Below are 139,673 nucleotides of genomic sequence, written 5' to 3'. Positions count from 1 at the left end.
GGCAGGCAAGTGGGAAGGCCTGACCAGAGAGGACTGTATTAATCTCCCTTGGCCATGGCTGGGTTGCCCGGCCCACTCTGTGGTTCTGGCCACCTTGCTCGGTTCCAGGCCAGTGGCTGGAGGCCACCAGCAGGCAAGGGGGGGGGGCTGCTGCATTGAATAGGTATATCAAGAGGATCCACTGCACCTGCAGGCCTGATCCATATAGGACCAAACTGGAAAATTCCCATTTGGAGCAGGTGTTCCAGACCCATCTCAGCACAAGCATAAAATGGCCTGTGTATCCGAGGCTAGCATGTGCAGGTCTCCCCATGCATTTGTATGGGTACACACATGCTGGTTTGCACTGGTACCTAGCATGTCTCTCCTGTTTGTATCCCTAGATTTGCATGGGTTGCTTCATGCATTTCCCTCTATGTGTGTGTGTGTGCGCGTGGCCATCCCAGCATACAGTCATGCATACAGAAGGATTAGCTATAGGACCAACGTATCATAACTTGCTTTGAAAATGCCAGCTGGAATTTGGGAAGTGTCTGTTTAGAATGGTTATAGAGCCATTGAAGACGGAGACAGCCAAGCCTAAAAATGATTCTGTAAACTGGAAACTTCATTCCAAAACTCAAAAGAGCACATGGTGTTATTTTCATTGCGGCATCCACTATTTATTAGATTTTTATTCCATCTTTCCACCAAGGAGCTATGGATGCCATATGGGATTGCCCTTTCCCCCGTTTTGTTTTCATGACAGCCCTGTGAGGTAGGTGACTGGACCAACTAGTGAGCTTCATGGCAAAGTATGGATTTGAATCTTGGTGTCAGACATTATTATTGTTGCTTCATAAAGTACATAATACATGAGAGCAACTGGAGTGAAAAAAGCAACAAGTTCCTGCTCAGAAGACTTTACAATCTGAAGTGAGATGGAAATTGAGAGATGCAAGAATAACTATTTCATGGATAGAAAAGAAATCGGAGAGGCTGTTTATTTAATTTAAGAATTCAACTCAGCACACAGTGAAAGGACCTAGGGAATATGTTCATACATGCTTTGGAGCCTCCCCACATAAATGTGCTCAGTGTAGTGTCTGCTTATCAAGAGTGTGCAAGTGTACAGAATGTGGCCAGGATGTTGAATGGCTTCCCCATGGAATATATGGCACAGATTCAAAAACAGTTCCGCTGTCTCACAGTGGGTTTCTCGGTCTAATTCAAAATGTTGTTTTGGACCTTAAAAGGCCTCAGGGATACGAGTCCAGAATAACCCAAGGGCTGCCTTCTCCACTATGAACTTACTCAAAGATGTCATCTACAGAGACCCAGGCATCAGATATGCTTGAGGGCAGGGCCTTTTTGATGGCAGCGCCAAGACTGTGGAACCCCCTTATCCTGGAGGCCAAGCTCAGCCCTCTGGTGCTGATCTGTCAGCAACAATTGTATAGAACCTTTGTCTCTGATTGACAACTGCCTGCCTGCCACGGGAGTGCAGCTTTGGAAATTGTCTGTCTTGTGCTGAATAGTTTGTATTACATACTCTGTTTTAGTCCATTCCATTGCTGGGTTGGCGTTATCTTGGTTAGGCAAACTGCTTTGTAGAACTGAGCAGTCCAAGAAAAAAAAAAGAGTGCAAATAAACAAAACATATTGAAATATTTTTAAATCCCCAAGTGAACAGCAGTCAACGTTGTTGTTTTTTAAATCCCTCAACCAAATGCTTTAATAAATTACAGGTTGCCATGAGAAAAGCACAGCTCCGGGAAGTCATTCTTGCTCTTATTGCTTTGTGCGTTGAAGGAAATTGGAGTAGGGCCCAGCCTGCCCAACACAGACAGCTCATATGGGGACGGCTGTAGGTCCCTACCCAGAAAGTTCTTTAAAGGTACTGCTCACGAAGTACCCCAATGCTGAAAAGATCTGCACTGGCTGCCCGTTTGTTTCCAGGCATACTTCTAAGGGTTGGTTCTTGGGGCCAGGGTGCTTGAAGGATTGCCTCCTCCCATATGGTCCAGCCTGAGAGTTAAGATATGCCTTACAAGGCCTGCTCTCTGTGCCTCTGCTTTCAGAGGTGAGACAGGTGGCAACCAGGAATGCCTCACCCCTTGAGGCTCCCTTAGGACCTACATTGCTTTCTTTTTGGTGCCAGGCCAAAATGTTTCTGTACATGCAAGCTTTTAGTTAAAGGGTTGGGTGTTTTGAAACACAATTTTAGTCTGGAAACTGTTGTTTTAAACTGTCAGTGGTCTGCTTTTAGGGTTTATGATTTTATGCTGGGCTGGAGTTTTTTAATGCTGGATTTTAATGAACCCTTTTTAAATGTTTTTATGTCTTTATTTTTTAAGCCATTTTGGGCATATTCCTGGACTGGCAATATTTTTTAAAAAATCTAAATAAATAAACAAATCAGCAGATGGGATGTAGATTCTGGATGGACAAAAGGAAGTCTTCCGGTCAAAGATTAATTATCTTGTGGAATAGACAGCCATGGGATGTAGTGATGTTTAGCTGGTTTGAAAAGGAAAATTTGGAAATTAATGGAAATTCATGGTCCATCAATAGTTACTAGCCATACTGACTGAATTGAACATCCATGTTCAGAGGCAGTAACTATCTCTGTACCAGTTTGTGTGCGCTCGCGTTCAGTAACAGGCAGCCTTTGGCCTCTGCCCTGCCTACAGGCCTGCCAGGGGCATCCGGTTTGCTAGTGTGTGAAACAGGTTGTTGGTCCAGATCCAGCAAGCCGGCTACTCTTGTGTTCTCATGTACTAGCACTGACTGGAGCCAGGACCGTAATTGGCAGTCAGTGAAGCTGACACAAAACCAGAATTAATATGTTCTTTTTATTTTATTTGTTTAAACCCCACCTTTCTCCCTAATAGGAACCCAAATCAGCGTACAAAATCACCTCCTCCATTTTATTCTCGCAACAACCCTGAAGGTAGGCTAGGCTGAGAGTGTGTGCTTGGCCCACAGTCACCCAGTGTGCTTCCATGGCAGAGTGGGGATCGAACCTGGGTCTCCCAAATCCTAGTCTGACACTTTAACCTCTACACTACACTAGCTGTTGCTTCCTAGTTGCCTCTGAAGACAGCTCCATATAAAGTCCGCCGCAGCTCTCAGTTCTTGAGCTTGCAGATCGTGGAGAGGTGTTTATCAAGTTAGCCATTTTCCTGAAAAGACAGGCGCCTGTGCAAGAAAACGATCCCTGGGGACTCCCGATTAAGTACGTGTTTTGCCAGCAGCTAGGCTTTCCCGGGAATACCCCTTCACAGACTACTGGAGGGTTTCTGAATTCCCTGCATCATCTGCTCTGCCTGGATGCAGCTGCAGCCTGTTTAACCTCATTCCCTTGACCCCTGCCTCCTGGCACTGGTTTAGAATGGAAACATCCACTCCTAGTTGTTTGGTGATGGAAATATATATAGGTCATCGGCATATTGATGCAAGTACACATAATTGTGCTTCATCTTGGCTCGAGTAAGGCGTTTAGCCAAAGGTTCGCAGGCAGGTGAAGAACAGGTGTTTGAAGGTAGAGCTAGACCAAAGTGGTTCTTCAGAGATGTTCTAGGAAGGAGTTTTATTGATAAAGTGCAGCCAGCAAGGAAGAATTGGTGGAATCATCCAGGGGAGACCTTCCTCTGTGAGTCAATGCAGGTCTTCAGCCATACAGCAAGCTGTGCTTCTTCTGGTGAGGACTCACATACCATGTTTTAGCTGCGGCACAGATTTTTATACCTCTACCACATTTGAGGTTTTTGAAACTTTTTTTCAGGTGCCAGTTTAAACATTGATGCGACAACTTTTAAAAATAATGGCGAAGACACCGTGAGATTTTTTTGGTACTTAAATGAGCATATATTGGGTTGGATCCAGACTAAATTTCCCACTGCAGAATGGAAATTTTCTGCCTCCCCCTTCCCACAGCAGCCCACTGGGGGAAAGGGGACCCTGAGGAACTACACGGGGTGGAGTCTGAATCAGGGAATTGGTGGAAAGGGCCAATTTAGTATGGATCCAACCCATTATATCTCTTTGTGGAAGCAGAGTTTCCTAACAGAAATGCTGCCACCGTGTTTTACAAGGAGATATTATATGGGTTCATTTAATGACTGGATAGCTTTCCCAGAAAAAACTCTGGAAAGGGCATTGGGGATGTTTAAAATTAAATTATGGTTGTACTTTGGTAGCTTTGCTCTTGGTCGTTCTGGTTTTGCCTTCCCTCCATTTTAATTACTATTTATTTCATTTATACCTCACTTTTCTCCACAAAGGAGACTCATGATAGCTTACAAAATCCTCCCCTCCTCAAATTTATTCACAACAATCCTGTAAGTTAGACTGAGAGAGAGTGACTGGCCCAAGTCATCCAGCAGCAAGCTTCCAGGACAGAGTGGGGATTTGAACCTAGGTCTCCCCGATCCTACTCCAACATTCGAAACTCTGCACCATGCTGGCATTTTTTCATTAAGCCATTCTATTTTTCAAGCAACTTAAATCATTTATCTGGTGGTGAGTGAAAGTGGATTCATGAGCCAGTCAGCACACTGCACAGTGGGTTACTCCTGGAAACAGGAAGAACTGGTTGCTCCTGGCTGGCTTCCGTTTGGAAGTTTGTATGCATGTCTAAAAAGGGGAGATTGTGGATCTGCAGCGGGCTTGCTGCTCAAGCTATATACATTTGTTTTTGTGCTTAATGGAGCAAGAAATTTGAAGCTGGTTCTGCAACCAAGCCTGCAATTTGTTGACCTCTCCCCTCCCACCCCACCCCTGTCCATCTTGGTGTAAATACCAGCTTTTCTCTGCCAGGCAAAGGAGATCCAGAAAACTTGCACTTATTTTATTTTAGTTTAGTTTTATTTATATTATTTATAGTCTGCCTTTCTCACTGAGACTCATAGTGTAAGTCTTAACGCAATCAACAGCAATCCAATAAAACAGTGCAACAGAGTTCGGATTGCAGAAATCTGAAAACAAGCAGCAATCTGAAGCAGAACTGAAACAAGCTGAAACAAAGCACAAACATTTAAATATGATAAATATGATATTGGGGAAGGGCCATGGCTCAGTGGTAGAGCATCTGCAGAAGGTCCCAGGTCAATCCCCGGCATCTCCAGTGAAAGGGACTAGGCAGGTAGGTGATGAAAGGCCCCTACCTGAGACCCTGGAGAGCCACTGCCGGTCTGAGTAGACAATACTGACTGTTGGACCAAGGGTCTGATTCAGTATAAGGCAGCTGCATCTGTTCATGTGATACGCTACAATAACACAGAAATGACATAATAGGAGCATACTGACAACCACAGACAGAGCACAGTAGTATTGTCAGAGGGTAATGTGAATGTGTGTATGTGGAGCAGGCGCTGGAAAAGAATTGTGTTAGGATCCTTTTATAGGCTTTTTAACATATCTTTGTAGGATGAAGCAAGGTTTTCATTTTAAGGCCTTGGAATATAAGAGCCATGCAAGGGATTCTGAGCCTTTGGGATGCTGTCGCTATCATGCTGATGCTGCAGAGATGATCCCTGTAGGTAAACGGGTTAGTGCTTCTCTCTTGCTGTATTACGGCTTTGAGCTGAATTCCTGTGGTGAGACCTACATTGACAGGGGTCTCTCTTTAGGGTTGCCAACCTCCAGCCGTCCATTTTTCAAGGAAGTAAGGCACACTCCTTTGATTCCTGAATGAATCTTCAAGCATACGGAAGGATTAGAAGCTTGAAAAAATCATTATGAAATGGGAATTTACCGGAAGCCCATAGCACCTTTAATGCTCCGTTGCTTTTTGCACATATTGTCTGTGTATGGACTGTCTTGAGCGTCTTTAGCGCCTTTTCTATAGTTTAAACGCTTCGCGTTATTTGTACATTGCATGCTTCAGACCTGTTGGTCTTCTACCCTTTTGGTCAACTGCGGTTGTTTCCTTTAGGTTCGATTTTCTAAACAGATTTATTAGCATTACCAATTTTGATATTCACGTGCCTCATTTTGAGCCAGTTTGTTCTTGTGCTTTTCCTTTGAATTCCAACCTCCAGGTACTAGCTGGAGATCTCCTGCTATTACAACTGATCTCCAGCCGATAGAGATCAGTTCACCTGGAGAAAATGGCCGCTTTGGCAATTGGACTCTATGGCATTGAAGTCCCTCCCTTCCCCAAACCCCGCCCTCCTCAGGCTGTGCCCCAAAAACCTCCCGCTGGTGGCAAAGAGGGACCTGGCAACCCTATCTCTCTTGCCTCACAACTTCTACTGGGGTTACTCAATGAAAGGTGGCCAACTCAGGTCATTAGAGGATCAAGCGACATGTGCCAGATTTGCTGTAATCTGCAAAGGACAGCACCTTGTCTTTGGGAGTCACCTCAATAACAAGGGTATAAGACTTTGACTACAATGGACCTTTAAACAAAGCACTGTGAATAGGAAGTGCAATGGACTTTCCATTGCTCACCAACACCTCAGACAAACCTTTCTTGGGCTTGTGGGGTGCCACTGTGTTCAACAAACTATCCAGTCTTTAGATCTTTGTATCTGAATTAATGCACTTTGTGACATCTCAAGTGAATGAGTGGGAAAGCACAAAATCGGTAATTTGAGCCAGTGGGGTTTTTAATAAAGAAGATTGCCTCCTTCGTTCTTCCGATGCAAGATTGCATCTAAATAAACTGAAATATCACTATAGATGGGAATAGAACCCACGATTGTGTATCCAGAGGTGTGTCTAAAACGTGGCATACAACTAGGATATTCATACCAGCCTTGATGCTTGGGGCAATACCTGTCTCTATGGTTCCATCTCTTTCAAGTCATGCCCTTCCAACTGAACAATGCAACAGTGAGGAGCATATGCCCCAGATGTTGTGGCTGGGTTGGAACTGTCCTTTAGAAGGCACACATGTTTTGGCGAATGTTGGTTCTGTATGCAAGGAGCCTGGTTGATGAATTATGTTCTGTGACTCAGCAACATCAGACCTTTGTTAACCATTATCGGCCATTTGATACTCCAGTGCTGGAGCTGATGAAAGGTTACAAATTTCTAAAGTGCAAAGTCTTCTGCAGGTTCAGAGACGTTTTCCTGATGGGGCGATGATTCTGGTACTGAAGGGGTGCGCGTGTGGGACTGAGTGCAGATGGACTTGCTGCTGCAGACTCCTGCTGCAGTGAGACAGAAACAGTTCACTAGCTGAACAGGTCACATTCTCCACCAATGGCTGACCTGCAAAAAAGGGTAAACACCTACCCTTGCTAACTGTAAATAAACTTTAGTTTCAAACATGCAAATATGTGGGGAAAGCCAATCCCACTGTAAAATCTGAAGAAGTGAGCTGTGGCTCAAGAAAGCTCATACCCTGCCAGAAATTTTGCTAGTCTTTAAGATGCGACTGGACTATTGGGGCGAAAACGCATGGGAGATTTTGCCTTGGATTTGCCGCTCTCTTGATGCATATTTTCCCCATATGAATTCTCAAAACTCTGCATGGGGGCTTATTTTTTCAGTTTTGAGAATTTGTCTGGGGAAAATGTGCATTTAAGAGAGTGGCAAATCCAAGGCAAAACCTCCCATGCATTTTTACACTTGCTCTTTTCTCCCACTTTAAAGTGTCTGACAGGCACTGGGAGATGAGGTAGATGTATCTTTATGTAGATGTCCACCTCCTATAGATGGGTATAGATGAGAGTTAATTGCCCATGCATGATCAGGTGCCAGGTATGAAGCTTAATGTTACTTTTTCCTCTGTCTTTTAATTTAAATCCAATTTAAAAAAAACATTTCTTTCTTTCTTAACATATCCCAGTTTTTCAATAAAATATAATTGTGGCAGCTTACAACCTCCAGTTGAAATGAAAAGCATAACAAAATCATAGAAAATACTATTAAAAGCAGCACCGAGTTGATAAACCTTAAATATCTGAAAGTTTAGCAACAGTTAAAACAGAAAAACTGTCTTAAAATGATCAGTGAATCAGCAGAGAAAGCAGATATAAAAGGTCTTCATGGTACGGAGTGTTACTGCATGTGGTCGAATACATGCATACATTATGCATATACCTGCGTGAATGTTATATTTATTTTAAAAATGTATACTCCACCCTTTCTGCTTTAGAAGTACTCTGAGCGAATATGCTCTTACCTCTCAAACAGAGTCCATGTTCACAAAGCTGACCTCAGAAACTCAGCAAGGAGCAACTAGCTGTCCTCTTACGCTTAGAGTTGCTGGCTCAGGTTTTAGCTTGGGACGAAGCAAAATGCCCGGGGAGCAATATCCTTATGTGCTTTCTCAGGCCTAACAACCTTCTAATGCCAATTAGAGGAATAACCCACATGCCAGCAATAAGGGTCTTTTCACTCATTAAAGATGCTCTGCAGCAAGTCTGGAACGTTTAAAGCAATTCTAAGCAGAATAAACATACATAGCATCAAGGTAGCAGAATTAACAAATCTGGAGTGTAACAAGGATGAAGAGGATCAAACACTTAGCTGAGGCAAGTAGTTATGACTCTGGTAAACAGAACCAGTGTGCAAGACCTGGGTTCAAATCCCCATTCTGCCATGAAACGTGTTGGGGACCTTAGTAAGGTTGCCAACCTCCAGGTACTAGCTGGAGATCTCCTGCTATTACAACTGATCTCCAGCCGATAGAGATCAGTTCACCTGGAGAAAATGGGGGCTTTGGCAATTGGATTCTTTGGCATTGAAGTCCCTCCCCTCCCCAAACCCCGCCCTCCTCAGGCTCCACCCCAAAAACCTCCCACCAGTGGCAAAGAGGGACCTGGCAACCCTAAGCATATAGAAGCTCTCCAATAAAGGTAATTGTTTTGTATTGTATATAGAAGCACTTGCTATTTTTTGAAGGCAGACAAGTACCTAGAACAACAACTTAGGCTGGGGACAGATGTAGATTTATTTTGTCCTGTTATAACCTCTGTTCATGTAGGGCTTGCAAATTTTGGAAACAACATGAACTGCCCTGTAGAGGTTTTTAGATTTATCACAGTTCTTGGTTATCATCCAAAACAATTGTGTTCTTAACTATAAGAGTATTTGCTGTACAGTGCTGACAAAGCTAATTTGGATCCGTGTTGTACTATTTTTTCCGCATCCCAGTGATATATGTGGATATGTATACTCCATTTTTTATTTTGCTTTGTCGCTTTAGCGTGCCAGTTTATAATGATGGCTAGTCTTGTCTGCCAGTAGCTTCTCTCTTTGTTCCTCTGCACCTCTGTTCACTTTTCATATCCCTTTTGCAAAGGTCTTTACAGGAACCCGCCTCCCAAATGTGTTTAGAAATAACTCATTCAGTTTGGGACAGCCTCACAGAATGCTGAGACTGATTACAACTTATACAGAATTAAGCATAGAACTGAGTAGTTAGGGTTATTCCAAAGGGACAGAGCATTGTATAAATTAAATGGATCCATACATTAAAAGGGGCTTTCAAATGAATTACTAAAAACAACAACACACAATTAATGAATAGTATGGGATAATATATTTGTTATACTGTTACAAAGCTGTCCCTTTGCAACTTTTATTCTAATTCAGCTCTGAAGCTCTGTAAGCACAGTTAATTCAACAGCCACTGGACACAAAGTCCCTCTCTTTTCCCTGTATGCACTGACTTTGCTCAGTTAATAGCTAAACGTTTCTCAGGGAGGAAGAACCAAGATGTGTGTGTGTGTGTGTGTGTGAGAGAGAGAGAGAGAGAGAGAGAGAGAGTTTTCTGCCAGTGCTACAGATGCTAGCTCAAGAACATTGCCACCCAGTGGCCCTTCTGACAAATGCCAGTTTACCAGATGCCCCTATAGGCACCTGCTTTGGGTCAGATATAATGCTAAGTCATATGAAACAGCCAGTCTTCAGTGATACCGATGTATGATTTGGGGTGGCATTCTAGGACGTCAGCAAGGAAATACTATAATTGGCATGGAGGCATTGTGCCTTAAATGCTTTCTGTAAAAACAAAAGTTTGGGAGGGCCTCTTATAGAGATTAGTCTAGTGGCAGCAGACATATAGAGCATGGAGTGGCCCGAGGCTTATTTCATAGTCCAAAACCCAAGTTCTTTACTTATAGGTTGGAACGTGGGCATCATGCATGAAAGTGTGCAGTACTAAAACGAGGCTTTGACCTTAGATTATTTTAAGTATCTTGTAAGGAGAGCCAGCGTGGCATAGTAGTTAGGAGTGGCGGATTCTAATCTGGAGAAACATGTTTGATTCCCCAGTCCTCCACATGAGCGGCAGACTCTAATCTGGTGAACTGGATTGGTTTCCCCACTCCTCCACATGAAGCCTGCTGGGTGACCTTGGGCCAGTCACAGTTCTCTCAGAACTCTCTCAGCCCCACGTATAGGGTTGCCAGGTCCCTCTTCGCCACTGGTGGGAGATTTTTGGGGTGGAACCTGAGGAGGGTGGGATTTAGGAAGGGGCGGGACTTCAAAGCCATAGCCCAATGGCCAAACGGCCATTTTCTCCAGGCGAACTGATCTCTATCGATTGGAGGTTAGTTGTCCTGCTACTACCTGGAGGTTGGAGGAGAAACCAAAACAGCACACAAGGCAACAATGCAATAAAAATACATTAAAGTGAAAGTGTGAAATTTGTGACAACTTATCTATATAGACATGTACAAAAATACAATGTACAAACGATTACAAATTACAAACACATAAAAATGCACATAGAACAACCAACAATCCCAGTCGCAAACAAAGAAGGTTAAATAATAATACACAAAGGTAGATCTTGTTAGAAGGATAATTATTTAACCTTCTTTTTTTGCGACTGGGATTGTTGGTTGTTCTATGTGCATTTTTATGTGCTTGTAATTTGTAATCGTTTGTACATTGTATTTTTGTATATGTGTATACAGATACGTTGTCACAGATTTCACACTTTCACTTTAATATATTTTTATTACATTGTTGCCTTGTGTGCTATTTTGGTTTCTCCATTGACTATACAGCACAGAGCCTATTTTTTTCCAGGACTACCTGGAGGTTGGCAACCCTACCCACCTACCTCACAAGGTGCCTGTTGTGGGGAGAGGAAGGAATGTGATTGTAAGCCGCTTTGAGACTTCTTTCTGTAGAGAGAAGCGGGGTATAAAAATTCTTCTCCTTCTCCTAAGGAGGCAATCGTGATTTGGGATGGCACCAAATGGTGTGTGCGTGCGGGGTGGGGTCAGAAGGGTACAAACTTCAGGTACCTCTAAAAAAAGAAATGGGAGCCAGAGACTTTATTCTCATTTAATCCCACTGGCAAGTGCTTTCCTTTTGCTATTTTAGCCCTCCTTCTCCAGTCTGCGTGAACACTCGTCATGGTGTTGTGGCAGCAGTAGGGCAGCCTTGATTTCCCTCTCCTTTTCCCATAGGAACTGGGCTGCCTGGAAAAAAAAAGCCCATCTCATTCATGGCTAGGAATTTGTCAGGAGCAGCTTGGCAAGTAATAAATCACTACATGATGGGGGAGGGGAAATGGGGGGGGGACAAAGGCATGGTGAGAAGGAGAGGTGGGGACAAGGGCATCGCTTGTTGTTTTGAGACCCCCCTCCCCCAAACAAAACATTAACTGAAGAGGTACCTGCAAACATGCTGAGGAAGTCAATGAAGGAAATGGGGAGTAGGTCTTGAAAAGATTTCTCACCCCTTCCCCAAAAACCCTTTTGTGTTTGACAAACGTCCACATCCTAAGGCTGGGAAGGCAGAACTTTACATTGAAGGTTGCGTTACTAGCTGAACTGCTAAGCTCTGCAGCAGCAGACGGGAAAGAGGGAGAGTGCGAATGGAAAATCACATGAAGGTGGGAGGGCACCCTGTATGAAGATTTCCCTCTTTGCATGCAGTACAGAAGAAGCCTGGTTTAAATCCCAAGACAGCATTTCAGGGTCCATCTCTTTTGGAAGCTTCCTGGAGCATTCCAGCAAAGCCTGGAATGAACCAAAGAGAGGGGATATGTGGTTGTAGCTACTGCTAAGCAAAAGGAAGTAGAGTAGGGTTGCCAGGTCCCTCTTCACCACCGGCGGGAGTTTTTTGGGGCGGAGCCTGAGGAGGGCGGGGTTTGGGGAGGTGAGGGACTTCAATGCCATAGAGTCCAATTGCCAAAGCTGCCATTTTTCTCCAGGCGATCTGATCTCTATCGGCTGGAGATCAGTTGAATTAGCAGGAGATCTCCTGCTGCTACCTGGCAGTTGGCAACCCTAAAGTAGAGGGATATTTATTTGGTCTGAGTTAGGGTTGCCAGGTCCCTCTTCACCACTGGTGGGAGGTTTTTGGGGTGGAGCCTGAGGAGGGTGGGGTTTGGGGACTTCAGTGCCATAGAGACCAATTGCCAAAGCGGCCATTTTCTCCAGGTGAACTGATTTTTATGGGCTGGAGATCAGTTGTCATAGCAGGAGATCTCCAGCTAGTACCTGGAGGTTGGCAACCCTAGTCTGAGTGGGTATAAGGACAAAAGGAGCAACTCATACAGAGAGCTCTGGAGCCCCTCCCCTGGCTTTTGAAAGAGTCATGTCTAAAACTCTCAGCAATATGGTGGTGAGAGACTTGCTTTTCCAGCTGAACGCTGAGCATCTGACATAAAATAATGCAGATAATGAACGTAGCGGGGTGGTGGAGGGGTGGCTTAAAGGGCAGTCCAAAAACTGTGGTTCCTGGCTACTGCCAAAGAAGACCAACCCCGATGCATACAGTCTGCCCAAATGTGAAAACATTCCAGATGCAAATTCTGCACTTGCTTCAGCAGAACTCAAATCAGAGAGGAGTTTGCTGTAGCAGACATAGCGCCACTCTAAACAGGGATCAGCAATCCTAAAGAGAAACAACCAAACTTGTTCAATTTCCTATTGCAGTTTGAGCAGAAGTACTGTATGATTTGTTTCTCTCTCGTTTTAATGCCTTTTAAAAAAAGAACCACTCCTTCACTGTTTGTTAATCTTGTGACCTGCGTATCAGTTATGGCCCCCTGCTTGGTGTGCTCCCTTCAGGGGCTCACTCTGAGTGTCCTTTTGTGATTTGTAATAGTATTGCTGCAAATGTTGGTTGACGTGGTCTTTGTTAGGTTCAGAATGGTGGATCGATAAAAAGACCCTAGTTTTTCAGAGATAGCTACCCCCAATAGTTTTCTTAAATATCCATGGGAACTCTGGGGAGGTAAGTCCTCCCAACAGAAGGAGAAGGTGTGGTCTGGGTGCGTGAAGAAAGAGCAGCAGCTGTAACTTTTAATTTAAAACAATACCGAGTAATATAAATATGGATCGAATAAAAATGTTTGGTGCCTAAAGAGAAAGGTTGATTTCTAAAAGAAGCAAAAAAAAAACAAAAAAACCAAAAAAGAAAAAGAAAACAATTGCATGGGAAGTTTTGTTTTAGCTGTGGAGGGTAGATATAATTTGCAATAATATTCACTGGCACCTCGAGTAGAAGAGAGGAAGGATCCTTTTAAACTGCAATATTGATTTCCGAAGGAGAAACATTCTTTCTTCTGGTTTACCACAGGGAGGGAAGCAAGTGCTAGCATAGAATAATTTAGAATTTTGGGAACAAAGATGGGCTCTTTGAACATTACAATTTTGTCCATCCCATGTATTCAAAATGTATCTGTTCTGAAAACTAATGCCCACTTAAGACATGCAAGCATCCATTTGCCTCAGTGAAAGGAATTTTTCCCCCCTGGTCTTTACTTTTAGCTGTTGCCATGCACAGATTCCACAACCTAATTTCACAGCTGGGATATATTAATTTATTAGAATTGTTTACAGTGTCTTTTAAAAAAAAATTCTGAATCGTTACCCTACTTGGTGTATAATCAGAAGAGTTTGTGTTTTGGTGTGCTGTTCGGTCAGATGGACATTTCCAAATAATTTTACTTGCCTTTACCATCTTTTATTCCATGTCGCAATCATCATTATTTCCAGATTACATTTTACCAGTTTGCAGCTGAAATAGTGACTTGCCTATAACTGCTGAGGTGGAGGTAGGATTGTCAGGTCCCTCTTCGCCACCGGCGGGAGGTTTTGGGGGCGGGGCCTGAGAAGGGCGGGGTTCGGGGAGGGAAGGGACTCCAATGCCATAGAGTCCAATTGCCAAAGCGGCCATTTTCTCCAGGTGAACTGATCTCTATCAGCGGGAGATCAGTTGTAATAGAAGGAGATCTTCAGCTACCTGGAGGTTGGCAACCCTAGGTGGAGGAGAGGGTAGCACCTGAACTTTATTAGAATTGTCTACTTATGTTCTGTTGAGGAACTACCTTTTGGGGGCTTTTCAGCATTAGCTTTAATTCATCATCAATAAAGAGTATATTTAGTGACAGCAAATCATGGTAGGATGAAGGGCAGAGATTACAATCCTTTTCTGGGAGTAAGCACCATTGAGTAAAATGGGACATACTTCTGAGTAGACCTGTTTAGGATTGCTCCCAAACAGAACAGGCAATTGTGATAACACTCCTTGTGTAACTGACTCATTGAATTTTCTGGATAATATATTAGAAACCTTAAGGTAAAAAACTGAGCCCAGGCTGGTTTGACCTTTAGAATAGGAATGACTTGATGTTTGCAAAGAAGGTATTGGAAATTCAGAATTGCCTTCCTCCTAATGCCGATTTTCTGTCATGCTGAGCACCTCATATGTTTGCTTTGATGATTTGCTTGCAACTCAAAACTAGCAAGTGGTATTTCGAACGGTTTTATATCTGCACAGCGGTGGCATCCGGCATGAAGGATGGCTGGGTAGCAAGTGTTGTTGCACGCTCGCAGGACCGGCCTGCTTGGATGATATATGCCTGGAGTCATCGTGGGCAGGTCATGCGTCATTTAAAATCAACTACTTTTGCGCCTGTGCAGTTGGTGGCATTAATCATATCAGTGCATGCAGTTCACAGGCAGCTGTGCACGAATGCGTCAAATCTTTACGACCAGTAGTGTAAGAGTGCATGTGCAGCTTCTGCTCCCACAAAGTTGGTGGAATTCATCCAGCACATGCTGAGCATGTGCTGGATCAAACTACAAGTCTCAGGCGGACAAGCACATTTAAAGCCAGTAAATACAAACAAACACAAATATGCTCGGCCAGAGAGGGAACAGAGAGTTGCTTGAGAATAGAGACACAAGCCACATGGCTCCAAAGCTGGACTGAAACACCCTTTTTTGTTGTGTTGGGTTTTTTTAAACACAAAGATGACAGATGAAGGATGGGAAACAGAAAGCGGCATCATAATGTGTGTATGCAATTCTGAATGCTTGAAAAAAAAAACTTTTTTAAGGATGCTAATCACAATCTGTGACTCAATTGCCATCTGAATCTAGGATCTGTGTTTTAGTGGTCAAAATCACCACTCTGGAGAGGCAGGGATTAATTCATAGAAAAGGGACTGCAGGTCTCCAGTCCACCCGGATGTTACTGTCTAACTCCTAGTCTCCAACGTGAGCTACGAATACTCAGAGGAAATTCACTTTGCACATGCCTTCTTTTCTTCACAATTACTTCACATAGTTAAGAGCTATTGAGACGGGTTCACAGGGGCTCTGGGTACATGATCTGCATTTGCTGTCTGGAATGTGCAAAGAAGCAGGAAGAAGAAGCCGCGTTCCTCTTAGGCAAAGATTTGCTGCTGTGGAGTACCTAGGGTTGCCAGCCTCCAGGTACTAGCTGGAGATCTCCTGCTATTACAACTGATCTCCAGGCGATAGAGATCAGTTCACCTGGAGAAAATGGCCGCTTTGGCAATGGGACTCTATGGCATTGAAGTCCCTCCCCTCCCCAAACCCCACCCTCCTCAGGAACCGCTCCAAAAACCTCCGTGGAGAAGAGGGACCCGGCAGCCCTAAGCATTGGCAGTCTGCCAAGTGAGCAAGCCTGGTTGGGAGAATAATGGCTCTCTGGGTCCAGGTGGGTTAAAGCAAGGCATGGCTGTGGAGGGTGGAGCTTAGCTGGAGGGCTGGGTGTGAAGTTGGGGCTATAATAAGGGAGGAAGGGGAAATGGGAAGAGGCTGACTGGAAGAGAAGAAGAAGAGGGAAGAAGGAAGTGGGTTGCAGCATCTTCTCCTATGTAATGCAGTGTACCACACCTTTAGGTGGGTGAATTGGTGAATAAAGCAAAAGAGTGACTGGACTGGTGATTTCAAGACCCCCATGGGCTGCAGGTATGACGTTCCCCTGCCCCCCAGAGGTTGCTACACTCTGTAACATAAGAATATAAGAAAGGCCCTGCTGGATCAAACCAAGGCCCATCAAGTCCAGCAGTCTGTTCACACAGTGGCCAACCAGGTGCCTCCAGGAAGCCCCCAAACAAGACGACTGCAGCAGCACCATCCTGCCTGTGTTCCACCACACCCAAAATAAAAGGCATGCTCCTCTGATACTAGAGAGAATAGGTATGCAGCATGACCAGTATCCATTCTAACTAACAGCCATGAATACCCCTCTCCTCCATGAACATGTCCACTCCCCTCTTAAAGCCCTCCAAGCTGGCAGCCATCACCACATCCTGGGGCAGGGAGTTCCACCATTTAACTATGCGTTGTATGAAAAAATACTTCCTTTTATCTGTTTTGAATCTCTCGCCCTGCAGCTTCAGCAGATGACCCCGTGTTCTAGTATTATGGGATAAAAACTTCTCCCTGTCCACTCTCTCCAAACCATGCATAATTTTATAGACCTGTATCATGTCTCCCCTTAGCTGCCTTCTTTCCAAGCTAAACAGCCCTAAGCGTCCTAACCGCTCCCCATAGGACAGTTGCTCTAGTCCCTTAATCATTTTGGTTGCTCTTTTCTGCACCTTCTCAAGCTCTGTAATATCCTTTTTTAGGTGTGGTGACCAGAACTGTACACAGTATTCCAAGTGTAGTCTCACCATAGATTTGTACAAGGGCAGTATGATATCAGCAGTTTTATTCTCTATTCCTCGTCTAATTATGGCCAGCATGGAATTTGCCTTTTTTACAGCATCCGCACACTGGGTTGACATCTTCATTGAGCTATCCACTTCCACCCCAAGATCCCTTTCTTGGTTTACTGTAACACAATATAGTAAACAGTTGCTGACAGTTAAAATAATTCAATAAGTACATCTTTTTTAAAAGATCGTTGAAAATTGATGGAAGTGAGGTTGACTGTGGTGCAGACTGTAAAAAAGGTAAAGGTAGTCCCTTGTACAAGCACCGGGTCATTCCTGACCCATGGGGTGACCCATAGGCTGACTGTGTTTACGGGGTGGTTTGCCATTGCCTTCCCCAGTCATCTACACTTTACCCCCAGCAAGCTGGGTGCTCATTTTACCGACCTCAGAAGGATGGAAGGCTGAGTCAACCTTGAGCCGGCTACCTGAAACTGACTTCCATTGGGATCGAACTCAGGTCGTGAGCAGAGCTTGGACTGCAATACTGCAGCTTACCACTCTGTGAGGTAAACTCTTCTATATCCTATACAAGACATGATGATAAAAAAACCCTTCAGTTCTGCTGAATGCTTCTGTCATGACATTCTTATCAGTGGGTTGTGCCTTTAAATTCCAACCCTGACTTGGAGGTGTTGGCTTGAACAATAATATTAAGGTTAAAGCCTCTTCAGCGCAAAAATGGCTGCGCTTCTCACAACAGCCCCTCAAGGAAAGCCTTGACCTTACTACAACAGTCCTACAACTTCATTGTACCAATGGGGAGCTCGTTCTAAGGGCAGGTGGCTTGCCCAAGGTTCTCAGAATGCCTATTGGAGCAGGGATGTTACCTTTGTAAGGCCAACATTCATACTCTCTTTCAGGCAGAAGTGGCACGTTACAGCCTGGACGGAGGACACATCTCTCAGTCTAACAATTGTGGCGAGCATCAGCCTGCCAGTGGACTGTAGCACTGGCTAGCAAACAGATGCTCCCCCCCGCAAAAAATGTTCAAGGGCTAGGGTTGCCAACTTCCAGGTACTGGTTGGAGATCTCCTGCTATTACAACTGATCCCCAGCAGATAGCGATCAATTCATAGGCTTGCCAGGTCCTTCCTCTCCTCTGGCGGGAGGTTTTTTTGGCGGTGGTGAAGTATGATTGTGCACGCGCGCGGCCGTGCCAATGCGATTGCATCACTTCCGGTTTACATCTGGAAGTGCCGCATCACAAGGGGCCTTTACCACTGAAACTGGGAGTTTGAGTGGTAAACAGCCCCTTGCGATGTGGCACTCCCGGGTGTAAACCGGAAGTGACGTGGCAAGGTAGGCGTGTATGCATGCGTTGCTCGCCGACCTTCAGCTGGTCAGCGGGCAGCCAGGTGGATTGACGGGGGTTTGCCCGCCACCACCTGGCACTTGTGTAACACGGTCAGCACGTGGGCTCCACTTAATATTAAGTGGAGCCCACGTGCTGACCTGGTTAAACAACTGTGTTACTACAGCATAGGTTTTGTTTTTGTTGTGAAAACCACTTGGCAACCCTATCAATTCACCTGGAGAAAATGGCCGCGTTGGCAATTGGACTCCATGGCATTGAAGTCCCTCCCCTCCCCAAACCCCGCCCTCCTCAGGCTCCGCCCCAAACACCTCCCACTGGTGGCGAAGAGGGACCTGGCAACCCTATCAAGGGCTGAGTGACATTAAGAGTGACAAAGTGGGAGAGAGCCTGCCACCTTTGCTCCCTTTTGAGAGCTCTGAGTTTGATGCCGGCTCTTCCTGTTTCTTGCCCTGGCCAGCGCTGGAAGCGAGAAGAGTCAGCACCCCCCTCTGAGCCCTTAAAAGTTGATGGAATCCCAGATGTGGCCTTCAGGCTGAAAAAAAATTGCCCAGCCCCAGTTTAAGTAGATGCCAGTGGGCCCCTCTGCCACATAAGGGGAGGCCAGAATGTAGTCAAGAAGTACTGCTTTTAGTAGTTTACCCACACTGCCAAAATGCTTGGTGTTGGGGATACAATGACTCTGCACCACAGGAATAATTGAAGACCGGGGATGGATTACACTGATAGATCAGAGAGTGCCAAAGGGGCTGGAAGAGGGAAAAGTCAAGGGGGCGCAGATGTTTGCTGCTCTCCCACACCTCAAGCAAGCAGCCCAAATCCCTGCCTTCACATCCCATGATGCCCTGGGAGGCACAAGACTCAGCTGAGGAGGGCAGGATTTAATTCTATGCATCATTAAGTAGTCCTCTCGCGGCAGTGTCCCCCTATACATCATCCATGCTGAGTACCCTGCACGCTGACATTACATTAGTGTCTGGAAATGAATTTCCTCTTTTATAGGGAAATTGAGAATCCACCAAGAAGAAAGAACGGAAGGGGTGGAAAAAAAAAACTTTAAAACCAATTATTGGAGCATTTATGAGTCTTGCTGCTCTCCCTAGCCTCACGCTGCCCCCACATCTCTCCTTTGCCTCGATGCAAATGAGCGTTTTATAGTTAATAGATTAAGAAAAGAAAGAAACATTGATAGATTAGGAATTAGTGCGGTGGTTTTTAACTATTCCTTCCCCTGCCCTCTGTGTACACTGCGCTGTCCACTTCTCAGGCACCTCCAAACTGCCAGAAATTTTCAGATATGGACAGGACCTGAGAGAAGTGGGGGAGCATTCTTTGTCATGTTAAAATGGAGTAACCAAAGGACAAGTTGTATGTGCGTGCTTGTTAGGGAAGCGTATACACATAGATCTGCATGATCGTGGCAAACAAAGACCCTGCTTTCAGTCCTTTCTGGTTGTGAACCACAGGAACGTAAGAAGAGCCCTGCTGGATCAGACAAGTGGTCCATCTAGTCCAGTGTTCTGGGTCACATAGTTGCCCACCGGTTGCTCTGGAGGACCAACAAACAGGGCATAAGGCAAAGGCCTCCCCTGATTTTGCCTCCTAGCAGTGGTATTCTGAGACGTGTGTGTGTGTGTGAAGTGCCATCAAGTCGTAGCCGACTTATGGCGACCCCTTTTTGGGGTTTTCTTGGCAAGAGACTAACAGAGGTGGTTTGCCAGTGTCTTCCTCTGCACAGCAACCCTGGTATTCCTTGGTGGTCTCCCATCCGAATATTAACCAGGGCTGACCCTGTTTAACTTCTGAGATCTGACGAGATCAGGCTAGCCTGGCCCATCCAGGTCAGGGCATTCACTGCCTCTGAATTTGCAAGTTCCTTTTAGTCACTGTGGCTAGTAACCATTGATTGGCCTAGCGTCCATGGAGCTGTCTAATCCCCTCCTTTAAAGCTATTTATGCTCATGGCCATTACTACACCATTAAATTTCTCCATTTAATTTGATGGGAGTCCAATAGCACCTTAGAGACCAACAAGATTTTTGGGGTATGAACGTTTGAGAGTCAAAGCTCCCCTTGTCAAATTCCTGATCAGCCCTGATCTGATGAAGGGAGTGTGATTCTTGAAAGCTCATACCCCGAAAGTCTTGCTGGTGTCTAAGGTGCTACTGGACTTAAATCTATCTGTTCTACTGCAGTCCCTCTGAAACCATTTAATTTGTCATTAAGTATAGTACTTCCTTTTTGTCTGTTTGGAATCTATTGCCCATCAACTTCATTGGGTGCCCGAAGTCGTAGGACATCTATTCTCCTTTGCGTTATGAGTACATTTTGATTCCTGTTAACCGTGGATGGATTTCTTATTCCTTGTGCTCCACTTTTTTTTTGTCTTCAGGGACCATCCCAACCATGCAGGTTTTGACTGCCTTTCCTCCTTGATCTGTTGTGGAGTTGGGGTATTCTGGAACAAAGGGTCATGCCCAAGTCTAGTTTTCACATACACATAGCGACGAAAGACAGGCCTCCATCAAGATATTTACATGCCAAGAAGCCAAGGCACTAAAACTGCAGAAGCGGAACTACAGAAACAATAAAGCTCTGTTGCATTGTCAGGCTTGAGACTGTGTTGTTCAAAATGTCCTTGCCTTGTTAACACAAAATGTTCGTTGCTGTTTGGCCAGAGGAAGAATGACAACACAACCCCCTAAGGAAAGTTATGCCCTTCTAAACCCCACGGACTTCAATGGATTAAGGAGGACATGTAACTCTTCTTAAGATTGTGCTGTTATTCTCTTAAATTGGTTTTGACCTGGGTCCTTGGAAAACTGGCTGGGTAAATTGTATATGGAACTATATGGGACCTAAGGTCATGGGACCCCACCCAAGAGCTAAGGCCAATGATAATAAGTTGGCATGCTATTACTACAGGGAGATTAAATGGCACATCTAATTTGAAAGGCTGGGGGGGGGAGAGGAAATTGGGACATTCACACCCCAAAGCTCCACCCTTTGTACTGCCAGAGCTATAATTTACAGCTGAAGTCTGCTCCTTAGGCCTTATGTTAGAGTTTGTTTATTCTACAAGGCATATAATGAAAAGCTGCCTTTTTGCCATCTCCCAGTCTCGATCCTTCTGATCTTCCTGTCTAGGAGTGGCAGGAAGAAAAATACCCCAGAGAAATAATTCCTTCCTTTTCCCCACCCTAAAGTTCCAGGTGGGTTACTTTAGGTCAGACTCAGGTCATGTTGAGGAAACACCAACTGCCCATTTGTCTAAGAAGAAAACCGATCCTTTTAGGCCTCATCCTTTCTCAGGTTTCTCTAGACAGAAAGCTTCACACACAACCACCTCAGGCCATCAAACTCTGCTGTCTCCGGGATTTCAGAAACGGGGAGTGGGTTGTTCTGTACATTCCAGGATGACCACCAAAACACAGCTGGATCTGTCCTCAGAGATCTCAAAAGATCCTGTCTGGTCAGAGGAAGGAGGAACAGTTAGAGGCATTCTGAAATCTAAGAAGCAAGTGCCTGGTGTGTTTTAATCATGGAAAGCTTTTCATTAGTAGAAGAATATATCAAACACACTGGGTTGGAGCTAATGGAAAAACTTGTAGAATGAGTTGGTGGAGCAGATCTCTCTCCCACCCCCAACCTTCTCATTCCTAAAGTAGTCCATCCCTAAACTCCTTTCTGAGGGTAAGGAGAGCCTCACCCACAGAGAGAATTCACCGTGCTATGAGATACTAGAGTGACAAGGGGAACTAGGAAAATTGTCTCCTCTTCCATTCTCTGCTGATGCAAGCCACCAGTGGAAGAGGAACAAGGTGGTTGTTTTACCAAATTCCTGTTAATCACTGCAGAAATCCCATACTGTGGTGTGTTTTGCTTGTGGGGCTCTCTAACCCAAGAGAGTCTGTGGGACAAATCACAGGCTGCTTAAGGAACACGAAGGTGGAGAAAGATCTGCTCCACTACTTGTTCTGTAAACTTTTATCCTGGATCCAGTTCATTTTAATTACATCCTAGAGAATATGAGTGAGTTCAAAACAACCTGCACTACAAAACCAACACAACAGAGTAAGGTTTACAATCAATTCAAACTCATTAAAAAATTAGCGAAATCATTTCCCTCAATGTCACCTAACTGTTGGAATGTAACAAAGAAGTAGGATCTTTTCATCATAGTTGGTGGACTTGTGAAAAAGCTAAGAAATTTTGGGAGATGATACATAATGAAATAAGAATGATTCTACAACAACACCTGAAATGATGCTATTAAGTATGATACCAGACAATATTTTCACTTATCGAACTTTTTTGATATATGCCACCACAGCAGCTCAAGCGATATATGCAGCTAAATGGAAGACTGACGAGATACCGACCCCAAAAGACTGGATAAATAAGATGCTAGAATTGACAGAGATGGCGAAACTAACAGCTTTGATAAATCAGACTGATAATGCACAATTTATGGGGGAATGGGAGGCGTGGAGAATTTACTGTGAAAATCAATTTGTAATGGGTTCATTTAAAGGATATTCTTTGATTTAATCTTTATATATACTTTGTACTATGGTTATACTAAGGCAGTTGATTAATACACTTTTACCAAGATAAGATATTAATACATTAATTAAATAATATGAGGATTAATTTTGTTAGCAAAAGTATATACAATCTATTTTTAGATGGAAGGGAGTGAGGGGGAAGTCATTAAACATTTTAATTTACTATGATTAATAATTTGATATTATTATCAATTTTAGAAATAGATGATGATGTATAAGCTGATAATTTGAATGGAAAAATAATAAAAACTTTTATAAAAAAAATTCAAACTCTGAAGAACTCTCCACATAATCAGGTTGTGTTTTTTTTTAGTGGAGAGACCATTGGAGACTCAGGGTTGAATGTTCACTTTATATACAAAGCATAAGTGGAGGCAAACCGACACTCCTGCAGCTGGCAGCAGATCTCCTCCCATGATTCTACCTCTCAGTTCCTCTACTGCTTGTTTATTCCAAAACTGCCAACTGCGTTATCTCTCTCACACCTACCGACCCTGCAGAGAACTTGTATTTTATCAGTGTCTGAATTCCATCAGAAAATTCTTTCTGGCAAACAGTTCATAGTAATCAGATGGCCAAGCTTACACAACCCATCCCAAATTATCAGATGTCTGTATTGCATTCATTTATATTTTTAAAAAAGGTAAAAGGTAAAGGTCCCCTGTGCAAGCACAGGGTCATTCCTGACCCATGGGGTGACGTCACATCCTGACGTTTTCTAGGCAGACTTTGTTCACGGGGTGGTTTGCCAGTGCCTTCCCCAGTCATCTTCCCTTTACCCCCAGCAAGCTGGGTACTCATTTTACCGACCTCAGAAGGATGGAAGGCTGAGTCAACCTCGAGCCGGCTACCTGAAACCGACTTCCGTCGGGATTGAACTCAGGTCGTGAGCAGAGCTTTTGACTGCAGTACTGCAGCTTAACTCTCTGCGCCATGGGCTCCTCTTATATTTAGAGCCACATTGGATATCCACTGCAGAACAGAATTGTGATTTACAGCTGATATGTGATTGGTATAAATGGGTGTTTTGTGAGTATTTGTCTGGGCTGAAAAGTCTGATCCAGAAGCCAGGGGTGGCTGTGGCAGCCCAAGTCCTCAACAGCACCAATTGTTTGGGGGAGGCGAGGACAACCGCTCCCCCTTTATGACCATCTGACAGGTTGCACAATGACATCCCTGGATCAAGCTCAGCCCATCTGGGTTTCCACCTGTTGGATTGGTACCTTAGTATGACTGAAAAATGACAGCTTGATTTACACATGATGGTGGGGAGGCAAAACCACTTTCCTGTGAGAGTTTGCATCCTCGCCACATCTCATTGAAACTGGGCTGTGCAAAGCAGACACACATGCTCAGTGATCACACCAACTCCACAACCACCTAGGTTACCAATCCCTGGCAAGCAATGCACAAGTAGCTTCTTGGCATAGATAGCAGCCCAGTTTAAACAAGGCGATGTGAAAATGCAAGGTCTAGCTTGGAAAATACCCTTGCTGTATCATTGTAACATTTAATGCCAAGAAATAAGACAAATCTTCTCAATATACTAAATCGATGCATACAAAACAACAAAATAATAGCTAAAAATTGTGGTGGTGTCCCAATCGGCCAATGGGACCTTAGCAGCCGTATTGGCCCTTATTTTCTTTGCTGCCAGAGCATACAGTGCATTCCTGTAAGAGACAAACCCATTTGTACCTTTTAACAAAAATACTAGTTTCTCAGCTCTAGGACAGGTGTTTAGGCCAGAAACCAACCCGGCAAGGAATTTAGCCATGGGTTCCACATATAGAGGGCATTCATATAGGTAGTGGTATAAGTCCTCTAGAGCAGATGTTCCATATATGCAAAAACGTTGGTCTTTTGGAATTCGGCAATAACGCCCGGACAGTATAGCCGTTGGCATCTCAACATACTAATTTCAATACATTTCACTCTGTAATGGCTTAATTCCCCATTGAATTTAGATGCAATTTTCAGGATCTGTACCCCACACAAAGGGGATCTTCTGTGTCAAATTTGACACAGAAAGGAAAAAAGTTCCCAAGTTTTACAGGCAATTAAATTACTCACATGATAGAGTGGGTGGAGGCAGATATTTGGCAACCCAAAAAGGCATATAGCATTACAAAGCAAACTTAAGGAGGCATTTAGCATTCCAAAGAAGGCAGGTAGAATTACAGAAATAGAGATGCCATGAATTTCACATTGAGTGTGTTTGACAATCAAACTTAACATGAACCTCCAGCAACGCTTTTTGGCAAAAGATTCATAGGAATCAGATGGCTCACATCTGATGAACACAAAGGTTTTTTATGCACGGCTGTTTCACTCACCGACGCCCCTCCAATGACTTCAGGTCTTTGTTGTGATTATGTATGCTGTTTCCAACCATCAGAGGTAGCCTCGCTCTCCCCTTGTGTTTCCCCACGTTTTCAGGGACCAGTTTTATCTCAAATTTGAAAACATGGGCAAAACGTGGGGGAAACGCAAGAGGAGAGCGAGGCGACCTCTGACGGTTGGAAACTATGCATAATCAAAACAAAGACCCAAAGCTGTCAGAGGAGTAATGGTGAAAAGCCATGCATAAAAGACCAAAGACTACAAGGAGTACTTAGATGAACACTGAATGTTAGGATTTTTTTTTTAAAGCATGCTGTGTTTATAACTGATTTTTAATGATTTGTGATTGATTGGTTTAAACAACTGCCTGCCCATCAGTGCAGCAGAGGGGGAAATGGGTGACCTTATGTCTGGTGTCACTGCTGCCAGTCTGAGCCAAATGGTCCTTGAGTTGCAGCCAATGTCACTGGGGTTTGGTTCAGCTTTCTCCTGGCCACCACAGGTATACAGGGCAGCAGTCCCCTGGGAACTTTCCCAGTGAGTTCCCAGGCCAGTCCATCCTGAATGCTTCCCCTCTCTTGATAGAGTTCACATAAGTGGGCTTGAGCAAATATGTGCTTTCCCTCCCTGCAATATTAATGAGGCTAACCGTCCTTGATGTATTTTGGGTCTGAGAAATATCTATTTCTTTTTGTCTCGATAGTGGTGTTAATTGAGACTACTTGTCTTAAGCTAATAGAATAGTCATTTTGTGTTGTTGTGTTAATGAAACCAATGAAGCAGCACCATGTTGAACCTGTTTACAATTAGGAGAGATGATATTTAGTTAAAGATGCTTCAACGAGAATCAATATGTATAACGCTACTAGAAATAAAAGTAAGAAAAAACTGTGTGTGTGTATGTATGTATGTATGTATGTATGTATGTATGTACTGAACTGTTAGAAAGGAAAGTATTTCAACTTGACTTTAAGTTATTTGATCAGAGCTTCTGAGACTTTGAACACAGACTGGATGAGAAATGAAACTGGAGTTAAAGAAGAAATCATATTGGGGTGGATCCTACCTGTATCCTACCACTCCACTGATCAAAGTTTATTTATGATAATATTTTGACTCCGCCTTTCCTTTTGGCTCAAGTTTGAAGCCTCACTCCAGTTAGGGTTGCCAGGTCCCCCCGGTCACCGGTGGGGGGTGGGGGTGGGTTAGGGTTGACAGATCCAGGTTGGGAAACTCCTGGAGATTTGGGGATGGAGGACAGGGACCTCAGTGGGGCCCAATGCCATGGAGTCCAGCCTCCAAAGCATCCATTTCTCCACGGGAACTGATCTCTGTAGTCTGGATATGAGCTGTAATTCTAAGGGATCCCCAGGTCCCACTAGACTGGCATCCCTACCTCCAGTCCGTTGGAGGAAGATTCACTTAAGTTGGAGGAAGGCCTCTTAGGCTGGAGGAAGTCTACTTAAGAATCATCTATACCCCAATATTTGCTGTAGGCACGCACAGTGCAGAAGTGGGGCACCCCTTTGGAGATAGGCTGCTGTGATTTCATGCCAGTGTAATCTAGGTGTCTGCACAGTGTCATGCAAGTGGGAGAAAAAGGGAGCATAACCACATTTCTGGGTGAATACTAGTCACTCCTTGCAGGATCGAAGTCTAGTTCCATGCAGCAGCACAAACAAGAACCACAGACACGATTTCAGTTTAACTCCCTGCAGGGATGGCTAAATATTGCCTCAACAACTACACCTTCTCCTCCAAGAGGAGAGTCCTAGACCAAGGGGAAGGGAGGTTGGGATACTTCACTGGATGAACACCTAGGGGCGCCACTGAATGTACTTGAGTCCACATACTGGGTTGGGTCCCGACAAAATTTTCTGCCTGTGGAAACCACATTTGTTAGTGGGACAGAATGTTCCTGCCCCACCACGTTCCGGCTGCAGCCCACTGATCTCAAAATGCTGCCCTTGGCTGCGACTTGATGGCACTTTCCACCACCATATAGTATAGTTAATACGTTCATGTGTGTATTGGGGGAAAGTTTAATGTTAAAAGATACATTGTAGCCACTAGAGGGCAAGATCATACCCTACTAACTTGCAGAAAACATGGGGAGTTGTGGAAATGCTCAAATTAAACTCAACCCATTCAAGTGAGAGATGAAAGAAAAACCTCAGACACATTTCAAAAGTTCTGGCTACAGTATCCTAGATAATGAATTAAAACTACTGTGGGGATTTTGCTATTGTTGCATGAAAATATATTCATGGTGATGTTTTATCGGTGTTATTCCAATAACGTTTACTTAATAAAATATCCAATCCTGATTTCCTATCCATTCCTTTTTCTTCCTTGCAACACAAAACGAAGATTATAACACTTACAAAAAACAAATCTGCAAAACTAAGCCGTATCTAATTTTTAAACAATGTCCCCTCACAACGGATAAATCTTTTTATTATTTACAATTTCTGTGTGGATGCTTTAAAAGTAAATTAAACAACAGCCCTTTCCTTATGCAAACTTCATCCTGAAGTCCTACAAACTCCTACTGTAGCTTTGCTTGCTTTCCCAATCTCAGTGGGCTGGGAGAAAGAACAAACCAAGAGAAGACGTTCAAAGGGGGTGGGGGCGGAAACAGCAACTGCATATAAAAGAATATATTTAAGACACGGGTGGGTTTTCTTTTTGCTTGCCTCAATAGGAACTTATGTTGTTATGATACACAGTCATTGTTCTTTGACATCACTGCAACTATACGGCATCAAAAGACATTTGCTTCTGGTAGGCAATTTCTTCTTTATGCCTATTATAGATTTGGACTTTAACTAGGGTTGCCAACCTCCAAGTACTAGCTGGATCTCCAGCCCATAGACATCAGTTCACCGGGAGAAAATGGCCGCTTTGGCAATTGGACTCTATGGCATCAAAGTCCCTCCCTCTTCAAACCCCGCCCTCCTACTCCCGTCGGTGGCGAAGAGGGACCTGGAAACCCTAATTTTAGCTGTTGTAAGAATATATAGTGAACATACAAAGGATCAGTGCCTGAATAACTCCTTGCAGGATCAGGCCTTGAAGAAGACATGAAAAAGGCAGGCGATCTACTCATCCCTCAGTTTGGCTAGTTTTTTTGCTGGCTGGCACTTCAACCCTTGTCATTTTTAAGCCACCTTGAGCCATAAACAAATAAAACTCTGGCTTTTCCTAATTATCTGGAGCCCTTCCCTGGTAGTGATCCAGATGCTGTGAGTAATCCCTGCAGCTTGTAGCCCCAGCTAGGGGTGAACAGTCAGATGTTGCCGACTATACAAATAGTCTGGCCCAGCATCGGATTGGGTAGGCTATATCTGAGGCAGTCAAAGCCTTCCCAAAATGACTCCTGGATCTCTCAACATCATGAACTAAATGTCACAAATTTAATGGAGCCTGCCTATCCATTTCTTTTGAAGTGTTCCTCTTGACTAGGAGTTAGGAAGCCAGGAAGAAGCCTGAGGTTAGGCGTATGCATTGGAAAAATTACAGCTTTAATTCTTCCGTGGCAGAGTGGAGATTTGAACCTGGATCTTCCAGATCTTACTCTAACTGTCAGGGAATTTACTCAAAGTAGAACTTATCTGTTTAGAAACTGCTCAGTCCAGTGGGTGTTCAGTCCCCTGCTTTGTAGTGGGTGACCTGTTAGAGAAGGAACCCAGAGATCGTAGCACTTTACTAACTAGAGAAAAAGATATTTCAAATCAAGTGCGTGGTGTTACATTAAGTATCCTATAGCTAAATTCACATTTGCTTACACACTCACATAGGACTTAGGGCTAAGTCTGTAGCTGTTGATTTTAGTGAGGCAGGAATCCGGATGGTCAGCCATTGCCGCTGATGCTGCCTGGTTGGTCCCCTCTATCGATCTGGGGACTTGTCACAATCATACTGTTTGCTTCCAGAACGTTACACCCTGCTTGAGAGTCAGATTCAGATTCAGACACCTTTATTGGCATAGAAAGGACCCTGATATAAAAATAACAATGGTACAAAGATATATAATAAACACTACAAACATAACATACATATATCCAACAGGTGACTATGTGCTACAATAGATCCTGACACTATCTGATGAAGCCCTGTGCTTTCAAATAACCTAGGTTAATTTTATACCATTTACTTAATCGTTACTCTTTTGTTTTGTTTTGATGACAGTCATCAGAAACTCTGCCACGTGTTCAGTGACAGCAGGAGTCTTGTCCACAAGTAAAAATGTAATGATATCATGCGTTGTATTTTCTGAAGGTGTAATATGGGGATTTATTAATTCTAGGTGATAATTATGGTGCAGGGGACAATGCAGAAGAATATGTTCAACTGATTCTGGTTTTGCCATCTGGCAGGTACAAATTCTTTTATTCCAGGGTATGCCCCTGTATCTGCCAGAAACTATAGCAGATGGGAATAAATTTAATCTGGCTAGCATGAAGGCCCTGTGCTGGAATGGGTGAGTTAGGCTGGAAAAATAATCGGCCATTGGGTTTTTTTGAAAAGTAAGGCCAAAATATGTAGGGGAGCAGATCTTGTTTGCTCCTGCAATTATATTCTGCGAATCAATATCCCTAATTCGCCCTGAGATCGTCCAGAGGATATATGCATCCTCGGAATTAGCCAGTCCCTCAATATCAATGCCTAAGGTCTTGATTTTCTTTTGAATAAATTCAGACCTTTTGGATATAAACGGGTCAGCGACCAAACTGGCTATAAGGCTCTTTGAGGGGGCTTGAGAGTCACCTTTTTGCAATAGTCTCAGGCCCCTTTTTCCTTTTATGCTGGTTGACCTTCAGGCTAGGGTTGCCAACCTCCAGGTACTAGCTGGAGATCTCCTGCTATTACAACTGATCTCCAGCCGATAGAGATCAGTTCACCTGGAGAAAATGGCTGCTTTTGCAATTGGACTCTATGGCATTGAAGTCCCTCCCCTCCTCAAACTCCGCCCTCAGGCTCAGCCCCCAAAACCTCCCGCCGGTGGTGAAGAGGGACCTGGCAACCCTACTTCAGGCCTACTCATTTATGCACAACCGCAAGCTCCCTTGCAAAACTTGTGGTTCAACAAAACTAAAATTGTCTGGTCAACACACCCTGTCATGGAAACAGGCACTGGATGGGTCATAAACTGTTTCTCAAGACCACCTTGTTCTGGAAGCCACACACCTTTCCTGAGGGGATAAACCGCAAGATGCTCTAAGTTTGACTATTCATCAGTCACACACATGAAGTCCCTCTTTCTCGATCAGGCCCACTGCCCTCTGTTGACCTAGGGTTGCCAAGCTGCCTGCTTTGGTGGGTGGCCTCCTGCCATTGGCTTGAACAAACAGCAGGAGCAAAAAGGGGATGGTGTCATGTGACATCAGTTCTGGGTAAGTACCTGAAAGTGATGTCACCGTGTTGTGGGATGGGCATCTGTCTGATCTAGAGACTGGGGAAATTTCTAGAGCATCCTGCCTCGTGGTGATGTCAGTTCCGCGTACTTGCCCGGAAATGATATTTTGCCATCAGTTTCTGCCCCCCTTCACTCCTACTGGTTGCCAGCAAAGGGCTGGGAACCCTAGCTGACCTCAAGGATGCCAGGACACCTCATGCCTCTTTTTCTGATCCCTGCAAGCTGAACTATAAGCTGTTCACACACATCCTACTTTACATTTGATTCGATTAAATTCATCATACTTATAAGCGGAGACTGTGTCACAACTATTGCACCACACTGGGTCTCAATTGCCCAGTTGCTTGGACACCGCTTCCATCATCCAAGTGATCCATACTTCATATATCCTTTGGCAATGTATTGTAGTCTGCAGAGGCGGCCAAAGTTTTGGCAAGGGTCTTGATGCAACCTTCATATTAATGGATATAAGCAGCTGATCTGTTTCTTGCTGATGCAGTATACAAAGATCCCCTCTTAGTCAGGTCAGCAATACCAAAGAGCCTGTGCTTTCTTTTTGACATCATCTCAGCGGTGGCTGCAATGTATCTTTCCTCAGTGGCATATTTCACATCTGCAGTACGCACTCAGCAAAATGATCAGCAGTTACCTACACCGAGGATGATGATGGAAAATTATAACCCAGCCTTTTACAGGGGCGCTCAGTTCCTCCCTCAGACCCCCCCCCCCCACAACTCATTTGTTAGACAGAAACTTTCCTTGGTGTAAGATGAATGCACACTGAATGTTTAACTGAATGATCCTCGCCAATCCATATCCAGTTGGACTAACCATATTTCCTATACATGTAATTATGTGCCTGTAGAAGATATTTATGTACATTTTGCACCCTGAATTACACTCTTTCCTTAATAAACAAAGCTAAAATTGCTGGATTATATTTTTGGATGGACAGCATGACCAAATTTGCATCTTTTATTTGCCATGGTTGATTTATGGCTTCCTAGTTGTCTTGCCCATGATCACTGCCTTTCAAGATACGCCCACCCAATGTTAGGCCCACCCAGTTTTGGGACAGAAACCTTCCTTGGTGTAAGATGAATGCACCCTGAAAGTAAGGTTACAATCCGGTTAATAGATATTGATTTATAAACCTACAAATAGACAAACACATTATTTTACCTATATAGATTTGATGAGGCCTAGACAAGGTGAAAAAAATCGTGTCCCAGGTTTTGTTGCTACTGTATTATCTGAAAACAAAAAGGCGGTGTTGGTTGCCAGAAGCGGCTTGTCTCTTGTCTTTTGTTGCTGCTCTCCTGCCCTGCTATTCCTGGACCATGTTCCCTTTTGTTGGCGTTTCCGTCATGAACAGTATGAATGCTGCCACCTTGTGTATTAATGATATAAAAACAGACAGTACAATCTGAAAATACAAGGATACAATGCAAGAAAGGATGTTCTTGCATCCTTTATGAGAGAAAAACAGGAGCACCCCCATGAAGTACAAAGTAATTTGTCTTCCACCCTGAAATTTGGAAGTAGTGAACACTCAAGGGGACTGTCGTTAACAGACATAGGGGGCAAGCCTAAGCAGGTCTACTAAGTACCACACTATTTGGTGGGGCTTCCCCCCCACCCCAGGAAAATGTCCTCACTATTGGAGCCACAGTCAACTTACCCAACATTTTCCCTGCGCTTTGCATGGAGAACACAGTAAAAAGAGGTAGTGTTGTGTAGTGGTTAGTGTCAGACTAGGATCTGGGAGACTCAGATTTGAATCTGCCATGAAAACCTGCTGGGTGACCTTGGACCAGTCATTCATACTCTCACATAGCCTACCTCACAGAGTTGTGAGGATAAAATGGAGGAGAGGAGAACGATGTGAGCTGCATTGCATCCCCAATGGGAAGAAGTAGAGTTGGTTTTTATATGCTGATTTTCTGTACTTTAAGGGGTCTCAAACTGGTTTACAATCCCCTTCCCTTCCTCTTTGTGAGATAGGTGAGGCTGAGAGAGCTCTAACAGAACTGTGAGTAGCCCAAGGTCACCAAGCTGGCTTCATGTGTAGGAGTAGGGAAACCAACCCGGTTCTCCAGATTACAGGCCACCGCTCCTAACCACCACACCACGCTGGCTTACAAGACAAGAGGGGTATAAATGAAGTCAATAACTCAATAAATAAGCATCAGTGAGCGGTCCACGCCCACAAGGAAGTGAACACAATCTGGGATCTCTGGCCCTCTCCATTACTCTCTTAATGGCATAAGACAGAGGGAAACCAGATACGAAACCTTCTTTACCTTGTCTTCTTTCTGCCCTTCTCTCCTGTACACCCTGGTAGGGTTGCCAGGTACAGCCTGGTAACTGGCAGATGGGGACTTATGGAGACCAATCAGCACCCCCGGCACAATAACACCCCTTCTGTCACAACCCAGAAGTGACACCATTGCACCAGGGTGACGCTCTTTCACCCATACCATAGAGTTTTGCTACAGCATCACCTGATGTGATGATGTCTTTTGGGTCATGGTGGAAGTAGCATAATTAAAACGGGAAACTCTTCCTGCTGCCCAGCTGAGCAACAGCAGGCAAAGGCAGCAGGGAGCAGGAGAATTCCTGCTATCCTGGGAGACTGGTGCCTTCTTTCCCTAGGGCACTACAGACAAATGGTGCTTGCCCAAAACATTTCGAAGATCACAGGAGCCTTTGAAGGGATGAAATTTGCCAGTTGCTGCCAGTCTCAAAAAGTCACATTGTCAACATGAGTTGCCATCCAGATGCAAGAGCCTGATTTGGCACAACCTTATTGGTGGCTTCTTTGTGAAACACAAGCATGATTCTCCCAGATGAATTACAAATGAGTAAACTAACCATGACGCCGCATGACACTGTGGCATGGTTTGTTCAAGGATGGATTGGCTCTTTACCATACTGGGAAAGTTCCTGTAGAAAAGAGCAAGAGTCCAGCAGCACCTTAAAGGCTAACAAAATTTCTGGCAGGGTACGACCTTTCGTGAGTCACAGCTAGATACAGCTAGAAGGTGAGTCCATCTGTCCTTAAATAGAGAAGAATGAAGTAGGGCACCCAATGGCATTGGGAAAGTTCCTGGTGGACTGTTACCCTGGAGAGCCTCTGGAGGCCAAAAGCAAGCTAAACTGAGCTCCTGTGACCCTGCTAGCACTGCAGGGGTGCTGGGCTCTGAGCTGGACAGCAGTGGAGACAAGCATATGCTCCCCCAGGCCACGGGAGACTACTTGGTTTCCTCCTAAATCATTTTAGTGTCCCCATTTGCTTTTGTGCTTGTTCATGATCTATGAGGGTGTTTGCAGCTCAATAATCTAAAAGAGCAAACCATTCTTTATTTCTTTGCAGAAACAGATGCCAAACAAAGGTAGATGCGTGGGCACTCTTTTAAGGAAGTAGGAAAACTTGGAATATGTCTTGTTTCTCTGCCTGTCAAGGATGTGGAATGTTTGCAAATACTTTCTTTCAGGCTTCTTGGTGCATCTCTAAACACCCAGAACCTCTCAGCGGAGGGAATGGAAAGGCACAGCAGTTCTAAGCGCTGGACTTCAAATCATCTCCAAGTTCCGAATTAGGAGTTTATTAAAGCAGCCTATTTGAAGAAAGCCATTAAAGCTGCAACTGGAGCATGAGGCAGATTGTTGTGCAGGAGATGCTAGACCCACTGCGGTTGGGTTAGTCTGCTGTAACGAAAGGCTCCCAGAGGCAGTGCCGCTGTTCTTGCTAACAGAGTAGCTCCCCCTCCAACAAATCTCCCCCCCCATTTTTCCAGTAGAAAAATAAAAAAAGAACTAGGCAATATTTCCCCTTTGAGAATGATGAATACAATACTTCTAAAATAGTGGCTTTAAATAGTATTATTGCAACCAGCTACACTGCTGCAAAACTCCTAGGTTCTTAGTAGTGCTGACAGCATATTCTACTGCAACATTCTTAGGATTATGTTTGAAAAATGCTTGCAAAAACTGCAAAAGACAGAGCATTTGTCAGGCATTCAGTCCAAATTTGGGACAACCCTGTAAGCAATCTCTTGTCTTCTCTTGCTTCTCACTTTCCTCAGAACCCTCCTGCATCAGTTGAAGTGATGTTTGAAAAGACACCTATATAGTCAGGAACAAATAATCAGGAGAAAGAGATGAGAAGCTTAATTCATGCACACTTTCCTTTGACCATGAAGCTTCTAGTGAAAGTTTGAAATTAGCCATCCTGGAGCTTTTAGACAGTGGCTAGAGAAATAAACTTAGGTTATGTTAGTGCTTTCAAAGATATATTATCTACTGCGAGGAAATACAAATTAAATGATTGTGATAGCTATTTTTTTTACAGTTACTATGATTTACAACTTGATTCTATTCGTATTAACTCAGAAGCAAATTCTGGTGGGTTTACTCCCAAGTAACTACATATGACTGCAGTGATTACTGTATAGAACTGTGATTTACTAAAATCTAAATCTAGCAGTGCTCCTTCGTTCTATTTCCCCCCCTCAGCTTTTTCCTCTCAAAATATATTCATTGTTTCTTTGCGACAGTAAAACATTCCTGGTTGACTACAGTGCTTATGATTTCAACCTTCAACTTTTATTCTTCTTCCTATTTTCCCAACAGACAAAAAGTACGATTATATCCTGAGGATGTAGCAGCTTGCAGCTCCATCTAGGGGCCACAGCTCAGCAATGGGACAGATGCTTTGCAGAAGAAGGCCCCAGGCTCAGTCCTCAGCAGCAATGTGGGGGGAAACCCTTGGGAAATCATTGCTGGTTAAAATAGACATTACTGGGCGATACTTGTAATTATTCATTGAATTAAACGAAGGCATTTATAAATTTCATACATATACAAAGTAGTACAATTTTAAGTCCTAAGACATACATCATGTTCTTAAATTGCGGTCTTGAGCATCAGTAGCACTGTGCGGAAATGAAGAAAGGAAACTCATAACTCCAGGAAGTGGGTAAACAGAGGCCACAGCTTTATTGATTACAGCAGATGAAGCACTGAAGCATAGGGCATGGATCCAGGCATCCGGCGACCGCCCTGTTGGCTGATTAAAACAATCCGAGTGTTGGGGAGCAACCATGGAGTGGCAGCTTAGTGGTTCCACTGGGACACAGATCTCTTACCGAAGTAACTGTGGAAGCCCCACGTATAAGAACATGGGAAAGTGTCTCATCTCTCTGGCCTCAGAAGTGGTAGCTGGGGAGAGGGGGGCTCAGATCAAATATGGTCCTCGCCCAGCACCTCTAAGCCCAAGCTGCCTTCCTCTTGGCTCTCTCCATTTTGGGAATGTGGTCTCTCCCCCCACTTCTAATCTCCTACTCCCCTCTTGAGGTCAGAGGAGAGTACCTCATCAGAGAAGAAGGTTCTTTCTGATGGGAGCATGTCCCTCAAGGTATTGACCAGGGAGTGGAAACTTCATGGTAGGGTTGACATAGGGTTGCCAACTCTGGGTTGGGAAATTCCTGGAGATTGGGGGTGGGTGGAACCTTGTAAGGGCAGAATCTGGGGAGGGGAGGGTGCTCGGCAGGGGTGTGGTGCCTTCAAGTCTACCCTCCAAAGCTGCTATTTCCTTCAGAGGGAATCTCTGATCTCTGTAGGCTCTCCCCCAAGGCACTGAACGAATCCTTGTGATTTCTGGCCTCATGCAAACCCAAGGGATTGTCAGTCAATCAGAGCCCATGGAACACCACTGAACGGGAGGGGTTACATTTTGTTCTGTTACTACATCTTCCTCAGTATCCGAAACATCAAGTGCCTCGTATCTATTTGAAGAGTAAAAAGCTGATAAGCCACTTACATTGTCCTTAGAGGAAATAAAATCATCAATTTTCAGTTGTTTTGTAGATTTTTTTTGGAGAAAGCTGGCCTCAGTTCCTCCTCCGTTTTCTTTTTCATCTCAGGCATGGGCTCATGGTTTACAACCGCAACAAAGATAAGACCAGCAGGAGTACAGGAAAATTACTTGCAATGCAATTAATTACCTGGGACTGCTAGAGATAAACAGCAGCCTCTCCAATGAATGGGAGGGGTGAGCAAGCCTTACTTTAAAAAAGGGAGGGACCTTTCCTCAGATAGCGATCTGTGACTCTGGAAAAAAGTGTTATTTCAGCCAGGATTTCTATTTGGCTTTTAGGTAAGATTTGGGTAGGCCTAAGGTGAGAAGCTTATTTTTAGGTGATAAATAAGCACCCTGCTAAAAGCCAGAAGCACCAAATCTACTGGGGCAGTTTTGGAGACCTAGAGACAGTGAAGTGAAGGGAGAACCCACACCTTTGAGGGAACCTGTGTCTGTGTAACCAGGTCCAGTAAACCACCTAACCAGAGGTAAGTATTTTGGGAAAAGGGAGAAAAAAATCTCACCTCAGTGTTTATTTTCTCACTTGAACGACCATCCTGCCCAACTGGGCTCTAATAGGCACTTGAGAAAGCCACTGAAGGAAGAACATTGTTCCACCTAGTCTCTTACCTGACAGGTGGCTTTGACCAGGTAATTCAGAAACGCAGTTAAATGTAACACCGTTCAAATTCCTAACCTACCTACTTAATTCACCTATCTACCTAACTCAAAATAAACCAATAAAATACAAAAGTAATTCCTATCCAATTCTAAACTAACCTAACGATCTAACTCAGCACAATGGAATGAAATCTGTGAACCAAACATGAAGAAAGTACCAATTGTAAATTTGACAGGCCAACCTAGCCCTAAGCCTGATGAATGAAAATATAACTAAATCAACCAACAAATAAATTCTTCAGCACCATCAAACTCCAACATCCAATGTCACCCACAGGCTGAGTTAGAGAGGAGACTTTGCAAACATCCACTCAGATGGCATCATCTGAACCAGGACAAGGAACTTGTTACAAAAGGAAGGGGGGCAGTGCCTTTCCTTGCTGAGAAACTCCCTTACACCAAGGGTTCCCTGGAAAGTAGCCTGGTAACCAGCCACCAGCACTCAGGGACCTCCTGAGAACATCTACGCTGGCCTGCTGAGAAGGTATCCTTCTAGCACAGTGCTAGAACAATAATGATGGGACAGGCTAGAAACCTTATAATCAACTAAGTAGTGCCTGTGTTGTTTAGCACACAGGGAAAGGGTTCTGAGAAATATCCCAGAGAAATAGATTGTATTAAGCAAAGTCCCCCCCCCCCCAAAGTCTTTATAAAAATCATTGTTTTAAAAGGGGGGAAGGTGTTCTGGATTTAAAAAAGAGGTGGAAAAGAACAGAACAAAATACAGGAAAAAACACACACAAGAACACAACCCACATTCTACATTAAAAACAAATACAGTTGAACTAACTCAGTTGAGCATACTTTATCTAGGCTGTAGCAGGTTCTTCAGAGCATATATAGTTCCTTGTAGTAACAAGATGTTGGAGGAGTCCTTAACCCCAACTCAGTCTTCTGAGGACCCAGGTTTCTGGTGAAGACTGAAGACAAGGGGAACTCCTAAAGGTCCGAATATTTACGGTCATTGGATCTAGCCAGCGTGGTGTAGTGCTTAAGAGCGGTGGTTTGGACCGGTGAACTCTGATCTGGAGAACCAGGTTTGATTCCCCACTCCTCCATATGAACGGCGGAGGCTAATCTGGTGAACTGAATTTGTTTCCCCACTCCTACATACAAAGCCAGCTGGGTGATCTTGGGCTAGTTAGAGCTCTTTCAGCCGCACCTACCTCACAGGGTGTCTGTTGTGGGGAGGGGAAAGGAAGGTGATTGTAAGCCGGTTTGAGTCTCCCTTAAGTGGTAGAGAAAGTCGGCATTTAAAAACCAACTCCTCTTCTTCTTCATCTAAGCCAGCTCCCTTGCTAAGAATGACAAGCTAAGATTAACAAGTTAATGCTATGCAAAGCCAGAGGCAACTATTACCAATCAGACATAAAATATAGTCTCACCCCCCTCCCCAAAACCTGGTAATGGCTCCAAACGTTTATGGCAGATTGGGGGTCTGGCCCAAACTGGATTGTCCTTTGTCCAATGTGAAATGGAAATGTATGGGTTATTCTAATCTAACCCCCAAGTGTCCAAATCCCAGATGCTCTAGGTGCCCCAGTAAGGTTTTAGGGCTTCTGTCACAGACCTCAGAGTGGAAAGGCAAAGGCGAAATGTGGTTGGCCAAGCAGATCTTGTCCAGAAGATGCTGAGCACAAGCAGGTCCTGAATGCAGGATCCTGGCTTAATAGCGTGCTGTTGTGGAAGAAATTTGGAGTTCTTTTCAGACTCACCTGGTCTGGGAAATAAGGGTGCATTTTTCATTTGTTGACAGGAAAATATTTACTCAAAAATTCAATGTGGCTTTCCTTCCTTAAAATACTTTTGGTGTGTTCCTGTGCACAGATGTTGTGGAATAAAATCTGCAGACAAATCTAGTCCATGGAGTAAAATGTCAAGTCCAGCATTAGACCTTGTGAAATCAGCTAAGGAAACTTTGGCTTCTGCTGGGAATGGTCTGAAAGTACCATCTGCAGCAGGAACTACTCTATTCCATATACTCTGTCTGGGGTTATTTTCAGCCCCTTCCTTGACAGAGCAGCATTGAATGGTGACCTCCTCCACAGTTCCTTCTTCCATGGAAATGCATTCAATGGAATTTGGGCCCTTATGCAACTGGCAGGGAATGGCTGATTTCAGGACCAAGATGTAGGGGAAAGAGAAAGTCAACAAAAATGGAGGCTTGATAGCAACGTTGGATCACATGGCTCTTTCTCAGGACCTCCTTTTGGCAATATTCAAGGATTTGAGATTTAAGAAAAACTTTTAATGGTATCCGGCAACCATACCAGCCTCAAATGAACTCGCCTGATATTTTTAACATCCTCCAAGCAAAAATGGGAGTGTTCCAGAGGACTTGGCAGAGAACCCAACTAACACGTAAGCATGCTTACATACTATAATATGTAACATGATTCTTGCTGGTTCCCACAGGGTAACTGGTGTCAAATAAAGTCAGTGCTTGAGAGAGAGAGAGAGAGTGATGATTTGTACTGGGTGCTTTTATCTTCAGCAGCGCTTCTATGCAACAAGCAAATCAACTCAAAGATACTTTTTTCTCATTACAAGGCACACAACTATTATCTAGCTATAAAGCCTGTTCCTTCAAGGTGGCTATCATACAATCAGATACATTTATACTATGTGAAGTTATTCCCCCCTCCCGGTGAATAATGTAACCTATTTCAGTAAGCCAAAACTATGGTGCACAGATTCTAAACTAGCATTTTTAGAAGCAAACAATCATAAGGCCAAAGGCTCTGCCACAATGAGACTAGAATCACCTTGCAAGGAGGTGTGTGAGTTCCCCTATCAGCCAGCATCCAGCCGAGGCAGATCTCCTTCTCTAATAGATGTGTAGAAATCTCCGACTTTAGGTCTGTGCCTCTTGTGTCTATTGCCTATCCCTCTGATCTCAGGATAAGGCAGCATCTCTTCCCTTTTTTGAATAATAAGATGTAGCCATGGACCACAGCTGGGCATGCTGGGCTTGAACCAGGGAAAGCTGGGTTTAAACCCTCACTGAGTGATGAAGATCACTGTGTGATCTTGACCCTCCCCATTTCAGCCTAGCCTACCTCACAGGGTCGTTACAAGGGCAACATGGGGCTACGTATACAGAATTGGAACATTAAAATGGGTTAAAATCCAGACCAGGCTACCCAAAGGGTTGTTGCAGGGATAACTTGGGGCAAGGCATTTAGAAAAGGAGAATTAAAATGGGTTAAAAATACTATCTAAGCCCGGAGCTCCCTCTGGAAACAGTTCTGGCATGTCTCCTGTGTCCTACAAGGCCGCCTCAAGCGGAGAGTTCTGGAGAGGTGGTATGCATAACGTTCTATGTAATAAAAAAGACCCTTTCCCACATGGCACTTAGCCACCATCCGAGTTGGTCCGTATTTAATATTCTCTCCACTGTCTGTTTGAGGGAAGGGGGTACTTCTGTCACACCTTGAGATTTTATAGATGATGGAGATGCCTTTATTCTCATCCTTTGGGGCGTGGTCCCCTGCAAAAGCCATGGTTCATCACCTCAAGTGCAGACCCGGTTGACACACGGTAGAAAAGACAACACCGCTTCAGACTGTGATGGATTCTATCGCCGGTTGTTCCTCTTCATTAAACACACAAACACAGATTAAACCAGCAACTGTCTCTCTCTTGTTGCTTGAGGAGCTGGCTTTCTACTTGCAAGGGGATTAAAAACAAAAACACGTGCACAAGACAACACTTCACGGCGAAACTCACAGCTTTAATAAATCAAAAAGACAATATGCAATTTTTGGAGGAATGGGGGGCATGGAAAGTTTACTGTGAAACTGAATTTCAAATGGGGTTGTTTAGAGGGTATTCATTGAACTAATCTTTTTATATATATAAGTAATTATTGTTTTTTATCATAAGTTGAATTTAAAATAATGATAAACTCTTTAGGTTTTTATTAATTTATAAATTATATATTAATGAATGGAATGAAATGTAAGATTAGTAATCATTTACAAAAGACAATTTTATTTTTGGATGGAAGGAGGTGGAGGGAGGTCAAATGAAATTTAAATTTAAGGTTATAGTATATCAACAAAGTTTTTCTCTTTGTTAATGTAGTTAGATGACAATGAACGTTTAAACTTGTTGGAAATTTGATTTGAGAAAACAATAAAAACTATTTAAAAGGAAGAAAAAAAAAAGACAACACTTCACGGCCGAAACTGCAGTTCTCCTGCCTCTCCTCCTTGTTCCTCGACACGTGCGGATGGAACCTCAGCGCAACACAGAGGACGACGCTTCGCTCCTGTGTCTGCTACAGTAAGGACCGGCACCACGAGGACGCCACTACCGCCCCATCCCCTTTCTCCCGCGCCTTCCTGATCCATCTCGACCAATCGGAATGTAGGCCGGGCGTTCGGCCCCGCCCTCTCAGCCTCCCGCGTCAATCGTGGCCCGCCGCCCAGCCCTCGCCTCGCCTTCCGGAAACCGTGACGTCACTCTCCCCGTCACCCAATCCGAGCGGTACCGGCGCGTCACTCTCTCTTCCGGCCAATGATGTCGCGGCCGGCTTGAGGGCCGGGCGGGGTTGGCGGAGGTTTCTTAAGGCAGCGCCGGGCTTCACCTGGGCCAGAGACCCTCCATCCGACGCGCCGTCCGCCGCTGCCATGGCAACCGTCGCCGCGCCGCGCCTGCTCCTTCGCCTCCTGGGCCAGGCCGCCGCGGGGGCCTCGCCGGGCCGAAGCTGCGGCTGTCATCTCCGGCAGGAGGCCCGCCGGCTCCACCTCACCGCGTCTCGGTATGTCGGGGGAAGGGTCTGCGAGGAGCCCCGGCGGAGCCTCCCTCTTCGGGGGTAGTCTATCCGATGGGCCGCACCTGGAGGGGAGGCGTGCTGGGCGTAGGAGACTCTATTCTCCCAGGCCATTGATGCACGGGAGGTTTCGCCTGGGGTTGGCTAGAGGCACGTTTCCCCCCATCCAGATCCTCAAAACTCAGCAATAGGCCCCGGTGGAGCCTCCCTCTTCGGGTGTAATCTATCTGACGGGCCGCAGCTGGAGGGGAGGTTTGCTGTGCGTGGGAGGCCCGAGTCTCCCAGGCCATTGATGCACGGGAGGTTTCGCCTGGGGTTTGCTAGAGGCACGTTTTCCCCCATCCAGATTCTCAAAACTCAGCAATAGGCCCCGGTGGAGCCTCCCTCTTCGGGTGTAGTCTATCTGAGGGGCCGCACCTGGAGGGGAGGCTTGCTGTACGTGGGAGACTCTAGTCTCCCAGGCCATTTATGCATGGGAGGCAAACCCCAGGCGAAACCTCCCGTGCATCAATGGCCCCCAGTCTTCGTTTACTTCCCCCCACCCCGTGTGGGGTCTTCGTCGAGGGGGGGTAGCTAGGGGCTTTCGGGAGCCTTTGGGCGGCCGTGGTTTCCCCAATGTGGTGGTGGGGGGGGGACTGGATCCGGCCCCTGTGCTTCCCTATGGTGGGAATGAATGGGCTGGGCTCCCCCCAGCGGTCGTTGGCTGGCCTGCAGGCTGATGAAATCGCCTCGCTCGCTTGCGTGGAGCGGCTGCTGCCGCCTCCAGCCAGTCCCGGGACGAGCCCTGGCTGCTGCTCGGCGGCAACGCGGGGATGTTTTCGGGGTGGTATGCGGAAAAACGGGGGAGGGTTAGGTGCTGGGCACCGCCCTTCCCCGTTTTCCCTGAGTTCTGATCGTGACCGTGATTTGCAGTAGCGAAGAGCAAGAGGCCAGTGTGTGTGTAAAGTGCCGTCAAGTCGCAGCCGATTTATGGCGACCCCTTTTTGGGGTTTTCATGGCAAGAGACTAACTAACAGAGGTGGTTTGCCAGTGCCTTCCTCTGCACAGCAACCCTGGCATTCCTTGGTGATCTCCCATCCAAATACTAACCAGGGCTGACCCTGCTTAGCTTCTGAGATCTGACGAGATCAGGCCAGCCTGGGCCATCCAGGTCAGGGCAGGAGGCCAGTAGCACCTTTAAAAAGAACAAAATTTCTGGCAGGGTATGAGCTTTTGTGAGCCACGGCTCACTTCTTCAGATATGTGATTTGCAAGACGGGCATCAAAAAGGGAAGTGGAGGAGCGGAAGTGATGGGGCTCGGTTGCCTTTTCGGTTCGCTTTAGTTTGTGGGGTTGAGTTAAATGCATCGTTACCAGTTCTTGAGTGACACTGGGTTATCTAGAGAGTCATTTCACACATGAAGCTGCCCCTTATACGGAATTAGACGCTTGGTCCATCAAAGTCAGTATTGTCTACTCAGACCGGCCGCAGCTCTCCATGGTCTCAGGCAGGGGTCTTTCACGTCACCTACCTGCCTAGTCCCTTTAAATGGAGATGCTGGGGATTGGACTTGGGACCTTCTGCATGCCAAGCAGATTCTCTACCACTGAGCCACAGGCCCGCCCCCGTTTTGATCACTCTTTGGAATGTAAAGCTAGGTTGGCTTCCCAGGATGACCTTTGTTGGTATCGCTCAGTGGGCTCTTGGGTTCCTCTTGCCACCTTTGCATACTATTACCCATCCTGTTCTTCTGGAATGCCTATGCAATTGGGAGTAGGAGGTGCGATATATGTTCCCACCTGGCAGGTGGTGCCCAGAAGGTGGTGCTAGGGGATCGCTGCCCTGCAGCTGTGCATTTTTGATGGGAGAATTCTGCAGGGGTGTTTCTTCCCTATGTTGGCTTCATGCAGCCCTAGATGAGGTCGTTCGGGGGCTTGGTGAAGTGTGTAGATAACACACAACTCTTATTTCCTTTTGACCTAATCCTGGTTAAGCAGCGACTATTTTGGAGTCTAATGGGCTTGATGAGGCTAATAAATTGAAGCCCAACCCATATGAGTTGGAGCTACAGTTGGGTGGTTTCAGCTACTTTTCCTTATAAAACTATTGGTTGTTGCAAGCTGCCTTGGGTGACAAGCAAAAAGAAATCCCAGAAGCCATAAATTCGCTGTTAAAATACCGTTCCTCTTGTAAATACTGTATGGAGTGGTATGCTTCTTACCAAGTACATACACTATAACCTGCAAGAAGCTACCCAGATCTCCTTTAAACATGATGCTGGCATGGTGAAGAGCTTCTCTGTGCAAGTGTAGCCTCTTGTGCAACTCGTGAAAGGCATCTGTGCACCTCTACAAGGTCCCCAGATCTCTGGCATGTGGCTGTGCTTTGCATGGGTTGCAGCACACTATAAGTGAGACCTGGGGCTGTCCAAAGTTGCTTTACTAAGTTGATACCTGCACACATAGTATATGAGAGACATATACTAACCAGTATGACAACTAGAACCTATCTGACCAGATGTTTGAGTAATTGGGAATAGACTTTACAACCTATTCACATGCCTGGTTGGGTTTGAACTGTTTGCATATGTATTTATTAATTTATTTCTGTAAATTTGTGCAGTCTTTACAAGGGTTTTAATTAACCACTTATGAAGGCCCTATAGGCCAAACGTGTTTGGTATGTGGCTACAGTTATCAACCTCTCTTTCCACCCAACCTTGGGTACCCAACTTCTGTTTTTAGGTTGGGTTTTATTCCCCTCTTCTTTCTTCCACTGCTGTCCAAAGCTGCACAGGGGACAGCTTTGCTTTATCAGCCTCCCTCGATGAAGGCAGTTCAGTGTATTGTTTAAAAATGTCACAAGTCAGTAGAACTTGCTTGTGAAAGGCTTTCATGACTTTGATGACTTTCATGGCTTGACCTTGAGTTGGAAGCAAAGAAGCAGGGTTAAAAGTGAGCAACAAGTGTGGGAGGCATAACTAGGGAACAGCCCAGTAAATGTTTCTTCCTTTATCTGTTCTTCTTGCCTCGGTGGCTTTTATCTCTTGCGGACACGCAGCATGCTGGAGCGTGTGACGACAGTGCAGTTCTGGAAATTAGCTGCAGTTCTCCCTTGCCAAGAACCAACTTTTAAGCGGCTGCTCCTGTGCCTGCTTTCTGTGAAACAAAGTTTCTCTAACTGGGTCTTAATTTTTTATTATGTTTGGCTAAAAGAAATAGCTGAATAAGCTTAGAGGATACTATGGTTTTGATTCCATAGTATGAGGAACAAACACCTATTTAGGGTAACCGGCTATTTAATGCAAAGCTGCATCTACTTTTTTTCCGTCGCTTGATTCCAGTATAGTGTTGAACTATACTGGTCTGTGAGTGTTTGTTTTTGCCTGTTGAGTCAGATGGTATGGGCTTTTAAAGTGTAAAACACTATAAACAAATATTAGCAAAGCTGAAGTTTGATTGTTCAAGTATTGATAGTTTTTAAGCAATGGCGATTGCAGTGGTCAATGTTGATTCAGTTGCAGGCCGTTGCACTTGTGAGCTGGTGCTGATTGACCCTCTCTGTAACATTTGTTATTTGAAGGCTCTCATGGGCACCGAGAAAAGCAAGGTCTAGTTGCTCTAAGCGCTTCTTCACACAATACAGAAGATGGGTCCTCATGGTTTGTCTGCAGATGTGCTGTGTCTTCACTGCAAACTCTAAAGGGTGTGTGTCTGAAAATGCACAGCAAGCCTGATTTTGAGAGACGTGGTTGACTAAGGCTCCCAGGTGTGCATTTCTAGACACAAATGCCCATCAAAGAAAATAGAAGCACGTGGTCTCTTTTCTGACTGTAATTTGTCTGTTAGCGTCCTTTGTACAAAAAGCCAGTCCTGGTGCCTGAAGGTTTTTAGGCTCCTTGGGATTCTTGTTTAAGTGTGCCACCTAGTAGCTGTAAAACAGAATGCGCTCTGACTTCATATATCCTTTGCTTCTATGAGATGCTCCCTCTCACAAGACCTGATGCTTCTGTATTTGGCTTAATTCTGGGCAAACTGGCCTAGAGGGGCATGCATGAAGAGGCGCTGCTATTTAGGGAGCCAAGCTAAGGTGTGATAGCTGTTAACATGCCGTAATTTGGATTTGGGGTCGGGAAGCTGTAAAAACTGTCTCTGTGCAGGAATGAAGCCGTTGTCATTTCTGGGAGGAAACTGGCCCGGCAGATCAGACAAGAAGCCCGCCATGAAGTGGAGCAGTGGGTGGCAGCTGGAAACAGAAGGCCTCACCTCAGCGTGGTTCTTGTGGGTGAAAATCCTGCAAGCCACTCCTATGTCCTGAACAAGACCAAAGCTGCAGCTGATGTTGGTATGTCCTTTTCCTCTCCTGAGGGGGTGGGTGAGCAGCATCTCCATCAGCAGAGTTGTTTGTGGGGGGTGGGGGGAAGGGTTCTTGGAAGTCACTGCTCTTCTCTTTACCTTCTCTATCTGGCAGCTTGAAGCACTTCTAGCTTCCCCACCTGCCACTTGCTTCACTGCTGCAGCCTGGGATGCCTTGGAGCATCTGCTCTGCAGCTACTTGGCCTTCAGTTGCCTGGTGTGCTTCCCTAGGACTTGGCACAAGGTTAGCCAAGCAGCTGTTGCTACAATATAGATTCTCCAGTCTTCCACCTCAAGCCTGTCTCTCAAGTTTCAGCTGCCTCCTCCGCAGCCTCATTGCACACATAATATCCTTAGTGCTGTCTGACTGCTGAGTATTTGTGTGACTTGGATGTCAGTGATACTTTTACAGCCTGAAACAAGATGGGAGGCTACAAGTTTGAAAAGAAGGAAGCTTGGAAAGCATAACAGATTTGGCCTCAAGTGCAGTAGCAGTGACAAGATCTAAACACTAGAAAGGTCTTAGATTGCTAGTCCTCTGACAAAGCCTTTGTCTGCTTAGGGGTGCCCTGCTGGCTGCTACTGCGCTAGGCAGCAATTGCCCTGCTGGCCCATGTTCAGCCCCGCTTTGAGATGTAACCTTTCCCAGATGAAAATGTAAAAGGATACGGTGGCCATGTCTGGCCAGAAAGACCCCAGGGCTTGGTATTCTCGGCAGGCACTGGAAACTTCGGTTTCTGGGATCAAATTGCAGTTACTGGATCTTCACTGCCTCCAATTCCTGCAGCTTGATTTGGGAACCGCGGTCCTTGAATATTCTGAGGAACGTGCAAAACGTTTTAGTGCACAGCTAAGCGGCTCCCAAATCCGTGGCTTCCCTTTGGTCAGTTCTAGTGATTTCCTTGTGAAGCTGTCAGGCTTATTAAATGCTCTGGCCAATTAGAAGTATAAAAAAGGAGGCCTCATGTCTGCTTAATTGCAGTACACATGAAAAATGAAATGCATCAAAATTTAAGCATACATCTTCGAAAGAAATCTCCAAGTTGGTCCATGTGGGCTTGTATACTAAACCTTGCATCTGCTTGCACTGCACCCTTCTCCATGGTGGAGGAGGTCGTCCACTGCAGAATGAATTTCTTTGGTGTCAGGAGCTTCTGTTAATCTATCAGTGAACCCAAAAGCGTCCCGTGCCAGAGAAAAGCACTTTGCAGTGGAGGACCACCTCAGCCACAGACAAAGAGGTGCAAACAAGCCCCTTGGTTCCAGCCGTATAGTCACGGGTATTCTTATTAGAAAAGCCTGAAACTGTGACATTGGCCAAGACTTCTGTCTTGTGCATCACCCAGCCTCTCTGATTTCACTAGCTAGTATTCCTTATAGCTTTGTGCCCTGTGAAACGTGGCCATCAAATTAAAAAATTTCCTTTTGACATTCCTGTCTTGCTTGTTGTAGGAATCAGTAGCGAAACAATCCTGAAACCAGCCTCCATCACGGAAGACGAGTTGCTTGATTTAATTGTGAAACTGAATGATGACACCAATGTAGACGGTCTGCTGGTGCAGCTCCCTTTACCTGGTGAGTAAACTTCAGGAGGAGCTCTTCACATGGCTCCATTAGAACATTTGCGTCTTTGAAACACGTGCATTGAGTCAGAGGGTTGTAAGAAAGCCAGCCTTGCATGCTGCTAGTTGAGTGGCCCATCTCCTGCCTAGGTCAGGCTCTTCCATACTATACTATGCGGTAACTCTTCCGTGGAGTGGCCTGTATCCCCCGTATGCCAGTACATGGTTTCAGTCTTGCTTATGTTGTCCGTGTTAAGCAGCTAGGGGTTGTGTTTGGACGGTTGTACTGGCTCAAGGTTGACTCAGCCTTCCATCCTTCTGAGGTCGGTAAAATGAGTACCCAGCTTGCTGGGGGTAAAGGGAAGGTGACTTGGGAAGGCACTGGCAAACCACCCGTAAACAAAGTCTGCTTAGTAAACGTCGGGATGTTATGTCACCCCCTGGGCCAGGAATGACCCGGTGCTTGCACAGGGGACCTTTACCGTTTTTTTACCTGGACAGGAATTTCATGAAACTTAATGTCCACATGGGCCAGTATTTGATTTCCTGTTCTGCTTTTCCCTTCCAGTCACGCATACTCGCCTGGCGTAACTGATGCTAGGACTACATACCAAGTATTAATTGTCTCTTCTCTCCCTCCAGAACATATCGATGAGCGAAAGGTCTGCAACGCTGTAAACCCTGAAAAAGATGTCGACGGCTTCCATGTCGTCAACGTGGGCCGGATGTGTCTGGACCAATACTCCATGCTACCTGCAACGCCTTGGGGCGTGTGGGAAATCATCAAGAGAACTGGTAAGAGTCTTGCACCAAGTCCTCTGTGTTTCTAGTGGTGTTTAAGAGCACAGAACCTCATTGTGTGTGTGCATGTTTTTCTGCATGGCAGGAATCCCAACCCTGGGCAAGAACGTTGTTGTTGCTGGCCGATCGAAGAATGTTGGCATGCCCATTGCGATGCTTCTGCATACGGATGGCAGACATGAGCGTCCTGGAGGTAAGCTCGGTCTCCAAACCTGGCTGGTTAGTAGAAGGAAGCTCAAATCACTTTGCTGCTCAGATTTTCCTCATTCAGTATCTGTGTGGTTACCTTACCTGGGGGGAGGGCTAAGACCCCCTCCATTTTCAGCAAAGATAGCAAGTGGTCTGTGCTGTGCCCCTATCCCCCACTATTATTTGGTCCTTTGGAATTCAGAACCGCTTTAGCAACCTCTCATATTGTCTGGAGAACTTCTATTTATTTATTTCATTTCTACCCCGCCCTCCCCAGCCAAAGGCTGGGCTCAGGGTGGCTCACAAGAATACCACATATGATAAAAACAGAATCAAAACCAATTAAACCATGGTTAAACAGCTGAATACAATTCTGATAAGGGCAAAGATGCCCAATGGAGCCAAAAAAAAACATCTGGCTGCAGCCGGGCAAGCAGATGGACAAACCCCAAGATGGTCTCAAACAAGACCATGCACAACATTTCATGCTCAGCGTTGTCAGTTTCCCTGGAAATATTGTTCCAGTTTCCCTGGGAAAACCTGGAGTTGTGCTCCTTCTTAGGACATTGGCATGTTCTGCGGAAAGCCCCGAGGAGCATCAACATCTTCAGTTCTTCAAAGCATGTGCACTTTGTCCTTTGTGGTTAATTTCACTGTGAACAGTGTGTACCATTTCCCAAGGCAGCATGAACAGGTTTCTGTCCTCGAGACCCTGTCTTGCAATGGTGAAAACGTTTGTTGTCCCTTTTTCAAAATATGGGATGTTGATGTACTGTCCTGGACCTTCTTAGTGGCAAAAGCTAGAAGCAATTTAAAAAAGTCCAAATAGGGCACCTTCAGCAATATGCCCAGAAGTAAGTGGGTAGTAAACTGCTGGAGGAAAATACTGCCTTGGTTGAAGGGTGGGGTTTTTTTTTTTTTTTTTTTTTGAGGTTGGGGCTTCCCTTCCCTCCCTGTTGTCACTCAGCTGCCAACTGCCCCAGCGTTCTTTAACATGAGCTAAATTGGAAGGAAGTTGAATGGTGTTCTCACCGGGAGCTTCTCTTTTCAGGGGATGCGACAGTCACCATCTCTCACCGCTATACCCCAAAGGAACAGCTCAAGCAGCATACAATTCTTGCTGACATCGTCGTTGCAGCTGCAGGTAAGAAGCTTGTCCTTCAGGAAGAGGCCAGAATCCGGGGACTCTTAAGGAACATCCGGCTGATGAGTACAGGACATTGATGGTGATGAGTAATTCTGGAAGGCTGCTAATCCCCAGAGTCTTTGCCAGTGGGATTTCACAGGCTAAAGAGCTGTTTGAAGCTGCTCCTGACACTAAGAAGGGGCACTGGGACCTTTGGCCTTGTCAGAGCTGGTAGGAGTTGAGGGGTCTTCCATCAGGGATCTTCTGGGAAGTCACCTGGAGCTTTGTCCTTTGAAGCTGTTACAGTATGTGGGTACCAGTAGCTTTCTTGTACATTAATTTATCTTTTATTAAATTTTCAGGCATTCCTAATCTGATTACAGCAGACATGATCAAAGAAGGAGCTGCTGTGATCGACGTCGGCATAAACAGAGTCCAGGATCCTGTTACTGCCAAACCAAAGCTGGTTGGAGATGTGGATTTTGAAGGTACGGGATTCAGATTACAGGATCCCAAGGAGATCAGATGAACGTTTTGTCGATAGATTTTACTGTATATTACGGAAGATAGGTAACGGCCACTTCAGCTGTTCTTTGAAATGGTTGAAGCTGCAAAGGCAGCAAAGGATGCAGAACATATCGAGTCACTTAATACCTTGTGAAAAAATGATCGCAACTCTTCCCTGTAACTTCATCCTTCCGTTTCTGTATTGGATGAAGGCGTCGAGTGGGCTGAGGATTTTGAATCCAAGGCTCTGTAGAGTTAAGAGTCCCGCTTGTGACCTTGTTTCAGAAGAGACGGCAAGAGATCAAGTTACTAAAAGCTTTGCCACAAATACTTCCTGCAGGCGGCTGTCGATATGGGTTGCCCTACTGTAAGCACGAGTCTAGCTAGGCTGCATTAGAGAGTCACACCTTTGCTTGGCTTCGGTAGCACAGTGAGGGATGCCTGCCAGGTATTCCTGTTGTGGGCTACCGTGTTGGTTGCACCTGCAGCAATCAAAGCTGAAACCGCAATCAGTAATTTGGTAGTTGGCACTTTCCTTTTGCTGACGTTGCCCCACAGAAGGAGCTGCCCCACTCATACTGTAGTCGGGAGTAGAAAGGGGCTATGGAAGTATACCATGACCCATTTTTGGAGCTCATAGAGTTAGTTAGGATTTCCTACATTTTTAGTGGGTTCAAATGAAAAGCATAATATCTCAGATTCCTGCTGTGTCAATTTATTCACTTTTTAAACAATTCGAGCACTGCTAATTTTGGCAAACAACCTGGAGACCTGTTTTTAGTGCTTCTGCATCTTGCTTCCAAACCAAAAACACTCTCCAAAATGGGTAGGCTCATAATCTGGGGAAAGTTTGGGCAGGATTTCTGTGGTCAAAGCCGAGAAGAGGCTTTATGGCCCTACTTCTCTCAGGCAGTTATTCCCTGCTACTGGGCATTTGGCCCTAATCTCTTGCCATTTTATTAATTCATTTCTATATTACTATCACATCAAATAATACAATCCTTAGAACAAAAATCAGTTCTATAATAAACAAACCAATACAAAGTCCAAAGAGTACTTCTTCCTGAAGACAATCAGTTACAATGAAAAGTCCAAATCTGGATTGGTTCACAAAAATTCACACGCTCCAATCAATCCTTCGTGACTCTTTGGACTTTGTATTGGTTTGTTTATTATAGAACTGATTTTTTCCCCTAAGGATTATACATCAAATAATACAGAAATGAATTAATACTTAATAATTTTGGCTTGTTCCTGTACTGGCTTTGTATAACATTATCTTTGGTATAGAGGTGTTAATTTTTATACTATTTTAATTGTTCCGTCACCACTGTCCTCAGAAAATCCCACAAACACCTGAAACCTGAGAAGCTGAATAGCTTCTGCAGAATGATTGAAAGAGGAATTAATTCATTAAAACCACAGATTTGTAGCTGTTTGGGGGAATATTGTTGACATTTTTTTTAGTCTGGGACTCCTCCCACTTTGCTCACAGTGAACGGCATACCTGGGTAATTTGGTGTCGACTCTTTCCTTAGCCTTACGTTCTGCCCCTTTCCCCCCCAGGTGTGAAGCAGAAAGCCAGCTACATCACTCCGGTGCCAGGTGGGGTTGGGCCCATGACCGTTGCCATGCTGATGAAGAACACCATCATTGCCGCGAAGAAAATGCTGAGGCCCCGAGAACTCGAAGCACTGACCTCTTAATGGCGGACTTTTCCATGTCGAACAGCAACATTCCAAATCTCCCAGACCACAGGCTGATAGCGATGCAATATTTATTTGCTGGAATATTTATTTAAAGCAATTGTGTTTGATGGCAGAGAGCCTCCACCCTAAACCAATGTGTGGCAATTCCTACCATTAAGCTACTGTATTTAAATGCAGGACCCTGGTTGAGAATTAGTAGGGTATTGAAGACGGATGGTGCGCGCTCTGAAATCCAAGAGAGCCGTAACCTATGGGCCAAGAATTGAATGTTCATATTACAAGAAGCATCTTAGTGTTTACTCCGTGCACCTTTGAACAGCCAGCCCAAAAGAGTGTCTCTTATTTGCTATGATTGCACAGCAGCTATTTTTGGAGTCAGATGTTACTATTGTTTTCTACAAGGCCTTATTTGTATTGCATTTTAATAGCTCTTGTAACAAAAGCAGTTTATAACCAGTTTGAATACTTTAATCTTACACATTTGTTAAGGCTGAAATGTGCTTGAAAGCTAGCTAGCATGGCATTCATCAGAAGACTGGCTGAGGTTCTCTGCGCCTGCTCAGGATTGCTTAGCGTTAATATCAATGGATATAACAGGTTGCATTTAAATAAAGAGAAGATTGTCTTTGAGAGTTTTATTGCATATCATTGCGTGTTCTAATAAGGCAGAGTTTAACTTTGTTGGAAACCCTCTTATTTTGGGCGGTTTTATACCGCCCCCCTCACCAAAGGTGGTAATGCTAATCTGACCAATCGGTTTGAATATCAGGGCATTAGCTGAGTAGAACCCCGACCTGGATAGCCCAGGCTAGTCTGATCTCATCAGAACTCAGAACCTGAGCAGCATTGACCCTGGCAAGTATTTGGATGGGAGACCTCCAAGGAATGGCGGGGCAGGCACTGGCAACCCATCTCTGAACATCTCTTGCCTTGAAAACCGTGCTGGGGTCATCATAAGTCAGATGTGACTTGATGGCAAAAAAAAAAAAAAAAAAAAAGCTGAGAAGAGGGACATTACAAGCATTAAGATGAATGTTACTTAATAAAAAAGGTAAAAGGTCTCCTGTGCAAGCACAGGGTCATTCCTGGCCCATGGGGTGACATCACATCCCGACATTTTCTAGACAGACTTTGTTTAAAGGGTGGTTTGCCAGTGCCTTCCCCAGTCGTCTTCCCTTTACCCCCAGCAAGCTGGGTACTCATTTTACCGACCTCGGAAGGATGGAAGGCTGAGTCAACCTTGAACCGGCTACTTGAAACCCACTTCCGTTGGGATCGAACTCAGGTCGTGAGCAGAGCTTGGACTACAGTACTGCAGCTTACCACTCTGTGCCATGGGGCTCTTGTTACTTAATAAGCACAATACAAATAGAAGTCCCAACAATTTATTATTTTGAGTTAAGGAGTATAAATTTGTTACAGTTACATGGGAGGTTTCAGTTCTATTAGAATCAGTGTTTGAATATACAAAAGTATGTGTGTAGGCGTTGAACTGTAGTGACGATTCAATGGGACTCATGTTTACATGAAATGTTTCTGCAATTTTTTTTGAATTTACATCTCCTAGAAAACTATTGTAAAAGCAGACTAAAAAGCACCAAAGACTAACTGTACTGGTACAAAATAAGATAAATATACAAGGCCATATTCAAGTTGAAATAGTTATTACAATATAAACATGAATGAAGTGATGGTTGACCAGGCATATCTGTCTTGTTACTGTTGTTGCTTCCAACAGTTATAGTGAACATGCCAGATAAAACATGATAAATAGGAGAACAGATTCAAGTTTTTCTTGCTTAACTGCAATATTTACAAAGTTACAAGGAACGAGCATCTATTTCATATTAAAGTTAAGTTTTTATCAATGCACACAGTTTTCCAGTGGCAGAATGGAACTTTCATGCCTCCCACTGAGTTCCATGAAATGCTACTGGAGGAAAGGGGACCTTGAGGAAGGACTTAAGGGGTGTCTGCATTGGGGAGGAGGACTCGGTGAAAATAGCGAGTTCAGTCTGGATCCAATCCATTGTCATGTTTTATTAAACTTTATATCTTACGGTAAAAAGAAAATGCTTGAACCTATAAGCCCATGCAATTTTGTTCAAGTAGGGCAGGAACAGAAGTTGTTATCTGCTGGATCAGACCAAAGTCCTCATTCAACATATTCTTTGCAACAGCACAGGGTAATAGATCCCAGCCATGGTCACTGGCAGAACCAAGAAGGAGAAGCTATCATCCGCTTTGCTTCCAGAATTAATACTTAGAGACATACCGTGTCACATGAAGCTGCCTTATACTGAATCAGACCCTTGGTCCACCAAAGTCAGCATTGTCTACTCAGACAGGCAGAGGCTCAGGTAGAGTCTTTCACATCACCTACTTGCCTAGTCCCTTTAACTGGAGATGCCGGGGTATAAGAACATAAGAAAGGCCCTGCTGGATCAGACCAAGGCCCATCAGGTCCAGCAGTCTGTTCACACAGTGGCCAACCAGGTGCCTGGTATCTGAAGGTAGAGGCTCCATTTTTAGTTGTCCACCAAAATGTCTCAAAGTCATCCAAGGTAGTAAACCATTACTAGGTCCAAACATGTCCTATAAGATGCTAAAGTTCTATTGCTTAAAAAGACCCTCTGAGCTAGGAGCTGCAGTGTGACAGGTCACATAAATCCATTTTGAAAAGAAATTGGATCCTAATTATAGCATTATCCACATGAACACATGAAGCTGCATTATACCGAATCAGACCCTTGGTCCATCAAAGTCAGTATTGTCTAGTCAGACCGGCAGTGGCTCTCCAGGGTCTCAGGCGGAGGTCTTTCACATCACCTACCTGCCTAGTCTCTTTAACTGGAGATGCCAGGGATTGAACCTGGGACCTTCTGCATGCCAAGCAGATGTTCTACCACTGAGCCACGCCCCCTCCCCAAACAGTAACCAAAAAAAAAAAAAAGGCAAGTAACAGGCAGAGCAAATAGAAATTGGGAGCAGATGGCCTCAAAACAGCATAGTCCCTCCAATTTAGGCAAATGAAATGAGTCTGTATCAGCACAGACCCTTTGAATTGGCTGCTGTGCACAAGAGTTAGAAAGGGGTCCATTGCTGGGAAAAGCAGCGCAGGGCTGCCTCACTATTCTGCCCTTTATTTACTCTGCAGCTGTTCCCTTCATCTGTCATAGACGGCTCCTACTGAATGTTCACAGGCCACCCAGATTAGCTTGCCTGTTCCTAATTGCTGGCCACCTTTAGTCAGGCTGGCGGCCTCTTCTAACACTGGCTATGTTTGTTGCGGCAAATTTAGTATTTTTTTTCCACATTGAAGCTGTAAGGCAGTTTTTGTGAGTAGAAAACAATTCCAGAATCAGGATTTGCCATATCACCATTTGTACCTGGACTGTCTGCAGCTGCTTCTCCAAGCATATGGTGAGCTCGGAGAATGTAAAGAATTGGGGGTGGGGGGAATTCTTCCCTAGAAGAAGAGATGGCAGACAGGATCTTGGTGGTAAAGCTGCCCTAGTAAAGAAGGGTTAAAACAAGCCCTACAAGGAAAATAATATCAGGGTGTTCTCTGTCCCTTCACCAATGCGTTTAAACCATTAGCTTCAAGTCTAGTAGCACCTTAGGGCCCAACAAGATTTCCAGGGTATAAGCTTTCATGAGTCAAAGCTCCCTTCATCAAACACAAGTAGGGTGAAGGGAGTTTAGAGTCTCAAAAGCTTATACACTGAAAATCTTGTTGGTCTCTAAGATGCTACTGGACACTTCTACTGCAAATCAACATGGCTCCCCGCTGAAACAATGGGTTTAAAATCATCTTGGTTGGCTTTCCAGGTTTGGTATCGTCTTTAAATGTAAGCTAAATTTAATTATGCAGTTTTCAATATGGATGAAGCAGTTTTAACAATAAAAGACCAGATATCAACTGAGACTCCTCCCCATTGCGCCACCATGACACACGTGCTGGTGTTTTCCTTGCCTCCCCAGTTCTTGGCCCTGACAGGGGTGAAATGAGGTTTAATAATGATCAGGCAGCACCAGCACTGGTTGAGCAGAGCTCTTGAGAGGCTGGGAAAAGGAGGGAGAAGTAGAAGGTAATTTGCCAGGTGCTCCTTGCTGGGAGCCTGGTTTCCTCTGCACCACTATCTGGTGTTTCTCTTCTTCCCTCTCTTCTCAATGAACCTGTTTGCCTGCTTGGGGATTGTTTCATATCAACTTCAGCCATCTGTTCCTCTCTTTTTGCCCTCTTCTCTTGGTGGGGTAAGATTGGAGCCCCCGACAAACTCGGCTACACCCTTCTTATTTAATGAAAAATAAATGCTCCGGTGCTTGCTCGCTTGCTTCATGTGATCCATACATTTTCTCCCAAAGTCTAGAATCTCTTGAGATGGTCCTTTCTCCCAGTCCACTTTGAGTGAAATGTACAGTGTTGGCCTCCCTCTTATTGCTCTTGTAGGTTCCATAGTTGTGTGTGGTTTTTTTTGGGGGGGGGGGAGTTGTGTGCGCGCATGCCTATATGTGTGTAGGGGAAATCTGACTGCATGTAACTTACTAGAATGACAAGATTGCCTGAAATGTAGGTGATTGCAATGGATTTCATTTTGTAGAGTACAAATGGAAATATCCTGATTTGGGATAAAGTTACAGGTAGATGTACTGATGCTTTTTCAAGGAAAAGCAGCTGTTTTCTTCAAACTGATCTCCGTAGTCTGCAAATCATTTGTAATTCAGGGAGAACTCCAGGCCCCACCTGGAGGTTGGCAGCTGTACCCCTTTCTTATGGCAGCTGTATTGTAGTGACACCTACTACCCTTTCTCAAAATTATAAAAGGTCCCACAGGCTCAACAAGAGAACCCCAACAGAACTTTTCAGAGGTCTTAAACTCCCAAGGTTAGTACCAAAACCTGGAAAGTGTAAGTGTCCCTTTTTTCTTTTCTTAGAGTGCATTCTAAGTACAAGGGGGAAACCCTGTCTCCAATCCAATGTTCTAGTTCTGAGAGAAAGCCCAAAAAAAGTATGCTGAGATTATAAAGATTTACATTTCTCTGTTGAACAAAGAATTCTGTGCTTTGGTGAATGGAACAGCTTGAAAATGTGTTTTTAAAAACCAAGATTTTTACAACTGTTAAATGACCTCACAGAAGGTAATTCAGAGGAACCTCTGTCTGGAACAACCCATCGGTCTAGGGTACAAGGTACCTTCTCTTGAGATCTTTCTCCAATGCTCTTTTAAAGGAGCTGAACAGTTGTCAAAATAAAATTTAGGGCAGGCACCACAGAATTCAGGCAAGAGGAGAAAGATTAAATTCACTGTCTCAAATGGCATATTGAATAAACCAATTCAGTAAAGAGTAAAAAGAGAACATACTGGCATAACTTAGAACCGTTTACCAAATTTAGCTCTGAGAAAAGACTGAAGAATGATAAACAGTTTTCATATATCAAAAAGAAAAGGGAGACTTCGGCCTTCAAATTGGGGAACGTTGGGAAACATCTCCCTTTCTCCTCCTACGGAACAGCCAGGGTTTCTCGCAAAATATTTCAGGGAAGAAGACTCCATGGGCAAAACATGTTCAGCCGTGCTGATAAGCAGAAATACTTCTGGCTAACTAATCTAAATCTGCTTTGCTGCAACTGGATCCTATAATTTCTTGGCCTTTATCCAACGAGCATTTTCAGATACTGAAGCTAGGGAAGCCTGCCATTGGGACATATGAGCTTTGTGGGGCTATGACACTATTCCAGACAGAGAGGTTCTCTTCTTACAGGACTGTGGAGGAGTTATAAATGGCCTAAATACTGAAGGAAGAAAGCCAGGTGGTTCCATTGAGAGAAGGCTCACTGAAATCCACGGGACATCAGCTTAAGTCCTCTGGAAGACTGAGTCATGTAGATATTGCTTACTTCACCGGCTTTCCATATAATGTGTACCATAATCTGTGACTATTCCTCCAGCTGCTTGGATTCAAGGGAGGCATAGTCCTCTGTTTTGGTTTTCTCCTGCTTTGGTCCTTAAAGAATCATTTTTAATACTGGGTGACAGAAGAGTCAGGCTTTGTGCTTCTCATCCATCCACTGTACTCCATTTCTCAACGCCCAGTCTTCACAGGTGAACATAAATAGCAATCTCCCCTTAAAAACCCAAGTTGTAGAACAAAGCAATGGGCAAAGTTATTTTCAGAAAATGACTCTGCCAAGTCTAAAATTAATGGGTACACAGGTTATGAGAAAGGGCAGTAAGGTCCAACTTGGAAAGCGCTGGTGTACAACCTGGTAGCTTCTCACCAGTCACAACCAAACACGTTGGAGTCCAAAGATTATGCAGTTTCTCTGCCCAAAGAACCAGAGCTGCCTGCAGGTTAATTTTTTTGTTTGTTCCTGCAGACTCTGAAGTCCTGAAGTACCATTCTCAAATTGCTGGGGAGGATCTGAAGCTAGCGATGTAGGGTTTTCAGTCTTCAGTTCTCTAGTGGAGAACAAGGTCCTTGCTCCTAGATATCCCCATGGTCTTTCACACAGAAAAAAATTAACCCAATTTTGTATTTATACAGGACCACTGGGACTATAGCGTGGTCTCATTGCCCATGTCCCGAGGATGCTTTTCGGTGTCAGTGTCTTCATAATCCGACTCCATCTCTATCTTCACTTGGGGGACAGCACAGATGGGGTTTCGGGTGTAGTTAAATGCAGGAGATGATGGGCAGGAAATCTTCAGGTGAAGTGTAATACTGGAAGAAGAGTAGGTCATAGGAGGTTAGAAATCCATACTGAACAGGAATCCTGCAGCTAAAGGGCTGTCTTGGCAGTTCAAAGCAATATATTTCCCCCCTTTATCATATAAATTTTATTCATACAAATTTCAAAACAAATAAAAATATCTTACATTCTTAGTTCTTTAACTTTTAACTGAATAAAATCCATAACTTTAAACCACTCAGACCTTAATAAATCAAAGTTCTCATTCCTTTGGAGAGACATAAGTTTTAGCAAAAGACTTCACTTTATTGAACCATTCGCTAACTTCAGGCATCTTGTTTGACTTCCAATAACATGCAAAAGTAAAACGTGCTGCAATAATTAGATACAAAGCTATATCTCGTAACCTATTTGGAATTCTTGGTACATAATTCAATAACAGGCATTCTGGATTATTTTCTATGATCCTTTTAAAACCAACACTCACCAAAAAGGCAACCTTTTTACAAAAAGAAACATCTCTTGGGCAAAATCACTACATGTGGATAAAATCAGCAGATTCTGTATTACAATACCAGCAAAACCCAGAACATGAGTTAAACCCTTCAGCAATTGTTTTTGGGGGTTAAATATAACTGATGAATAATTTTTCATAGATTTCCCCTGAAATTCAAACATATAGAAAACTTAGATCCATATGATAAAGCAAATTCCAAAACTTCTGTTAATACCTCGTGTCCTAGTGCTGAGCTCCATTTTTGCTTAAACTTTGGGGTATTGTTTTAAAATCAGCCGGTAAAATTTAGAAAACAATCTCTCAGAATGTTGTGTTAGTAATTCATCAAATTCATTTTTATGTCTTACCCGATAAGTTTGTTATGAAATGCTTCATCTGGTAGTATTCAAACCATGAAATCTGACCATTGCTTATCCTAAATACTTCCTTATATGGGATCATACTGCCAGAGACTACCAACGAATCATAACAATCTAATTTATTGCTTTCTCATTTATTCAATGACATTAATTTAAAGTATTGAATTGCATCTAAGTCTTTAGCTACTGATGTTAATGGTGAAATCATTGGAGAAAGTTTCTTCCTATTTCTTTCCCATACCATCAATAAATTATCTATAATTGCATTCCCCCTATTATAATCATTTTTCCTAATCTTTTGAACAGCTCATAAAAAGGCCCTAATTGGCATTTTGATTGCTGCTTGCTCAATTACTAATTCAGTTGAGGTATTCTCTAATTTAGTCCATAATGACAGCCAGGTTAGCTTGGCTGTGTCATAGTAAGCTGTTATGTTTGGGATACCAAGATCACTCATAGACCACTTTGATTGAGCTAGCAGCCAATCTACCTTCAGTCTTCTGGCATTCCAGATAAACTCATTCTTTGCCCCTCCTTCAGTGTTTTATCTGCAATTATCATTGGGATATTCATTAAAAGATACATTAATTTGGGGAAATCGACCTTTTAACAGTGTTAATCCGTCCTAGAATGAAAAGATTAAATTTCTTCCATAATGAAAGTTTTAGCTTAATATCAGATATTACAGGTTTGAAACTATCCTCAATCATCATAGAGATGTCCTGACTTATCTTCACACCCAAATATGTAACATATTTTTCAGTTAGCTTGATCTTTTTCAGCCAATTGGTGGAATCCAATTCAGCCCCATTAATGATCTAATGTTCTATAATGATCTAATTAAAGTTTTAATTCCTTTTGTGGAGGGTGTAGTTATTATGGGAGGAGACTTTAATTTTACTTTGGATGATAAATTAGATAGGTCCCTTGGTTGGAAGATCCGAAATAACAGCTTATAAACAAATTCTCTACCCAAATTAATGAAACAGTTCAATTTAATAGATGTTTGGCGAACAGTGAATACATATACCTGTATAGACTTTTTAAAAGTATCTATTGATTTTGTAAGATATGTTAGAGATTCAACAATTGTACCAATGTCCTGCGCAGATCATTCTTCCATAGCAATAAGTTTTCAATTGGAGAAAAGGCACTTAGATAATGAATGGTTGAATAATCAGAGCATAAGAGAAAGAATGCAGAAAGAGTTGCATGATTTTTTCCCCTTTTAAACAATGATCCTTATGTTTCACCAAAAATATCTGAGAAGTAGGGAAAGCTTTTTTTTAGAGGAGTGGCTATTCGTGTTACTGCATTTAAGAAAAAAATGAGAGAAAAAGAGAAACAAACTTACATTGTTACATTAAGGAGTTTAGAAGACAAACATAAGAAAGATCATAGTCTTTAAACTCTTAAAGGGATTAAATAAGTTAAAAAAACGTTGGAGGAGCTTGAATTTGAGAGAGTAAACAAAAATTTATTATTTCTTCATCAACAGTGTTTTAAATTTGGTAATAAAGCAAGTAAATATTTGGTCTACAGATTGAAAAAGAAAAGGAGTGGCAATGTAATTACAGCAATAACGAATAAAGAGGGGGAAATGGCAGTTAGAACAGAAGAGATAATAAAAGAATTTGAAGAGTACTATGTAAGTTCAAAGCAATATATGAAATTTAGCCTCACCACAGTCTCCCCATGGGAGATTGGAGAGGCTGAATTTCATACATGTTCATATATATGATCACCCCATGGGTCATAGCTAGGGGTGACAACAAACAACACACCTGGCAAAAAAACAACAACAAACAACACACCTGACAACAGGTGACAGCAACAAACAACACACCTGGCAAAAAAAGGACAGATCCATGCCAGAGGCTAGAAGATCCTAGACATAACCATCCTCTGTCCTAGGGATGCCAACCTCCAGGTACTAGCTGGAGAACTCCTGCTGTTACAACTGATCTCCAGCCGACAGAGATCAGTTCACCTGGAGAAAATGGCCACCTTGGCAAAGGACTCTATGGCCCTGAAGTCTCTCCCCTCCCCAAAACCCTTTTTCCTCAGGCTCCGCCCAAAAATCTCCAGGTATTTCCCAACCCAGAGCTGGAAACCCTACTCTGTCCCCTTGACTCCCTGGCCTACGGTTCCTACCATCCAAGCCTTATTTGCCTTCCCACTTCCTTCCTGCTCCTACACCCAGGGTAAGGTCTTGGCTAATCCTTTCTTGCTAGTTTGCTCATCCTTTCATCCTGTTCCCACTATCCACTCTTTCTTCAGAAAGAAGAAGAAGAGTTGGTTTTTATACCCCACTTTTCTCTACCTTTAAGGAGTCCCAAAGCAGCTTACAATCATCTTCCCTCTTATCCCCACAACAAACACCTTGTGAGGTAGGTGCGGCTGAGAGAGTTCGGAGAGAACTGTTACTAGCCCAAGGTCACCCATCAGGCTGCATGAGTAGTGGGGAAACCAACCCACCGCTCATGTGGAGGAGCGGGGAATCAAACCCAGTTCTCCAGATTAGAGTCTGCCACTTTGCAGATATTGCATTTTTAATAAATCGAAGGTTTGTAACAACTCTGCATAGAGCAAGTCTATTGGCACCATTTTTCCAACAGCATGTGCTCACTTCGTGTCTCTGTGTCACATTATTAGCAATAAAATATCTTTTAATTAAGGTATGCACATTTTTAGACATAATTAATAGTCACACATAATTAATGCACACTTAATAGACTAGAGTATAGTGTAAACATAACTTTTATATGCACTGGGAAACCAAAAAAGTTGTGTGACTCGTTTATTGCGGTTTTCGGGAACCGAATCCGCAATATCTCCAAGGTATGCCTGTACATTCAAACATATCTTTAAGCAGAATTCATGGTGACTGTGGTTTTCTCTTTTAGTAGAGGTGGGAACATGGGTTGTTATTTACCAAGTAATGGTATTTATCTCCATACAATGAAAAGCTTCAACTTTTCTACACATTAAGCTTCAACATTTCTACACATTAAGCTTCTATTAAAGGAACAGGACATTTTTCTCCAGGCCTGTTTTTAATTATTTAACAACATATTTGTGCCGCCTTTCCACTGGATTAGGGCCCCCAAGATGGCAAACATGAAAACATCTGAACTTTAAAAAAGCATTTAAAATGATAAAATCCTTCAGTAAAAACATACGAACATACAACAGCAAAATCAGGGAGGAGGGTCAACAGTAGTTATTGGGTGTATGCCAAACAAAACAAAAAAGATTTCACCCACCGGTAGAAGACACCAATAGAGGAAGACAGCTGAATCCCTGGGGAGGGAGTTCCAAAGTTTTGGTGCCACAACTGAGAAAGCCCTTTCTTGGTTTGTTACCTGTCTAGCCTCAGAGGGCAAGGGCACCCAAAGCAGGTCCTCTGAAGATGACTGGAATGAATGGATAGTTCATATGGGAGAAGGCGGTTCTTAAGGTATGTTGGCCCTAAGCTATCTAGGGCTTTAAAGGTCAATATCAGCACTTTGAATTGAGCCCGGAAGCATTTAAGTAGGAAAAATCAAATGCATAATTATAGGATGGGGGAGACTTGTCTTAGCAGTAGTGTGTGCAAAAAGGATCTTGGGGTCTTAGTAGACCAAACACTGAACATGAGTCAGCACTGTGATGTGGTAGCTAAAAAGGCAACTGTGATCTTGGGCTGTATCAACAGAAATATAATACGCCAATGTATTGGCATACTCGGGGTTTAATTGAGGCAGCCAACTCCAGTGCATGTTGATTTTGGAAATCGGATTAGAAAAGTGTGTGTCAATGGAGCTCCTAGAGTATTGTGTTCAGTTTTGGGCACCACAATTTAAGAAGGATGTGGACAAGCTGGAACATGTCCAGAGGAGGGCAACAAAGATGGTGAGGGGTCTGGAGACCAAGTCCTATGAGGAAAGGTTGAAGAAGCTGGGTATGTTTAGCCTGAAGAGGAGAAGACTGAGAGGGGATATGATAACCATCTTCAAGTACTTGAAGGGCTTTCATATAGAGGATGGTGCCGAGTTGCTTTCTGTTGCCCCAGAAGGTTGGACCAGAACCAACAGGTTGAAATTAAATCAAAAGAGTTTCCGTCTAGACATTAGGAAGAATTTTCTAACAGTTAGAGCGGTTCCTCAGTGGAACAGGCTTCCTCAGGAGGTGGTAAGCTCTCCTTCCCTGGAGGCTTTTAAGCAGAGGCTAGATGGCCATCTGTCAGCAATGCTGATTCTATGACCTTAGGCAAATCATGAGAGGGAAGGCATCTTGGTCATCTTCCAGGGAAGGAGTAGGGGGTCACTGGGGGTGTAGTGGGGAGGTAGTTGGGAATTTCCTGCATTGTGCAGGAATGCACAATTGAAAGTCTATGCAATTTTTTTTAGTGAGATGTTTTGATGGAAAATTAAGCTGGGTTTAGACAAAGGCTACTCCACAGTACACAATGTAATTGTGCTAGCACATTTAACAACAAAACATATTGTTTCAAAAAGAGGAACATTTGAATGCTGCCTTTATCAATCTGAAGGCCACTTTGATAGTATAGACTGGGAAATTCTCTGGGATTAGCTAGTCTACACTAACAAAGATGCTTAGTTGCTTTTTCTAATGAAAACTTTGTACACAGACATATTTCTTTGGCTGGATTCCTTTTCAAAAGCGTGCCAGTAATGCAAAGCAGGAATCAGCATGGTGTAGAGATTAAGAGTGGCTGACTCTAATCTGGAGAACCAGATTCGATTCCTCATTCCTCCACATGAAGCCTGCTGAGTGACCTTGGGCCAGTCACAGTTCTCTCAGAACTCTCTCAGCCCACACAGAGGCAGGCAATGGCAAACCACCGTCTCTTGCCTTGAAAACCCTACGGGGTTGCCATGGGTCAACTGTGACTTGACGGCACTTTCTGCCACCAGTGCAAAGTAATCCTTTCCTCAAGGGATCTGTTGGGGAGAGGCCAAGAGTGCTTCCTGTGAATGTGCACCAGTGTGTTCTCTTTTTGCTATCCTAAGGTCTATGTTCCCTCCTCCTGCAAACAGACTCTACTTGGGGGCCCTCTTCCCACCCACCCCCTAGACCCAAAACCCTTGCCTGGGAGAGGCCCTGGACTTTCCGGGAGGCTTTCCTCTTCCAAGAGATATGTAAATGTGCCTGGCTGATATACCTGGAGCGGCCATGCTTCCTTCCCTGTGTGTCTGCCTGTCAAAAAGGTAAATGTAACAACAACAATAATAAATGCTATTACTATTGTCAATGTCATGTTTGTAGTCATAAGCTCACCTTCTTGCTGTTAGCTCATTTCTTTGCAAGATTACTAAACCCCCTTTTGAACTTCTGCTCCCAAAGAAGTATATAAAACTGTCAGATAAGCCAAACTTGCACTGAAAATTAAGATCAACGCTGAAAAAAACCCCTCCTCGAAACAATCATACAAACACTTAATGGGGTGATTTTCAAAAGCAGAATGTAGCAGGAGAGTCTTTACTTGTTTCCTGACTGCCACAAGAGGGACCCAAACAAGGGAAACATGAATCTACCTCAGAGAATGAACAGATGGATGAATGAATGAACTCTTTAAAAAAGAGGAGACCTGGCCAAGAGCCCTATGTTCATTTCCATGGGGCTCAGAGACTTCCAAAACTCTTGGGTGGCATATCAGAACACCTACTTTCTTGTGGAGAGCAGGAGTCCACATGAAACTGAAGCAGGGCTTCCTTAATAGATCTTACTTTTTGTAAAGATTCATAAATCACCCCTTATAGCTGCACAGATCTGACAATTTGGATCTTTTCTGTGTGTGGAAAAAAGCAAGATTATCAAATATATCACTTACCCACGGTCCACGTCTAAACTATTAGGAGAAGAATCAGAATGCAAAGCTCCAACTTGAAGACCTTTTTCCTGGAGGGAAACATAGATGTCTGAATTTGTTTCAGAGGCCAAGCAGATGAATGAACAAACTCTTTAAAATGGAAGAAAGCTGGTCAAGAACACTGTACATTTCAGTGGGGCTTGAGCAGATGGACCAAGGGTTGGACCTGTCTGCCTCCTACTCTGCTGCCAGCCACCCGTAATGGCACCCAAATAACTGAACACATGAAGCTGCCTTCTACTGAATCAGACCCTTGGTCCATCAAAGTCAGTATTGTCTACTCAGACCGGCAGCGGCTCTCCAGGGTCTCAGGCGGAGGTCTTTCACATTACCTACTTGCCTAGTCCCTTTAACTGGAGATGCCAGGGATTGAACCTGGAACCTTCTGCATGCCAAGCAGAGGCTCTATCACTGAGCCACAGCCCCTCACCTGCCCCAGAAACCTCTCACCTTGTTCTTGGTAGGGACACTCTGATGACTCCACTGAATCAGAGCCTTCTTGCAGGCAAAAAAGTGAAGCATACATACTTAGTACAGAAGATGGGCAACACAATTGAGTTGCCCCTACACTGCTCTTCTTCACTCGTGTGAATGCAGCTTCAATTCATCTCAAAGACGCAGCCAATTACTGGATTTTAAATTCAATTTCCAGAAGTTTCAGGGAAGCGAGGGGAAACATCATGTACAGTAGTAGCCCATAGGTTTAGAAGTCCCTAAAATCCTCCAAAAAATTTAAAGACCTAAATACATATTACATGCAAACACATGGGAAAAGCAGCTCCAGAAGGGGAATTTGGAATAGTGGTGAGAAGGGATGCTTAATCTTTTCTCTGCCCATGGGTTCTCTGCTCCAAATCTCCTAGCAGCTTTTCCTCTGTGGATGTATGTTTTGCCCAAATGCATGTTTGCCAATGGCACTGGAGTTCTGCTCAGACAATGAAGTGGGACGGTGTTTCTCTTTAATGTTCTTCTGCTACCAGAAGCAGAACACTCAACACTATCACCATCCAGGATGTGGTGCCACTCTATCAGCTAAGGGAACAGGTCCTTAGGCATCAAAATATACCCATGTGAGGTTCTGGATTAGGATAAACTGAGGTCAACATACTCTCAACTGGCAGCAAAACAAGAGAGCCTTCAGGATATTGTGTGCCCATGCAAATCCCTAGGACGGCTGCACATCTGATGGATACCAATATATTGCCAACCTGCAGAATCCACACAGCAAACTGGAGCAACCTCTGGTGAGCTCAGTATTTGAGACCCTACACAGGACTTAAAGTGCTGTCACTTGTAAAGTTGCAACCTGGTTCTTTGCCTGTTGGGAGACTAATGTGCAAACATAGCCGAGGAGAACTGGCTGGTTTATCCCTTTAAAAGGCAAATTGGAAAAATATAGGGACGGGAAGTTGGTAGTCTAGGCAAGGAATGTCCCCAAAGCCACTAAAGCCTATGAGTGTTTGTGGAAAGTGTCATCCCTTTTAAATCTGCTCGCTGCTCCCTGCTTTCCATTTAAGCTGCAGTTTCAAGTCAAGATATGCATCAACTATGGGTTAGTTTGGTTAGTCACATAAAAAAGGCACAACCCCTTAGGAACTTTGCCTAGGCAGGCCCTACTGAGATGAAAGGGAGACGTGCAAGAGGCAAGTTTCGCTCTTGTGCAGCCCCCAATCACTGCAGATTTTCGAGTGGTTGAGAGTTAGCTGTTAACTTAATATCTGATAGAACCTGAGCATGTTACTTACTGGCAGTGCAATGGATACTGTTTTGGGGCTCTGATGGGACAGGTTCCATTGGGATCGTTATAACAGAGGGAGGTGGGAACTTGGGCTAGGGAAAAAGTGGAAAGAGACAGTGAACACCTCAGTTTGTACAGACATATCCAGTATGGCAGACACAATACTCATGTTTGGGGGAAATACATAAAACTTGGTCTTTCATTCCTTAAAACAAACCACAGCCCTCTCTTTCCCAGCATACAGCAGACCGACATTGACCAGCCTGCACCTTTCATCCTTTCTGTCCATCACCTCAAGTACTGTTTCCTGGCAAAACGGCACACTCAGTGGTTTCTGTGGGAATCTCAACAGGACATAGGAAGGTGTCCCCACCTTCTATGTGAAAAGGATCATTTAAATGACTTGAAGGAGCATGTGGGCAGCTATGGTACTTTCCCATGCAAACTTCAAACAGTTCAGCACATGGACAACAAGAAATTGTGGTGTTTGCAACCTCGCAAGTAACTTTACATACCAGTTACAGATACACTTTCATTTTCTTTGTCAGAAAGGCTCTTCTTGCTAAAGAGAAGTGTTTAATTTTCAGAGGTCCAGAGTAACACATTTCTAAAAATATGGTGTACTTTAAAAATGGGTATAAAAACACCATTGAGTTTGTGTGATGCGCTTCGTCTTTTGCTTTCTTTGTTGCTTATCCTGCAAGTTGGGAATTTTCTTTGTTTTAGATTTCTTAACATCTCCCCCCAGCTCTTCAAAGTTTCAGTCTTAAGAAGAATGAAGGGCTCAGAGAACTTCTGGGTAAGTTGCATTAATTTTATGAGCATGCTGCACTATGCATCTTGCCTTTCTTTTTTCAGTAGGGCTTTGTGGGAGAAGTTACCTGTAACAGAAATCTTACAACACATGTACAAAAAGTAAGGCCTGCTGCTTGACGCTGAGAGAGTTCTTGCAGGTTACTCTGGCCATGAGGTTTATGGATGCTGGAGGACCAGATACAGTTCAGCTATCACTGTACTTATTCTATTCTGAAATGAACAGCTTTGAGAGTGAAATTGCCCTATGTGTCTATGTGTGATTGCTGAACTAATAAGGCCTGGCTCTTGAAGAGTGCAGCCGAATGTCCACGGCAAGGGACAAATGGAAGCAGTTTGCCGCTGAACTTAAGCGTCATGAACAAACCTCATCACTGCTGTCCTCCTCGCTTTTGTTGCTTCTCTTCTTCTTCTTCTTTTTCTTCTTGTCCTCCTCCTTCTTCTTATCCTTTTCGGGGATGATGTTATCAATCCAGGCAAGGTCATGTTGGGAAAAGACAAAGTCCAGCATCTTCCGGACTAAGATCAAGGCTAAAATCTAAACGGAGTCAAGATTAAAACCAATCAACTTTATCGTCACTAGCATTAGGCCTGATCTGTTGACCTTTGAGTTTATATTTGGAAAAGGGAGCTTGATTTTGGACCAACCAAGACCTTAAATGGCCATGAATTAGATCAGGGCAGGGCACACAACGTTTTTGAGCCTGCGGGCACCTTTGGAATTCTGACACAGGGTGGTGGGAGCAGCCACAAAATAATTGCCACAGGAGGCAGAACCAATCGCAATATGTCAGGGAGAAAAGTTCTGCATAACTCCATTATCATAATAATCTTCAACATTTCAGGCAGAAGTTCTTTTTTACAGGATACCTTTTAAAATCCTTGTGCTGGAGTGGCAGTTGCTGCCAAAGCAAGATTTAAATTTTTTTGCACAGCCAATCAGAAGCCCTGCTGGGCAAAAGCTCCATCTAGCCTCACCCACTTTCTAAAAAACACTTGGTGGTGCCACTGCCAGGAAAGGTGTTGGCAGGTGCTGTGACACCCATGAGCACCATGTTGGGGAACCCTGAATTAGATCAACCCGTACCTTGGTCAGTGACCAGTTTTAACATACATTCATGAAAAATGCAACAGTCACAGGTTCATAAAATGATTATATGGTAGACTTAGGTTGGTGGGAAACAACACCACGAAGAGACCTTAAGAGCCCATTCCTCAAGAGGGGGGCCAAAGCTCCTTAGGGGCTGGCCTGACCCCATGCCGGCGTAGGTACCACCTTATCATGGAACAAGATGGCACCTATGCCTGCGTGGGACCAAACACGCTGGCGTCCGGTAGCAGCCAACCCCCACAGCCAGTGCAGCCATGCCAGCAGGGCTTTCCCAGAAGGGAAATCCCACGCCGGCATGGGGGGCATTCCTGGGAGGAGTTGCCCTTTCGCCCCAGGAACTTCCCCTCGTGCTGCGGCGGTGCTGACCACCTTTTTTGGCGATGCAGCCCTGTTGGAGGCAATGGGGGATTTCCCCCCCCCTTTTTTTTAAAAAAAACTTCTTTTTTTGCCTCCACGGCGGCTGGGAAGCCTCTGAGGAGGTGGTGAGGCTACACCGCTCCCGTCCGCCACGGATCTGCCCCCCCTTAGGATTGGGCTGCCCATGTATCAAAATAGGGAGTCTGAAATTTGATAAAGCTACAAACCCAAATCTAATGCCCCCACACCAAAAGGGGAAAAAACAAAACTGGGGGTAAAAGGTTATGCCTAGGTGACACAGAAATAGGGAAGGATATAGTCTCTTTAGGCTTTGCTCAAAACTTTGCATACGAAAGAGCTGAAGGGTTGACAATTTCTGACTCTGGTGGAACCATTTTTCTTATGAACTCCAGGGCAGGGAGATATTCTGTAGACATGCAGTTTCCTCTCCCAGGGCAACTATCGAAACAGGCATTCTCTCCCAAAGTAAGACAGTGGCAGCTTTCGCTTACTGGTACTTTTGCTATTTTTTAAAAATAACAATAAAGCAAATCTGAAGAAAGCCAACAGGGCTTATGGGGTGGAACTGTACATGCCATAGCCTTCTCCCAATGGGGTGCCTAACTGCCTACCATCACAGGAAAGATGATGGCTGCTACAGTGGATTTCAGGATCCAGAGAACAGCCAAGCAGATGATCTGAACCACGGTGAACAGGTGGATCCGCCGTAAGGGCACATGCCGGAGGTAGACATAATCAGGTTGATGCTTGGCTGGCATCAGGAAGAGCTTGCACCGATCCCAAAACTGTTGGGGGAAAGCACAGAATTAGAGCTGGAAAGTATGAGGAGGAATAACAATACTGCCAACAGCACAGAAAGTGGTGTAATGATAGGGTTGCCAGATCTCCCCTCTCCTCCGGTGGGAGGCTTTTGGGGCAGAGCTGAGGCACAGCCACGCCGACGTGATCGTGTCACTTCTGGTTTACACCCAGAAGTGCCGCATTGCAAGGGGCCTTTTACCACTCAAACTCCCAGTGCGGGGCGTGCAGGCGCACATGCATGCTTGCCCACCGACCCTCAGCTGGTCAATGGGCAACCCAGTGGATTGGTGGGGGTTTTCCTGCCACCACAGGGCACTTGGCAACCTTATGTACTGTCACAAATAAATTCAGAGCTTGTGCTGCACAAGTAAAGTTATACACAATTCGCAGCCACTATGCCCAAAATGTCTTATGTAATTTTAATATTCAGTATAACTACATTAATGAACATAATGATAAACATAAACAACATCAAAAAGCTCCAAGTTGTGCATCTATTGTATTATATCTGGTAGTGCATTCACACCCTATACAAAAAAACCCCACTAGATATCAAAATGAAACAATCCCACAATCAAATTTCATTGTGGGATTGTTTCATTGTGATATCATTTTTAAACCTATTTTTTTGTATAGGGTGTGAATGCACTACCAGATATAATACAACAGATGCACAGTGGCTCAGTGGTAGAGCATCTGCTTGGCATGCAGAAAGTCCCAGGTTCAATCCCCGGCATCTCCAGTTAAAGGGACTAGGCGAGTAGGTGATGTGAAAGACCTCTACCTGGGACCTGGAGAGCCGCTGCCGGTCTGAGTAGACTATACTGACTTTGATGGACTGAGGGTCTGATTCAGTATATTCAGATTCATGTGTTCAACTTGGAGCTTGTTGATATTATGTTTATGTTTATCATTATGTTCATTAATGTAGTTATATTGAATATTAAGACTGTATAAGACATTTTGGCCATAGTGGCTGCGAATTGTGTATAACCCTAAGTACTGAGCATATGGTCATCACAGTTTTTGCCCTGTGGTCTTACACTTGGGCATTCTGTATGTAGCAGACTGCTTCATCTGCTGAGCCCTTTGCTTGGCAAGCAGAGCAGGAGTGTCCAGTGAAGTCAGAAACCCATGAACACACGGGAAACATCAAAGGCAGTCTTACTCTAGGGACTGAAAGCACAAGCCCCACACCTGTCATACTTTTATTAAAAACCCATAGTTATGTATCAGAAGCATTTTATCTCCTCCTATAGAAAAGGCAATTTAAACCATATCTTCTAAAAACAACCTGAAGTCTGTTTTTTATTCTTAAAGGTAAATTAAAGTTTTCAGGGATAATCCAGCCATGAAGAGTTTGGTAAAAGGACCCCTGGGGTGACATCGTATCCCAACATTTATTAGGCAGACTATATTTACAAGGTTGTTTGCTGTTGCCTTCCCCAGTTGTCTACACTTTACTCCCAGCAAGCTGGGTACTCATTTTACCGACATAGAAAGGATGGAAGGCTGAGACAACCTTGAGCCGACTACATGAACCCGACTTCTATTGGGATCGAACTCAAGTCGTTAGCAGAGCTTTTGTCTGCAGTACTGCAGCTTACCATTCTGTGCCACAACCCAGTTGCTCAAGCATCCTAACCTGTTATTTAAGCCAGCAGTATTTGGGCTGAGCTGGCAATATAGTAATGCTGTAAACCCCAAGAGCTTTAGCATGCAAGGTAAAAATGGCATCTTCTGCAGTGTTGCAAGAGATACTGGGCCTCATATCTCTCAAATTCTGCAGGACAAGGATTGCAAAATGTCTTTTCTGTTATTTAGAATTTTAAAGGAGAAAAGATGAGTCTTTAAAAACACATTTTTTCCTTTGTGAATGCTAATGAGAAAGCAGGGAGCCCAGTTTTGAACTGTGAAACTTAGAGCTGTGAACAGAAACCTGTTAACCTCCACTAAGGCAAACTGAGGCTGCACAAACCTGCAATTTGTGTCTTACAGACAGACAGAGATATGTGATCTTTTTATGTCTGTTTGAGTCCACAGTGAGTCAATACTCACATTTTTAATAATTAATCAGAGAGGAAAAAAAGATAGGAAAAAATCAACCTTTTGTTTACCTCTTTGAAAATAGCAATTACATTCTACAATAGCTGCCAAAACATCAAATTATCCCTTATTTAGCTTTTGGGCAACCAATTCTATCAGGCTACAGCCTGATTAAAGCAACAAAAGGCAATGTAGAATCATAGAATCATAGCGTTGGAAGGGACCACCAGGGTCATCTAGTCCAACCCCCTGCACAATGCAGGAAATTAACAACTACCTCCCCCCACATCCCCAGTGACCCCAACCCTCCCCCCGCCATGCAGGATCCCACAATCAAAGCACTCCCGACAGATGGCCACCTAGCCTCTGCTTCAAGACCTCCAAAGACGGGGAATCCACCATCCTCCGAGGCAGCACATTCCACCATGTAATCCTAACTTTCCACTTCTGAACCAGAAATTTCACTGTGAAGTGGAAGCACTGCCCAAGAATGGGAATGGGAAAATAAAACGGTGACCAAAAAAAACCCATGGAAAAAATGCCAACACAATTAGTATTCCTACCTGGATGCCATTGAGTGAGGCCACTCCCATGTAAAGGAAGACTCCATAAAGCACAGGCATTGGGATATACTACGGAAAGAGAAACAGGACAAGGGGCTCTTAAGTAGCTCTGTTTGTTTGACTGTCTTGGCCAGGGGTGGGTTGGGAAATTAAACAGCCGAGCTAAGCAGTGGTGACAACACGGGCAGCTTTACCCATCACCTCCCCTTTGGGTGGCAGCATAGGAGGACTGCTGAATTACATAATGAAGCTCAAGACTATGCATTCTCCGGGACTTAATAGAGATCTGGGATTCCTGTCTCATTACCAATGCTAATTTCTCCACGCCTACTACCCCTCTGCATATAACATCTAATCCAATCACACCTGCTAATGTCATTTACTTGCTTTTGACATTTACATTGTCATTGTGTGTCTAATTCACTCGCCTCTACTTAAGGATAGATGGAATCACATTCTAGCTTTTTCTGAAGAAGTGAGCTGTGGCTCACGCAAGCTCATACCCTGCCAGAAATTTTGTTAGTCTTTAAGGTGCTACTGGACTCTCGCTCTTTTCTACAGCATAGGAGGAGGCAGCAATCAAGTCTAGCCGACCAGTCTCAGCTAGGCAGACCCTGCAAGCACTTCCTGCATTGTTCGAACCTGGCTCACCTTGGCTACCTGTGGCTCTCTAGGGCAAGAGCCCACTGGGAATTTCCCCAGCAAGTTAAATAGCCAATTTACCCTTGGCTAGAGCTGTTGGCCAATTAAAGAACTGATTAATCTGCCTTTTGAATCAATTAATTAAACATCAACTCAGTTTTTTTAAAAATGTGGATTTTGAAATATCAACAACATTTGGAAAGTGAGAGACACTTGGTGGGATACTAAGAGCTAAGTTAGGCAGGTCAAGGGCTTCCTTTTCTAAAGGTGGCTTGCCAAATGGAGTACGGTATGAGGAACAGAGTTTGCAGCGTTCTAAGAAAACAGGCTCAAAGCCCCCTTAAGCTCATGGAACTAGATGCACAGTCATTCGGATTCCAGATCTTATAAGAGAAACTCAGTTGCTGACTCTGAATCAAAACTAAGCCTGTATCTGTGATGATGTTAATGGTCCTCAGAAAAAGAAGAAGTGTTGGTTTTTATATGCCGACTTTGTCTACCACTTAAGGGAGAATCAAACCGGCTTACAATCACCTTCCCTCCCCCTCCCCACAATAGACACCCTGTGAGGTAGGTGGGGCTGAGAGAGCTCTGAAGAGCTGTGACTAGCCCAAGGTCACCCAGCAGGCTTCATGTGTAGGAGTGGGAAAACCAACCCAGTTCACCAGATTAGCATCCCCCGGTACAACAGTAAAGGATGCTTTACCTTTAGAATAGGAGCTAGGAAGACAGATATGCCAGTCAGAACAAAGACGATTATTCCTGTGACTCTCTGCTCCCTGTCAAACACAGTGAAATAAAACATTAGGCATAAAGAATGTTCAGGCTTTTTGCATATCCCTGTGATTAAAATATTCTGAGCCAATTAGGTACCACTATGTTGTATAGTATTCCTAACTTGCTCTGTATACAAGGAGATTTTTATTTATGGGTTGGATTCAGTGATCTATCAGCATAAGGTGTTGATGGCTGTGGATCTTCCCCACTTTCTGCTCCCCAACAGTCCTTTCTGAGCTTGGGAAAGTTTCTTTCTGAGGTCATGGGACATGTGTGGACTGACAGCCATGCTAGAGTAGAGTCATACCAATCACTACTGCCTGCCTCCAACCAGAGATGACACAAAGACAAATGGGTGAGCAAAACCTACTCTGTGTGTGTGTGTGTGTAAAGTGCCATCAAGTTGCAGCTGACTTATGGTGACCCTGTAGGATTTTCAAGGCAAGTGATTAAGCAGAGGAGGTTCGCCATTGCCTGCCCCTGCATCTCATCCCTTGTATTTCTTTGGAGGTCTCCCATCCAAATACTTGCCAGAGTCAACTCTGCTTAGTTTCTGAGATCTGACAAGATTGGACTAGCTTGGGCCATCCAGGTCAGGGCAAATTGGGCATAGTAAAATAATAACTGTGTGCCGTCAAGTCACAACTGACTCATGGTAACCCTAGGATCATGGCGTTTTCAAGACAAGAACTGAGCAGAGATGGGTTGCCATTGCTTTCCTCTGCATAGCAACCCCAGGCTTCCTTGGTGGTCTCCCATTCAAGTACTAACCATGGCCAGCCCTGCTTATTGTCCCAGGCTCTGATGAGATCAGGTTACTCTGGGCTATTCAGGATACTGGGCAAAACAGATAACTATAAATCAAAGCAGATGGCTTGTGGTAATGATTAGGATGGGAGTGGGCATGCATGACTTTTGGCCAACTAAAGAATATAAAAGGGAGGTTTATCAACCCCCTTGTGGTTAACCTTACATGGCTTGGTGGGCTGCAAGGTATTCATGTGATAACATGCATATAATATGGGGAGGGGGAGGTTCAAGGAAGAGCTAGTGCTTCCTTTGGAAACTGCTTGTACATCTATAGAAAGATCTTACACTCTGGTATGTTGGCCTTTCCTTATCATCTAGGCATTGCTATATTCTTCATTTGAACAAGGATAAGCCTTCCAGGTTGGTTCCAAGAGAACTCTCACCTCACTCCCAGAAACTGAGGCTGTTCTCCCGGTGCACTGGTCTCTGTCTCCATCTTTAAGCTGTCGATGTGTGCAATTGAAATGACGGTGGCTGCTACGTACCATGGCAGCCCCATGAACGAACACACTGCCATGAGGATGCCGACCCAAAACAGGTCCAGGTGATAACCAGCAGCTTTCTGAAACCAAAGCACATATCAGTTGACCAGAAGGAATGGCCAAACATTAAAGATTGGGGTCTAAAAGGAACCTGGAACCCTGATGCAAAATATTTACGCTGATGCATCTGGTTGCAATGCCAGATTAGCCAAAATTTATCACACGAAGAGTACAAGCAGGTATGGCCATGTATGGATATGTATGCGGACACAAATGCTATGATAAATCTAGATCCCGGTACTCTGCTTCCCAAAGGTCCACTCCATGAGCCTATGGCATAGGTGAGCTTTGTACTCAAGTCCTCTTTTTCAATTTAAGGTTATATATACCACTACCAGACAAACCTGAACAGGTGCAATATTGGGGAATAACAAGCCGCAAGAAAGAAAATGGTATACCCTCAGCTTGTGCTCCTTTCTGTTCACTATGACTGCTGTAATTTGCTGGTCCATGAAGATCAGGATGGTGACCAAAAGAGCGGGAAGTGCACTGGCCAAGTAGATCCACCAGGGGTTCTTACCAAATGGGAACACAAACCATCCTCGGTCTAAGCGAGTGGGCTGCAAGCACATGTTGAGGACAGAATATTATCTACAGCCACATTGTGAGCATAGGTTATAAATCTTAGAAAGTAAGTTCTTAGTGATACAACTTTTGCTTGTATGGAGCAAAATTGGGGAACTGCCATGTTAAATTGGGGAACTCCCTGCCCCAGGATGTGGTGATGGCTGCCAACTTGGAAGGCTTTAAGAGGGGAGCGGACATGTTCATGGAGGAGAGGGCTATCCATGGCTACTAGTCAAAATGAATACTAGTCATGATCATATCTATTCTCTCCAGTATCAGAGGGGCATGCCACAGGCAGGATGCTGCTGCAGTCATCTTGTTTGTGGGCTTTCTTGAAACACCTAGTTGGCCACTGTGTGAACGGACTGCTGGACTTGATGGGCCTTGGTCTGATCCAGCATGGCTTTTGTTACATTCTTATGTTCAGGAAGGTTAAGGTATTTTCTCTCCCCTTTCAAATTCTGACTTTCAATACTGGGAGGAAAAACCCTGTAAAAGGGCTGAAGCTGTGTTATGGGGGCCCAGTGCCTACTGGGTTTCTCCTGATGTGTGGACTGCATCTAAACCTGGAACCAGCCCTGCTTTGCAGGGAACCTATGTAGTCAGAGGGTCTTAGCAGTGTGTGTGTGGGCGGTAGCATGGCTCCAGTTTTGGTACAGATATATTAAGACATATTGCAATAGAAAGAAAACTTTAACAAAAGACAAGTTATTTGTTATTTCAAATTATTAAGTTCTGCTTCAGTTTTGTACAGCAGGGGTGGGGAACCTTTTTCCTGCCAAGGGCTATTTGCACATTTATAACATCATTCGGGGGCCATACCAGGTGTAGATCTCCTGGCGGGGGGAGGGGGAGAGGCTAGGGTTGTCAGGTCTCCAGCCACCACCTGGAGGTTGGCAACCCTAGCAGAGGTTTTGCAGAGGAGGGAGGGAGGGAAGGCTAGGAAGGAAGGCTAGGGTTGCCATGTCTCCAGCCACCACCTGGAAGTTGGCAACCCTAGGAGAGGCTATGCAGAGGAGGGAGGGGGGAGGGAGGGAAGGAAGGAAGGAAGGCTGGGGTTGTCAAGTCTCCAGCCTCCACCTGGAGGTCTCCAGCCTCCACCTAGGAGAGGATATGCAGAGGAGGGAAGGAAGGAGGGAGGGAGGAAAGAAAGAAAAGGAAGGAAGGCTATGGTTGCCAGGTCTCCAGTCACCACCTGGGGACTGGCAATCTAGGAGAGGCAGAAGAGGGAGAGAGGGAAGGAAGGAAAGGGAGAGAGACTTCCCCACTACATGTACACATGCCTTCTCGGCTTCCCCCCCCACACACACACGCACAAGCGTGCGTGGCCCTGCGGCAGCAATGGCTGCAGCTTCCGCGGGAGAGTCAGCGGGCCGCTGCCAATGATGTCGTGGGCCTTAAATAGCCCGCGGGATGGAGGTTCCCCACCGCTGCTGTACAGGCTGATCAGAGCTAGGGCAGGTGGAGGTGAATGACATTGCCTTTGGGTAGCAGTGTGCCTGTGGCAGGCGTTGGGCAGGCCAGCCATTTAAAGTGCAATCTTATGCAGAGTTACTCCAGCCTACCCCCATCGAAATCAATGGTTAAAATGGAGTAACTCTGCATAGGACGACATCACTAGTGAATCTGGTCCTGTTCTATGATGCTGTGATTCATTTCTTTTACCTTAAAATCTGTAGGCACTTGCAGTTTTGGAGTATTCAATCCAAACAAAATATCGAGACCAACAAACATTAGTATGGACACGAAGATAGAGAAGTCGCTAATAAGTTTACGGAGCTAGGAAGAATGAGAACGAGAGAGCATACACAAGTGCAGGAGACAGAAAAAAAGAGATAGTGTTAGAATATTACATGTAAAAAACAGCTAATCTGTCCAGAAGAGAAACAGAACAGGCATTCGCCAAGACTACATTGTCAACACTTTTCCAATGAATCAGTGTTTGGTCTGACAGGTGTTCCCCAGGATCATTGCGAAAGGTAGCAGTGATAGTCTGTTGTAGCCAAGCTCATATGTCAATGAATGTTGTTTGTCTTTAAGGGGCCGCTGGCCTTTTGTTTTATTTTGCTCTCCAGGATCTTCAGGATAACTCAGAGGCTGCTGGGAAAACAGCACAAATCAGCTACAGCCCAACATATTCCTTGGGATGTTGCCAAGGAATTTGCATTGCAGCTGTCAGATTGTGCAGTTCAGCCAACAGAGCACTGAGCCAAATCCAGATACTTACTGACCTGTATCCTACCATTTTACTCAGCAAAGCTGGAAGCCTTGCTTTAGCCTAAGGAGACTTCCTCCAATTTCAGTGGTTCTTCTTAAGTGGAAGGTTGGGGGAAGACTCCTTAGATTGGAGGGAGGCTTCAAACTTTGCTGAGCACAGTGGTAGGATACAAGCCATTGCTGCCCTCTGGTTCTTATCAGTGTAGTTAGTCCAGCCCTGATTAGTCTATAAGAAGCCAGTAATAAAATCTTGAGACAGAAAAGGTGTTGAAATAAGACAAAGGAAAGGAACAGAGGGGCAATAGGAGGTAACACATTCAAAACCCACAAGGGCATCCGAACCTTAATTATACTGGGTACATGCAACTTGGGAGTATTCAGTCCAAAACAGGCATCTATTCCACAGAAGAACAAGATGGAGAAGACAATGGAAAAATCAGCAATCAGGGCCCTAACCTAAAAGTAGAGGGGATGGAAGGAAAAGGCAGATTAAGTGGGTGTGCTGACAGCATTTCCGTGGTACAGAAATGCATGCCCATTTGGAAGGAATCCCTTCCATGAAAGCTGTCTTATAACTTTTGAGAGTGATTTTAGGGACATCGAGTTTTTCTGGCAACGATTACATTCCATTACATTGTATTATACTCCCCCACCCCCACTGGCTCAGACAAAACCTTTACCTGTTTCCAGTTCACATGTGCTCCCCACCCCCAAGAACTGGAGGTCTTTTATTAGTCTTACTAGACTCTGTAATTACTCAATTTACCTTCATGTCAGTTACCATGCTTTTCTATGGAGGAGGATAGTGACCCCTTTGGGGGCCCATAAAATTGGACCCTCTGTTCTAAACTTTATATTAAACCCCAAAAAAGCCGAAAAGGCCTTTTTTGGGTTTATTTTTAGTTTGGGTTTACCGATATGCATAGCCTTGATGTCAGTTCAACCACCCAATATGTTATATCCAGATTGTTCCCCCCAAGGAGGGGTGGGGGAGATGACTTCACATAGATTTATGAATTAACCAGGTGGATGCATTTGATGAACATGTACAAGTGAACCAATGATTGGACTCTGAGCACAAAGATTGCTCTGATTGCTGCCCTCTGGTTCTTATCAGTGTAGTTAGGCCAGCCCTGATTAGTCTATAAGAAGCCAGTAATAAAATCTTAAGACAGAAAAGGTGTTCCACATCATGTTCTTTGATCTGACTTTGCCCCCATTCCACAGAATTGATTACAGGACTGGTGCTTAGCTGCGGTTGTCAGGTTCCCAAACACACTTCCTTATGGAGGAAGGACTTGCATTTTCTGGCTTAAAACCACCACCTGTAGTTTAGAGGCTCTGTTTTTGTTTTTTTCTTACCTTTGTAGGAAAATAGCGACTGAACTTGAATTTTTTCAGAGTCAAAGTCATGGAATAGGTTCCAAAGAAAAGAATGAATGACATGAGGGCCAAGTCAGGGACGAATTTACAGGATTTCCCCACCAGACTTCCACCGTACTTCAGACATTCCTTCTTGCTCAGTTGTGTCCAGTCCAGAGCTGTGACATTAATAGTGTTGTACTTGGAGTTGAAGAGTGGAAGGAAATAAAACGTAATCTTATTAGTCTACTGAGCAATTATTCATCTTTATTGTCAAGTCAAATGCTGAGTCATAAAAAACTGAAGGGCCATTGAACTCTCATTTGAAAAATGCGGCAGATGGCTGATCCACAGGAACACTTAAAAACTTACTAGTGACATTAATTTTTTTTAATATTAACATGTAGTTTTGCAATTTGGGGATAGAAGAGTATCAAAATGTATATTCCCATTCTTCAACCAATCTGACCCATTTAAATTATTTTTGAAGACGGTAATTTATCTGAGGGATTTAGCAATGTTTTCATGCATACTCTGCTCAGTTTTTGTTCATGATTCTTGAAATCACAGTGCAAAGCTCCCACTTATAAGAGTAGCTCCAGGCTTCAAAACTGGACAATAACCACAGCTTCCACTCAGTCAATGGAAAAACACCCACAAGGCTGAACTAACACCCAAATCTACTGAGGCAAATTTAGTCAAAGATCAAATAGGTCAATGGAAATGGGTGTTAATTTAATACCGTTTTCTCAGCTAGTATGCTTGCCAAGTGCTACCCAGTGAACTAATGGCTGGTAAAAAAAAAAAACAACTATGCATGCATCTGCAGCAGTGTTTCCCAACCTGTGGGTGGGGACACAAAAGTGGGTTGTGAAGCCTCTAAAAGTGGGTTGTGGGCCAGCCCTCTCTAATGGCTGCTCCTGCCCTTTGCATTGTTCATTCTTTCCTTGTCTTCCTTGTCAGTGTCTCACTTGCCTTCCACTATCTTTGCAGGCTGGGCGTGAGGTCATCACTAAGGGACAGAAAACTCATGCATAACCCCAATGAAAAACTGAGTTGGACCAACAAAGAAAGTAAGTCAAAGTGCTCAAGCATAAAAGATCTGGGTTTCTCAGCATCTGGTTGGCCACTGTAGAAAATGTAATACTGGACTAGATGGGCAATAAGGTCATTGTTCTTTTTGGGTGCCAAAAAAACCCTTTGGCTGGCCCTGGATGGGTCATCATACCAAGTAAATTTATATTTGTGGGTCACCATACCAAAAAGGTTGGGAATTACTGATTTAGAGGAGAGGAAAATACCCAGCTACTTACCATAGAAAGGTTAGTGTTGTTTGGTGCCAGTGGAACTGAAGCATTGAACAATGTTGTATTCACTGCAGAAAAGGAGTTGGTTAAGATTTTAAAAAATATATATTAAAAATGAAATGTTTTACTCTAAATTGTGCCAAAAGATCTCTTTGGCTTCCATCATTTTGAGCGTTGCCATTTTATTGCCAGCGAAAGTCAGAATCCCTGTTCAATTACTGCTTTGTCTCATCACGATACATATACATATCTTGCAGCATTTACAGAACTCTACCTAAATATAGGAATGTAATGTAAGGAAGTTGAGGATCATATGAGAATTAGAGACCTACTGGTGGATCAAAAATGCAAAGCCTGCCTGTGTGAAAGAGGTTTAGAAGTTGGAGTACAAGCCCGGATTCGAACTCCAGCAGAAACATCTCCCTGATTAACTTCATGTATGTGGTCTATTGACTGGGCCTTCCAGGAGGTGATTCCAAAAAGCTTTGTCAGATAGAAACCCAAAGAATGTTTCTGAAATATAACAAAGTAATGTGCCTTCCCTAATAGTTAAGGAGTGCTGAGGGTTCCAACTAGAGTTGCCAGCCTCCAGGTAGTGGCTGGAGATCTCCTGCTATTACAGCTGATCTCCAGCCAATAGAGATCAGTCCCCCTGGAGAAAACAGCCACTTTGGCAATTGGACTCTACGGCATTGAAGTCCCTCTCCATTCCAAACCCCACCCGCCTCAGGCTCCACCCCCAAAATCTCCAGGTATTTCCCAACCTGGAGCTGGCAATCCTAGCTCCTACAGTTTCCGTTGCTGAAAGGCAATATTCCAGTTCAGATCAAGATGAAGGCCTGTCCATCTCTGAAGAGGAAATGATGGCAGTAATCTTCATAAGTTTAACAGAATGCCAACCAAAATTATCTATTAAAATGCTAGTTTGTGCTACCATAAAATAGCTCCTGGGGGGTGGGGGCCATAGCCACAGGGGCTGGAGCCAATCACAAAATGAGAAATTCCAAGTCAAGCATCTTCCTATGATAGAGGCAGATGTTTCTGAATGGGTGCCCTCTGAAGACGCAAAGGTGATGCTTCTTGAGCTCTTCTACAGCACCTCCTGCTCTGGTGAGGCAGAAGAAAACCAAGAATGGGTTGGGTTTTTTTTTTGCCTTGGGGAAGTGATGCTTTGTGGAAGATGAAAGCAGGAACCACCCAAACATTGGTAAGTTGTTGGGAATTAAGACCTCCAAAGACCACCATTTTTGAACAAGCACCTCTACATCTCACAAAACCTATGTTCAGTGGTGTCATCTTCTCTAGGAACCATTCTTCACCTGTCTTCTTGGATTCTCACTGCAAGACAGAGGGTTCTCTCTATCCTTTCCTGACCCCCTTTTCCAGGAAAACAATACACCAATGAAACAAAAATGCCGTCTTTCAGTGGAAAATGTAAACAGAAACTTTAAATAGCAGCACTGGTTATGATCATTAAACAAAACAATACCTAAATTACTTTTCTAGAATTCTATCCCAGAGGATCTCAAAAGATGTGCTTTTGCAAATAGAAGTTTAATCAAAGATCCCTGTTCAGTCAGTGCTTTCCTCAAAATCTGCTTCACCTTGTTCAAGTAAATGTTTGCAGTCACAGGAAGAATTTATGGGTTGCAACAGATGGAAATGGAACCAACACTGTATCTGTCCTAGCCTACACTTTCCTTTAGCTTCTCTCTAGATGTCCACTACTGATGGTCCAAGATAAGCTCAGTACTCACCCATACCTCTTGCAGGCAGCCTCCTGCCAGCTGACTTGACTGCCTCAGCCAGAACTGTCTGCAGCCACAACCTCCAAATCACCTGAGACCGTCCCAAAACCTTTGAGCCTGCCTACCTTTCTCCTCCACTCTTTGGCTGCTCAGACAGCCATACTGCAGCTCCATCTGCATTTCCTTCCAGCCTGATGATCTTGGACACCAGACCCGAAGGAGCCAGACACTGTCTGGAATGGCCCACTTTCTCCTTGCTTTGTGAACTGCAAGTAAAGTCATTCTTGATCAAAGGTGGCAAAGGGGAAAATTAAGTTTTGGCGCCAAAATAACAACACTTATTGGTCTGACAAAAGCGCCAACATGAGGGATTTTCTGCAGAACGTAAACCCTTCTATGACTTCCATTAAGACGCAAACGTTCCTGCATTTCATTAAGTTCGTAATTTTCAAAGGGGACAAGTATCTTCAGTAAATTACCACACATGAAGCTGCCTTAAACTGAATAGACCCTCAGTCCATCAGAGTCAGTATTGTCTACTCAGACCGGCAGTGGCTCTCCAGGGTCTCAGGCAGAGGTCCTTCACATCACCTACTTGCCTAGTCCCTTGAACTGGAGATGCCGGGGATTGAACCTGGGACCTTCTGCATGCCAAGCAGATGCTCTACCACTGAGCCACGGCCCCTCCCCACAGCAGTTGTAAATGGATTATGTTAAAACAGTTAACAAAGGAGAAGTGAGTGCTGGGGGCTAAAAATCCACATTCCACTACTGGGGAAAGCAAAAGCAAAACTGAACAGATGTAATGGTCGCTTCTGTTTGTTTCCAACATGTTTAAAGGGTTATCTGTTTCTCTCCACAACCTTCAGCTTTTCCAGAACCAGAGATTGTTTTTTGACTTCTACTCTTTCATCATCCAGCTTAAAGAACATTGTAGCATTGGCTGTATTTTGGATGGTTTGTTTTGAGGTTTTTGTTTGGTTTTTAAATGAGATAGCCCATTAAGATCTTTATGTGGGCTGTGTTTGCTGAGGTAGAGATCAAAGAAATCATTCTAAAAACAAAAAAAGTAAGAGTATCAAATATTAAATTATTTTAATATTTATAAAATGATACTCACTTGACATTGAAAGCAGCCAAATAGATGTGTGCAGCAGAGACAAATATGGTACAAATCAGTTACAGTAATAAAAAATCATTACTAGCAAAAAAAAAAAAAAAAAGGACGAGAAGAAAATTATAACATACGCTCTCAACAGAAAAAGGGGAGAGAAGTTTAAAGTGGATACCGTTTTCGGCAACCTGGAGCAGAAACGTGTGTGTGTGTGTGTGTGTGTGTGTGAAGTGCCGTCAAGTCACAGCCAATTTATAGAGACCCCTGGTGGGGTTTTCAAGGCAAGTGATTAAGCAGAGGTGGTTTGCCATTACTTTCCTCTGCAGAGTCTTCCTTGGAGGTCTCCCTTCCAAGTACCAACTCAGCTTAGCTTCCAAGATCTGATGAGATTGGGCTATACTATATCAAGCAGAAACATAAAATAGCATAATTAAAGTGTTTTTGTCCAGGCATCAATTTTAGTCCAGGACAAGCAGAGGTAGGAAGCATCACAGCAACATACAGAAGGTTGGGGAGATATTGTATATCAAATGATCCTAGGATGCTAGCAAGCCAGTCCCAGTAGCTGGCAAGCTGATCTCAGGGTGGCTCAAAGTCTGTTCTAGGTTCCCTGAATATAACACAGTTAATTGTATTGCCTAGGTCATATATTTCACTTTGAGAATATAACAATCAAATTCCACCCCATGCTTTCTGGTGTTTGGAAATGGATCTAGGTTTGCCACAGCCATTGAGAGAGCAATGTTTGATTATTATGAGCATTATGTACAAAGAGACTGCACGGTGAGAAATTATTTCCAGGAGATGTTATGGCATCACGCAGTATTGATTTCCACAGTCTCTGCCCCCCTAATACTCCTGCGGGTGGCTAGCCAAGCGCTGTGGCAACCCTACTTCATGTGAAATAGGATGCTGGTCTAGGTGTATCACTTGTCTGATTTCAGTACAGTTGCTTTTATGCGTGTATGTTTCCCCCAACAGGAGAAATAGCATCTCTGTGGGAGGAGGGAACTGAAGTTGAGAAAACAGTGCATGGAGAATGAGCTACCTGTCTTCCTCCTGTGCTGTGGCCTGATCTGAACTGGTTTCCATGTGATTACTGTTTCACAAGAAATAACAAGCTGGAGATCCATCCACAGCTCTTTCAGCATCTTCTTTGGTTTGACCTTTCACCAGATCTTCTGAGCATTAGCATTCCCTGCTTAAATATTAGCATGAAGATCACCCTATTCCCTGTTTAACACTATGTACACAGTCTTTGGCTAATTTCAAGCAAGCATATGCATTCAAGAAACAGTGTATCTGCTTTTGGTGTGTACAACAATCTTGGATAATAGCCTTCTACAATACAGCCATTGTCAATGAAGAGTACATCTTGGCTCTGGAAAAAATAATTTGGTTTTATCTTCCACAGCAGGATATTAGCTATTTCTCTGTCTGCAGTGGTAGAACCAAATACTGTATGAACAACACTATGGGAAAGAAAATGACTTTCAGATTACGATACTGTAAATGGAGACATTTTTGAAAATTGCATATTCAGTTAAAATAAAAATAAGAATCAGAAAAAGTGAGGAAAAGGCCACTTTCAACTCGCCGATGATGTGGGGTTTCTCTGGTATTTGGGCAAAACCTCTATGGTAAGAATGGCTTCCAACATAGAGTTTTTGTTCAAATACCAGAGTGTTCCCATGTTGTTGACAATATAATGATGGCACTTCCAGCAATATGTGTCTATGACAACATGGGAACTAGGCCTCAGTTCAATGCTAGTAAGTCCCCTCCCCCTCCCCCACCAGTTGCCAGGGGGTACCTGGCAACCCTAATGCCCCAGCACCCAGCCCTCCATGGCTTTGATATATGCAGGTCCCATGATGTTCAGTATAGCCTTTATAAGTAGTCAAAGAGGACACCTTCCTTTTTCACCAGGTTAGGAAAATGGTACAGGGTTTTTAAAAAGCCTTTTCAACACCATAACCCTACTGGTTACTTTTTTTAAAAAATGGTGGGAGATATAAGTCAATCAGGCTAGTCACTCCAGCGGGAACAAAAATGGGGGGGTTTGGAGTGACATCACAATGCTCTAGGAATTCTCTGCTGTCTGGTAAAAACCATAGAGATTTAGGAAATTCCTTGAGCATTGTGCCATCATTTTTGGGTACAACTGGAAGTGACATCCCTTCTCCCATTTTTGCTCCTTTTGGAGCTAAGAGCAGAGGCTAGGAGCCACAGCTGTAAGACTGCCCATCATGGCAGGCGATCTGGTAAACCCAATCCAACATCTGTGCATAGAAGGTTCATGGAGTTTGTCTCCATTCATTAGTCTCCATTCATGCAGCCCCTTTTGACCTCTGGAAAGATAATTCCTGAGGTTTTGGGAACTGTGCAGAGGCACAGCTGCATGAATTGGGGGCTGAACTATAGAGGGATCAGGGGACAGAACTGCTAATTCTCCTCAGCGGAGCTGCGCTTGCAGAAGTGGGAGGAGGAGCAATTTCTCTCATACCTTCTTCCTCCAGACCACAACCTGTGCAGTTATCCTCTGTGTGGACCCTGTGACCCTAGTAGGGTTGCCATGTCCCTCTTCACCATTGGTGGGAGGTTTTTGGGGTGGAGCCTGAGGAGGGCAGGGTTTGGGGAGGGGAGGGACTTCAATGCTATAGAGTCCAATTGCCAAAGCGGCCATTTTCTCCAGGGGAACTGGTCTCTATCGGCTGGAGATCAGTTGTAATAGCAGGAGATCTCCAGCTACTACCAGGAGGTTGTCAACCCTAGACCTTAGGAATGATCTGGGGATCAGAAGGGGCTACAGGAACAGGGATTAATGCAGTTTGGGCAGAATCAGGCTCATGGGGACTTTAAAATGCCTTTCCCTCCAGCTGCCATGTCACTGTGGGAAAGGGAGTCAGGTCCAGGGGAAAAAACAAAACCAGGAAATCCCGATAGAAAAACATAACATAGTTTAGCCCTTACAGTACAATCCTATGCAGAATGACCCCAGTCTAAGGCCACTGATTTCAATGGATTTGGAGGAGTGCGTTGTCAAATACTTGTAATTTATCTTATTAACATTACTTGATCGTTTAATACATGAAATGTTTACATTAAACATGTAAGACCACCTATATTTAGGTTTTGGCTATATTACAACCTATATTTATGTTCTGCTATATGATATGCCTCTCCCAGAGAGTACTACGCTCAGCAAATGCCAACATACTGGTGGTCCCTGACCTGAGAAGTGTCTGGCTGTCCTCATCCAGGGCCAGGGCTCCCCCCCCAGCCTGGTGGAACTCTCTCTCCAATGAGACCAGGGCCCTGGGGGATCTAACGTAGTTCCACAGGGCCTGTAAGACCAAGATGTTCCTCCAGGCCTATGGTTGAGGGCAGCAACAGTTTCCGTCATCGCTGGCCTCCCATCCTTTCCCCCTTTTTGTCTTTATATTTTATTAGATCACTTAAATAGGGGATGCTGATTGTATTCTCTGGGCTAGGTGTGGCCCTGTGGACTGAAAATTGAGCACCTGTTGATTTTAACTCTAGAATTGATGGTTTTCATTAGTATTGAACTGAACTTTTGTATTTTTACTGTGTTTTTGATATTTTAATGGATGTTAGCCATCCTGAGCCCGGCTTCAGCCGAGATAGAGGGTGGGATACAAGCTCCCAAACAAACAAACAAACAAATATGCCTCTCTCATAGCCCTTCTCCACGGCAACATTGCTGCAGGGTTAGGAACTCATTGCAACAAAGCAAGGATTTGGCTTCCATCTCAACCCAGCCTCTATTTGCAAAGATTCATCTGAAATCCAATTTTGTTTAAACACATAACATAAAATAGCTACACAACTCTGTGGCATGAGCCAAAGGTGGCAACGCAAAAAGCAGGACTTGTACTCACCTGGGTCTGGGGCAATGCATTCACACTTATACATGGTCACGTAGTCCGGTTTGAAATCTGAATTGATGGGATAGTAGTTAAAGGAGCCGATCATCTTCTTGATGGCATCATAGATGAAGATGAAGCTAATGAGAGTGGAGAACCCCTCCTCGGTGAAGCGTGTGATGTACTTTATAATGAAGCTGGCATCGGTAGCCACCAGAATAAGGCACTGGAGAGCAGAGTGCAAGCCAATCCAGAGGCGGAACTCCATGTAGTCTATGTCATTACCTCTGCAATTGGGAACACCAAGAAGTTCTAATAAAAATAATGCACCACATCTGCCTCAAAGCTCCAGCACTTATCGGCTTCCACTGGACGTTGGTTGTTTAGAAGCCAAACCTTTCCCGCTTTAAGTGATATGCTAATTATATGAAAGTTAAAATTTCCTGGAAGAGTCTTTCCCTTTCAGGCCAGACCATTTCTAGATCTGGTCTCTATCAAATTGACGGCAGTGGCCATTCACATGTGCTTAAATCAAATGAACCTTCTTTTCATTGTGTGTGTGTGTGTGTGTGTGTGTTAAGTGCCGTCAAGTCACTTCCGACTCATGGCGACCCTATGAATGAAAGTCCTCCAAAATGTCCTATCTTTGACAGCCTTTCTCAGATCTTGCAAATTGAAGGCTGTGGCTTCCTTTATTGAGTCAGTACATCTCTTGTTGGGTCTTCCTCTTTTCCTGCTGCCCTCAACTTTTCCTAGCATTACTGTCTTTTCCAGTGACTCTTGTCGTCTCATGACGTGACCAAAATACGACAGCCTCAGTTTAATCATTTTAGCTTCTAGGGTCAGTTCAGGCTTGATTTGATCTATAACCCACTGATTTTTTTTTTTTTTTGGCAGTCCAGGGTATCCGTAACCTTCTCCTCCAACACCACATTTCAAAGGAATCTATTTTCTTCCTATCAGCTTTCTTCACTGTCCAGCTTTCACACCCATACATAGTAATAGGAAATATGATGGCATGAATTAATCTAGTCTTGGTGGCCAGTGACACATCCTTACACTTCAAAATCCTTACACTTCTAGCTCCTTCATGGCTGCCCTTCCTAGTCTCAAACTCCTTCTGATTTCTTGGCTGCAGTCTCCCTTTTGGTTGATGGTGGAGCCAAGAAATAGAAAGTCTTGAACAATTTCAATTTCCTCATTGTCAACCTTAAAGTTGTATAATTCTCCTGTAGTCATTGCTTTTGTTTTCTTGATGTTCAACTGTAGTCCTGCTTTGGCACTTTCTCTTTTAACTTTCAGCAGCAGTCGTTTCAAATCACTATTTTCTGCCAATAATGTAGTGTCATCAGCATATCTCAAATTATTAATGTTCCTCCCTTCATCTAAATCTAATCCAGCTTTTCTGATTATATGTTCTGCATATAGATTGAAGATATTATCAATTTTAATTCTTTGCCTCATTGGCTAAAAAGCACATGCTTTCCATTCAGTCATCACTGACATTTTTCAGTCCACTCATAAGAAGTTAGTTGGTCATTGTTGCTAGAACAATGGTACTTGGAGCTGAACTTTAAGCCCTCTAGAAGTCTTCAGGGGGGTCCATCTAACATGGCTGAACTTCCTGGTTCTCCTTTATTTGAAAGTTGCACACCAGATCCCATTTCTGAACCATACCTTGAGCATGCCATCTTTACAATGTTACCTGAATTTATATCTGTAACTAGGGTTGCCAAGTGCCAGGTAGTAGCAGGAGATCTCCTGCTAATTCAACTGATCTCCTGCCAATAGAGATCAGATCACCTGGAGAAAAATGGCCACTTTGGCAATTGAACTCTATGGCATTGAAGTCCCTCCCCTCCCCAAACCCCGCCCTGTTAAGGAACTGAACAATGCTGCATTTTTTTGGCTGTTCCATTGCATGAACGGATCTCTTTTATCCGGTTACATTTGATTAACTGGAACTTTCTATGATGCTACATTTCATGAATTAGTCAGCTCTGATTTGGAGTATTTGAACTGTGCTGTTTACAGCCAGTGATCAGATTTTTTTTTTTGAAAAGTTGGCGCTGTAATATTTCAAGCTTTTCAAAAAATCAGTCAGCCCTGGGGAGTGAGAAGAAGGTGCATTGTCACCAAGTAGAGACTTCAGATAGCCGCAGGGTTTTTCTGATTTTCCAGGTGCCCTCCAGAAGGAACAGGAAGGGCTTGCAAGTCTGTTACTTCACAGGGGACTTTGTCCAATGCCTTGCTGAAATCAAAATATATTACATCTATGGCATCCATACAATCCACAAATCTATTAAGCCAATATATATCAGTCAGACAGGATTTATTCATGACAAATCCACTCTGGCTTCTTCTAATCCATGCATTGTTTTCAAGATACAAACTGATCACTTTTTAATATTTTCTAATATGTTCCCTGTTATCGACCAACAGAAGTTCTGAGAGTCCATCAGTAAGTTTCTTGAGTATCATAGAATCATAGAGTTGGAAGGGACCACTAGGGTCATCTAGTCCAACCCCCTGCACAATGCAGGAATTTCACCACTACCTCCCCCCCCACATTCCCAGTGACCCCTACTCCATGCCCAAAAGATGGCCAAGATGTCCTCCCTCTCATGAACTGCCTAAGGTCATAGAATCAACACTGCTGACAGATGGCCATCTAGCCTCTGCTTAAAAACCTCTAGGGCAGGAGAATACATCCAGCCCTGCAGACTTAAATTTATAGCAGATCTACATTTCCTCCTTATCAGTCTAGGGCTAGGGGGTTATTGGGGCTGGATAACAGAAAAGAAGCTATGCCATGATATTTTGCACAAAGTATCAACAGCTAAAACTTGGGTCCATTCAAATGATTTCTGTTCTCAAACATGTACAAATTCTTTCACTCACTTGCTGAAATCATAGAGCAGCTTTTCAAAGATAAGGATGGGCCCAGTACTGCTCAGAATAATGAGAGGCTGTCCAGCAAAAACACAGAACACTGCACCTGCCATCGCTGTACCGAGGAAACTCTCCATGACTCCCTGGTGGAGGGAAAAATCATATTGATAAATGTCTTTAGATGTCATTTTTATTTATAAAGCGCCCCTTGAAATCATGAGAGCAATGTTACATTGAAGGTTGAAGGTGATGCTTGGCTCACATAGGTTGCTTAAGCAGCCAGGTCTGTCCTGTGAGCCCCTAAACCTTATATGAACATAGATCAAATACATTCACACGCACATATACCCTCACTCCTACAAAACGTATTCTGTCTAAATCTAAAATCCCAAAGAAAACGTGCTTCCCCTGCTAGCCAGACTGATAATATATGACTGTCTGTATTTTAACCCTCCATTTTGACCCAAAATTACCTGGTAGTTTTCTGTAGCATCTCCTAGCAAGCCACCAAATGTTATGGCATTTGTGATGCAGCCAAGGTAGATGAAGAGGATGGCGGAAATGGACTGGATATGAAAGGCCTCATAGAAATCACTGGGGAACCAAGGAAGCTTTCTCTTGATATCCAAATACAGGCCACCGCAAAACCTGACAAAGATAACAGATGAGGCTGTGCATGCTCCGCACTAACGCAATACAAATGATGTATCAACAAAATTCAAGGTCTGTGGCTTGAATATATTATGCCTCTAAAGCCTCTTTGGATAGGTTAGCTAGGTTTGCCAACCTCCAGTTACTAGCTGGAGATCTCCTGCTATTACAACTGATCTCCAGCCGATAGAGATCAATTCACCTGGAGAAAATGGCCACTTTGGCAATTGGTCTCCATGGAACTGAAATCCCTCCCCAAACCCCGCCTTCCTCAGGCTCCGCCCCAAAAACCTCCCGCTAATGGCAAAGAGGAACCTGGCAACCCTAAGATTAGCTTATTGTGCTTCTGATAGCAATGAGGAGTTGCAAGGAGCTACACAGATCCCAGTAGCCTCAGACCTCCCAAGGGTTTGCTTCTCTCCCTTTCTGTCATCGAAAATTTCCCTCAGGCATTGCATACAGAATTATTTGTAAGCTTATCTTAACTTTCTGAGTTTCATATAATCAGTCTGCAGGTGGATTGCCTTTTTGAATGCTGTTCCACATTTTAAAAAATCCTGAACACAGAAATTAACGTGTCAGGAGGAAGTTTGAAATGCTAACCTTCCATGGACCAAGGATATTTTTTTTTTTGGTGGGGGGGAGCATTCAAACACATCCCCCAATTCAGAAGTAGTACGAGACCAAACTAGATGTGCGTAGGTGAGAAAGATAGAATACTCCCTCACCTGCAGATTATCATTCTGAATGGATGCTCGAACATCCACCAGTCCAGCTTTAACATCCTGCTCACCAGTCACAAACATGACTTTTTCAGTGGTCTGCCTGGTATTTGTGTAAATAATCTTCAACAACATTAATCATTGCGAATTTCATTGGCCGAATTTTTGTACATGTGCAGCTTTGCAAACCGCCCCCCCCAACCCAATGCAAATCTACTGGCAGGCATTTGAGTCATTTGGTACTGAACCAAACAGTACCAGTGATCAGCTTGTGTCTGATGACACAGTCGTCATGGCATGTTAAACATAGCAAGTTCAACTGTCAGATGCATTTCTATGAAATTTTTAGCATCCCTTGTAATCTGTCCCCTAAGGACATTTTCCCATCAGCTAAGCTTAAGTATTAGACATGACCCTGATAGGGAGATTTTGGGGGAGAGTTTCTAACATTGTGGATAAGTCATTAGTAGGGGGAATGCTTAGCGCCCATCAGCTTTGTGCCCCTGTTGCTCTTTCAACTGGACCTCATCCTCTGCTTTCTGTGTAATTTCAGACCATCCTCCTTCTATACTGCTTGTTGTATAAAGAGAAATGGCTCACCTTCCAGTCCAAATAAGCTCCTCCCCAATTTCATGCATAGTTGGCATCTCTTCGTCTTCACTGCCGCTGCCACCTCCCCCTCCGCCGCCACCTCCTCCTGCTCCACCGGCGGTGCCATTCATCTGCCCTGCTTCATTCAGTGAAAACCCAGATTTTCTATACAAATAGCAGAGAGCATTAATAAATCTAGATTGTTTCCACACCATGGTCCTTTCATGCTGCTGTGATATTGTTCTTCTACAATGATCGGGAAGTGGCATTACAACTGTGGTTCTGCATCATGCTTAATATAAGTCTCTACCCTTTTACAATCCTTTAATGCCCTGTCTCCACACAGCAAGCCCCTGAACTGAATTATTTCCTCCTGGCCATTCGCAATAATAAAATACAATAACTTTTTGAAATTATGAGCTCATGTTCCCTTCCATTATTGTAATCAGTAGTTTAATGAAACATTTCCTGATCCCATTTCTCTTTTGCAAGCATGTGAACACATGAAGCAAATCAGACCTTTTGGTCCATCAAGATCAATATTGTCTACTCAGACTGGCCACAACTGGAGATGCTGGGGCCTGAACCTGGGATCTTCTGCACAACAAGCAGATGCTTTTCCACTGAGTCACAGCCTTTCTCCAAACACCAACTTTTTAGAAATTTAGGGAGGTATGGACCCCATTGCAGGACATTTTAAATTGCCAGTGTTCTCTGAAGAAAGCAATGACAGTTAAAATGCATAAAATGAAAATATGTTTGTTTTACTGACTGTGGATCAGATCCTAAGAAGAGCCCTGCTGGATCAGACCAGTGGTCCATCTAGTCCCACATCCTGTTTTACACAGCAGCCAACCAGTTGTTTTGGGGGACCAACAACCAGGGCAAAGTGGCCAAGGCCTTCCCCCCAACATTGTCTCTGAGCCCCTGGTATTCCAAGGTCTCCTGCTTCTGAATGTGGAGATTTCCTTTTGTGATCATGGCTAGTAGCAGTTGATGGATCTATCCTCCATGAATCTTTCTAACTCCCTTTTAAAGCCATCTGTAGTTGTGGCCACAACTACATCACATTAAGTAACCACAAACAGTATGAAATCGAGCTCCCTTACCTCTTATCTGCAGAGGGCAATTTCTTGGGTGGTTCTATCCTGATGTTTGGATCCCATTCTCCAGGTGGAAGAACAATGACCTCATCCAAAAACTCATCAATTCCTGCTATCAGATCATCTCTGTCTCTAGCTTTGTAGGCAACATCAGTGAACAGCTGAAAGTTTAAAAAGTGAGAAATTATTTGGGCAGATCATTAAGGAGAAGGATGATGCTATCATAACCATGAGAAAGGATGGAGATTAAAAGCAATCCAATAACATGTGGATCACACCTTGTGCAAAGCTTACCCTGTGCAAAGAATATGTATGCCCTTCACAACTACTAAGTCAATGCATGGTTAGCTTTTGACCCTGAGAATGCACCTGGAGGAGGCATCAGTGTGATACTTACATCATCTACCATGAGAGTGGCAATGGCTCTACCAATTTCATTGTAGGATTTTGATTTTCCTGAAGGACCCAGGAGGATAAACAAGAATCTGGTGAAAGAAAGAAGCTCATGCAGTGACAATCATTTGCAAACACTTTCCTTTGCAAGATTTTAACTGTACAAGGACTGTGTTACTACAAAGAATGTTTCTCTTCCTGTTACTCCTATAGAAGAGACAATTCCAGGAGCCTAAGAGGGTTCTTTCCCTTTCAGCAGCAAATAACAAGAAAGGTATATTACTCCCAGACTGGTCAGATCTCAGAAGCTAAGTAGGGAAAGTCCAGGTTGGATGGGGGACCACCAAGGAAGTCTAGGGCTGCTATGCAGGGGCAAGCAAAGACAAACCACCTGTCATAGGATGAAACATCTTTTCTCAGCCCCAATTTGGGTTTTTTTTGGGGGGGGAGAAGCTCAAAAACTACAGAGCTCATGATAACAAGCCAAATCAAGAACAATACAAGTTTAACAAAATATGGAAATATCCATGGGGATTTGTTCTAGATAAGGTGGGGATTTACTATAAATAATATTTCTGATGGGGAATATTTGGACAGGAGCCCCTTGGTGCAGAGTTGTAAGCTGCAGAACAGCAGTCAAAAGCTCTGCTCACTACCTTGGGGGAAAATACATGTCTTTTGAAAAAACAAGTCACTTACCTAGTTGGGACAGGCACTTCCGTCACCCCACCCAGCATTGTGGACTGAATGAGTCGCACAAATGCCACAAATGGCTTGTCCAGGAAGTCCACTTCCCCCACTAGTACATTAGAGGCTTCAGAATCTTTGGGAATCTTCTTTATGAACTTATTTTTGAGCTGTGAATAAATAAAAGCATTTCTCAGAAGCTCAGCGATGCCTCATTTCTTTTGCTTCATCTCAACAATGCCTGCTGAATCGTGTTCAGCAGTAGAGAACTGAAAGTTCAGCAGCTCCCTTGACAGAAAGGAGACACTCCTCTCACGCACCAGAATGCCTGGACCTCTTGAGGGATTCGGCAAAAGTCAGGCGCATGATGTTGGGCTGAATCCAGCGCCAAATTTCCACTTGTGCTAGAGCTCTTGTGCAAGTGGAAATGCAAGGAAAAGATTTAGCGCTGCTGCACTAGATCAGACATATTCCATCCCAACTTGCAATTCTGTTTGCACAAGATGTTGTGCAACCAATTTGTGAAGAGTTGAGCAGGACTCTGGGGAAGAACACAGAAATGTTCTAAACAAATAAATTTTCGGGCAGTATGACATATAGGTGTGAAAGTGCTAGGTGTTGCACAAGATCTTGCACAAAGAGAACGAAGTGGAACTAAGTCAGTTTTATGTTTCCACTTGCGCATTGCTGGATCCAAGCCAAATTCTTTTTTGGAAATTCTCGAGGAAATTCAAAAGAGAATTCAATTTTCTATAAACCTCTTCAAATTTTATTTTCTGAGGTTTTACACCACTAAGATTACTTTTCCTCAAACATTTTCAGTCCCAAATGTCCCTCTAAACTTTCCAACTGTTAGCATCTTTCATACCCCCCACCAGTATTTTCATATCCAAAACTATGTGGTCAATATGACCTCTCCTAGAAGCTATTTATAATTCATTACTTCCATTTACTTTATTTAATCTACATACTAGCCTTACTATGAATATGCCTAGGCATATGTAGACTCTTAATTTTGCTGAAGGTTGTGAGTTTTCTCATTTTTGAAGCCCAGAATATAGACTGAATGGAATGTAACAAAACAACACTAAACCGATCCAGTGTTTGAAATGATACCCCTACATCCACTTTAGTGATAGAGTGCCCAATCCATGGAGAAGTTCTCCTGTGTTCCTACACAGCTGTCTTTCATTTCATTGGAGAACTTTCAAGTGGGTTGTGTCCCAAGACTACATCAGTACTTCAAAATACTAGAATCTAACTGACTCACTCACTGCTTCCTTTCTAGAAGCCTCCACAGATATGTACAGGGTTGCCAGGTCCCCCTGGCCACCGGCAGGGGGTAGGGAGGGTAGGGTTACCAGATCCAGGTTGGGAAACTCCTGAAGATTTGGGGGTGGAGCCTGGGGAGGACAGGGACCTCTGCGAGGCACAATGTCATAGAGTCCACCCTCCAAAGCATCCATTTTCTCTATGGGAACTGGTCTTGATTGTCTGGAGATGAGCTGTCATTCCGGGGGATACCCAGGTCCCACCTAGAGGCTGGCATCCCTACATATACATCATATAGTGGTAGAATATTTCTACTGCAATCTCCCTGAATGCTCCACATGCATGATCTCATTTATCCTTACAAGAATCCTCTAAAGCTGTCCTGTATGATTATTGTCACATCCATATGATAGAGGGAGGAGGATGTGAGTTTGTGATATGGTAGCTTGCACAGGGCCATCCAGTGAATTCATGGCTGAGGAAAGATTCAAATCAGGATTCAAATCCTGCTCATGTTCTTCACCACTGTGCTACAACAGTTCTTAATAAGTCTGGGGTCTTGCTCTCATGGGAAGATGGATCATAAATCACATAGACCATAAATGACACGGGGAAACCAGATGAGAAGGAGGATAGTGCTCTTTGTTTTCTTGGCTATGTAGATAGGGTTGCCAGGTCCCTCTTCACCACCAGTGAGAGGTTTTTGGGGCAGAACTTGAGGAGGACGAGGTTTAGGGAGAGGAAGGACTTCAAAGCCATAGAGACCAATTGCCACACTGGCCATTTTCTCCTGGTGAGCTGACCTCTATCGGCTGGAGATCAATTGTAATAGCAGGAGATCTCCAGCTATTACCTGGAGGTTGGCAACCCTACATGTAGAAAAGGCAGCTTGTCACCTTTGTGGGTCAAGTGCTCCCTGTACTGCACAACTGTCCTCTTTTTCATCTGACCCCTCAACTCTGATTTTGCCATGACTCCTCCCTCTTATCTTTCTGATCTTTTCTGCAGAGCAGAAGCACCAGATAACGGAGGCTGGAAGTCACATTTAAGAAATCTGTGCCTCCCTCTCTTGGCCCCTGTGGCCGTTTCATTATTATTAGTCTAAAAATGGTTCCATAAAAAAGCTGGGGTTTATTATAATCTATATACTGGCAGGAGGCGAGGCACATGAGTTAGGGGGAAAGCTCCCCTCCTTCTAGCCCACCCCCTTTCTTCTAATCTTTTAAATCCATGCTGTGGGGGGGGGGGGGAAAGCCAATGAAGCTTTAGGAGAAAGCAGAGACCAGGAGTTAACAGCAACCTCTAAGCTTCATGGAAAAGGCTGTGTCAAAGTCCCTTTGGAGTGACCCCGCTAGGCTGATTAAGCCCTTGGTTCTTTGGGAACTAAATGCTTTGCATATCTCAGTGTTAACCCTCCTCACGGCCCCTTTTCAAAGTGTTCCACTTGGACTGAAGTATGAGGTGAAGGCTGCTTCCACATGGCGAGGATTCCCCGTGTTGTTTTTGTCACTGCCACAAATAAACTGCGTTGTGCATCGGCAATGGAGCCTTCCATTCCACACGGGGCTCCCTTCAGCGCCGGGCACCTGCCCTTTTCCTGCATTTTTTGCCAACACAGCTGTTTTGGGGAGTTTTAAGGAGGGAAAAACAGTAGTTGTTATAGCATTATAACACTGTAGCACTTGGTGTTTTTTTTAAAGCCCTCGAAAAATCCTGCAGTTGCATGGTGGGGAAAATGATGACCATGAGAGCCCCATGGCAGGAAAATGGCACCAACGTGGGTGGGACCTTTGAAAAGGCACCACTTCCTCTCCAGATGGCAGTATAACACACTTGGACTGTGCTCTTTTCCAAAAAGATTGGAGCAAAGCAGTTTGGGGAAAAGAGGGTATGAAGGATGGGGAAAGGACTACCAAAGGACATTGTGCAGATGCTCCATCCCAAAAAAAGCACTCCACTTTGGAAGCCAAAGCGGAGTAAAACCTCCATATGGAAGCAGCTGAGCCTTGGTGTGTCACGAGAATCCCTCTCCTGTTGCTTAGCATCTGTGCCTTCTATTGCTGCCTGACAGAAATTTTCAGTTTTCTGCTAGTTTTTCACCTAATTCTATGGGCACAAGTTTCCGGAAGACACATTGATGTCCTATAATACACAAAATCGCTGAAGCCCTGAAAAACTGGTTAAAAACACATATTGTATACATGGCCACGGGACATTTGGAAAACATTGTAGAGCTGGTTCTGCCTGTGCAAGCGCTTGTAACAAACAGAAAACGTGGATGAATATGACAGTTGGTGCAAGTTCTCTACAATTTGAGAAGCCAGCTAGGACACTACAAAAGCAAAACTTGGTTCTTATAGAGGAACTGTCGGGGACTTCTTACCTGGTCTGTGCTTGGAGTATCCGTGATGTCATTCATGCTTCTGCTTTGGGCATAGCCTAAAGGGTAAAATATGTATATACATCCAATGTGAGAAACTTTTTGTTTACTACAGGGGTGGGGAAACTCAGGATCATGGGCAGAAAAAAAAGTCTCTTTGCATCCCTATTGGCTTGAGAACACTTTGCTATTGCATAGCCATTGTCCCACTAAGTGGGTCATGCCAACTAGGTATGGGGGGTTAGTTTCCAGAGATCTTCCCTGCACAGTTCAGCCGCTTTCCATTCCTGGTTGAGTTGCTCAACCCAGAAAGTAGCATCTTATGAGTTTTTGGGTCCATCAGTTCAACTCGAGTATCATTTTCAAGTTATTATTATTTACTTATTAGTCATATTTCTAAACTAAATTACAAAATGCAATTTATATATATATATTTTAAAATAACACAATAAAAACCAGGTTAAACCCAGCAGAGCAAAATACAATTGGAAATTAACGTCAACCATCCAGGCCAAATTAGCATCAAATGAGTATAACATTATCATAAAAACCCATCTTCACTCAGTCACTCCACTGCAAATACCACCCTAAATAATTAGATCGTATGTCATGCAGAACTGGGTGTGCAAAGGAGCTGAGCAGACTTTGCTAGGGAGGGTATTCCATTAAGTGGATGCCACTAAAAAACCCCACTTGTAGTAAGTACAGAGAAAGGATATGGATCAAGGAAGACTTGGACAGCCTCAGGGAATAAGAAGGCATGTTCAGGGGCCATCCCTGCGGGAGTGTGGCTTGAATCCTATGAAGGCATTCTGTGTGTGCCAGATGCTCTCTGCCACAGAGCACACTTCATCTTCCATTAAAACTTCCATTAGTGCAAGGCCCCAATGAAAATAATTGATCTTGCACAAATGGAAATTTTAGCAGAAGAGGAAGCGCGCTTCACATGAGTGACTGTGTAGCACGCATGGAACTCATTCATAGGATCCAAGCCTATGTGTTTTGGAGTGAACAGAGAGGAACAGGATCTCACGGCAACTTCTTCTTAACATGGCCATCACAACACATTGCCTGTTAATGGAAACACCCCACTGCCTTTGGTTGAACAGCTTCTTACAGGCGTCCGCAAATTCACTCTCTAGTTTGCTGGTGCATGTGTGTGTCCCAGCACGCCGACAAGCAGAATATCCAGCAGCACACAGGTGCCCTATCTAAAGCTCTAACTTTGCACTGGAGACTGGAGAAGGCAGGGAATAGCAGGAGTCTCTTCTGAAAAGTGGGAGAAATTTCAGAGTTTCTCACCTCTACCACCCTCCAGAGCAAATGAGCCATCCCCTCTTCCAACCCCTCCGTCATGCCAGAGAATTCGGGGCAGAGAAGGGGTTGGTGGTGACTTCACATGATGACTGGCTGGTATGCCCCATCAGTATACACCTCCTGGTTTCTTGGTAGTACTTATTTCAGCAGAATTTGCCTCTGTAATAAGGTAACATTACAACCAGATGTCTTAAGCTGAATGTCTGTGCTCGTTTTATGAAGTCTCCAATTCTTTGTCAGCATTTTAAGACTGGTGCTCTTCCCATATGTATACAAGTGCACTTGTGAAAGGGCCCATTGCAGTTATTTCCACTGCCATGGGAAGACCCGCAAATAACTCCCATCATTTGCCTCGCTTTGTTAATTAAGTGCCATACAGAACTACTGATTTAATTCAGTATCTTGGCTGTTTCCATACTAGGATAGTTTTGCTATCAGTCTTTCCTTTCCAACAGCCAGTCGCATGACACGTAATATAATGCTCCAGTCCCCATCACAATCTGGCAATGGCCATTGGCACAAGAAAAACCATAGTGGACGCTTCCTCAGAAGTAAGCCCCATGCAGCAATAGGTTATTCAGCTCTCCTTGCAATTTGCCTAATTAGTTACTTTTGTACGCACTAGCAGCTGAAGCATTCCCCTGAACCATTCCTTGATTAGCAGTTCTTGTTACCTTGGGGGTGGTGGTGGTTATGTTTACATATGCATCTGTCACAAAAGTTGGTTTAATTGTCCATTTGCTTTCCCCCTTTCCCTTTCACAGCTCACTGCTTCTTGTTTTTGAGTTTAATTAATTGCTTCCTAGTCACTTGCAGCAGCCTGAATCCTTAAACAGTGTGTATATAGTTTGGTTGCTGTGAGGGAGAGGATTATTATCTTCAAGGCCCAAATGATCGCTCACTAATTTGTTTTACTATTATTGTGTTTCCTGTTGGTGTGAAATGGTGACTATAAAATATAAGAAAAAGAAATTAATGAGCTATCACTTTGCCAACCTCCAGGCAGTGGCGGGATATCTCCAAGAATTACAAAGGATCGCCAGGCTACAGAGATCAGTTCTCCAGGAGAAAATGGCTGCTTTGGAAGGTGGACTGTATGGCAATATGTACCACTGATAGGGTTGCCAGGTCCCTCTTCGCCAATGGCGGGATATTTTTGGGCCGGAGCCTGAGGAGGGGGGGGTTTGGGGAGGGGGGGGCTTCAATGCCATAGAGTTCAATTGCCAAAGGACTGATGTAAAACTCACGCAATCGTCCATAACTCGCACTGTGTCTCATTCTGAGATCTTCAGTAGAGCGATGAAAGCTGGGCCCTGCAGCAGGACTCCGGACAGGGCTGCGACCTGTGAACCAGAACACATGAAGCTGCTTTATACTGAATCAGACCTCTGGACCATCAATGTCAGTATTGTCTACTCTGGCTGGCAGTAGCTCTCCATGTTCTCAGGCAGAGCTCTTTCACATCACATGCTACCTGATCCTTTAAACTGGAGATGCTGGGGATTGAACCTGAGACCTAGATGCCAAGCAGATGCTCTACCACTGAACCACAGCCCCTCCCTAGGGTGCAGTGTGTGCTTGTGCAACCATATTAACAGGGTTAGGAATCTTTGGGTGCCAGCAGATCCTGATCAGGGAGAGTATTTATAGATTGCTTTTATCCATTGTATGGAGCCCCATGGCGCAGAGTGGTAAGCAGCAGTATTGCAGTCCAAGTTCTGCTCACGACCTGAGTTCAATCCCGACGGAAGTTGGTTTCAGGTAGCCGGCTCATGGTTGACTCAGCCTTCCATCCTTCCGAGGTTGGTAAAATGAGTACCCAGCTTGCTGGGGGTAAAGGATAGATGACTGGGGAAGGTACTGGCAAACCACCCCATAAACAATGTCTGCCTAGTAAACGTCGGGATGTGACGTCACCCCATGGGTCAGGAATGACCCAGTGCTTGCACAGGGGAACTTTACTTTTTTTATCCATTGTGGGCAGGATCCCATGGTTCCTTTACACTAAGGAAAGAATATTGGAAAAGTTTCCATCCATTATATAATAATGTCGGCATCTTGGAGAGCAGCCATGACTCAAGAGTGGCAGTTACTCACTTGTGTTTGAGACAGATTTGCCAATATCTGCCAATGATCGGTGAATAGGTTTCTTGGTCTGGTGACGGTGCTTCCTCAACAGCACATAACTAATTTTTTCCCGCAGCTCTGGTTTTAGCAAGCCATCTTCTATTTGCTTTTCAATGACATCATCTGAGAAAATTAAATTCGGGATTTTTTTTTAAAAAATGAGAAGTGCAACGGATGCATAAACCAGCCCCACCCAACCATTCTTTAAAATCCCCCTTTAAAAAACATGTTAAAAATGCCACATTTCCTATGCAACGTTGCACAAATGATGACTGTGCACACCAAGGAGAAGCTGCATCCCAAGGCATACTGTACTGCTTACTCAGGCAGATGTCTACAGTGATTGTCTATAAAGGTGTGAGGCAACTTCATGTCTGGGCCTGGAACTGAGAGTTGAAAAATTCATGTATCTTCATCACTTGGAGATGCAACGGCATGTGACGGAGCATTCTTAGAATGCCAAACACAATGTTTATAAGTGGTGTCAGCTTACACAATCAGCTTACACAATCAGCTGTCATTAGGGTTGCCAGGTGCCTGCTGGTGGCGGGCAAACCCCAGGTAAAATGCCCCTCTGCCCACCGACCAGCTGAGGGTCGGCGGGCAATCCATGCAACCGGCGACACGTCACTTCTGGTTCACATCTGGAAGTGCTGCATTACAAAGGGTCGGTTTCCACTCAAACTCCCAGTTCGAGTGGTAAAGGCCTGTTGCGATGCAGCACTTCCGGGTGTAAAATGCATCACAAGGAGCCGTTTTACACTCAAACTGGGAGTGTAGCCTAGGGTAGTTGTCGCCTTGGTAGTGGCTGAAATGGCTTTTTATGTACCACATTTATTGCAGTTCTGCTACTGTGGGGAAGGTTCTGGCTGGATTCTGAAATACCTATGATTTGGGGCAAGGAGTAACCATCCAAGTCAAGCATCACTGTCCCTGTCTGCAGGCAAGTGCGTAGCTCAAACAGGCTATGTAAAGACAATGTTGACACGTGAGGCTTGCTCCATCGCTCCCCTCCTTCTTCCACCTTCTCTTCAAACTTAATCCACCTGGAACAAAGAAAGAGGAAGCTATGAATGGCACTGTGAATCTACAGGTGGCAACAGGTATATTCCAAACCTCACAGGGGGCGCGGGATGTTGAAATTCTGCCCAGGTGGTATTTGAGAAGTGGGTTGATCACTGTGTTTGTGAGACAGATATTAAATTGCAAAAAAGAACATATTTTAAGAGCAGCTGCTGTAGTAAGTTTTTTGTACCTCATAATAATGTAATGGTGTCAGCATAGATCGATCGTCTTGTTTTGAGCAAAGAGAGTTGTGTCATTGCCATGCATGGCTAGTGCATGTTCCATTTTCCTGTTTATAGAGAAGGCAAGAAGGGAAAAGCCCAGGCTAGGGAGTAGGGTTGCCAGGTCCCAGTTTGCAACTGGTGGGAGGTTTTGGGGCAGAGCTTGAGGAGGGTGGGGTTTGGAGAAGGGAGGGACTTCAATGCCATAGAGTCCAATTGCCAAAGTGGTCAGTTCAGTTCAGTTTTTATTTTATGGTCATTTGACCAAAAAGAAAAAGCACACATGGAACTCATTCATAGGATCGAAGCGGTCATTTTCTCCAGGCGAACTGATCTCTTTTGGTTGGAGATCAGTTGTAATGGCAGTAGATCTCCAGCTAGTACCTGGAGGTTGGCAACCCTACTAGGGAGTTCATACCAGCATGTATCCTACTATTTTGCTTAGCAAAGTTTGGAGCCCTTTCCCAGCAGAAAGAGCCTTTCTCCAACTTAAGTGGCTGTTCTGCTGAACGGAGTAGTTGGATACATGCTATTATCAGCTCCTGAAAGGACCACCAAGTGCCTGAGAAAACCCTGTGGAGGCTAAGATTGCCAGCCTCTGGATGGCAACTGGCAGGAGACTTATACAAGTAGTGGAAGGGCTCCAAGAGGGCAGAGAGGTAGAAATAGCATCATATAATGCTGCAGCGTCATTTATAGCTGAAAACCAGAAATGATATCACCACATTATGGCAGGGTAGCCAACCCTGACTTGGGAAATTCCTGGAGATTTGTGGGGGAACCTGGGGTTGCCAATCTCCAGGTACAAGCTGGAACTCTCCTGCTATTACAACTGAGCTCCAGCTGATAGAGAGTAAGTGGAGAAAATGGCAGCTTTGGCAATTGGACTCTATGGCATTGAAGTCTCTCCCCTCCCTAAAAGCTGCCCAAACACTGCCCTCCTCAGGCTCCACCCCAAAAATCTCCCGCCAGTGGTGAAGAGGTACCTGGCAACCCTATGGGGAGGGGAGCTGGGGAGGAAGGGACCTCAGTGGCGTATAATGCCACACACATCCATTTTTTCCAGGGGAAGTGATCTCTGCAGTTGGAGATCAGTTGTAATTTCAGGAGATCTCCACGCCCCACCTGAAGGACGGCAGTCCTATCACTTCCAATTTTAGGCCAGAAATGAAGTTGTCGCTTGTGAAACACTGGCTCCCCCACTTTTCCTCTCATCTCTGAATTCACCTGTGGTGAGCAATAGGTTGCAGCTGTAGGCAGTTGCCTGCTACCAGTGGGTAAGTGGCAACCCTAGCTGAGGCAACCCTCACTCCACCTTCCCTGGGCCTACTTCAAGACCTGTGCTCTAAGGGGTAGGCAAGAGAGGGACCCACGTCAGGGACTTCATACCATCAATTCCCAAGAAGACCATCAATGGACTGAGACATTTCTTTTACTGTTTCTTTTTCTGAGCTCCTTCAAGGAAGGGTTGGATTAAAAATTAATTAATTTATTTTAAAAAATTGTATGCCGCCTCTCCAATCCTGCTTGAGGTGGCTCACTACTAAGACAATAAAAAAACAACAGTAGAACAAAAACTCATTATTAAACATACAAATTAAAAAGCAATAGATAATTGATAATTACATGTACACTGCACTCTGAAACATGACAGTGAGATGACCTCTCTGTCTTTCCCAAACTTTGTTCCTGAGTCACTATCACAAAGTGTGGCTGGATCAGTGTTTCTCAGCTTGGTTCTTATCCAGTGAATAGTTCCCCTCACATAATCTCTCTTTAAGATTTGCATTGGAAGCCCTTCTCTGGGTTTGGTCCACGTGTGGCTTGAAAGAGGCTGTTGATCACAGCACGGCCTTTTCTGTTGTGGATCTCATGTTATCAATTTTTTCCCCTGGTGCTATCCATCTGTACCATCTTCCCCTTTCCCAACTCATAAAATTCCTGGTATTTTTACTTTTCCACCACCATGAGAGTTTGCTTCCTGCTATGCTTTATAGTTATTTGTGGTCTGCTCTTAGGGTTTTATGAAATAGTTTTTACTAAAAGTTTTAGTTTTGTATGATACAAAGGATTTTTTTTCCTTCAAAGAAACAAACCAGCAAATACATAAATGTACACACACAAATGTTATCAAGTAAGTGCGTGTACAGGGATCCCTGTTTCCCTGTACCCTGAGGACAAGGGTTCTACCAACTGGCATGCTGCTACTAAGATAAGATCCTATAGCCTGTAAGGTAAATAGCTTGATAAAAGCATCCCAGGACCTTATTTGTTAATCATCCCCTGCCTCAAGCCTCTCAGGATTCAACAGAATACAGCACCAAGAAGTTGACAGTTCCCCTCCAAAGTTCTCTCCACAACAGCGCTGCTACCAGGTTATCATTTTGGAGTCCTTATCCCAGAGCCTACAAATTCTGAGCAGATTTTGCTCAGAATTGTCACTACTTCAGGGTTGTGCTTTGATTGTGCTTGCATTTTCCAGCCTTCAGATGTCGCCTTGCTCTCCCTGCACATTTCCATGTGTTTTGTCCGCATTTTCTGGATTTGTGTTTAGCCAGCATCCAGGAAACACAGGGAAAACATGTGGAAACGTGTGGGGAGAGCAAGGCAACTTGGTGACCACGAGGAAACAGCCAAGCATAAATGGCCCTTGAGTACCAGGTATACTTCACCCCTAATTTAGTTTCAAGGGATTCAGAATGCCCCCTTTCCCTGCTCTTTTGCATCTCCCCCATACCGATACCCATCTTCTTATTTCATAGAGCTGCCACAGAATTCCCTAACAGCACGAGGGAAAGAAGGAATCCTTCCTCTCCTACATTCTGCTTTGGCCTCAGAGGAACATGGCTCTGGAACCCAACTGGGAAAAGAAGTGCAGAGCAGATCTACCCTTTTTCAGCCATGCAGCAAACTCTCCCCCTCACACTTGAGAGGCACCAACCTCGCTAGGAGCACTTGCTGTGGTCCCCTCCCAACAGCAGCTGACCCTCAAATGCACAGCTGCTCCCAGAATCCTGGTTCTCTATATACTTGGTAATTGTGTGGAAGTTCTCATATTCTCATCGTACTGCAAGTCCTTTCTTTAGAACATGAAGGATGGGGTTCCAAATCTGCTTCTGGATTGCTCTCAGGCATATCTGCCTCAGGAAGCCTGGCAGAAAGCCTAGGAAAGTTACCACTAAGGCAAGGCAAGACAGGGGGGCAGTTACCCCACTGTGTTTCAGACAGCATTTGGTCTGATCTCTGAAGTAATTTTGTTCATGGCCAAGTAACTGGTCTGCTCCAGGGGTGGGTGACTTTTTGGTCTGAGGGCCATTTCAGGGTCTCCATCTGCTTTTGCCAGCTCAGAGTTGGATACCAGCCAGCACTGGATGCCTGGAGAGATGGTATTAAACTTGGAGCCCTTAAAAGCAGGCAGAGGCTCAGATGTGGCCTACTCTCACACTCAGACACTCTCAATAGCTTCTGGCCCCTTAACACCTTTTCAGGGCTGTTGAGCCACTAGTCAACGCCACAGTGAGCCAATGCTCCTGACCTGACACATTCGAAAGCAGCTCGAGGGTGGGCGTGCAAGCCCTCGTGGGCCATTTGTTGCCACAGGCTTCAGTTTGCCCACATCCTTTCTACATGATCAATAACTATTGTTATAAACCATTAAACGAACCTAGGCCCTTTGGTATGCATGCCCAAAGGTGAAAATCCTTTTGTTTAAAAAGAGATTTCTCTTTGACCTAGTTTGACAATATTGCAAACATATATACCTGCTAATAACTGTTGAAAAACAAAAAATAACCGTCAGAAATGCAATGTCATCTGGAACACTCCAAACCAGGGGCTTTGCTGAGTTTCTTCCCTCCTAGCTGAGATTGATGACATGGGTTAGCAGTTTCTTCACACAAAGAAACAGTTTTGATCATGCACTGAGGGAAAGGATCTTCAGAATGACCCTTCAAATAATAGTTTTGTGTAGGGTAAAAAAGAGTACCCGTATTTCTTTTTGGTTCCCTCCATCTTGGAGGAAATGTGTTTAGCTTCAAGTTGCTTACTTGAGGGGTGCAGATTCCTAAATAATTTTTTAACAGTCCTTTCAGTCAACACAGTTGGGGTGTGGAAATATTGCTGAAAAGATGGATCTATGCCACGATACAAAAAGGGATAATCTTTAATAATCTTACGGAACAGCCATTACAGGGAAGTGGGCAGAACATTGAACCAGGACAGAGGGGGCATGGTTCAAAACCACAGCTCAGAATTTTTGGCAGGTGCCCTGTGATGGAGGGGTGAGAAAAATGTATTTTGCCTCATATACTGTTATGCCTGTGGATGGTGAGGCTGTGTAAGAGTAACCTGTACAATAATAATGTTTTTCTGTATAGGAAAGTTGCTCCTATCATAAGAAGCTCCACTAGATCAAGTCAAGGGGGGTGGGGGTCCATCTAGTCCAGCATTCTGTTTCCCACAGCGGCCAACAAGAAGTTCTACATGTAGGACAAAGGAAACCAAAGCAGCAGGAGGCCTGCTAGTAAAAATAAAGTGGCAAAAATTAACTGGAAGGAAACAATCCAAATGCATCAATTGTATTAAAAAAAATTCTTAACAATGGGAGTTAAAAAATGGGAGGCTGGACTATTGCAGTTTTCTCCTAGCTACCATGCACATTAATGTTCAGGAAGAAGCACTATATCCACCCTGAGTGCTGAGTATGGACACTCACATTTCTGGCAGTAGATGGACTGACTCGCCTTTTGTTTTGTATACACCCGAGAGAATAATGGGGGAGCAAGTGAAACACAGCTGTCAAATAGGCATTTAAAAATTAATATTAATTTTTTTTTGAATTATAGGGAGGACATAATTTTCATTATCCCGAATTTTCAGGAGTGTCACTGACTTGGCAATTGTTTTGGGTATATTTTTTGGATTCCTCAATTTCAGGACCATTGTTTTTATTGCCAGTCTCTCCCATTTCTCCCCTCCCCACCCTGAGGCAGCAGGAACAGGGAGGAAGGGAGCGAGAGAGAGAGAGAGAGGGAGCATGCCCCAGCAAACAGCTGTTTGGCAGAGTGTGTCTGCTTTAAATTTTAAAGAGCTATTATATTCAGTGGTGGTAGACTTGGTGCTTTAAAGTTTAAAGGCAACAGCTGAGAGTTAGGGCACATCCTCCCTCCCTCCCCCACCTATCTTGTGCCTTTCCAAAACCCTCCCAATAAATTATCTTCATCCTGAAATTTCAGGAGTGTTTAGGCTCTTTTCAGATATCCTTGAGCTGATCTGAAATAGCAAATTTTGAGTTTAATTTCAGCTTATGTATATCTGAAAGCACACCCCTACTGTCAAGTCACTGGGACTTAAGTGCCATCCTTTAAGTCAATGGACTTGGAGGGGTGTAACTCTGCTTAGGATGACACTGTTCACTGCTGAAAAGCTGCTCTAATGGCTACCATCTCTTGCAAAGGCTGGTGAGACAAACCCTTGATCCACACTGAAGATGAAGGGCTTTCAAGGGGTGAATCCTTGCCACAGCACTGTACACTGCTTCTAAGACTTCTTTACTAACTTCAGTTTCTATTATTTACAGCACCATCAAAGTGCCCTTGCCACCAGAAGTTTACAATCTACAGGATAACATAAGGGGTATATCTGAGGAATGGAAGAGGTGAGGGTAAAAAGGGGATGAATAAGTGAAAGTGCCATTTAATGACCCCAAGCTTGGTTGCAGCTGAGCAGGAAGACTGCAGGCTCCAGAGGGCAAACAGATGCATAGGAGGACGGGGTTTTGCTACCTTTTGTAGTTGCACAGAAGATGGGATTTTAGCAGATGCACCTTTCCTCACCCCTGGATTGACAAGATGTCCTCCTAAAACCTTTTAGTTTCACATGACAGAAGAATTGTGGAATTCACTGCCAGCTGATGTAGTGATGGCCCAGAGCACAGATGGCTTTAAAAGGGGGTTAGACAGATTCGTGAAGGATAGATCTGTTAATGGCTACTACCAATGATGAGTAAAAGAAACCTCTGCATTCAGAAACCCAAGGCTAGGTGGCAACATCAGGGAAGGGTAACCTGTAGGCCACTGTGTAACACAAGATGCTGGGTTAGATGTGCCACTGGTCTGACCCAACAGGTTCTTCTTATTAAGTGGATGCAAAGATATAAGAGGACTCTATAGGGTGAAATGAAGGACTTAAAAACCCCACTGATTGAGATCGAAGCAATTAGCATTCAAAGATATCCTGAGCCTCCAACCAAGCTCTATTCAGTTATTATGGGTGGGGGGAGTCATTAATGTGTCAATCCCCCTTTAAAACCAATTTAAGCTAGTGACAATCACCATATCTGGTGATAGTGAGTTCTATAAGTTAATTATACACAATGTGAAAAATTCCTGCCGTTCTTCTGGCCAGAAATTACCGCCAATCGATTTCAATGGATGCTTCCAAGTTCAAGTATTTTAAAAGAGGGAGAAGAATGTTTTCTTTCCCTCCACACTTGGCATAATTTTATGATGCTTATGAAACTATACATGGTTTGGAGACAGTGGATGGAGAGAAATTTTTCTGCCTCTCCCTGACTCCCCCCCCCCACTTTTGGTGCTTGATTGTAGATGAAGAGATCGACTGATTGTTGAGAACGCCTAACTAGGGACTGGTAGAGAATCCTCTGTTTGTTCCTACCGCCTCCTCACAGCGAGAGCACATTAGACAAGGTCATTATGTGGCACAAGCTGGATGCTGCTGGTGCACATGGGCAACAGAGTCACCAGGGTTACTAAAAATCTATCTCATTAACGACTGGACCTCATGGCATCGATCCCATTTAGAAAACGGCATAAACACCCATAAATCCCTTCGCTCTTTAGCTGAGCTCAGAAATGCTATTTAAGTCCCTGGTTCACCCCACCCCCCTCAGAATAAGAAATGATAATAATAATAATGCAAAATAATAAGCCAACGTTTATAAAGCCTATGCTGGGAAGAGAAAATTCCACGTGGATTTTATTTTTCAAAAACTTTACTAAGCTTATAATTCAATAGAGTGAGGACTTCTTACGCTTCCTTTAATACTTTGATTAAAGGTTTGGGGTTTTCAAAACAGTTTTGTTTGTAAAGGTTTGTAATAAATGGGGAAGGTTAACTCTTTCATTGCTGACTGTAAAATGAAGCCCAAATTTCCACATAGCTGCTAGCAGAATCCTGGTGGTCTCAAGGAACTGCCTGAAGAACCCTTACTGCGTGGTTGGTTTACACCTGTGGGAACAGCCCAAGAGGACAGGGTCTCCTGCTTCTGTCAAGATAATGTTTTATGTGGACCTGAGAGATGGGGAAGGGCTGGAAGAGATGGAATGCAAGGTGGAGAGACTCTGGTGAAGATCTGGGGCTCTGAAGCTAACCCCCATCTCAGAAGGAAGGCAAAGGGAAGGAAGGAAGCTACCAGCAACAAGAGGAACAAAATGCATGTTTCAACAGCTGCTGCCAGCAGGCCACCTGAAGCAAGATTTGAGTGACATTGGGTGCAGTGTAACAGGGGCAGGCTGGGAAGTTCAAATAGTCCAGAAGCCAGCCACAAGCTACCAGCTAGTGCTGCTGGGGCCATTCAGCTCAGACATGGACAGCAATATCAGCAATGGCTGTTGGCTTACCCGTCGCCCTCCTGCATTACTATCAATATCCCTGGCCAGATCTGAGCTGAATGGCAACTATAGGCTTTCCGAGCTTCTGGAGTTTGGCTCTGCTTGCTCTTGGCTGCTAGTCATCCTCCAGGAAATAGCCCACTGGGAACTTGCCCAAGTTAAATGGTTAGTCTGCTCTGGGGAAGTAGATTTTGCTAGTTCTAATGCCCCACCTATCCTGTATCTAGGTTGCTAGCCAGCAGCTGGCACCAGGTGGGAGACTAGGGGTGTGGGGATATAGAAGGTGCCATTGTGGCGATGGCATAATGTCATTTCTGGGGCGAACCCAGGAGTGACATCATGCCACTCTAGGCTGAAATGGCAATTATTTGTCTTATTTTTTTCCCTACTGGCCTACTGAGCTGTGGTGAGGGTCAGGGGCTCAAAGCAGGGGATCCCTGCTGGGGTCGGGAAAATGACAACCCAACTTGTATCTCTTTGTCCCTTCGCCTATCTGTTCCTTTGAACCCCTAATCCAGTCCTGCGTGAGAATTTTTCTCAGGATCAGACTAGACTTTTAACAAGCCAGGTTTGGGGTTCCCAACTTGCATTTCACACAGTCATACAGGAATTGAGGAGAGTTGCTTTTTAAGGAACCATAGCCAATTTTGCTTGGGGGTGTGGCATAGAGGGAGGAGGGTCTCCAAAATGGGACAAATATTGTCCCTGGGGTAATTTCTGCATGGGAACATGGTGTGAGGGGAAGGCAGGAGCTCCTTGCCATGCTTTAAGAAGCAGTTGCCTGCAGCTCTAGTGTGGCTGTGGGGAAGTCAGACCTGACTCGCTAAAAATTGTAATGTCTAGTTTTAGCCTCAATCTTGTTACAGGGTCAAACTGCTTCCTAATCAATACTGCCCAAATGACACTGACAGTTTATGAAGGATGAAAACGTTTCAGTATTTGCAGAGCAATGAGGCCCACCCACAGATGTCCTTACTGTGTTATATCTCAACCAGGTCAGGCTCAGGAAAACCAGCTGTACAAGTAAAGCAGCAAAAGCCAAGCATGGATCAAACTGTCATATTAAAACCAACCTTTCCACTGAGGAGCTCAGGCTACATACATGGCTCTTCCCTTCTCTATCGTCATAAGAGCCCTGTGATGTAGGCTGAGAGAAAGCAACTTGCCGGATATCACACAGGGAGATTCATGGCTCAACAGGGACTTGAACCTTGATCTCCCCATATTTTACTCCGACACCCTAACCACTACAACACCTTGGCTTCAAAATAGTGGTACTGATTTGATGGCACACACAGTGCTCCCAAGAAACACAGCACCTATCCTGAAGAAATTAAGATTTCCTTTTTGAATTAATAAGATGATAAATTGCTGTCCAAATACATATGGTGCTTTAAAACATCAAAATATGGGCAGGCTGCCTGTGTGACCCTCTTTTCCATTCTGCTGTTTTTTTGTTAGTGGCACTCAGTCCCTGAGTTTTTAATAGTTTTTCATACCTTTGGCTCATGGGCTGATGCTCCCAGAAAATTTTTAAGCAGCTTCAGGGCCAAATGAAAAACTCCTGTAGGTCAGATGTGGGCCAACATGCACACCTTTGGTGTAAACTCTAAGAAGTCAAGGATCTCCCAAATTAGTCCTTAGAGCTGTGCATATTGATAAACCTGAACCAAAAATAAACCTGAAATTAGCCATTTCAGCAATATTTGGGTTTATTTTTGGCCAAATACCAACACATGGGAATCTGCCTAAAGCCGAATAAGCGATTCCCGAAAAATTGAATATATATTTGCCTTTTTCGGGTTTCGGCTATTCGCTTTTGCTCATATGCATGACTCTGTACCTTCTCCCATTTTTCCAACTTTGACTGGTTTTGTTAGGAAGAAAAAGAGTTGGTTTTGATATGCCGACTTTCTCTGCCACTTAAGGAAGAATCAAACCGGCTTACAATCACCTTCCCTTCTCCTCCCCACAACAGACACCCTGTGAGGTAGGTGGGGCTGAGAGAGCTGGGCCATGCAAAGTGACCCAGATATGAACGGAGCCCCCAGACTCTGAGGTGCCAGCCTGCCAATCATCTCTTCCTCCAATCCTTGGCAAAGCTGACCCTCTGAACCTGAAAAACAATTGACAGATCGGCTCTCGCAAATGCCTGGAGGATGGGGGTGACCCCTTTGTGGGCCCATAAAATTGGACCCCCTATCCCAAACTTCACCAAACTTCAGTGTCTATCTAAGGAGAGTCCCTTGCGGCTATACTGCAAATTTGGTGACTCTACCCCCAACAATGCCCCTTCTGGAGCCTCAAAAATAAATTCCATAGACTATAATGGACCTGAATGGTTTTGAGAAACCCGGAAATCAAACTGAATACCATTTGCAGGTATGGGTATTTGGCTTAATTCGGGTTTACCAAAAAAAATCAGGCCCAATAAACCCGAACCCAAAATTTACCATTTTTAAAAAAAAATTTGCATAGCCCTAAGTCTGTATCCAGCTAAGGATACACAGGGCCTTTCCCTATCTTCTGCTTAAGAGTTGTGTGCTCTCTCAGAGAGGAACTGTGCTCATTATTGAAGATAACCAGCTATTTAGCCTCCTCCTTACCTAGAGGACTCTTTCCACTCCATTTCTTCTCCATCATGCTGTAGTGTGTCCATCTCGGTGAACAGCGTGGGGGTGGGAGGGTCGTCATCTTCACCCAAGATATAACGGAGTCGCTCGGCAGCAGGAGACACTGGGCCAAGGAGGAAAGGAGTGTTAATGGGAGGCAGCTGCCACTCATAGCTCACGATTTTCAGACCAACCCAGTCTAGAAAATAGTGTCAAAATCACTGAATGGAACAAAATTTCAAGCTAAAGAATAGCAAGGGAATAAGGAATAAGATATGTACTCAAATTGGATCTTGAGAAATCCTACACTGACCCAAAGGGCAACTTTCGGTGGCATTATTTTTAAGGGCGCCAATGAAACGGCATGTTCAAATGTCACAGAGGGTGCTTAGGTTGTACCAGGTAGAACTTGAAAATGGCAAAAATGTCTTGGACTGACCGTGACCTCAGTAAACAGTGCCTTGAAATTTTAAGCAGCTGCATGCTTCCCTTCCTTATACCCACCCCTAAGTGCATGTCTGCATTACAAATGTAAAACTAGATAAGTGGTCTAACAGATAGAGCGGTTTCCTAACAGTTAGAGTGGTTCCTCAGTGGAACAGGCTTCCTCGGGAGGTGGTAAGCGCTCCTTCCCTGGAGGTTTTTAAGCAGAGGCTAGATGGCCATCTGTCAGCAATGCTGATTCTATGACCTTAGGCAGTTCGTGAGAGGGAGGGCACCTTGGCCATCTTCTGAGCATGGAGTATGGGTCACTGAGTGTGTTTGGGGGAGGTAGTTGTGAAATCCCTGCATTGTGCAGGGGGTTGGACTAGATGACCCTGGTGGTCCCTTCCAACTCTATGATTCTATGATTCTAGGGTCATAGCTCCCCCCACCCAGGTACTCTGGGAGTTGCATTTCTAAAAGGGAACATGTGATTCCTAATGAAGTGCGTTTTCAGCACTGTCACTGAATTACAGTTCACATTTGTCATTGGGTACCAGACAGGTTTATAGTATGCTGACAGGAAAGCCAAGTGAGCACACAGAATCAGTCATAGATCTGGAGGTGACCAGCAGGCCATCTGCTCTAGATTTCTGCTCTGACAACAGATTGGACATTCATCCATTTACTACTACCCCGTCAATCGGCCTCTGCAGATGAGAATGTGCCTCAAACAGAGAGTAGATGCCTTGCAGATCAAATATATCTCTGTGATTCACGAAACTGCATAAAGTCATCCATACAAATCACATGGCAGAAGCCCCCAAAATAACACACTCTGAAGTCACTGGCCAATGTGAGCTATGCAAAAATTCCGTCCAGACCTCAGCCACTAACACGAGAATCAGTCAGATGTTGAGCATGGGTACAGATCATCTACCCAACCATTCTTCTTAAATGAAGTTCCAAATAATCTGTGACTTCAAAATATAAATTTCTCTTCAAACCCGGAAAGCACATTATTACATTGTGATCTCTAAAATATGTACATTTTTCACTGTTGCACATCGTACTATCAAAATGTCAGTGATATTTATAATTCCATGATTCCAGTTGTGTAGCAAAGTTTTCCCAGCACATCAGATGAATGGACTGTTTGCAGGATAATAAGCTCTCGAGGTAACAACTCATTAAAAAACAATATGCCTATTCAGAGCCCATCAGGCTGAAGTTTACTTGCAATTCATGCCAAACTCCCTCACACAACGAGGGCTTGAAATATGGAACAACTGGCAACAACCCTGCGAGAGGAAGCTGTGTTACCAGTTCAAAAGGTCACTGCCTTAATTTTATTGCCCTGTGGAGATACCTTGGGGATAGGGTTGCCAACCTCCAGGTACTAGCTGGAGATCTCCTGCTACTACAACTGATCTCCAGCCAATAGAGATCAGTTCATCTGGAGAAAATGGCCGCTTTGGCAATTGGACTCTGTGGCATTGAAGTCCCTCCCCTCCCCCAAACCCCGCCCTCCTTAGGCCCTGCTCCAAAAATCTTCAGGCATTTCCCAACTTGGAGCTGGCAACCCTACAGGCCTAAATTTTATATGCAAGTGATCTGGCCTTCTTTTATATGCAAGCAGGCTGGCCTTCTCTAAAGCCAGGACATCCTGTCATGTAAGGGCCAGTGTGGGCACACTGCATAGCCAATGCCAGTTCCTACACCTGTTTGCTAAGTGGACCAGTTAGGGAGGCAGTTTAAACTCAGGAACTCCGTGGACCTGGAAGGCAGAGATTGGAATCCACACATCATGGAATATTATGCTCTGTTTGTGTTATCACAATCATTTGCAGCTGGATTTTCCTGTCTGGACAGCTACAAAGGATCACTATAGTGCAACAGGGCTGCAGCATCCAGCCACGTGTGGATGCAGCTAAGGAGGGGGAAAAAATTCTCTCTGACAGCAGGAGACATTGAAACAAGCATGACTTGGAGCAAACAGCCTGAGGGTTGATTTCAGGCATCATGTTGCCCCCCCAGCAAAGCCCCCAACTCAGACCTGTGTAGTAGTAGCACAGATCTAGGAGATAATGTCCAAAGTTTCCCGCACCACTGACGGCCAGGAGTACGCTGAGCTCCTCTGGTACACCAGCACCTACTTCGTTGTGCTACCCCTAATAGTTGCTTGGGTTGCTTGAGCCAAGAGCCACCCCTGCATTCGTCTCAGCAACATTTGACCGAGTTTGTTCCTTCCCTTGCCCCAAGTGGCTCAAACGCATTCCTTGGAGCCATGTGAAGGAGTTGGAAAGAGATGAAGACGCTGTCTGGCTGCCCACTCTCTTGCTTAGAACAAGCTTGCAGGATTTTCTTGTAAATCTCCATGTTCACATGGCTTTTAGATCTTTTGGCAGCCTGGCAGGGCAACGGTATTGCACGAGTTGGTATGTATGTTCTTTGAGGGGCTCCTGGGCTCCTGCTTAAAGTTTGATCATTTGAATCTTGAACAAATACTGCCCTCCAAATATTCTGTTGGATGACAAGAGATGGCTTTCATCGCTGTTTTGGGAGGAAGACTGATGCACCTGTAACCCACCAGCCTGCCGATTCATGCCTCAGGATGAAATGGCTATCAGTGACTGCATTTATTTGCAAGGATGCTTGTAGTGGTTCATGCTGATTGTGCCTCTAGTTCTTTGCTGTTCCTCTCCTTGTGCATAAGCAAAAGGAGTGAACTGGAACTGAAGGGAGGGGTTAGGGTTGCCTACTCTAATTTCTGGCACCTAAGTGAAGCTTTCTAATTCAGGGGGAGCTTCAAGGAGGTCTGGCAGTGGAGCCAGGGGGCAGTTTTTGGTAGGTTCAGAGGTAGGTAAAAGGTAAAGGTAGTCCCGTCTGCAAGCACCGGGTCATTACTGACTCATGGGGTGACGTCACATCACGACATTTACTAGACAGACTACGTTTATGAGAGGAGGCTGAAGTTGGTTCCCAGTTCGTTCCCTATTCCCAGTTCTTTATTCACATATCAAGAGGGTGTTTGCCATTGCCTTCCCCAGTCGTCTACACTTTACCTCCAACAAGCTGGGTACTCATTTTACCAGCCTCGGAAGGATGGAAGGCTGAGTCAACCTTGAGCCGGCTACCTGAAAACATTGGGATCGAACTCTGGTCATGAGCAGAGCTTGGACTGCAGGACTGCAGCTTACCACTCTAAACTAAAACAAGCAATGGGGGGTTGCCCCTCTCTTTTTTGACAACTAGCTTTAAAAACAACAACCCTGCAAACAAATTGCTGTTATTTCTGTTCAAATGGCAACCCTAGGAGGAGGTTTTGTCTTTGTTCTCCCTCTGAAACGCCGCTGGTGCTGAGTTGGTCCACTGTGAATCACAAGAGCAGAGCCATCTCTTCTAGGATAGTTTGTTCATTGGATCTGGGGTGCGGAGGACCTGATTAGATGCTGGACATGGGCTAGTTTCCAACCCAGCCCTTTCAAGTGAAAAAAAGAGATTAAGCAATCCCAGATCGGTCTCAGTGCCTACAGTCTATTTTACTGAAAGTGGGCTTTGGCTCCGTTTTAGCATGTTAGCAACTAATCTATTTATAGAAATGTCTTTGTTTGGAATCCTGTTGAAACTGGACACCAAAAAGGAGGGCCGCTTCTACTTGCATGTGCTGGTTTCCTCCCACATAGAGAACCATGGCCCCAGAAAGAATAGGATGTTCGTTGCATTATAGTTTATCCTGATTTCCTGACTAAGAGCATTAAAGTCACACCATCAGGCCTACAGTGATGTCGTCAAGTATTTACTGGACTTCAAAGGCTTGGCAAATTTATTTCTGACCTAAAGATTCTATCACAGGAGTACCCAAGTTGGGACAAATAGGATTTGGAGCTGAAAGGATTTTAACACCCCCTCCTCTTCAAAGAAAAACAAAGCCGGAGGCTTAAAAACAGCATGGTGCCGTGGTTGAGAGCGGTGGAATCTAATCTGGAGGACCAGGTTTGATTCCCTGCTCATGAGTGGTGGACTCTAATCTGGAGAACTAGGTTGGTTTCCCCAACTCTCCACATGAAGCCTGCTGGGTGACCTTGGCCTTAGTCACAGCTCTCTCAGAACTGCCTCAGCCCTACCTACCTCACAAGGTGCCTGCTATGAGGGTGGGGGAAGGGAAGGCGATTGTAAGCTGCTTTGAGACTCCACACAGTAGAGAAAAAGCAGGGTATAAAAACCAACTTCTCTTCTTCTAATGAAGGAGGAGCAGCATTTCTGATTTTTTTGTTCTACTGGCAGCATATCAGTTGGCTGGCAAAATCATGGAACTAGTTTGGTGTCTGTGTTACAAGAGCATTAAAAGGCTCAAGCTTGGTTGTTGTTCAAAGTGTGAGAGGGGGGTCTGCTTGGTGAAGATGTTTTGCCGCTCCGGCCAATGCAAGAGGAGCAGATCGAGATGTCTTGCAACATTACGGAGGGTTTGAGGGGCAAAACCTTTGTCCTGCAAGTGATCCATGAGACACACTTCAGCATTCTCTGTGACATGGCGAGGGATTCCAGGACCTACCTCTTGACTCAGGTTCTGCTTTATTGGCATAACTCAAATTCTTATCCATCTGACAGTACTTAAGGAGAACTTAGTCAGCATGGGATTTCATCCATCAAATATGCATCTAGTTGCATAACATTGGAAAATAACTTGATGAAAAAGTCCCTTTCGGATGATGCTGTTGCACATGTTGAGAAAAGCATTCCTTAAGTGGGGTAGGGAGAAGGAGGCTTCTCAAATGACAGAGGTAAAGCTGTGTTGCCTTTTTACACAGCTGTGTTATCCTTTCCCACTACACTTTCCTGACCTGAAATGATTGGGGCAGAGGGGCAGTGTTTGGCCTGTTATGGAAACCCATGAGTGTACTCATGGGGTTTCCCAATGGAACAAGTAGGGCACCCCAGGGACAATTGCAGGTTGGGCTAAGAACACGGGCTGAAGACCCTTCTGCAAGCACACCACTGTCACAATCTAAGTTGGGAATTGTGCAGAATGGGCAAATTACATGCAGCTCTTATGCAGGACGAAGAAGAAGAAGAAGAAGAAGAAGCAGTAGCAGCTAGATGGCTATCTGTCAGCAATGCTGATTCTATAACCTTAGGCCAGGGGTGGGGAACGTCAGGCCCGGGGGCCGCATAAGGCCCGCGGAATCATTTGGTCTGGCCCTTCATGGGTCCTGGCAGATCTCTAGCTCAGAAGGATGCTGCCTTGCCTGAATCTCTTGGGCCCAGCTGGGGACAGGAGAACTCAAACGTGAGTCGCTCTACGTGGCAGACACTCTGAGCCGTCTCCGGTCGTGCCTCTTGGTTAAATGTTTGACCAAACATAGCAGGCTAATTTTTAAGTTGATAATTTTGTATGGCCCGCGAACGATGTTATAAATATCCAAATGGCCCTTGGCAGCAAAAAGGTTCCCCACCCCTGCCTTAGGCAGATCATGAGAGGGAGGGCACCTTGGCCATCTTCTGGGCATGGAGTATGGGTCACTGGGGGTTGGGGAGAAGTAGTTTGGAATTTCCTGCATTGTGCAGGGGGTTGGACTAGATGACCCTGGTGGTTCCTTCCAATTCTATGAGTTGGTTTTTATATGCTGATTGTCTCTACCTTTTCAGGAGAATCAACCCGGCTTACAATCTCCTTCTCTTCCTCTCCCCACAACAGACACCTTGTGAGGCAGGTGGGGCTGAGAGAGTTTGGAGTGAACTGTGACTAGCCCAAGCTCACCCAGCTGGCTTCATGTGGAGGAGTGGGGAAACCAACCCGGTTCACCAGAATAGAGTCCGCCGCTCATGGGGAAGAGGGGGGAATCAAACCCGGTTCTCCCGATTAGAGTTCGCTGCTCCTAACCCCTACGCCATGCTGGCTTGGAGTCCCTTGACCCAACCTGGGTACTCTGTAATGTGTGAAACCAAAATAACAAGAAGCTTCTAACTCTTTAGAGATGAATAGATTAATTGGGGCATATGTCCCAATAAACACATCAGTCTTGAAGGTGCCACAAGATTCTTTATCATTTCTTCAAAGATGGTACCTACTACTCATGGCTTTTGTAATTTCCTAATGTTAGAAGTAATTACATTGTTCTTTTAAAAAAATCTGCTGCTGGGTTAAAGGAAGTATTGATCAAAAGGTTTATAACTGATTAATCCAACCAATCGATCAACTAAATGTTACAACATCCTGTCTCTTTAACAGAGGCTTAATGGGATGTTATTTACCAAGTAATGTTACTTACCTCCCTGTCTCTATTAAACAAACAGGACATATTTCTCTAGGTCTGTTGGCAATGCTGTAAGAAACCAAAATGAAGACTGGAGAAATAAATATGTTTTCATGGAACATCAAAGCTAGAAAGAGATGCTGCCAAGCAGGCCTGTTTAGAGAGAATATTGCAGATACAAAGAGAAATATACGAAGCTGCCTTGTATGGAGTTAGACCACAGATGTACCTACTAGTTAAAGACCTTCACTGCTGGTCAAGTAGTCCAAACTAAAATATTGTCGAAGGCTTTCACGGTCAGAGTTCATTGGTTCTTGTAGTTTATCTGGGTTGTGTGACTGTGGTCTTGGTATTTTCTTTCCTGACGTTTCGCCAGCAGCTGTGGCAGGCATCTTCAGAGGAGTAACACTGAAGGACAGTGTCTCTCAGTGTCAAGTGTGTAGGAAGAGTAATATATAGTTAGAAAGGGGTTGGGTTGAGCTGAATCATTGTCCTGCAAAAAGTATCAAAGGTAATGTGCTAATCATTGTCCTGTAAGTATCAAGATAATGTGCTAATGAGGGTGTAGTATGTTAATATGGAACCATTGTATCCTGAAGTGATCTGTTAATGTGTGAAATCCAAAACTAATCTGCACGGCTACTCTGGACTGTAGTCTTTGTTAGTCTGGAGGTTTTCAGGACAGGAAGCCAAGCCTTATTTATTCTTAAACTCTCTTTTCTGTTAAAGTTGTGCTGATGTTTATGAATTTCAATGGCTTCTCTGTGGAATCTGACAAAATAGCTGGTAGAATTGTCCAGTCTTTCAGTGTCTTGGAATAAGACCCTCATTAGCACATTATCTTGATACTTACAGGGCAATGATTAGCACATTACCTTTGATACTTTTTGCAAGATAATGATTCAGCTCAACCCAACCCCTTTCTGACTATATATTACTCTTCCTACACACTTGACACTGAGATACACTGTCCTTCAGTGTTACTCCTCTGAAGATGCCTGCCACAGCTGCTGGCGAAACGTCAGGAAAGAAAATACCAAGGCCATGGTCACACAACCCGGATAACCTACAAGAACCAAAGTCCAAACTAAGTTAGGCAGATCAGTGGTCTGACTCCATAAAAGGCATTTTTGAATACTTCTCTCTGTTTCTTAAACGCCATCTCCCTTTCTCCTCCCTTTCTTTTCTTTTGCTAATCCTTGCTGCAATCCCACTCAGTGGATCAGTAGGGAGATTTATTTATTATTTATTTATTATTTCATTTGTTACCCCGCTCTTCCCGGCCAAAGCCAGGCTCAGAGCAGCTTTTGAAAAAGCCCTTTAAAGTGCTACGAAGAAGGAATGGCACCATGCAACAGCCCCATTCTTTTTCGAGAGAACAGCCTAGCTCCACGCCTATCCCTATGGGAATAAAGGTGGAGAGTCCATCCAGGCACTCCGCTAGGATTGCCTGCTACAGGTTGAGAACTTCCTGGAGATTTGGGGTGCAGCCTGAGGAGAGTGGAGTTTGGGGAGGGGAGGCCATAGATTGCCGCCTCTGAAGCTGCCATTTTCTCCATGGGAACTGATTATTGTAGTATGGAGATTACTTGTAATTCCAGAAAGACACCAGGCCCCATCTGCAGATTGGCAACCCTACTACCTTCCTTTCTCACTTCCCAGGTTAGCTGCCATGCCAAACTCTACTCATTGCTCAGCTGTGGAAGAAAAGCCCAACAAAGGCCTAAAAGGGGAGGGGTTGGAAATACAGAGTTTGTGTGTGTGTGTTAAGTGCCGCCAAGTCGCTTCCGACTCATGGCAACCCTATGAATGAAAGTCCTCCAAAATGTCCTATCTTTGACAGCCCTGATCAGATCTTGCAAATTGAAGGCTGTGGCTTCCTTTATTGAGCCAATCCATCTCTTGTTGGGTCTTCCTCTTTTCCTGCTGCCCTCAACTTTTCCTAGCATGACTGTCTTTTCCAGTGACTCTTGTCATCTCATGACGTGACCAAAATACGACAGCCTCAGTTTAGTCATTTTAGCTTCTAGGGTCAGTTCAGGCTTGATTTGATCTATAACCCACTGATTTGTTTTTTTGGCAGTCCACGGCATCCGTAACACTCTCCTCCAACACCACATTTCAAAGGAATCTATTTTCTTCCTATCAGCTTTCTTCACTGTCCAGCTTTCACACCCATACATAGTAATAGGGAATACGATGGCATGAATTAATCTAGTCTTGGTGGCCAATGACACATCCTTACACTTCAAAATATTTTCTAGCTCCTTCATGGCTGCCCTTCCCAGTCTCAATCTCCTTCTGATTTCTTGGCTGCAGTCTCCCTTGGGTTGATGGTGGAGCCAAGGAATAGAAAGTCTTGAACAATTTCAATTTCCTCATTGTCAACCTTAAAGTTGTGTAATTCTCCTGTAGTCATTACTTTTGTTTTCTTGATGTGATACAGAAATTAGTGCCGCCTTTTTGAAGGTTTAGTTCTGCCTCCTGCTCAGATTGGCTGTGGCCAGAGCATCCATGGAGGCTCCACCTGCAGCCATTCAGAGTAGGGTTGCCAACCTCCAGGTGGTGGCTGGGGATCTCCTGTTATTACAGCTGATCTCCAGCCGACAGAGATCAGTTCACCTGGAGAAAAATGGCAGTTTTGGCCATTGGACTCTATGGCATTGAAGTCCCTCCCCTCCCCAAACCCCACCCTCCTCAGGCTCTGCCTCAAAAACCTCCCGCCAGTGGTGAAGAGGCACCTGGCAACCCTAATCCTGAGGTTTCCCCAATGACCATGCTTCAATGGAGGTTTTTCTTTAATCCAGTGGATTGGGGAAAATATAAGAGCCACACAAATTGTGCCTGGATTGGGCATGATGTCATGTGGATGCTCCCAAAGATGAGCAGACTATGCTGGAGAAGATTCTTGGGGTCCTTCATTGGACCCCAGTAGCTCAACAGGACATTCATGCAGGCGGCTCCTGTCCTCTCCCATCCCTGCTTTAGTAGTTTGGTTGCACTGGAAGGTGGGGAGGGGCCATGGCTCAGTGGTAGAGCATCTGCTTGGCATGCAGAAGGCCCCAAGTTCAATCCCTGGCATCTCCAGTTAAAGGGACTAGGCAAGTAGGTGATGTGAAAGACCTCAGCCCTGAGACCCTGGAGAGCCGCTCCTTGTCTAAGTAGACAATACTGACTTTGATGGACCCAGGGTCTGATTCAGTAGAAGGCAGCTTCATGTGTTCATATATCACCACTACCATGTGTGGCTGAGGTGCCTTCCGGGCTAAACTCAAACCATCCATCACCAGATCATCAGCAACAAATTGCAAGTGGGTAGCAGAGTCACCATCCAGCTGCAAATTGACTGTATACAATATTGCCGTTTGGGTCCAAGGACCCCATTGTGCACTTCTCCACAATGCTGTGTGCATCACTTAGTTTGGACTGATGATAACCTATCTGGAGAAACCCCAAGAAAATTAAAGGCTTTCCATGCATGATGAAAAAAACCACCCTAAATCTTAATGATACAGGTCACTGCACAGTTTTGGCTTCAATAATTTTGCAAGCCAAATGAAAAAGCTCCCCTAGACAGAATATTCCTTCAGTTGCTATTTCACACTTAATAACATTTCCATATTGTACAAATACTGTGAAGGATGTGTAACAATGTGGTTATGCCTCCTCTCTGACAATAACCTTTGGACAAGATTAAGTTTTGTTTTTGTTTTTTGTCAAATCATGTTTTCTTCCCTTAAACTAAATAGGCTTTACTGTATGAAATGAACTGGTTGGAAACAAAGTCTCCCCAGTAGATTTGCATCAAAATGTCTAGTTTGGAGGAAAGGCAAAATCGGAGTGATCATAATAACTAAGTTTTTACTTATCTTTCAGTTAAATACCAAGGCCAGCCCCCCTCTTTCCTATCAGTTCCAGAAGTTTAGCTTGTTAACCGGCATTTTAGCTGCCTGTCACTATTTCAACCGCTGTGCATTTGCAAAAAAGAAAGAGAATAGGCAGCCACCGAAGGAAACAAAAAACAAAGGGGGACATTTAAATAGAAAAGAAGGGTTTTTCTTTCCCTTTCTTTCCCCCAGCTTAAAGCCTAAGCCGATCTGTCTACGCGCAGCCCATAATCTTGGCCCATGCAGCTTTGCCGGGATCCTCGAGGCACAGTCCTTTCTCTAGCCCACAGGAAGCTCCATCATTCAATATTGTGTGAATGGATGATTTAGGGTCATTTTACAGGTCTTTCCTCTCAGGAAGCCCTGTTTGTATTGCGTCTCTGACTGGGATCACCCAGGCAAAACAAAGAGTCATTTGCTAAGGCAACATTGATAGGGCTTCATTGAATAGCGGAGGGCAGGAACCGACCCTAGAGAATTCTTGGTATGTATTCACCTAAGGGACCTTTCACTCTCTTTGGTCAAGCAAGCTTGGCTGCTGAAGCCTGACTGTGTTTTCCAGGTATAAAATGAATTTTTGGGGGGGCACGGGGGGGGGGATAACATTCCATTACCAAGGCTGCATCAATGTGGCAATGATGCCCTGCTAAGCACTGATTGCTTCTACAAATCGATTTCTTTATTAAGCTTTTGTCCTGCCCTTTCTCCAGGGAGCTCATGGCACCACACAGCAGTCTCCTCTCTTCCATTTTACCCTCCCAACAACCCTGTGAGGTAGGGTTAGGCTGAGAGAAAGTGAATGACCCAAGGTCACCTAGCCAGTAGGTTTTCCAGGTCCCTCTTTGCCACCGGCAGGAGGTTTTGGGGTGGAGCCTGAGGAGGGTGGGGTTTGGGGAGGGGAGGGACTTCAATGCCATAGAGTCCAATTGCCAAAGCGGCCATTTTATCCAGGTGAACTGATCTCTGTTGGCTGGAGATCAGTTGTAAACACATGAAGCTGCCTTATACTGAATCAGACCCTTGGTCCATCGAAGTCAGTATTGTCTACTCAGACCGGCAGCAGCTCTCCAGGGTCTCAGGCAGAGGTCTTTCACATCACCTATCTGCCTAGTCCCTTTAACTGGAGATGCAGGGGACTGAACCTGGGACCTTCTGCATGCCAAGCAGATGCTTTACCTCTGAGCCACAGCCCCTCCCCAATAACACATGAACACACATGAAGCTGCCTTACACAGATCTCCAGCTGGTACCTGGAGGTTGGCAACCCTACCAGCTAGCTTGGTGGTAGAGTGGGGATGTGAATCTGGGTCTCCCACATCCTAGTCCAACAGTGTAACCACTGCATCTTCATACCTCTCTTTCCCTACCTCTGTGCCACTGAAGAGCTTTTTTAAAAAGTCTGTAGTAATTATATTACTATAGTGACATGATGCTATGACAATAGAGCAACTATGAATATTTTTAAAAGCTTTCTGGTGGTGGGCATGAGGGGATACCAAGGAAAATACGGAGTACACTCCTGTTGTGTCTGCAAATGTCTCTGCTGGTGGCGGTGGGAGGAGAGACATGGTGGGCCTGTGGTGATACCGAGGGGAAACGGCACCGATGTGGGCGGGGAGGTCTAAAAATCAACATCATCCCACCACATGGTGAGCAAACCCATTTTAACTGTGAAGTTTCTGGAAGATCATATCAAAGTTAGCTTGGGAAAGATCATAGCAAGGCAGGGGAAAGCCAGAGGATGGAGGATTGCATGATAATGTTCGCAAACTCTCCAGGAAAAAAAAAAGGTTCCAGTTTGGGGGGCAAGGTGACGTAAAATGTCCAAGCCAGCATTCAAGGAACTGGAAGTATGATGAAATGTTCAATTTTTGATCCCCCTAACTGCACTAGAGGAGCTTCTTCCATGCTACAAGGTATATTCAGAGAGCAATAAATGAAGCCTTTAGGTCAGGGGTGTTAAACATGCGCCCCCCCCCGGAGGGCTTTTATCCGTCCCGTGGGGCCACTGGGGTGGGGGCCACTTTGCTGCTGCTGCTCTGGGCCGTGGATCCTCTGGGGCAGCCGGGGGTGGGTGGGTGTCTTTGCCGCAGCTGTGCTGGGCCGCGGAGCCTCTGGGCTGGCCGGGTGTGTGTGTGGGAGGCTTTTCTCTTTTCTTCCTCTTTTTCTGTCACTCTCTCTCTCTTTTTCTCTCTCTCTCTTTTTCTCTCTCTCTCTCTTTTTCTCTCTCTCTCTTTTTCTCTCTCTCTCTTTTTCTCTCTCTCTCTCTTTCTTTCTTTCTTTCTTTCTTTCTTTCTTTCTTTCTTTCTTTCTTTCTTTCTTTCTTTCTTTCTTTCTTTCTTTCTTTCTTTCTTTCTTTCTTTCTCATGGCCTGGCCCAAGCAAGTGACATTTATGTCATATCCGGCCCTCCTAACAAATGAGTTTGATACCTCTGCTATAGGTGCTTAAAAAAAATAAGCCAACCTTCTGGTATATCACCACACTGACTATTTAAAGGCACGGATGGCTTCTAAAGTCCTCTATGAAGCAACTAGGAATTACCTTGCTTTGCTTCCAAGATCTGATGAGATGGAGCTAGCCTGGACCATATATACTACTGAATAAAATAAGAGCATCTTAGAGATGAATCGCATGTTACCTTGGGACAATTGTTCTACCAGTGGGAATGACCCATCCACCATGGCAATGTAAGTGTTCACAGGTAGAACCTCAGTCTCGGCTGCAGAAAAATGAGTGCTCTGTGATATTTTGGAAAGGAGAGAAATTGCTGCAGCAAAGATCCAGGAGCTACAAGGCCAGATGTTACCATTCCTTGCGCAAATGGGGAAGTTTGGCAACTAAAACTGTAGCCCTAGGGGGACTCGAAAGAGGAAACCATTTCCAGGATACAATTCAGCCAAACACTTTGCCATCCTCAGACTAAAACATTCTCTCCAATTATTGTGACCAGATGCTTTAAAATACTCCCATATCTTTCCCCAGCAACTTTGTCTGCTGAACTGCCCTTACTATAGCTATCTTTAGCTCTAATTTGCAAAATTGAGAGAAGTGCTGTTCATAGCAAAACCACCAGATGCTGAACAAGGACCCACTCAGGACACACCTCTTGTCATGGATGTGCTTCAAAGCTGCCGCCATTAGGGTTGCCAACCTCCAGGTACTGGAAAAGATCCAAACAGCACTACAAGGTAATATAAACACAAGATAAATTTATAAAGGTGCAGGTAAGTGCAAGGAGTGAACATATGTACAAAAATTAAGGAAAACACAATCAGTTTTTTTAAAAACAATTAGCATAAATAGTCCAGCAAGATATGCAATATGACAAAAGAAATTGTCCAATGGATCACATAAAAACAATATAGCTGTCCATGAAAGACTTTCCTGTACTTCTCGGTAGCTGGACACAAAATGTCAAAAATGAGGACCACAGCGAGGAGGTGCCAGAAGAGGTGCCCAGACGTGTCGTCTAGATCATGCACACGTTTCGCACATGGCTTCATCAGCTACACATATCATATGCTTTGGAGACCTATATAGAAATCCTCTCGGTCCCTCTTTGAAATTGATATGATTGTTATAAACTTTTCTGATATGTGTAGCTGATGAAGCCATGTGCGAAACGTGTGCATGATCTAGACGACACGTCCGGGCACCTCTTCTGGCACCTCCTCACTGTGGTCCTCATTTTTGACATTTTGTGTCCAGCTACCGAGAAGTACAGGAAAGTCTTTCATGGACAGCTATATTGTTTTTATGTGATCCATTGGACAATTTCTTTTGTCATATTGCATATCTTGCTGGACTATTTATGCTAATTGTTTTAAAAAAAAACCTGATTGTGTTTCCCTTAATTTTTGTACATATGTTCACTCCTTGCACTTACCTGCACCTTTATAAATTTATCTTGTGTTTATATTACCTTGTAGTGCTGTTTGGATCTTTTCCATCATCTATACAGCACTGAGCCTTCATTCTCTCCAGGCCAACCTCCAGGTACTAGCTGGAGATCTCCTGTTATTACAACTGATCTCTAGCTGATCAGTTCACTTGGAGAAAATGACCACTTTGGCAATTGGACTCTATGGCATTGAAATACCTCCCCTCCCTGAACCCTGCCCTCCTCAGGCTCTGCCCCCCAAACCTCCCGCTGGTGGTGAAGAGGGACCTGACAACCCTAGCCACCATACTAGAGGCTGCATGTGTGAATTGGGCCTTGTGACTGGAAGAGGTGTAAAAAACTACATCCAGTCACAGTAACAAACCAAAATGCACTGGTAACTAAGGTTTTAAAAATGGTCATCTACTTTTTCTGGTAAGGCTGCATTTTTAATCTCTTGCATATTTGCTCATACATAAGAAACTGAATAGGAGCATTTTTTTTATGGAGAAACCAGTGGAGGTGAATTGCAGTTTCTCTGTTCATTCTGTTTCTGACCTTGCAGAAGCCACACTTTTCAACAACATGAGAATTCAGTAACAAATTGGACACAACGTCTTGCAGAACAAATGCAAATTGTGCATAGTTCTCTCTCACTATAAAAACAATAGCCCCTCAGTTTGGTGTTACAATTGCTTGCTAACAATAATTATCCCCCCAAAAGGAGAAAAAAAAAAGCCATGTAATACCATTTATGAGGATCAACTGATTTTGTTTGCTTCGGACCAATACAACTACCTTTCAACACGGATTGTGTCTGGCTTCCATGTATCATATCTCACCTATCAGGATATATTCTTTCAGTCGCTCATCTTAACTTGTTTTTCCCTTCTGCTGTACCTCAACTCATGTGTTCATACACCCCCACTTCTTCTGTCCACTTCATTAGGTGAATGAAGTAGGCTTCAATTTACCCCACTCCCCAAAGGCCACAACGTGTTTGTTAGCCCTTTAAGGTAGAGTTGCCAGCTCCGGGTTGGTAAATACCTGGAGATTTTTGGGGCGGAGCCTGAGGAGGGTGGGTTTGGGGAGGGGAGGGACATTGATGCCATAGAGCCCAAATACCAAAGTGGCCATTTTCTCCAGGTGAACTGTATCAGCTGGAGATAGGGTTGCCAGGTGCCTCTTCGCCACCGGCGGGAGGTTTTGGGGTCAGAGCGTGAGGAGGGCGGGGTTTGGGGAGGGGAGGGAATTCAATGCCATAGAGTCCAATTGCCAAAGCGCCCATTTTCCTCCAGGTGATCTGATCTCTATCGGCTGGAGATCAGTTGAATTAGCAGGAGATCTCCTGCTACTACCTGGCAGTTGGCAACCATAGCTGGAGATCAGTTGTGATAGCAGTTCTCCTGCTAATACCTGGAAGTTGGCAACCCAACTTTGAGGTGCCACTGGAATCTGTCTCTTTTAATCTTTACATGTGTATATTCACATACCATATTATTTTCTGTTGGGAACAGGAGATACAAAGCTCCTTTAAAAAGATAGTGCTTGGTAGATTGATTAGTATAATGTAAACTTTTCAACACATCCTCAGACAACAGCATCTCTAGGTGATGACATTTCACATGATTTTGCTTTCTTTTTCCTGCCGTAGCTAGAGAAATGCATGCTATATGCAGCAGCAACTGGAACTTCTCAGCTGGAATTAAGACATGGTATAGTGAAAGAAATCTGCCCCTCAGTTTCTACCTCATGCCTATAAATGTCAACACTCCAAGTGTTCTAAATGTACATGCTTTCTTTCATTCATAAATACAGATTTTTTTTTTGCCTTCTTTCCATAGCTTCCAATCTAATGAAAGATATAATGCTCCTTTAACTAATTAATATTTGGAGCAAAAATTGTGAATCTATTTTATCGAAGGGAGAAAAGCCACCTGCAAATTCACACCCACAAATCAAGAATCCTCATTGGATATTACATTGACAAGTGTATTGATGCCAAATACTACTCAGTTTTACTCCTGGGTCATTGTGCAAATCTGCCTTTTGGAAGCCATCTTCATATTGTGATAGAAAGTCTTTTCCTTATCCCACCTTCCAAAGTTTTTGCGCCTCATGGCAATTGCCTGGTGCCCACTAGAGTCTCTACAAAATTTCTGTTTGGGCTAGTTTTCCATCCCTGCAGCTTCCAAAATGTCCCTTTCCTATCAATTTTAGACCTATCACCCCACCTCATTCCTCTGTGCTCTCATAAGCTACATTCTAAACACTGGAGATGGAGAAAGAGAGCAACTGCGACCTAGTTCAGTTGGATCTGTCACCTAACCTCAGCTGGACAGTCCCCATCCCCTCTTTGTGAGAAGAATCTTGTAACACCTTAGAGGCTAACTAACTTTATTCCAGCATAAGTTTTCAGCCACTTCTTCAGAGGCAATGAATGGATCTTCCCTATGCAGCCTTTTTACACAGTGCCATAACAGACAAACCAACAGCAGGGTCGTGAACCACATGAGGTACTAGGTGAAATGATAGCCCTTCATTCCTCTCCGACAATACTTCATTTTCAGAGGCAAATCAGATTCCACAGCACACAATGTTAAGTAGCTCCTTTTGCATAAACCTTCGCCCAGAACATAGCAATCTCCCCCTCCAAGTCCTTTTCAAATCTCAACAGCCTGGAAATATGTGGAATGGTGCCTTACCTGGAAACGTTTGGAGTCTCTCCCCCATTTTCTTTTGCCGGAAGGAATGTTCACGGCGACCCACAACCAAAGCCAACCAAAGCAACGGCAGCAGCAAACCTAAGACCCTCTGACTTATTTTGTCCACTCTGCCTTGTTAAAACTCTACAGCTTAATGAGCAGATTATAGGGCATATGAATCGCTTGGCTTTGCCCTCTGCTCTCATGACGTGAAGTTACCAAATCAACAAGAGTGAGACGTGGGCCCATTGGTGACTCTCCCCGTGTGTGGGGGAAAAGATTTTGTGTGCAAGAGGGATAGAGGGGGGAGAGAGAGAACGAGAAGGAGGGGGAGAAGAGAAGAGAGATAGGCAGTGAAGGTGGAAACTAGAGAAGTTTTAACAAAGTATATATAATCTCTTCCTCAATCAGAATGACAAAAGCAATCCCATAGAGCAGAAGACGCCACTAAAAGACCTTCAACAACACCATGCAAATCAGACAAACTAACACAAACAATTCCCTTCAGATACAGCTCTGGATTTAGGGCACTTTTAAATGGGTTGAATTCACTCCAAATTTTCCCAGGGTCCTTGACCAGCCCTGAAGGCAGTATGGTCTTTGGTTAGGGTTACCAACCTCCAGTTACTAGCTGGAGATCTCCCTCTATTACAACTGATCTCCAGCCGATAGAGATCAGTTCACCTGGAGTAAATGGCCACTTTGGCCATTGGATTCTATGGCATTGAATTCCCTCCCCTCCCTGAACCCCAGCCTCCTCAGGCTTCACCCCAAAAACCTCCCCCTGGTGGTGAAGAGGGACCTGGCAACCCTATCTTTAGTGGATTTTCCAGGTTGGTTTTTAAGCAAACTAGGAGTGACTCACTGTGGTGCGAAGTCCGACTTGTTGAAGAATATTTGTTGGAGAGCTGTATTTGTTTCACTTTTGTGAGAAATTAGTTTCTTGCAACATGGCTTGGACATTATCAAACATAGCAGCGGGTGAGTAGGGGAGAGTGCAAATGATTCACACTTCCTACTTGCTGTGGTAACATCCAATGTGGGACTTCCACATTCTTTGTTTGGATGTTACAAAGAAGTAGAAAAAAGAGCAAGCGTTGGTTACATTATATCCAGTACAGGTTGGATAAAATGATAGGCTTTAAGTCTGCGCTAAAAGGGGAAATCTGACCTTCAAAGGATTTTGTAATATTTTCAGGATTTGAAAATGGCAAAAGAGACAAAAATGTTCATCTTGAAGCACTGCCGTAAATAGGCTTTTTTCTCACATTCCAGATTGGCTAGCATAACCAATCTCCCTTGCCCTCACTCTCAATCGGCTTTGTTTCCTTTCAATTATTTTTGCAGGGAGATGAATCTGATTGGCTACATTTTTTTGGCCACATGCTTGGATGATGGATCCCTCAATGAAAGGAGAAGACCAAAGCAGCATATCAGACAGCAAGCATAGTATAGTATTGGACTATGACCTGGGACAGCCTGGTTCAGAGCCCCACTTTGCCTCGGAAGCTCATTGGGCGGCCTCAGCTAAGTCATAGGGTTGTTGTTGTGAGAAGAAAATGGAGGAGGGGAGAACAATGGTGGAATCCATTTTGGGTAGGGTTGCTAACCTCCAGGTGGTGGTTGGAGATTATAACTGATCTCCAGGCAACAGAGATCAGTTTCCCTGGAGAAAATGGCCACTTTGAAAGATGGACTCGATGGCATTGTACCCCGTTGAAGTCCCTCCCGTCCCCAAACCCTGCCCTCCTCAGGCTCCACCCCCAAAATCTCCAGGTATTTCCCAACCTGGAGCTGGAAACCCTAACTTTAGGTCTGCACTGGGCAGAAAAGTGGGGTATAAATATTAGGAAAAGATTGGCAACCAGTTGGTGTGGAAAAGGTGACTATTCTCAGCAATTCATGAGGGTTTTGGAAAATCTTTCAGAGTCCTTGAAAGCACTAATTTCACAGTGAAAATGGGAATGGATGAATATTTGGCACAGCACCAATAAGATTTGTCCCTGTACTTCCTTCCATGAATGTCACCATTACTTCCTATGGAAAACACAGACTTGTTGCATTTCAGTACTTGTTTGTACTGGGAACAAAACTGGCCCCTTTGTCCCTCTGGCACTTAGAAGAAGCCCCATAGGAGAGGGGGGTAGATGCAATATATCCCTTTGCAGAGAACAGACTGCCCCCCTTCTGAAGGTCCCTGTAATATACAACCCCTGTCTGGCCCCACCCATTCAAATAACAGGCATTGCGTTAAAATGATTTGGTAAAACTCACCCAAAGGTCTGTACTGAGAGCACCAGGGAAAGCAGACAAGTATATTTGGTATGCAAAATGCTAAGCTTTGCTAAGGAGCTTAATGTCCAGGGTGCAGGAAATAGATTGCAGTGAACCATTCTCTGTTGGCCAAGAATAGGGCTGGCCCAGTCACTTTTCAATGCCAACATTTGAATGGCATGAAACTGGCAAATCAGATGCTGTTTTTCTGTTGTTCTCTCCCCCCCACCCCAAAAAAAGCATTTTCCCTCCCAATGTCTGCCTTCTACTTCAAGATTTCAAGCAGGCGTCTGTCTGTCTTGGCACGAAGAAAATATTGTCTTGATCTGGGTTGTGTGTGTGTTTAACAACAATGTGATATGGATTGCCAAGGGTGATCTATGAAAGATTGACCTATAGGTGGTCTTGCCTTATAGTAGACAGTTGGTTTTGAGTAATTTTTGGTCCACTTCACTATATAATATTTTCTGTGTGGAAGTAGCAAGCCTCACCTTTCCAAGGGAAGTGCATGAGAAAGGATACGGGAATCAGAATGATTTTAAAAATCGCAGGCCACAATGAGTCATAGTCATTTGCTGTCCTTCCTGTCGATATTGAGATTGTAAGCTCCTTGGGGCAGGGACTTTGTAAAACATAGGATATACAGTTGGTGTTACAACAATAACCCTACCCTTTCTTTCCTTTCTTACTCACTGGTCATGCTGGCACTGCCGTTTCCATTCTCATAGCTAATCCTCCCTCCTCCTTCATCCGTATCTGATCGGTCCTGCCTCTCATAGTGGCTTTCCGTTTCACCGTTTCGACTGGACGAGGACCTCCTCCTGCGTCTTTTTCTCCTGTAGCCACGTGGCTCTGGCACCCCAATGTAGATGGAATGGTAGTCTGCGAGGGAGAGAAAACGTACAGTACAAAGAAGGGGGTAGACATGGCAAGCATTCAGAAACCATCATTTGGGGTCTTTTAAGAACATAAGAAAGGCCCTGCTGGATCAGACCAAGGCCCATCAAGTCCAGCAGTCTGTTCACACAGCAGCCAACCAGGTGCCTCTAGGAAGCCCCCAAACAAGACAACTGCAGCAACACCATCCTGCCTGTGTTCCACAGCACCAAATATAATAGGCATGCTCCTCTGATACTAGAGAGATACTTTTGATTCTCAGGGTTCTCACCAGGCATGGTTTGCATCGTGAGCATGTAGACATTTCCTCAGTTGTAAGCACACTGATTTCAGTGGAATGTAGCATGAGTCTTAGGAAATAAGTGCACTTGGGTGTGACCCACATGTTACAGTAGATACAGTTTTGCTGGCTGAAACAGGTGTAAGTCAGCATGGGAAACTGTGTGAAGCAGCTACATGCAGTTGCAGTGATTTGAAGAAGAGTTGGTTTTTATATGCCAACTTTCTCTACCACTTACGGAAGAATCAAACCGGCTTACAATCGCCTTCCCTCCCCCTCCCCACAACAGACACCCTGTGAGGTAGGGTGAGGCTGAGAGAGCTCTAAGAGCTGTGACCAGCCCAAGGTTACTCAGCAGGCTTCATGTGTAGGAGTGGGGAAACAAATCCAGTTCACCAGGTTAGTGTCCACTGCTCATGTGGAGGAGTGGGGAATCAAACTCGGTTCTCCAGATCAGAGTCCACCGCTCCAAACCACCACTCTTAACCACTACACCACGCTGGCTCTCTTAAACCAGTGCACAGGAAGGCAATGGCAAACCACCTCTGCTCATCTCTTGCCTCGAAAACCCTGTGGTCCTGGGTTCACCATTAGTCAGTTGCAACTTGAAGGCACACAATTATATTATTAGGGAAAAGTTAAAGGTAGTCCCCTGCTGTACAAGCACAGGGTCATTACTTGGACAAATGTATTTGCATGCAAAACTAAAGAGCTGTACCACACCCAAAGGCACATGCACTTTGGCTCTCTGTGTATTGGTCTTTGCCACTGATGCTGCCAACAGAAGCGGCATCCTTACCTTCTTCGTCATCATATCTCATTCTGGAGGCTCCGAGGCTCCTCTCGCTCATGCCGTCATCCTCGTCCATCATTGCCATGTTAGGAGCTCTAAGAGACTGCAAAGAAGAGACCCTGTTGAAGTGCTCTCTGGCTTCCAAAGGCCCCCATGTGTTCGGCTTTCAGCCAAGAAAATAGAGGCAATATAGCCCAACCAGTAGAGTCATGACTCGGGCTGGTGGATTTTTCATCCCGATTCCACATGCCCAGCAGGGTATGGGAGCTTCTTCATCTTGATAGAAAGTGGTCAAACTCTTCCTGGATTGCCCCCATTCCCGGCACCCAAGCCTATTCCCCACTTCCTAGCTAGGGTTGCCAGGTCCCTTTTTGCCACCAATGGGAGGTTTTGGGGGTGGAGCCTGAGGTGGGCGGGGTTTGGGGAAAGGAGGGACTTCAATGCCATAGAGTGCAATGGTCAAAGTGGTCATTTTCTCCAGGTGAACTGATCTCTATCAGCTGGAGATCAGTTGTAATAGCAGGAGATCTCCAGCTAGTACCTGGAGGTTGGCAACCCTACTCCTAGCCCTATAGGGCAAAGGGTGGTGATGGTCTAACCTTGAGGAAGGATTGAAGCTTGCATTGATATATTCCAGGGATTCTTGCTATCCTATGCCAAGCTTCCTCCTACCCATAGTCTGTAGATTTCAAAGAGCTCTAGTATGTATGTCACTGCTCCCCCAGGTTTGCCAACTTCCAGATGGGGCCTGAAGATCTCCCAGAATTACAACGACTGATCTTCAGAATACAGAGATCTGTTCCCCTGGAGAAAATGGCTGATTTGGAGGGTTGACTCAGTGGCATTATATCCTTCTGAGGTCCTTTCCCTCCCAGAGGAGGGCAGAGACCTCAGTGGGGTACAATGCTATAGACTCCACCCTCTAAAGCAAGCATTTTATCCAGGGAAACAGATCTCTGAAGTCTGGCGATGAGCTGTATTTCTGGGGGATTCCCAGGTCCCACCTGGAGGTGGGCATCCCTAGGGTTAAAAAACAGTACATATCTGGTACCGTCCAGATATGGGCATGCCAACTCACCTGCTGATTTTGAGAACAAGGTCACAGTCTACTTGTGAATGCAAAATTACTAAGCAGCAGTATCTTACTCCCAGAATAATGGGGTGTTTATTACACAGAAGCTGTGATTAAACTGAAAACTGTAATGGCAGGCAAGAAGGAGGAGGAGGAGGAGGAGTTGGTTTTTATATGCGAACTTTCTCTGCCACTTAAGGAAGACTCAAACTGACTTCCAATCACCTTCCCTTCCCCTCCCCACAACAGACACCCTGTGAGGTAGGTGGGGCTGAGAGAGCTCTAAGAGAGCTGTGACTAGCCCAAGGTCACCCAGCTGGCTTCATGTGGAGGAGTGGGGAAACCATCCCATCCCATAGCCAGATATTGTATTATGAGGGAGCGTAAGAATACAGAAGGAGGAGGGACGGGTTGCCAGGTCCTGATCATCTTAAACCCCCAATCTCATTGGGTGGAGTACAATGATATCATGGGTGTAGTCCAGTGATATCATGAGCTGGATCTGGTGATGTTATATTGAATCATAATATTAATCGTAGTACCTTTGCACACTATGAGGTATTTTACTAGATTACATGTGAATGTATGTAGTAATAATCGTATGGCTTTGAAGAGATGGAATACTCACAAACATTTAAAATAGTAATAAACTAGATGCTTAATTCAAAATGTACTGCAATTGGGAAGTGTTCTGTAACACGAGGTGGCGGGGCTCATTTGTCGCTGGATATTATACCCCTGCAGCCCTTTGGTCTTTGGCATAAAATACATATTTTTCTGTACTGAGAGGTTCTGGGGATATAGCCTGCTTCTACATTATAACGCTTTTATCCTAACCTGAGATTTTTAGGGAGATGAGGACTGGAGCTTGATGGTGGCTATGAAAGGCATTCTGCACATGCTCAGAGGCATGCATCGTTCTTTCTCACAGGCAAGTTACAGCCAAGTGACTTGCAAATAATGATTAAAAACCAGTATCACGTTGCATGATATTGGGCATACATTTTTCCTGCTCCTGCACCACCCTTCCATGGCAAATTCTTTATTAGCAATAGAGGACACAATCTCATATTCCAATTTTCTGCCCAACATTCTGCTCAGTTGTAACTATAGGCATTAAAAAAGAAGCAAATTAGAATGAAGCAAAGGACCCAGAGAGAAAAGTTGGTAGAACAGGGCAGATGGGAACTAATTTGATCAGGAATGGGTTAATAGATTCATTTCCTTTGGTTGGCAGCTTTCCTGTGCCCTTCCCTTCCCAAGGAATCCAGATAAAATTGCTCAGACCTTTCCCCTTGTACTACCTCATTAAAAGGGCTAGATATAGACAGGGTTGCCAGCTCTGGGCTGGGAAATACCTGGAGATTTCGAGGGTGGAGCCTGAGGAAGGTGGGGTTTGGGGAGGGACTTCAGTGGTGTATAATGCCATACAGCCCACCTTCCAAAGCGGCCATTTTCTCCAGATGAACTGATCTCTGTCACTTGGAGATCAGTTGTAATGGTGAGAGATGTCTAGCCACCACCTGGAGGTTGGCAACCTTAGTGCTAAAGACTCACTTTTATAAAAAAATTGAAGGGGGAAATTTGAGTAGGGTTGCTAACCTCCAGGTACTAGTTGGAGATCTCCTGCTATTACAACTGATCTCCTGCCAATATAGATCAGATCACCTGGAGAAAATGGCTGCTTTGGAAGTTGGACTCTATGGCATTGAAGTCCCTCCCTTCCCCAAACCCTGCCCTCCTCAGGCTCCACCCCAAAAACCTCCCGCTGGTGGCAACCCTAGATTTGAGAGGGCATGGCATATTTCTAAGGGGACATTCCATAAATCCCCCTTTTGTGAAGATTGTAGCTGTCAAAAAGCCAGAAGCTCTAGCCAGAACTTCCCCTGGATGTTGCTATCTTTGGGGTGAAACCTTCTGAGGAGGGTTGGCTTTTTGTCCAGCTGTTGCTGTTGAGGCAGAGCCATATGGTAGTAGCTGCCCAGAATAGCCATCTTGGGTAGGAAAAGAGAGACTTTGGGGTTGTTCTAGAGTAGAGACCTACATGTGGAAGCTCACTGTACTGGGCTAAAAACAATATTGTTCTAATATATTTGAAAGTGCTTTGAAGACTGAAGTGGCAAAAAGGGAGGGCATAAATATTTAAAATACATAAACACTAATAGTTTCTTATGCAGTGCCTGTAGAGTATTTTCAGTTGAGTTTTTTTTTAATCATTAATGAACAGTAACTTTCTAATTACTTCATGTACATTGATTGCCCTTCATGGAAAAATTGACAAGGAAACAATTACAGTTCATGGCAGGAAAATCAATCCTTTCCAAAGTCACTTTGAGATGGCAGAGGCTGCCAATAACATGGCCGGGTTCTGTACGGATGCAAACTAATGGCTTGCACAGGCCATTTCTTTTATTATTGTGCCATCCTGAACAAAAGCCGAGGGAAAATAGAATTGTATTTCTGCTAGCTAAAGTGTGTGTGTGTGTGTGTGTGGGTGTGGGAAATCCATTTAAATGTTTTTATTAGGAACATCAACCAAATATTACTCTTTTTCACTGATTCACCATTTCAATATTTACGCATCCATGTTAACCAATATAGATATTTGTGATATTGTAATAGAACATACAAGAGCATGACCAAAATATAGCACTATTTATTCACAATTAAATTCACCTGCCTGTTCAGGTTGATTAATCTACCCCACGAACATTTTGAGAGAGAGAGAGACAGAGAGAGATGTTTCATCTTTCTTTTTAGGAAGAAAACCTTAAACCAGGTAATATCCCAACAGCAATAAAGTGCAATCAAGTTCAAATTACCCTCTCATAATACAAGCACAGAGCAGCATTATCAAAATTTCGAGCTGCCCTGATCAAGTCTCATGCTGTAAACTGACTGCTACGATGAAAACTGATTTAGTTGATTTATTACTTGGCAACTGAGATGGTTGCAAAATGTGCCCTCTATTGTTTTTTTTATTGCATATGTGTTGTGACCTAAGGCTGATATGGAAATAAAATTGAACTGAATTGAATCTAATTCGCTTCTTAATTAGGGCCTATGGGGTTGAGTTCCAATGATGCTTTAGTCCCAGATGAATTCCTCTTCTAATACAACAGGAAAACAATGGATAATATCACGGACCTTTCAACCATCATCTTATTAATCTTACTACAGCACAAAACTCTTCTACTTCATTCTATTTTATGGATGCTGAAAACCATTTGATAGAAGCGAGTGAAGATTTTTAAGGGAAGTCTTAGCTTCTTGTGGGTTTGGTGAAGGAGTTATCTGAATTATCACTCTCCCCATTTTTGAATATTAAACAATGGAAAATGGATACAGAATGCATTTTGTAACAGGAAATTAGACAGGGTTGTAGCCTCTTCATCTGTTATTCTATCTTCAAATTCAAGCATTGCCTATAAAAATCTAGGCAGGAGAGGGATATCCAAAGCATTCAAGCCCAAAATTTTATGAGCTGATGCTATGCAGATGACATAGTGTTTACCCTTCATTATCCTAGGCATTTGTTTTTAGCATTATTGGAGTTTGCAAGGAATTTCAGTTTGATCTCTGAATATAATTTCCTCT

General features: G+C 44.3%; 2 protein-coding genes across 2 annotated transcripts; one reads left to right on the top strand and one right to left on the bottom strand.

Moving 5' to 3' along the window:
• Positions 1-41,702: 41,702 nt before the first annotated feature.
• On the top strand, positions 41,703-52,265 carry MTHFD2 (methylenetetrahydrofolate dehydrogenase (NADP+ dependent) 2, methenyltetrahydrofolate cyclohydrolase). Its single transcript, XM_056860415.1, has 8 exons — positions 41,703-41,833; positions 45,985-46,169; positions 47,633-47,755; positions 48,385-48,537; positions 48,629-48,736; positions 49,784-49,876; positions 50,221-50,346; positions 51,932-52,265. Exons 1-8 carry the CDS (start codon positions 41,703-41,705, stop codon positions 52,069-52,071), a joined length of 1,059 nt encoding a protein of 352 aa, XP_056716393.1. The 3' UTR covers positions 52,072-52,265.
• Positions 52,266-58,568: 6,303 nt separating this feature from the next.
• Positions 58,569-135,103, bottom strand: SLC4A5 (solute carrier family 4 member 5). Its single transcript, XM_056860998.1, has 26 exons — positions 135,011-135,103; positions 133,728-133,916; positions 113,601-113,730; positions 102,963-103,123; positions 102,048-102,200; positions 101,198-101,293; positions 98,637-98,692; positions 94,994-95,151; positions 94,299-94,386; positions 93,908-94,062; positions 92,808-92,963; positions 91,308-91,482; positions 90,844-90,977; positions 87,958-88,229; positions 81,200-81,261; positions 79,887-80,087; positions 78,867-78,980; positions 76,139-76,300; positions 75,582-75,760; positions 74,318-74,390; positions 72,970-73,038; positions 70,171-70,344; positions 68,438-68,608; positions 67,265-67,349; positions 65,481-65,548; positions 58,569-58,800 (listed from the first exon to the last, which is right to left on the bottom strand). Exons 1-25 carry the CDS (start codon positions 135,087-135,089, stop codon positions 65,514-65,516), a joined length of 3,327 nt encoding a protein of 1,108 aa, XP_056716976.1. The 5' UTR covers positions 135,090-135,103; the 3' UTR covers positions 58,569-58,800; positions 65,481-65,513.
• Between the last annotated feature and the right edge of the window lie 4,570 nt (positions 135,104-139,673).

This window comes from Euleptes europaea, chromosome 14 (genome assembly GCF_029931775.1).
Source record: "Euleptes europaea isolate rEulEur1 chromosome 14, rEulEur1.hap1, whole genome shotgun sequence".
Classification (NCBI taxonomy): domain Eukaryota; kingdom Metazoa; phylum Chordata; class Lepidosauria; order Squamata; family Sphaerodactylidae; genus Euleptes; species Euleptes europaea.
The sequence above is the reverse complement of the archived record's forward strand: the minus strand, read 5'-3'. Positions and strand labels throughout refer to the sequence as shown.

Coding starts and splice junctions, on each gene's coding strand:
- MTHFD2 (XM_056860415.1), top strand. CDS start 41,703: ATGGCAACCGTCGCCGCGCCGCGCCTGCTCCTTCGCCTCCTGGGCCAG. Junction 48,737..49,783: donor CAGACATGAGCGTCCTGGAG/GTAAGCTCGGTC, acceptor TTCTCTTTTCAG/GGGATGCGACAGTCACCATC. Junction 50,347..51,931: donor TGGAGATGTGGATTTTGAAG/GTACGGGATTCA, acceptor TTTCCCCCCCAG/GTGTGAAGCAGAAAGCCAGC.
- SLC4A5 (XM_056860998.1), bottom strand. CDS start 135,089: ATGGCAATGATGGACGAGGATGACGGCATGAGCGAGAGGAGCCTCGGA. Junction 133,917..135,010: donor GAGATATGATGACGAAGAAG/GTAAGGATGCCG, acceptor TCTCCCTCGCAG/ACTACCATTCCATCTACATT. Junction 103,124..113,600: donor GAGTGGAAAGAGTCCTCTAG/GTAAGGAGGAGG, acceptor TCTTTGTTCCAG/GTGGATTAAGTTTGAAGAGA.